Here is a 144,179-nt window from a genome sequence, read left to right on the forward strand (position 1 = left end):
TGTGCTAATAAAAATACGAAATGGCAATATATTTTCTACTGGTTCAGTGTTAAAGTGAGCTTACAAATGAACTAGCCTTCAAAATTATATCTGAACAAACTGTACTTTCAGCTAAAAGCAATGGGAAAGAACTAGCTGCCCTATACATACTTCCTATATATCCTTTGCCTATGAAGAATTCCAGCTCCAAGAAAATGTTTGAAATTAAGCTCCTAAATTAGATATAAAAGTAACATGCTATAAAAAGTGAAAACTTGGCAACAAATTGAAAGAATCCTAGGGTAGGATTCATCTGACCATATTTTAGATGTGTATTTTAGTATGAAATTAATTGCATCACAGACTAGCTCATTTCTCTCCATTGATTCCATAGAGATCCTAATGGGATTAAAACAACTTGCAGATTCAGATATCTAAATGTACATGTCTACATGTACATTAGGTGACTAAACTCCCATTACAGCTCATGGAGATCTAATTAACACAGTCAGTGGAGCCTAGAGCAATTCAGTTGACTACAACTAGGTGTCCATTCAAGGGTTAGCTGAATCACTCTCCAGAGTCCATCACCTGCATTAACTACAGCTGGATAACTGTAGCGGGAGCCTAGACACATAGCTCATATTTAGACATCAAAATATTCATATTCTTAATGGCATAATATCATAGAGTTATAAACTTAAAAAAAAAGAAAAAGAAAAAGAAGATAAGAAAAAGAAAAAAAGAAAAAGAAAAAAAGAAAAAGAAAAAGAAAAAGAAAAAGAAAAAGAAAAAGAAAAAGAAAAAGAAAAAGAAAAAGAAAAAGAAAAAGAAAAAGAAAAAGAAAAAGAAAAAAGAAAAAAGTAAAAAAGAAAAAGAAAAAGAAAAAAAGAATAAGAAAAAGATAGTCTGTAGACCAAACTCACTGCAGAAGTAGTATATACAGCAACTAGGATTTTGGAAGGCTGACAGGAAAGCAAGGAAGCGCACCATATCAAATCTCTGTTGTAGACTCAATTTAAAAGGGAGTGCAAGGCCTCATATCCACCTCAGCCTATTTATTCAATGCGACAGAGTCAAGCAACCTGCTGGTCCCTAAAAGCCCTGCATTCAGCCTGAAGGCTCCCTGTAGCGCGAGTACAATGGTAAATACAATCAAGCCACCCCACCTTTTCCTCTTCACAGGGTGTGATATCTAAGTTCAGGTTTAAAGAACGTAAAATGGCATGAAAACACAAATCATCATACAGTGTCCAAACACACCACAGTCCATGGGAAGCTCAGGAATGGCTGCAGGAACGTAGGCAAGCCAGAGCTCCTTAAATTGTGCCAGGTATAGCATCATCAACTAATGCAGCACTCCCCACCTGGGAAATCCTGAAGGCATTATCGAGCTTCAGTGTGTATATACCCTCCTTTTGGCTCTTGGGTGTAGCATGGAAATGCAATTTGTCTAATTTACTCCCGAATCTCAGTATAGAAATAACTGTACGTAAAACATACACCAAGCTGAGTTCTCAGCTGTCCATTTCTAGGGAATATCCCTCCCTTGAAACAACCTACCCACTCCTTTTTCAAAAAAGGGACTCAATATGTACTTTGGCTCAGAGCAAACAAAACTGTCCTCAGTTGGTCTGACCACAGTAAAACACTCCTGCCTCTTCCTGACAGTTTGACACATTAGGAAATCATGCAGACTGACACAAAGGTAGGCGCAAAACCAGTAGGAGAAGTAGTCAAAGAGAGGACTAAAAAATTAGAATTAAGAGGATTGGGGTTTATGCATCTATTTTTTTACATACAGAAGAAAAATTAAAACCCACAGAGATACTCAAAAGGAGGCAAAGAAAGATGTAGAAGTTGGTTATAAGATGTGCAAAGAATAAGTAACTTGGAACCAATGCAGGAGGAATATAGAAACTAGTGAAGGGATTCAAGAAAGAGGAGAAATAAAGCAGCAGGAGAGCAATGTAATGTTGACAGCTGTGCTTCTCTGGATCGGTCCAATTTCCAATCATTGATTTTTCAGCAAACAGCCAGGCAAGTCAGGGCATCTCTGGAAACTAGGTTTGCTACAAAACCAGTCACTGAGTTCCATATTAATGTTTGCATTCTTTATTTTTCTCAATTACGTGGTCTTTATGTCAGGTGAGAGAACAAGACCTTTCTTTGATTCTTGACTTCAATATTTCACCTAAGACTTCTGACTGGCTTTTTAGTTGAGTGTAAGGTACCACGTCTTTAAAAAAAAAATAAAATTTAAAAATCAAATGCAATCTTCTTTTCTACTGACCAGTCTGTAGTTGTAACTGGGAAACATGAAGCAGCTGTTGAATCTTTGGGATAATTGTGGCATCTGAGAAGCTGGATAATCACTGGAACAACATTCTCACTATTTAACATAATCTATGTGTATTCAACAGTCTGGGCCTTTATGTGGTAAATACAGCAGCCATGCAGATGGGGAAGGAGAGAAGGAAAGACTGTGTAGCCATATAGTGATTAAGTGAAGGCATCGTTAAACAAGGAATAGGATGAATAAGTTGTGCTCAAAATTATCAGATTCAGACTAAGTTATTTGGTTGTGTTTTATTGCCTTTCTGAAATATCAGATGTTATTCATTTTAATATGTTGTTGAAATGGTCAAATGAATGGATCAGAAACTAATGCTCTCAAAAATGGAAATCATAAACATGTATTTTCAATTGGTACATGATGGATTTTCTACTCAGTAGGAGTATTTCTAGTTCAAATCCTTGTCCCAGTGAAGTCAACAGACAATTTGTCACTGACTTTAAGGTACCAAACATTACGGTGGCATTTTGTTTTCACTGGTTTTGGCCCCATTCCTCCATCCATTGTACTTGGGCAGAGAGAAAGTATATCTCATATTCAGGGCAGGAAAACTCTTTAAATGTAATGATAACCATACTATTATAAACAGCAATCACTGACTAAATGATGTATGGGTTTTTTTTCACCAATGCAAGCTTCTTTAAAGTTCTGAGTATGTAAGCAATGCGCTTTTGAGATTAGATAAAATGGTTTTAATAATTCTGAAAGGCAAAGTTCATGCATGACTCAGGTGAGTATTTCATTTCCCTTGTTTCCCCTGTCCCTTTCTCCCTGCACAATGTAGTTATGAGTACACTGAGGTTGTCCTTTAACAGAGAGAACAAATGTCAGGTTAAGTACAATCAAAATAAACAGTTTCCTTTAAAGTACCTTTATCAAGATAATCTCTGTTCTTTTACATTTATTTGTTTAAAGGTGAATTTATTTGTTGCTCTTTCCATATTCCTGACCCTTAATGCCTTGGACCTCCCAGCTGAGGCAAGAAACAAAACTGATTAAACCCATGAATATCTCGATGAGAGACTGTTTAAATTCCTCAAAAGTTAATCCTTTTTTCTTTTACTGATCTGCTATCAAGCATCTGTAAGATACCCCGTGACATCCATACCTGCCGTAGGTGGGACAGGATGAGGCAGGTGAGCAGTGGGGATGAACATGCCTAGGCCAGACTCTATGAAGCTGCTCTCAGGCTGGGCTGTGTGAACTCTTCCAGATGCTCTCACTGTTTGATGATACTGCCGCTCAGAAAATTGCTCTGAAAATCTATTATTTTTTTCTGTGACTAAATTAAACTGAACTCGTACAGTGAGAGACAGCAGAAGACATCTCCAATTAAGAACCCTTGCATATACTTGTCTCATACGTGGGACTGGGAAATTTAAGTCCTGACTGCAAGTTAGAACTGGAGTTGGGACTTTGACTTAGACATCACTTGTCATTGCCTTAGCCTTTTTAGCTATGCTGGGATCTCTTTCTCACCTTCAGACCCTCCTTGAGAAATATGAACAATATTTCAGTAGAGATGAATTGGTATTTTCTCACAAAATTATGTTGGAAAATGTTTTGATTTGCTGTATTCATTGTTGTAGTGCAGTTCGGAAAGAAGCCTAGAGGAGGTAAAAATGCCCAGTCATGAACAGAAGCCAAAACAAATGCAGCTGGGGCTTCAAAGTCTGTTATAGTTCAAGGCTTGAAAAAATTAAAAAATAAAAAGAATCCCACCAAACCAACCAAGTTTATCCACTGGTTTATCAATTGCCTTCTGAGATGTTTTTTTCTCTCACTATCAGTGACAAAATTTATATAAAGAGAAAGTCTTCAGTTGCTGCCTCAAGCCTTTATATGAAATACTAATGTAGATTCCCTTTGGTTATTCTTAGGTGTGTGGACTACATTCACACGTTAAAAGTGGCCTGAATAATTTTTCACCCATGCTGCCCAGATAACATGGTGCTGATTATTAGGAGAAGCTAGCATTTAACGTGAGACAGTAACACTTCCTGACTAACACAGTTTCTGTTTCACATCTCACCCTGGAACAATTGGCAGGATCAATAACGGGCACAGCTGTTTCCATGAGGAGTCTAAATTCCTGCTTGCCCAATATGGCCATTGTATTGGAAGTTTCTTATTTCATGAAGTACTGCCATAAAACAGAAAAAAGAATTCCCTCAGGAAGCATCAAACAATTACGCTAGGAAAAGATTTGTTGTTATAACTCGAATTAACCAGATTCTGTTTTCTTTTGTATTGTTGGAGCAAGTAATATTTATCCAACTTCTCTCGAGTGGGGTGTTTCTCAGGAATTTCATGCCAGTACCTTGAAGAGGTACAGAACAAAGAATAAAAAGTATAGGTTAACAAAAAAACTGATTAACAAAAAACCAAAACCCATCCCCCGAAGAAAACTCAAAAAAACCAAACCAAAACAAAAAACAAAACACCAAAACACCTGTAAAATTGTTCTCCGTTTCTCATGCAAAATACGTATGTTATTACTGTGTGTTCATTTTGTATCTGTATCTTAATTGTATATCTCAAAAGTTGAGTTGAGTCCTCAAAAGTGATGGGAATGGAAAATATGTTTATGTTAATACTATATAAATACACTGGCATTTACTATATCTGTCAGTTTTAAGGCACTTTTATATACAGACAAAGTGGAAATAAGAAACGAATACACAGTAATACTCACTGGCAGTCAAGTTAAATGAACCCATACTAACAGTAGGTCATGAGAACAGAGTCCTTACATTACTGTTCCTTTCTAGGACTTGACAGATGTAAGGAAGACAAGAGGTGTGTATAGCTGAAAATGATTTCTTCAGGCTTCTCTGGATATGATGCTATAAGGTCATTATTAGTTACAATAGAGGGCAGTCAGATGACAACATTCGGCATGGTGCAAGGTAACACTACTGGACATCACAGATGACACTCCAACACTTACCCTGTTATTTAAAACCAAGATTAATTTGGAAAGTAAAAATGGAAGTACAATCCCAGATGCCTTTTCTGCACTTAAAATTTTGTTTTATTTGTAGAGTACATTTTTTCTACAAGGTATATTTGTAGAGAAATCACACTGCTCTATTTTAATCCTCAGAGAAAGACTGCATCTGAGAGCACTTCAATCATTCCTGAACATGTTTTTTAGATGGTGCAGCATGCTGCCTCTGGTGTGCCCTCCTGTACCACCGTATCCACCTCCTCCATGATCATTTTGGGATGATTCAGTCTTCATCCTTGCACTAATGAGTCACTGTGCCCACAATCTGCATGTGCATGTCAGAATTAAAGTTTAGAAATTGGGGGAACAAGCTGACAATGTTCAGAAGACATGATGTTACATAAATGTACTCTTGTACTATTTTCATCTGCTTCATCTTTGAAAGGCAACAATGAACGAAACATGCTACTGAGTTTGGTATAAGAGAAGCATACCTACCTACCTATGAAATGTCCCATACATATTTTTCTAAGGCTAGTTGAATTTTTGTAGTTTAAAATATAGGGATTTTTCTCATGAATATGATTTATATGTGATTCTGTGTGTATGTGAACTGATTGTAATTATTTCCAATCACTAGTCAAATTCTGTTGTACCAAGTAATGAGAATTCTAGCACAAGGTACGTGAAATGGACGAGACAGACTGCCACTGTTAATATAAATGACAACTGTGATCCATCAGATTGCCAGGAACCAACTCAAACCAAATTAAGTCAAATGGGTGTTGCGCTAATGGAATAAGAACTCTAAATTGTTTTCAAAGCTTCCACACTCAGCATCTAGTGAACACGTTCAGCAGAGTAAAGACCAAAGTTAAATGGTGAGCTCTCTGCAAGTGGCTTTGCCACACAGTAAGTTATCATACCATAGGTTATTATTCTGTAGTGACTCTCTGGGCCCGTTTTGGTCTGTAGATGTCTGTAATACAAGACAACGAAATCAGTGCATCTTAGCTGGCAATAAAAGAAGGTTAAGTTATCCTGCATTTGATACAGGGTATCACAACTAGTCGGTACTCACAGACTGTTACTGCATGACATTGTGGGGTGCTAACGTGAGTATGTATTCTGAATCCTCATCCTCTAACTGGTCTGTAGAAATCCATCTCCAGGCAACAACAGCAAGAAAACCTTTGTCTTCATTACTGAGAAGAGTTTAACTACTGAGCAGTGAGGAAGAGCTCTCTAGCTGACAAAAGTTTCAAAGTTGTTAGATTTAGGCTGTGAAAGTCACTTCCATATGAGAGCAGAATAAAATGCAAAACTCATTCCTTCACCAATGACTTCATACAGGCATAGCAAATAGCTTATACTTATCAAATTACATATACTGCAGTGCTGGAAGGAAACAAAATTATCTGAATTTTTAGTGTTTTGCTTGAATCAGAAACTTTGGCTATTGAAGCAACCTTCATAGTTACCTACATATATTTAGGATGAGGGGCAGCCTCTCAGCTGGTTTCAAAAAATTAAAAATTAAACCTGGTACTAGATGACATCTTTAGCTATGTAACAAGAAATGCATAAAGAGATGATGCAGAGCAGTAAGAATGTACTTAATACAAGCAAAAACAAATTGCCCCACCAAAAATTCATAGATACATTTTTCATTACATTAAGCACATTGTTACATGATATAGAGCTCAGGGACATGACACAAAAATTGGGAAATATCTATATTATGGTAGAAAGATTTAAAATCTTAGGTCAGTTGAACACATTAACAGGTCATTCAAGCTACCATTCCTATGCAGAAACTCAGAAACTCTAAAGACTCCAATAGGAAATAAATTCTGAAAACCACAGTTGAAGGCATGAAACAATTATCACAGTAACTGCATTTGACACATTCTACCAAATGATGGGAAGCTTTTGTTTACTGCAGGATCACAGGATAGGTTAGTCTGGGAGGGACCTCAAGAGGTTTCTGGTCCAGCCTCCTGCTCACAGCACAGTCAGCTCTGAGGTCACACCAGGCTGCTCAGGGCTTCATCTAGTGGCCAGCAGGTCGAAGGAGGTGATTCTGCCCCTCTACTGTGCTCTTGTGAGACCCCACCTGGAGTACTGAGTCCAGCTCTGGAGTCCTCACTACAAGAAGGACATGGACCTATTGGAACGGGTCCAGCGGAGGGCCACGAAGATGATCAGAGGGCTGGAGCACCTCTGCTATGAGGACAGGCTGAGACAGTTGGGGTTGTTCAGCCTGGAGAAGTGAAGGCTCCAGGGAGACCTTATATCAACCTTCCAGTACCTAAAGGGGGCCTACAGGAAGGATGGGGAGGGACTCTTTTTCAGGGAGTGTAATGATAGGACATGGGGTAATGGCCTCAATCTGAAAGAGGGTAGATTTAGATTGGATATCAGGTTCTTTACTGTAAGGGTGGTGAGTCACTGGCAGAGGTTGCCCAGGGAAGTTGTGGAGGCCCCATCCCTGGTGGTGTTCAAGGCCAGGTTGGATGGGCCTTTGAGCAGCCTGGTCTAGTGGGAGATGTCCCTGCCCATGGCAGGAGGGTTGGAACTAGATGATCTTTAAGGTCCCTTCCAACCCTAACCATTCTGTGATTCTGTGTTTCTGTGATAGTCAGGGCTTGAAAAACTCTAAGGACAGAGACTTCACAACCTCCTTGGGCAACCTGTGTTACTGCGTGACTGTCCTCATGGATAAACAGCTTCTCCTTATATCCATTGTGACCCTCTGTAGTTTCAAGTTATGTCAGTTGTCTCATCCTCCTGCCGTGCACCACTGTGATGAGCCCAGCTCTGTTCCCTGTGTGATTCCTTGTAGGCACGGGGGCTTGCTGTTAGGTGCCCCCAAAGTCGTCTCTGCTCCAGGCTGAACAAGCCCAGCTCCCCCAGCCTCTTCTTACAGAGAAAGTGCTCCAGCCCCCATCACCTTGCTTGCTTCTGCTAGAACAGCCTCCAATTTATTGATGTCTTTATTGTATTGGAGGCCTCAAAGCTGGGCGCAGTATCCAGGTGTGGGACAGTGAGTGTTGAGTAAGGAGAATAATCACTCTAGGTCTCTTCCTGTTCATACAGCCCAGGATACCTTTGGCTGTTTCTGCTTCCAGGTCACACTGCTAGTCCATGTCCAGCTGACTTCCCCCCAGAATTCCAGGGCCTTTCCCACAGAGCTGCTCCTCAAGCATCTGGTCCCCAGCCTGCATCATTCATTTGCCCTACATGGAAGATTTTGCACAGGAGCTGTACCCCCCCTCCAGTTTGGAGACATCAGCAAATATGATGGAGAAGCACTCTGTAAGCTCCTCCAGGTCCTTGACTGAGATGTTAAACAAGACAGGTCCCAGGACAGACCCCCTGCGGTGCTCGTCTTATTACTGGCCTCCAGGTAAAGTATAACCCATTAATCACTGCCCTCTGACCATTCAACCATATTTTTATTCATCTGCTTGTTCATACATTCAGACCATAGCATCCCATCACAGATACATGTGGAAAACAGCTTTCGAAGCATCACTGAAGTCAAGCTAAATGACATCCAGTGCTCTCCCCTTGTCGACAAACCCACTCATTTTATTATGGAAGGCAAAGAAGTTGTCCATTTTATTACAGATGGCAAACACATCGGTCAGGCATGATTTATGCTAGATAAATCAGTGCTGTCCACTTCTGATCATGTTCTTCTCCTTCATGTGGCCAGACATGGCTGGGGCCCAACCTGTCTTCACAGAGGCCACCCCTGCAGCCTGCTACTGTCAACACCTTGGCATCTGCACCAAGCATGGCTCCATACCTTACTCATTGACAAAGTGATGAAGCATGAACTAGATCAGTGAACAGCAACATGTACTGAAAACTGGCTGAACTGACAAGCTGAAAGCGTTATCAGTGGCACAGTCCATCTGGTGGTCAGTCACTGGTGGGGTGTCCTAGGGGGTTGGTGCTTGGGCCAATGCAATTTGACATCTTCAGCAATGACCTGGGTAAGACATATGGGACAGAGCAAGTTTGCAGATGGTACAAAACTGGGAGGAGTGACTGATAACACCAGATTGGTGTGCTGCCATTCAGATGGGCCTCAACAGCCTGGAAAAAAGGACTGACAAGGACCTTACGAATGAAGTTCAGCAGAGGAAAATGCCAGGTTTTGCACCTTGGGAGGAATAACCCCAGGCACAGGCACAGACTAGGGGCAGCCAGCTGGGAAACAGGTCTGCAGAGAAGGTCTTGGGGCTACTGGTGGACAAGTTAGTTATGAATTATCAATGTGTTCTTGCGGCAAAGAAGGCTGGCCAACAGCCTCCTGGGCTGCATCAGGCAGACTGCTGCCAGGAGGTTGAGGAAGGTAATCCCTTCCTTCTGTTCAGCACTGGTGATACACATCTGGAGTGCTGGATCCAGTGCTGGGCTCCCCAGCACAAGAGAGACATGGACATACTGAAGTGAGTCCAACAAAAAGCCATGAAGGTGATTAAGGGCTTGGTGCAATCTATCTGCCATACAAGGAGAGAATGCAAGAGCTGCGACTGTTCAGCCTGCATAAGAGAAGGCTCAGGGGGATCTTATGAATGTGTATAAATACCTGATGGGAGGAAGTAAAGAAGATGGAGCTGGGCTCTTCTCAGTCACATTCAGTGACAGGGCGACAGGCAATGGGAGCAAACTGAAATACAGGAAATTCCATTTAAACATATAAAAAAACCCCACACTTTTTTGGGGGTGAGGTTGGTCAAACACTGGAACATGTTGCCCAGACAGGTTATGGAATCTCTGTCCTTGGAGATATTAAAAACCTGACTTGATACAGTTCTGGGCAACCTGCTGTAGGTGACCCTGCTTTGAGCAGGACTAGACTGTCTCCAGAGGAACCTTCCAGCCACAACCGTTCTGTGATTCTGCAACTTCCCTCAAGTAACCCCTTACTCAACCCTCAACCACAGCTAGTTTTTCTCCTCTTTCTTAAGCCCCTTCAAGAAGTGGAGACCTTGTTGATGAAGGCTGAGGCAAAGAAGGTACTGAATACCTCAGTCTAATCTGTGTTCACTGTCATTAAAGTCACCCTGTTCAGCCATTGACGCCACCTGTTTGGCTTTTTCCTGCTAAGACATCAGAAGTAGCTCTTCTGGTTGCTTTTGCTGTTCCCTGTGAGAATCACCTTAAGGTGAGCTTTGTCTTTCCTGACAGCACCCCTGCATGTCCAGGCAATGTTTCTAAATTACTGCTTTGTAGCCTGTCCCTGCTTCCCCCTTTTGTATGCTGCTCCACTGCGAACTCCCTGCCTAGCCGTACCAGTTTCCTGGTGTGTCTACTTGTTTTTCTGAGAGTTGGGACAGATCATTCTTGCCCTCAGAGTATGCTGCCCTTAAAGACCTACCTTTCCTGAGCAACTTCACTCCTCTGATCTGCTTCCCATGGGATCCCGCCTATGAGTTCCCTGATCCAGCTAAAGTCTGCTTGCCAGATGTCCAGGGACGGTGCTCTGCTCCAGCCTTACTCCTCTCAAGATCTTCAACTCCACAATTTTACGGTTGCTACATGCCAGTGTCTTAGTGACTTCAGCGAGCTCCATATCTCATAAGTCACAGCCTGCTCGTTTTCACTGCTCTTCAGATCCCATCCAGTAACTGGGTAAGGGATGGGACATTGCCATCTGAATGTGATGAAAACAAGATGTTAAGAAGCATAAACCAATAAACTGTTCTGACTGCAAGATCATAAACTGCTTCAGAGGCAATACTAGAATTGTACATTATAGCATCTAATCTCAATAATATACTTAGATGCTAACCAGGAATAGTAAATTTTGAATGAATGTTTATAAATCACCTGATATTATGAAGGTTTCAAAAATTATTGGTATGCATGAGACTAGCTATAATTTAAAGAAATGCTGACTTTCTACCTTACATACCAACTACTTCACTGTTTACAGTGTTTATTATCTTGGATTTTCTGAGCTGCTGTTGTACTTTCCACCTTGCAAACTGAAACCTCTAAACTAAATTTAAAGGATCTTGTAAGGATCCTGCAAATTTGAATTTGGAACACTTCAATAGAGCTCAGTTGAAGAAGTCAACACACAGTCTGAAGTGTGGTGTGGCCACTGACTTCATTCAATACTGTATCAGAGATCACATTTATACAGAGGTAGTTTTGCCAAGTGAACGATCATCCTAGGGAAAATGAAGCTATAAACATTCCATTTCCCACAAAAGCTTTATTTAGGCAGAATATGGCACAATGGTAGTTCCAATATGGAAACTATTTTTTCCTGTATTTGTTTGTTTTCTTAAAATTGCCATTATGTTGTTGAAAAGACAGCTATAAGACTGTTTTTTTCAAAAACGAAAATTATCCTTTTATATTTTTGACTAGTAAAGCACTAATGGAGGTTATACTTCTTTTTTGTTCTGGGGAACATAGAGCATCATAATCATGTCCTCAGAGGAGTCTTAGTTAAACATAATTTACCCTCTGTATATTTAAACCCAGCTTTCTTGAAAACACATTGTGCCAAGATTTCTATTTAATAAATATTTCTATGCTGCTATTTTCAGAGGCAGATCTAGCAAGTTCAGGATTTTATTGAAGATTTTCAGCTCAGGGCAGGCAAACATTTTGGACTCTTGTGCGAATGCGTGAAAAACTTACTAACCTTCAAAACCAGCATAAATATTTCCATCTGCTCTGTTTTTGTGTCGCAGTCTATTATGATTACATACTACACTGTGAATTGAATGCTGATTTCAAACATTGTGAAAGAGCAACACAGTGAATGTTTTCTGACTAATGGAACATTTTTTGGAGGGTAATATTTCAGATTAAGATGTATGTCAGTGTTGTCTTTGAAGATGTAATAAAATAAGTGTCTAAGCAGTCGGAAACATTGGTAACTTCCACTAATGCTTACGAGAATGAAGGTGATGAATTTGGCTTTGGAGGTACAGATGTAATATTTTCTTGCTGTATGGGAATTTTTATGTTTAACTCAACTGTATGTACACTGAGATGAGAATACACTTGATAGGTATGCAAAACCAGATAGATCTTCATGGAGGTGAATCGTATCACATGAGAACTTCCAAGTAAATATTTAATTAGCTGCTCTTATGGAGATTTAATCATTCAGCATCTTTGCTCGGTGCAACTGAAATACACAAGACAGTAAACAGCACTAAGGTCTGATAAGGTGACACAGGCCTTGTCTGCTGAGTCACCCCAAGCTTGACTTTCTGATGCTCCACAATATGGTTCAGAGGAACCGGTGTCAGATGGTCTATACAGCTTCACCCCTGACAGACAGAAGGTAAGGCAGGGGAAGACTCATGGGGAAAGGATCAGAGGAGCCAAGGAGGACTTGGAAAGAAACACTGAAAACAAAGCTGTACTGTGCAGGTGTTTTAGGCAAAAGAGCATGTTGAGCAATTATTTCCAAATTCCCTGTGAAGTGAAATATCAGGGACAGGCTCAGCTTGTTCAGAAATTCAGCTATGAGCATGAAGTTTTGACACTGTGGAGCTTTAAAGGTGGTTGTCCAAGTACAATTTATGCTATGAAGAAAAGGGAAAATCTGCCTAAAAGGAAGCTGTGAAGGTAATGGGCATTATCAGTACCATGAAGCAAACCTTTTTATTCAGAATTTCAGTTCAAACAGAGACTCTAATTCATGTTTGACTGAAATTCAGTTCAACTTCCATATCTTTATTTTCTTGTGTGTACAAAGTTCATCTTACCCTCATATATGCAACATGTCTGTTGCCCTTACCAAAATAACATTCACAGCTCCAAAGGTCTTGCTTTATAAGAAACTCTTGTGAAAATGTGGCATACTGGAATTCATGCAAAACAACAGCAACCCAGAGCAAAGAGTCACCATTCAAGAAAAAAATGTAGCCAGGAAGCACAGGATGTTAAGAATCATTCCCTCCTCAGTGAGAATTTGACCAGAGATTTCATCACATTCTGTTTTTAGGAACTGGTGTTGTCTGGACCTTTTCTGTCATGGTACTTTTTATGTACTATATAAAGTTCAGAAGTAGACCGATTATCATTATCAACAAGGACTTTTCTTTACAAGAGTTATCATGTCCTGGGCAAACTCTAGATTTAGCTTGTCTGAATTTATATTTTGAACTTATTTGGCAATTAATATTGAATGCTGTCTTTAATTTTTTATTTGGCAAAGCCATGTAGAATCAGTCAAGATAAAAGAAATTGCTACAATTACTTTACATGCAGATATCCTTCATCCTGTAGGCTATTCGTATATTGCGTTTTCCAGAGGTGTTGAAACACATTTTAATTATAAACTAGCTAAAGCATGGTGGGCTTAGTATAATTTATGTAGAAGTCTTTACTTTTGTGACTGTTTTAAGTACATAGCCACAACAATATGGAGTGTCTATCAGTTTACAGCTTTCCTTTCTCAGTTGTGATGCCCACTTTGAACTGTGTTCTCCTTGTAAATATTTTTTGATGGACTTCTACAAGAATCTGCAGGAACACTTTTAAAAATTCCAAAACTGATTTCAGTAGGGAAAACAGGCACATTAAATTAAAAAGCAACAAAGCCATGTGTATTTCTGCTATAATAAATATAAATTTGGGGCTACGTCACAGCCTTCTGACTGACATTCCTTCCTAGCCAAAGATGCAACCATCCACTTCAGATGAATAAAGAGAAATCCAGATTCTAACCATCTATATTTCTAATTTATGGAAGTGAAGGATAGGGTTGGGGAGATTAAATAAGTTTTACAAAATTAAAAACACCACCTCCCAGGGTTTTCCTATTATGTTAGGGAAATTAAAGTTTTATTTCAGTTCTTCCTTATTTTCAGTTAAATATTCTGAATTTTCTGCTTGCACTATTTCGTTTTACAGAACTCTAGAGACAATTATAATATTCCTATATGGCTTTGCCAGGGTAGAGTGGCTTCAGTATTTCATTGGCAATAACATCAATGCCAGCAGCCTGGGCTCTGCAGCTGTTCCTTTAATGGTGGCCCTCTGAGCAACACACATCTAAAGCCCTCTGTGACATTGCCACACACGGCGTTCTCAGCCAGTCATTCGTCATGTGGGTGCCTAGAGATATATCTGCACCAGGCACTTGGCAGATTTCTGCTGGACTGGTTGGAAAGTCAGTGGGTGCTCACACCAATGCTTGCTCTTTAGGTTTTGCCTGTGGGTTTAGTTGGATTCCAGTTGCTTATTCATGCACTTACCTGAGATATGTGTAACTGTAACTGATTTTTTTTCAGCATGAATTTGAAGAATCTCTAAGATGTATTGGTCTTTCCTAGCACAAGTGATTTTATCCTGTGTGTTTTCATAATGGAACTTCCCGGTGAAGTAGTAATGTTCTTTTAGAGCATGTGTGAATGTGATAAAATATTCAGTAGATTCATCCTCTTCTTGGAATTTGCATAGAACTTGTATCTCTCAGAAATGAAACTTCAAGAAAGGGTGAAAGGTTTATGAAATCTACCGACCTAACATGATTTTATTCTTTCATTCAGGGCAATGTTATTTCATCAGCTTGTGGCTCTGGTGCTTAAACCTGATCTCCCCTTGATCCAGCTTTAAAAGTAATGTTTTAAGGAATGAAATCTGGTAGGAAGGAGACTCAAGCATGTTCTGATGAATGGTGTCAAGAATGCCTTTTCAGTCCTGGAACAATCTCCAAGTAATCTTTTACTATTGAAAAACAAACACCTGTTGGCAAGACTGTTGAAAGTGGGCAGCCCCTTCATCCTCACATTAAGTCAGAAGCCTCTGTTTGAGCATCCTCTGTCTAGATCTTCATAAACTTGGTTGCCATACATTGGCTGTACATTAATGCCAAACAGGTACTTGGGATGTCGCACGTGATTTTCATAGGCAGGTAATGCCTTAGCAAAGTACTTTCTACTTCATTCTCTTGGAGCAACAAGTACAGTTTGGCTTATGATGCCAACCTAATCTATTGGATGAAAAAATATACTAGGAACTAAGTGACTTAGATTTCCTTCTTGGATCAGCATTGATCTGCTGGGTAATGGAAAATCAGTTTTCTCTAGTGTTTTAGTTTTCTTCCTGTTTTCTCATTCCCCTCTTCTGTTCTGTATTGCTTCTGGTCTAAAAGAGCCTTAAGGAGGATCTAGGCTGTGTCCTTTTGATACCTTTGTTTCTTCTACTACTTTTGTCCCTAGAAGAAAGAAGCAAATTTAGAGCAGAGTCAAGATTTGTCCTCATTGATTCTGTGAAATTCTAAAGATAGATTTCATTGTAAACTGCTATTTTCCAACATTAATAGTTGTTTTTAGTTGGGATAATATTAATTTCAAAGCTTCAGATTTTTAAAAGAAAAGGAAATAAATAGCAAAGCAACAACAAGAAAAAGTAGCCCTCACCACCTTTGCAGTTTTCTCTAATTAGAAAATTTCTGAGTGATTTCTAAAATATTGACAGCTCCTTTTACTTCATATGTTGGAATTTTTAAAATATATTCAGAAAATTTCCCTCAGAATCCGAAGTTCCCGTAGATAACGAATCATTCACTGAAATATTCTATCACATTAATCAACCTATCCCATGCTGTGGGGAAAGATTTGATTTGCTAGAGCAGCAGCAGAAGCCTTTCTTGATTTCAAAGAAGCTGCAGAAGAGAAAATTGTGTTCCTGGAATGTCTAGTTAATGACTTACAAGAAATAACTATCAGTACCATCATCTTCAGTATGAATTCTACTGAAAAAAAGTCAAGAGGGATTTTGCTGCATTTTTAATTTCTTCCTAACTAGAGACATAGGACAAGCTGCCTAGTCCTCTATAAATCGATGGTAATACATGAATTATAAATGACAGATGGGTGCTGTAGTTTGCAAGGTCATAGCAATGTTGTCAGGCAAAATACAAGAAGGTAATAACCACCATGTAGCTATCCTGTGTCAGGGTGTACTTGCAAATCTGCCTTAGTATTGGTTATAAAAGAATATAGGAAGCAAAGAAACAGTAATTTGAATGTAATTCCTAGTTGTTTCATCAGAATTCCCTACACAATTTCTCTGTTACTACACAGCCAAGGAAGAGATTTCATACAGGGTAGGGACTAAAGTACCTTGTTTTGAAATGTAAATACTTGATGACGGGGAAGATCATAGAGAAAAATTCTCTGTTCTATGAGTATTAGAACTCATATGATGTCTTAGGAGGCATAGATGGCCTTTCAAGTCACCTTTTAGTTCAATTTCTTATGATTCTTCAAATTTCATGCACCATTTTTAGGTACCTAGCCCTGGTGGAACTTGAGCGTAATTAGGCCCCCAAAGCTGCAATACAAGTTAAAAACTGGTCCCCTTAATCCAGTGACAACTTGAGACAGGTCTTTTAGGGGCAAAGACACTTTAGGCATAAACAGAAGTTCCAGGTCACAAACATCTCTCAAAAAATTTGCACACACCAGCTTATTTCACGCAGCTCCTCAGACACATGCTTCTTCCCCTGCTTTGCCAATAAGAGGGCCAGAAACTCAAAATCAGACACACTCTGCTGTGGGACATCAGTGGAATCATTTACCCAGCTTCTAGAAACAAGAGAATGGTAACAAATAGCCTTTAAATCCTAAAACCTAAATGCAGCTGCACAGATGCAGCTGTTAAACTTTAGCACCCATGGATATCTTCCTGGACACATTTGTAATTCCCTGTTCAAACAGGTCTGAAGCGTTTTTATTTTAAGTGAAATTTGTGGATGTACAACCTTTTTTTCAACCTTCATTCATTGTAGACTTAATATATCTGTACAACATCTATGAAAAACATGACATTCCTTGAAGAAAATTTTGCAGGAAGAAATTTTCTTTCTACAGCACAGCTTAGTTTAGCAGGCAGAGGAATCTGAAAATAACATCTGCACGGATGTTGACCTTGGTGCAGTGAAATATTTGCCATGCCAGCAATGAATAGAAAACCACAGGCTTTGTGAACAGAAGTGGTACTGGAAATTCACAAAGGAAATGGATGCACAGACAAATTCCATTCACCAGCTTTTCTATCAGTGTGGGGTTGATGTCAGCCTGCAAACGCAAGAAAATAAAAACTGGCAACATATGCCAAATCCTGCAGCCCTGACTGCCAGAAGCACTGATGTCAACAGCTCTTCCTCAGAGGTCTCTGAGCCTGTGGCAACGGACTTATTCTTCTGGAACAAGAACATCGTAACAAAGTTCCTCCCTGCCCCTTCTGAGATGTTGAAACTGGAACGAAATGACTGGCTGCATAATAATTTACCCAAAGCCCACGGACAGGGCTCAATTGTGTACTGCAGCCTTTGCTTATTTTCTGAAAAAATTATTTCAAACACATCACCGATTTTTTGTCAGGCTAATGGAGCAAGGGAAAGAGCAGTGACAGCACTAAACCAGTCCTAAACAAACCTGGGACAACCCCAAAGTACAACTGGAATATCAGTAAATCCTTCAGCATGTGGAATTTCTCCAGCGGAACTCTCAGTATGAAGAAGCTTCATACTTTGTTATTTTTGGATGGGAAATAGCTTCAGCCTCAGGAAAACAAACAAGCAAATACAATCCACCCCCCAATACCAAGAAGGCTGGCTGAATTTTAAATGTTTAGGAGGTGAATAAATTAAGCATCCAAGGAATTCTGTTTTATCCCAAACTACCCGCGAATTAAAATTTACTTTGGAAGTTGTTTCAGTGAAATAATAGTAATAAAAATATTCTGTTATCTGCTGCCTGCCTTTTGTCACTTCCCTGTCTTTTCTTTTCCCCAGGTCTCCCATTATTTCCTACTTTTGGTGCTCCTTTTACTTACTACCACCTTCTGTTCATTTATTTGTCATACACCTGCAGCCAACCCTCTTGCACAGTAGCAATGCCTGTTGAGATAAGTTATGTATTTTCCATTTGTCATCCTATTAGAGGGTGCTGAGGGTTACGATCTTGCTAAAGCTCATAAGCCATAGATAAATTATGTCATAAATTCAATTTTTCCAAGATGCTTTGAATTTCGAATCACAGAAAATATGACAATCACTCACTGAATTATTGAGTAATTGTGGCGGTATCCCTGAAATCCTACAGGGCAGCAGCTGGGCAGCTTCTCTGTGAGACAGTGCTGCCAGGGGTAATCCCTGCTCCGCCTGATTCAGATCAAGACTTTGACCTAAAATCTGCTGCCTCAGTAAGTTCATCTGATTCGGAGAAGGTGTTGAACTACCTAGCACAGTGGCCTGTGCAGCAGTTTATTTGATTCTCTAGGGAAATTAATCTCTCTCATTCTACTTTACACAAACACTAATTCTAACTTTGTCCTGAGCACGTTTACAGGAGATCAGCGGAGGGTACCACAGGATGACAGTCCTCTAGGAAGAAACAGGATTTTTTGAAACTTAACCACAACTTTTTGGTTCTATAATGAACTTTTGTTTTTTTTTTTTCCAATAGGACTAGCTTCAGCTTGTGGAAGCATGCATTTTCATCCCTTGTCTGTCAGGAGGGAGCACGTTACCTCTGCATCAAGGTGTACAATCTCTTGTGATCACCAAGACATCCTGACCAGGGTCTGGCACTAGGGTGAGATCAAGGATTAATCACACTGACTAAACAAGTCAAGACCTGCACAGCAAGAGGAGAACTGGACTCAGGTGCTGTTCGTACGTTCTCGTATCCCTTTTTTCTCAATCTACGTCAAAACTGAGATTGTCCCATAAGCATTAGCAGTTAGAGTCTGTCGTCCCCAAAAAACCTCCCAAACATGTTCCTTCAAATGCAGCTATCCCAGGACAAATCCTCCTAACTGTGTAACAGCTGCCTGCTCCCTTCTTAAAGTCTAATTAAGAGGTAAGCATATAATTAGTGTTTTATTTAACATACTTTGTAGTCCCTATGGTATGCTATCCCAGAGGCTAAACTTTCCTCTTCACATAATTATAGAAAGGAAGCAAAACTATAATCAGATGAAAAAAATGCCTACAACTTCCCCTTTCCCCCACAGGGAACCAGAAGAAAGCAGAAGAATTGAATGTAATAGTTACAGCTAATGCTAATTCCTTGAAACAAAACAAAAAACAAGAGGGCTTTTCCTATTTTTTCAACGAAAAAAGTGATACTGAAATTGTTTTGGTGGAAACCAGAGCAAAAGTGAAGAGTCACCCTCAGTCTTCCCACAGTAAATCTGGTTTTGTAACAAGCAAAGTCAAGCCCAAGATCTTTGACTACTTGTGCTCAGCCACAAAGGACACTGGAAAGTTCTATGAGAATCTCACTCCTAGCTTTAATTCTAAGGACTGGCTTAATTATTTTTGCTGAAACTTTCAGTCAGAGGAAAAAAAAGAAAAAAAGAATAAAGAAAATCAGCCTCTGGAAAAAGAGGCAGACTGGAAAATTAAACACAGAGAATTAAAATTCAACAAAGACTGGACAATGTTAGCTAAAGATGTTGCCAGTCACCACAGAGATGATGGAATAGTTTAGGTATGTATGTATATATCTATATTTGACTAACATTCCTGCATTTATTGACTAATTCTCATTAATATATTTAATTATATTTTATTATACTTTAAAACAGCTCAGATGATAAAAATAACTTCTTTTAAATGATTTGAGAAAATTAGAACTTTTAAAAAGAAGGGAAATATTTTTAATTATAAATCTTTTTAATTCCAATTAAAAAGTCTTTCTAAAATCTTATTTCATAGCTAGTTGGAATCACTTTTAAGATAGTGAGAACTGCTAAAACGAACCGCCAGTTTTCTTACAGATTGAAAAGGCAGAGAAGTTACAAAGGATAGAAGAATAGACAAAAGTGGAAGAGTCTCTTTGTAGATGTTGCTTTATAAAACCCTTTGTTCTCTCCTCAAAAATAGACTATAGGGGATTCAACTTTAAACAGTGCTTTCAAAGAAAATTTTGAAACAAGAGTAACTGTAAATCTTTATGAAACATGGGCGTTAAGCACTAAAGAATGCATTGTGTTGTGATGACAAAGCGGATGAAGCTGAATAACATCAGACTAGTAACAACCTAGTATCAGGCTTTTGTGTTGGTGTGGCTCATGTGTGTGAAGGACTGAGGTAGACAGGCTGTTACAGCAACAGGCATATGGTGGGTTTATGAGAGAAAAGAGGGTCCTCCCTTGAGACTCCCTCTTGTGCCTGAATTATCAGAAAAATTGAAATTAGATGTACCATTACCCTCACAGTAATGGTGTCATTTACCCAGTGTCCATCTCCACAGAGCTCCTCATCTCAGAGCATGGAGGAGGTGAGCCCTAGGACTAACCCCACCACGATCAGCAATAAACTTGCGAGGTCCTTCAGTGGCAGCTGGAGGGTGGGTCTCACTGCAGTCCCATCCACAGATGAGACAATTTAGGCTGCTAAGTGGCTCATCCTGAAGCCCCTCGTTTACATCTGCTTGCTAATGCCCTAAACTCTCTGAGGACAGAATGACTTCCAAAAATCTCCTTCCTATCTTATGTTTCCTCTAGTACAAAAGACAGAAAAGAAATCACTGCTTCCTACCACTTCTGCCTGACATGTTCCATGCTGAGGATCTTTGTAGTGTTATACTGTCTGGAAAAAAAAAATAATCCTGCAAAGGCCCATCTTCACCTTGCCCACAAACAAAAGGAAATGAACAGCACTTAACATAGTACAAGAACTGTGCCTAAAGTGAGAGTGGTTTCATACTGGGGAATATTTTTGAGTCAGTCTAGTTCCCTTTAACGAAAAAAAGACTAGTCTTGAAAATATAAAGCAAGCAGATACAGAGATCAATTAAATAGCCTCGGCAATCCACAAATACTAATTTTGGAGATTTCCTGAAGGGCAGGTACACAACTGAAAGTGGAATCCAGCCAAATGACCTCCTGCCTATGCCCTCTGCACTTCCATTTATGTTTATTTTTATACAGTCTTCTCTCTATCTATTGTTCAGTTCCAGAAAGATTATAGTGCTGGCATAAAATGTAAATATATGAGGCTACCTTTCTCCTTGCTTATTAGGACAAGTTATTCTTAGAATTACACCAGACAATCCTGAACTAAATATGCTGAAGAAAACAAGACCATTATGAAAAAAATCATCCACCCTACCCTGTTCGATCCTATCCATTCTAGTCCTCTTCTTGAGTTTCTTTCCCCCATCTTTAAATTATATTTGAGTTAAAACTTGTATTTGACAAGCTGAATCTATTCATAAAGCATCTTAAAAAAAAAAAAAAGAAAAGAAAAAAAGGTTAATTAGGCCAAGTCTGGAGTCTGGAAATGCTGAGTTCCATAAAAATCCAATATAAAATCTGGCAGCTTTGTAAACACACCAAGATGTTTTGGCTTAGTAGGAAATAGTGCAAAATGAGGCAATAATTAGAGATGATTCAGGGCTTTCTAATTGCCAAAGCACTCTGTGTTGATCACTTTTCTTAAGGCAAAAAGGCTAATCAAGGGAACTAATATAGAGGAAAGACATGAAGTGCATTAAGTAAAATGGGGTACTCCATGCTTTCTTTCATCCATGCACATTTTTTCTCCTTTAGAGGTTACTGTCTGGATTAATATGATTAGTGTACAGTCAGGACTGACTCCTATTCTCTAGTCACTTATAATTTCTCTCTGGGTAAACTTCTTAAGTCCCTTCATTAAAATTATGAATCATTAGGACCCCTCAAAAATATTTCCAAGAAAAACAAAAATTACACTTACTTTTACAAAACAGCTTCATAAATCTCAGAAAAAAACCACCAACACAATGTATAGTAATTTTTTTCTATTATCATAGAAAATCACACGATAGAATAATTAAACATAAATCAAGATATTCCCTCACTGATTCAATCTGGAAAGCTCCTCAGAAGAACACACACTGGAGAAACAGATCCTAATAACCCATTAAACCCAACAAAGCCACCTGATCTCTGATGACTTTAAATTTCTTTGATGATCATTGCATGACTGCACTGAATTGAAATGTCCCAGTTTCTTGTAATTGCCATTATTTTTAAAGTAATCTCTAACTGCAACCAGGGAATATAAATAAAGTTCAAAAGTTAGTTTTATTTAAGGACTTTGCTCATTCAGTTACATCTCCCACCTCAAATGTCACAGAAAATCATAGAATCATAGAATCATAGGGTTGGAAGGGACCTCTGGAGATCATCTAGTCCAACGCCCCTGCCACAGCAGGGTCACCCAGAGCAGGTGGCACAGCAACCTGTCCAGGTGGGTTTTGAATGTCTCCAGAGACGGAGACTCCACCACCTCTCTGGGCAGCCTGTGCCAGTGCTCTGCCACCCTCAAAGGAAAGAAGTTCCTCCTCATGTTTAGGTGGAACTTCCTATGCTCAAGCTTGTGTCCATACCTCTTGTCCTGTCCCCGGGCACCACTGAAAAGAGCCTGGCCCCATCCTCCTGACACCCACCCTTTAAGTATTTGTAAGTGTTAATAAGATCCCCCCTCAGCCGTCTTTTTTCCAGACTGAACAGACACAAATCCCTCAGTCTTTCTTCATAAGAGAGGTGTTCCAGTCCCCTAATCATCTTGGTGGCTCTCTGCTGCACCCTCTCCAGCAGTTCCCTGTCCTTTTTGAATTGGGGAGCCCAGAACTGGACCCAGTACTCCAGGTGTGGCCTCACCAAGGCAGAGTAGAGGGGGAGGATGACCTCCCTCCACCTGCTGGCCACACTCTTCTTGATGCACCCCAGGATGCCATTGGCCTTTTTGGCCACGAGGGCACATTGCTGACTCATGGTCATCCTGTTGTCCACCAGGACTCCCAGGTCTCTTTCAGCTGAGCTGCTCTCCAGCAGGTCAGCCCCCAACCTGTACTGGTGCATGGGGTTATCCCTCCCCAGGTGCAGCACCCTACACTTGCCCTTATTGAATTTCATAAGGTTCCTCTTTGCCCAGATCTCCAGCCTGTCCAGGTCTCTCTGTATGGCGGCACAGCCTTCCGGTGTGTCAGCCACCCCCCCCAGCTTTGTGTCATCAGCAAACGTGCTGAGGGTGCACTCTATCCCCTCATCCAGGTCATTGATGAATATATTGAAGAGGACTGGACCCAGTACTGACCCCTGGGGAACACCACTCATCACTGACATCCAACTAGACTCTGTGCCCCTAATCACGACCCTCTGAGCTCTGTCTTTCAACCAGTTATCTATCCACCTTACTGTCCATTCATCAAGCCCACTCTTCCTAAGCTTCCCTATGAGGATGCTGTGGGAGACCATGTCAAACGCCTTGCTTAAGTCAAGGTAGACCACATCTACTGCCCTCCCCTCATCTCTCCATCCAGTCATGCCATGATAGAAGGCTATCAGATTAGTCAGTCAAAATATCTCTTTATTAGTCTGTCAAAATATTATGTATTTATGTATTATGATTTGTAATTGCTTGGGTGGTATACAACGCAGATCATGCCCTTCTTCTACATCCTTAAACAGCAACTCAGAAATCACAAAAGATAACTTCAGAAGCTCAATAGACCTTCTGGCAAATTGTCAGACAGTTAGTATGTAGACGAGATCATTCCACCAAAAGTAGATATCTATAATGTATATGTGGGAGACTTCTCAGTGACTCTTTTTGCAGTCACTGGAGAGAAAAAGGTATTTTACACCAAAGCAAAGTATGGTTTCTCATCCTACTGGAGGTGCTTAAAGAGATGTCATGAATAATACCCTAAAAGTTATTACCCTGTATATTGTCTGCAAAGATAGGGGAGGTTCCTTGGTTGAAATATAAAGTATTTATATATCTTCTTCATTGATTAATTTGAGGTTAATCCTTCCCTGAAAGTTTCAAAACTGGTAGTGTTTACTGTTCCACCTTCTTTATGTATTTTGTCTCTGATGTTGTTTCTTCCCTAAAATTGCCTTGTCAAGATAGTCAATCCTTAAAGCTAAGAATCAGGTGGGAGGTACCAGCATAAGATGAGTAGAGAAGATACTTGAGACATACAAAAAAATTAGTAAAGTGAAGGGTTAACTATGACTAAATCCTAGTAGTTCTACTTCTATATAGGTCTATTTAGAAAAGAACATGTAAACACATCTCAGTAGTCATTTTAACAAGCTGACTTTACTGCATTATCCTCTGCAATCACACTAAATAGATCTTTACTGGCCTGAGGGCTGTAGGTAAGAAATAAAGTTTGGTCAAGACTGCTTCCATAGACACCCCATCTGCTATTCCACCAGCGTGTCATCTTGCTGCTGGGTCTTCTCCAACACATAATTAGTGCCTGTATCTGTGAACTGAAGAAGATTAGGGTCCAAGCTCTGCTCCAGAGGGTGAATTTGTCTGTATTACCCATGGGGAGCAATCTTGGGCCTCTGCTGGCTCCTAAACTGATTCTGGGCGTTTGACTGAGACATGGTCATTTATCACAGGCTAAAACTACATCAGGACTTGCATTAACATTTGAACAGTATGGACAACTGTACGCCAGTGCTTGGACCTGTGCCTTGAACCTGCTTAATTTATTAGTATAGTCATAACTTTAATGCCTCAGACTCTTGATCAGGTTCAAACCTGGTTTACTTGACACAGAATGCCCTAAAGGAAACACAGAACAATAAGAAAAAACAAACATTCTCAAGTCCAAGAAACTATAAAAAGAAACCTTGGAAATGCCACACATAATATTAAAAAAAAAAAAAATCAACCTGAAAACCAGGAATTAGATTATTACGTGAAAGTTACCAGGAATGTTATAAAGATATCACAGAAATGATGGGCAGTAAAGATATACTGCCTCACTGCATGAGAATAAAGTAAACTAGTGATTTAGAAACATATGGTTTTGTGGAAACGTTATTGGCTTTTGAGTCTATAAAAAATGGATGCATTAGTAGTATATGCACATATGTCTACAAATATTCCAAAAGTTCCAAAAGACAACATGCTAACAGTGATCACTGCTAGATTTTGGACGTAATTTGGGCATGCTTCTTTTTAAAACCTGCCTAAGGCCATCTGCTAACAAAAAAGGAATCGCAAATACAAACAAAATTAATTGCTGTGAGGTTACACGGAGACAAACAAAAGGGGACAGGAATTAAAGTACATTCAACTAAAAACTCATCTGTATTTGTGATAACTGTCAGAAAATGAACAGGACAATTATTTTGTTATTAGTGCAAAATACAAAGCAACACCACAGATTTACCTCATGAAACAGTAGTGAGATTTCTTCATGTCTCCTCTGATGTCTCCTCTGAGACTTCAGCTCAGAGGAAGTAAATAAGAATACGAAAGGGAATCTTAAAATGATAGACAAAATCTGATGACATGGTAGCCTGGAATACAATTTAGCAAGTGAAATAGAAAAAGATGACTATAATAAGTTAAAGATCCTCCACATCCTACAGAATGAAACAGCTCTAAGAGAGAGTTAGCTCCTTTAGAAAGTTTTCACTGTTCTCAGTAGAGAAGAGCATTGCTATGGAGGACAGTGAACCACCACATCACATCAAATTGCTTGGAGCATCCATATTGGAATTGGAAGTATTTCAAGAAAGAAAATGTAAATAAACAAAGCAGGTTTCCCAGTTTCACCTCAACCATGAAGAGCAGTGATAGCATTCCTGTAGATAAAAAAGACCTTCATGGCATGCTAGTAACAAGGGAAAAAAATCAGAATTAGAAGTGGTGAGTGCATGTCTTCACCTTCTGAGCCCTGAAAAAACAGCATATTCCTCAGAGATATTGCCAAGCCTGTCTGCTGGCTAAAAATACCTCATTCTCTGAAAATGCATCTAACAGTAATTACCAATTCAGATAGAAAACAAGATTAGCCACATGCACTGTCAAGTGCACAAAGAGCTTCCCTATCTCTCCAAGAAAATGAAAACCAGATGATGAAATTGAGTTGGTTGATTCCTCATTGGCAGGATGGATTTTATGGTATAGAGACTGCCACTGCTGCAATAAAGTAATGGAAAGTGTCTTTTGTACCACAGCTGCAATGAAGGTTTACCACAGACAGAAGAACATGAAGAAAATGTGATACCTCTATATCTACTCTTCTACATTTCTGAATCAAAGCTTAATTATAATACAGAGAAATCAAATTTTAGAAACTCATTTCTGCCAGTGGCTAAGTCTGATCCAATAAACATCCAGTGTCAGATATTCTGGACAGGTATATTACTAAAGAAGGGGTAATTTCACTATATTACCAATAAAAGTTACCCTGTGGGACAAGAAAGACTTAAATACAAGTTACTTTTATTTGATTCCCACCTGTGCTGTGTCTGTCTCATTTTACGATAGGTCACGGTAAGTGTTTGGTTTAAACACTGTTTCTCTAGAGTTTATTATAAAGGTACCTTTTGCTTGAGTTCTTGCAGCCTCTTCTAGTTCTGTGTGTTTCAGTTACAATCATAGCTTTCTAATAGGAAGAGTTTAATAAAAGAAACCCCCAGTTTTATCTAATAAAATAAGTATTTATGGAAATAGAAGTAGGAATATATTGAAGAATATTCAGGACAGATTACAATAACTTCAACTATCAGTCTGTAACAGTTGCAATGCAGGTAGTGGAAAAACAATATAATTGGTTTTAACTCCTGAGGTTTTGCATAAACAATAAAATCATGTGGAAATGTTAAACTGCTTTTTGATTGCTATAACTTCAAAGGGGCAGACACTGCACCCCTATTATGTGCTACTACCTGACTGATAAATATCCACTGTCTTCCCTTTACAGTTACTTACCCTCTCCCTTTCTCTCATCCCCTCATGATCTGAATGACTTCATCTATTGTCAGTTTTCAAACTGAGACACAGCCACAATGACTCCAGGCAGCCTTAAGCTGTAACGGACAATACAGAAATTACACTCATCCTCATTTTTGTTACTCTTACTAGACCTCCTGAAATATTAAACGAGCATTAATTCAAGCTCCCTCAGCTGCAGAAAGTTCCTATGAATGCTGCCGTGACTGCTTTCCTCCAAGGACTCTCCACCATCTTATTTCATCCTTCCCTAGCTGCCCTCTAAACTGCTTATCCTCCCAATCCCTCATTGCACCCTCTTCTCCACGGGTTAAGCTCCAGCATAAGGAAGCAGAGCGATAAAATGTATCTGTTCCTCTTTGCTGACCTGTCTACACATAGCAGAACCACCACAGGAAAACTTTTGTAGAGGACATCCTTTCTCACATGAGTGGCTGCTGTAAGATGTGGGGTATCTTGGCAAAGCACTGCTTGTGGTTGCTTCAGTCTTAATGAATACAGCGGGAACGGACAGAGATTCCAATTAAATCCAAACATATCTTATGTCATTAATCAGGAGAGAATGAACTGGAAGCCACCCCCAGCCCTCACCCCAAAAATAAATCCAAACCCAAAAGCTCAGGAATTGCTTGTCCAGAAGTCATTAATAAGAAATTAATTGGAATAAAATTAAGGGAAGTGCTGACCTTGAAATCACTGTCTCTGGCTCCTCTGACAAGTGGATGCTGTTTTGTATTTTTTTTCCCATACTACAGTATTTTTTCTCCTTGTTTCTGTCTGATGCATAAGCAGTGACCTCTGAGGGCCAAAGGTCCAAGCGGCATGTGCAGATGCAAGACATGCATCATAAGCGTTGTACTTGTAAGAAGGTAAAGGCTGATGAATCTCACATAAACCACCCTCCTCAGTGAACTTGAAAGTTCAACATACCTCATTTGTTTAGTGATCATCTTGTCACGTAAACAACAGATGCACTATTAGATTTGTCTAGAATATGATATCTCAATCTCCCCATTCTCAAAATGGGTTTGGAAGCCAGTTCAGAAGAAATCACATGGACATTCAGAGATTTTCAGCTTTTCTCCCAAGTCTATAAAATTGTACATACAGAAGTTCCCATGAAAAGCAAGAGATTTTTTTTCTCATGAAAACATTGTGTTATAATTTTTTTCTCTTTATTTTTTAATTTCCTTGACTGCTCTTTCCTCTCCATTTTGTACTTGGTGCATATGCAGTGCTTAGCTGTCGCCATCTAATGCAAACAATGTTTTGTTGATGACCCTATTCCCATCACTGCACTTTAACTGCTGACCTTTAACTGTTTGAGTGCCACAAGAGGCAGCTTCAGCAAGACCCTTTTTCTGGACTTGGGAGGGTGATATTTGCAGGCTCTCTCCTTTATGAGGTCTGGCACTGGAAGGTTTGTAGAGAGAGAAAGGGCATCAGACAGCAACTTCACTCACTGTTCACACGAGAGGAGGGTGGAATAGGATAAGTTGCTGGGCATTTTTGGCTCCCTCCTTTTATGTTTAAAAATGATGTTTGCTTTCTCTCTTCTCTCTTTCTTTTTTTTTCCCCCAACAGTCTCTTTGACTGTTCAGAGAAAAGGAAATGCCTCTCTCTGCTTTCTGTTATCATAATGTGCAAAACCATCCAAGGCAAGGTGTTTTCCTGGAGGCAGAGCTGAAACTTGCCAAAAAGCTGATAATTCTTTCATTATTGGGAAACTCTTGGCCCTTTTCCCAGCCAAAAAATTCATTAGGTGAACAAACAATGAGCAGTGGCAATTCTGTGATCCATAGTTTCCAGAATCCGAAGTGAGCCATGATTGTTGTGAGAAGAAATTACATGTTCCATTGTAACAAGAATACGTTCCCAACCTGAAATGGAGGGAAGTGCTGTTTAACTTCTATAGGGGAAAGCACTGGAGTGGAGGCCTATGTTTTTACCAAGAGGCTGCAGCAAGAGGCTGCAGTGAGGGGGGGCAACACTTATTTCAGGGCTCGTGCATACATGATCCTCACATGATCACCAGAGCACGATATGCTCTACTGAAGTTCAAGTAACCACAGTAGTCCCAGTCCCAGTCCCAGTGCGGCCCCACAAGCTGAAATCTTTGTTCAACCTCAAAAGTTTCTCCTCTGCAGACCTTGGTGACCTTCATCCCTGAGGATAAAAAGGCTAGTAATCTGATAACTGGATAAAGAAACACAAGCTCTCCACCATTTTGCAACTCACAATGTTGTTTATACACGAGCTGATCATTGTGCAATCATGTAGAGCAAGTAAGGATGGCATGTTTTCCTTCCCTCTGTACAGACATAAATAGAAAGAAATTACTGAGCAACGATACACCCATCTTGATACGCCTATAATGCACTTTTCTTTTAAACTCTTGTACTTGTCAGGTACCCAAAATGAACACAAAAACTGTGTGTGGAAGGTTGAAGAGGTGGAAGTGGAAGTGTGACTTTTGAGACAGTGTGACTTTTTCCTCTGGGAAAGTTGGGTGCCAACCCAGACCTAATCAGTTGGACAGGAACCCTGATTGTTCAGATGACCCTTTCTCCCTGAGGTGCCTGTAGGAAGCTCTGTGAAAAGAAATATCTGTATGGCTGTCGTGGGAAAAGGGGAAGGTCGTGTCCCAAAATATGAAACCTCCCAAGATCCTGAGAACAGCACAGAGACCCTTTTACAGTCTGTTTACTCCATATATGTTTTATGAGACACTTTCTAGTATCGCGGGGGTCACCTAAATGGATATCTTGCAGAAATCTTCAGTACAGGAAGTCTATATTCACTTTTCTGAGGTTTCTTTTCAGCATAATATCAGAGGAAAGCTCCGTTTTTGTCTCCATTCTTCTTCTTTTACTTCTCTCTCTCTCTTTTTTTTTTTTTTTTTTTTACCATGTATTCTAAAGACCACTAAATACTCTTCCCAGAAAAAAAGAAGGTGATAGTCTGCATGTGCTGCATGCTTTCACCACGAGTCCAGCAGTCAGAAAATTCATGGAGAGTCCACTTCACAGTAAGACTTGGTCTGACATTATTCATTAGCCAGATCTTGTCACTATGGAGTAAGATGCTTCTGATTTCAATCTACTGAGGGTTTTTTCTGTATTATTTTACCCTTATGTCTATGCTACTGAATTTGGATGAAACATAACGTCGTGAAACAAGTGTTTATGTTATCTTGTTCATTATGGTGATGTTTGGCTTAAAAGTAAGTCTTTTCTCATTGAGACTTAGTCAAATAACTTATACTGTGTAAAAAGAGGTAACAGACAAAGAAAACTCTTTTTCACAGGAGGTTGTATGATGTCAATATCTATTCTGTGATACACTATTAAACAAAATTCTAAGATGTTGAAATTATACTGTGAGAGGAAATTGATTTAATTGAAATATCCACACAACTGAAATATTTTGCTAAAATTTGAATTTTGTTGTTTTGCAAAAATGCTTCTTTTTCCAAAGGAAAAAGCCACTCCTTTCCAAAGTCCTCAGGATATTTCATGCTTTAATCAAGATTGTTAGCACGGAAACATTTTAAAGCATTTTCATTTTGAGAATGGCATATGTTTTTACTGAGAATACACTCATTTTAAAGGAAAAAATTCCCTATCAGATTCATGGTATAGGGGATGCATTATTCCCATCTTTATATTTTATCAGTCAGGCTAACTTGCTCAGAGTGCTTTGGTGTTAAACAAATGATATGTCCCTACTAGTTGGAACATACCTTTTGAAACCATGCCCATTGATGCGATACTGGGGATGTGATATCCAGATGCTACTGAGACTTGTTCTATTTTAAGCATGTTTAGGAAAAAAATTTGCTTTCCTTCCTTGCTGTATGGATTATGACCTGACTATATTTCTACTATACAAATTTTAAATGACACAGTAAAGATTAACATGACTCTGAATTACAGGATACAACACAGAAGCACTTGGCAGAGAGTCTTTGAAATATGTATAATTTCCTGTATAATTTCCTGCTTTTTTATGCTTGAAAACTGCAGTAGACATAGTCTCCATATGCTGCTTTGTTCCATATGAAGGGCATGACGTATAATTCCAGCTTCTATTTAGTGGTGTTCTACTAATAAAGGATAATGAGATACCATAGTATAGCAGTATAATTTATGAATAGGCATCAAATAAAGGTTTGCAAAAGGAGTAAAACAAACAAGTGAGCCAACAACAGCAAGAACAAAAAAAAATCCTCCATCTACAACTTTGCTCTCCATAGTCTGCCCTTGAAATTAAATCAAAATCATGGAAAGCACTAATATCAGAACATTGTGAACCAGCTGTTTCTTACAGCTGACTAATTAGTCTGTATACCCAGCAAATCAAAAATATTTGTTACCACTTAGGCAAAGTAATCCTACAGGAATTTGCATGTCAGCACAATAAACTTTATCTGAAATAAGGGGAGTAGCTCCTGCTTGGATCAGCGGCTCTCTGCAAGGACTAAAGGACGCTGGAGAGGACAGAGGACCCAGCCCACACCTGAGTTGCACCATTTCCCCACTGTCATCACCCTACCAGCTTTCTGCTGATCCTTTGGATTGGTAGGGGCAAATCTCCCCTTGCTCCAGTCTCTTTCTGCTCTCTTAGTTATGTGAGCTGAGGCTGGAAAACGGAAAGGGGGAAGGGAATGCGTGCTAACTGGAAGCTGTTACACAAAAGTATCTTTCTGTGACCCTGGCAACACAATATTTCCCGTATCAAACAAATCTTTATTATCTGACACAGAGCTCAAGTTAATCCCTGCCTGGAAACGTAAAAGTGACAGAAGAGGATTTGATGTTGCAGCTTTATCCTTTGCAGTGAGTGCCCATGGCTAGCTATACCTTATACAATGCATATCCTTCTTCTTGAACTTATATTTTCTTCTTAGTACACCAGAAACTTAGTCAGTTACCCAACTGTAACACATTCCCCACGATTTGGGGTTGATCGGGGTTTATTTGTGTACAGAAAATGAAGCTGTACTTGAAGTACTGATGCAGCTCTGTTTTAGGTATCTCCAGTGAAACTGTTGTGATGAAGGGTTTGTGCATGGTTGTGTCCAGACCAAGAAGGAGGTCCACCCCTAGGACGCTCCTCCACCCCAGAGCCCTGACAGGTGAAAAACCTGAATAGGCCAGAGCATGCTGAAGATCTCTTCTAGCCTTTGGACCCATATTTTCCTTCTGGGTGAACAGAGGTGAGTGACGGGAGTGGAATGGTGCTTTCCTGTGTCTCGATCCCATTTGGATTGGGATCTCACTCCCAGACTTGGGGAGTGGAAAACAAACCAGGTCCCACAGGACCCAATAATTCTCTAAGTGCTGGGCTGGTTGGTAACCTCTGGGGCTAATAATGTTTTTTGTTCTTCATTTGCACAGACCCCGTCCAAATGTGGTTCCAGTACGTGGTTGAGACTTCAAGGTACAAGTGAAATGCAAGTGACTGAGATTTGTTGCACTTATTGTTTGGAACAATTTGGGAAGGAAGATCTTAACTCTGCAGTTGCACACACTCGGGTAGATCTCCTGCAGTCCTGACTGTGCCGATGTAAAACAACTAAGGGATGAGGTAACCGGTCCCTTACCAATTGCTCCTCCCAAGCAAGGCAGAGAACAGTAGGGAATCACCTCTTCAGAGCCAGCTGAGAACTAGCCAAATAGAAGTAAGGAAAGATGGGGTTGCCAAGAAAACTATGGGAATGGGAATGGACTCCAAACATCTGTGTGACAGATCTTATAATTAATGTCTGTGACTACACTGAAGATGAAGATGTGAGATAATTTGGGACTACCACTGTTAAAGGAAACCTTTATTTCTACATAGATGTAGGTGACCAGTGACCTTGGCCAGTAAGGACAGGGCACCTGAGTTGCCTTCACGGTACAGCTGAGTCCTGGTGTTCCCTGTTTTGGCCTTCCCATGGTGGGATCCAAGATACAGTGAGAACAGTCCACTAGTAACTCTCCCTCTGTCGTAGGATTTTCTTTGCCATTAAATCACAGAGTAATATTGATAGAAAGTGTTAACTACAAAACCAGTCACGTTTAAAAATGGTTGCTTCTTCATGCAGAAAAAATATTTCAGAGAAGATTATAAAATATAACATATTAAGACAGAAGAACAGTGACCAGAAAACAAATTTCTTTCCCAGATTAGCTTAAGTTTCTCTGCTATGTAGTTCCAGTTCTGTTAAATTACATGCTATCTTGCTGAGTATTTTCTACTCTGCTTTTGTTCATAAAAGCAGTGTAAAAGAGAAAAAAGTCACTCTTTGAATATTATTTTTAGCCCTACTGGAATTTCTCAAACTGCAGAGGAATCACAGTTCTTCTTCTCCACTGGAAGTTATCTATGGTAATTTGGCAAATAATTTTTGTAAATTTGAAAATTCCATTAACAGAATGAAACAGCTGAAACATGGTGAGATGAGTTTCATGCCTTTAAGCAGTAAACAATGGTCAGAAGTAAAAAGAAAATAAATCCAAATGTAAGACAACACTAAAAGACTGTAATAGAACAAATACCCTTGTGTGACGGACCTAAGTGCCATAATTTGTAGTCGAGATATCATAGCCATCATGTATATAAAGTTCAGCCAGACATTAAAGCAGCAGAAAACACTCCAAGAGTTGTTACGGTGCAAAACAGGATACAATCTGGTACCTAAAGAATAGAATTTTAGAAGTTGTACAAAAATCTACATCGTAGTTTCAGAACCAATGCTGGTGCAAACGTCTCTACAGCCAGCTCCATTAAACACTTCAGAATCAGAGAGCATTTTACTCCTACTGTTGCAACTTGATGTGAATGTTTTATCAAAATGCCATTGCATCGGGAAATTCTGTTTTGTTAAAATTCTTCTAATAATATTAAAAAAAAATTGTTTGAAATGTCTTAAAGCAGTGAATATTTACTGAATCTAAATGTGAGTCCTGGAAAATATTTAATAGGTTTGGTCAGACTTGCTGATCGTAAAATGGAGTCTTCAGCCATAGGTGAGCTGATCTGATCGAGGGTCCTCTTAGCTGAGGACCTCAGAAAAGCAAGTTTCTTTAGATCTGCATGTTTTGCTAAATAAAAAGTACTTAAGAACCCGTTAGAATAGACCTGCAGAATTTATTTTCTAGATCTATGATATTCCATGTTATATCTATATTCCCTGTTTCCCCTTTTTCATAAATGGTAATGGATTATGAGCTATTACATAGAAAAGCAGATTTGAACACAATTTTATGATGGAAAAAACAGGACTTCTTATTATTGAGTGTCAGAGCAAGTGCTCACAAAGCTTTGTTTGCCTGATGACACAGCTGTGTCTGCCACAGTGGTGGTGGGTTCCCCAGGAGAGCTGTGAAATGTAGCTTAGTTACCGGGGTGGGATGGATCCTTTAATATCCAATCTCATAAACTGTGGGCTTTAAAAATAAGATTGAAACCTTGAATTAGGCCTAGGAGGGCCATGTTCAGAAGAAAGCTAAGTGAAGCAGCATTAATACACCTGAACAGTGTGTACAACTGCAGAGTGCTTGTTCCTTTCTCCGTTCAGCCTAATCACTGAATTATAGAAGTGGACAGAGACAAGAGACCTCATGAGATCTTTCGCTTCAGGTGTCACTTCCTTCCATCCTGAGTGCACAACACACCGAGTACATTTTCACAGTATGCACTGGGGCCTGGGGCAAGCTCCAAAAGTCAGTGAGAGAAAAACTTGTGAGAGGTGATGTTTTCTGCTTCCTGGCTCCTATTTGAAATACCAAGTCAGAATAAAGTATGGAACTGGTGCCTTATCCAGAAACAAAATGCCTTTAAAAAAGTGGCCAGCATCTTTTCTCCTCTGTGTGATATGGTCTCCTGGCTTCCTCTGAATTTCTGTCAGCTCAATTAGCCTGTTAATTTAAGAAACAAAAATACAGGCTGGGAAAGACCCCTTGAAAGCCTGTCGACTTCTGACTAAATCTGTCCCTTGATTGGACTTTAAATAGGCCATCTGGAAATACTTTCCTCTCAACTTTTCTTTAAAACGACCTACTTAGGGGGTTCTATTGTATCTTGGCACCATCTATTATAGTGTCTCATGATCCCTGTAGTGAGAACATCTTCCCTAATATTTAACCCAGATCTCCTTTGTCACACGTAAGGCTGTTTTCTAGTTGTACTGTCCCTCACAGACACAGTGAACAACTGATCACTCTCTTGTTTTTACAACCTTTATATAAATCAGAAGACTTATTTAATGTTCTTTATGTCCTCTCTAAGATAAGCAAACTCAATTCTTTTCATGTTTTCCCACTGCTTTCTTAAACTGCTATCATTCTTCCTAATTTCTATTAAACTCTCTACAATTTGTCTACATACCTCACGAAGTATGGTTTCCAAAAAATAGGTAGTGTAAAAATATGACCAACAGGGACTTGCTATTGGATAGAGGAGTCCTGTTTTGGTGTAAGTTTGACATAATATTTTGTTAGGCAGCAGGGAAAGAATGGTTGTTAATATGAGGGATTGAGAATTGCCATTTTTCTTACATATAAAATGTTAAAAAGTGAGATGGGGAAATTTTGAGAAAAATCAATATTATCTTTCTTTGCAAGACTAGAAGCATTTACATTTTAGCAATGAATTTACAATAAACTCAGTTCTGAAGCTTGTCCTTGCTAAATGAAATTCAATGTCACAAATGTTTACATAAGCAAGGATAATTAGTACCTCTGTAATCACTTTTACTGGCAGTCTATGAAAGAGCTGAATGCTTCAACTTTAGCACTTTAATCTAAAGTAAAGAATAAGTCAATGTTATGTAATCAAAACTAAAAATATTGAACACAAAATTACCAATTAAGGTTAGGTATTAATAGGTCTCTAAGAATAATAATAATAAATAATTACAGCATTCTAATTTTAAGCAAAGTTATTAACTAAGAGTTGGGTTTGCAGACTCTTCATTAGAACATCACCTCATTTTTTCAGGATGTGTTTGCCCAGTAAATATTAAACAAATATTGACTGACTCTGAGTGAAATAGCAGTGAAATTTTTACAGAGGTAAAAATAGTCCCTGCGAATACCATACAGAGCTTGAAAAAAAAAGGCATGCACTGTCAAAGGAACAATTTCTCCTGAAATTTTTCTATATTTCAAGAGTCATGTACTTTGTGTACTGGAAAATTCTGTTTTGTAATTGCTTCTTAAATATTGGTGGGAAGACTGCTCTTCAAGGTACCTTGGCAGTCACTTCTTTCACAGTCATTTTTTATGAGAAACAGCATCCAACTTGATTTCCAGGGTTAGCCACAATTTGACTCTCTTTCATGTGACTCACAGTCTCTTGTGCCTTAATTATGCTATTTTAAAGGGCCCTTTAGGATTTTTCCATATTCAGGAGGCCTGCTCATCTGCAGGTGCTTTTCTTTCAGAAGGAGTTAAATATATAGTTATTTTGAGCATGGATGGGGTTTTATATATGTTTAAGCAAAACCATTGATACTGGAACAATTTACTTTCTTGTAATATCTGTTTGATACTGAAACTAAAATGAATAATGTCTTACTTAGCCGTGTGTCTTTAGGACAGGTGATCTCTGATCTATATCAATGACTATGTTAATGTTCCTAAACCCTGCAACATTATTTCTAAAGGTTTCCTATGGTGAAATGGTCAAACTTCAATCCTTTTTTGTTCTGCTATTGACATCTATTTAGAAAAATCTCCTAGTTCTTGGTATTGCATATTGTAAACCCCCTTCATTTTAAGATTATAAACAAATAGCTCTCTGAAACAAACAATACAGGCCAAGTTGTTCCTTTAGGGGATTATTTTGGACAGCTGCACAGCAAATAAATAGTGTGAGGCTTATTTACACATGGTCATTGAAGCATTCATTTCACTGATTTATAGGACAGCAAAAGGTCTTTGAGACACAGACCCAGCAATTTTGAGCTGAAGCTGAAAGAGAAGATTTTCTATCCCGCCCCGCTCCAGAGATATTAAAAAATCAATTGAAGGATTTGTTGCCAGAACAGATAGATACAGTGCAGTTCTACATCCTGGATAATATTGATCTCAGATGCTGAGTCTCCATTTTTCACACTGTAATCATAATATGTATTTGCAAAAGTCTTAATAATATATGATATTGCTTCTGTAAAAGGTAAAAGTAAAGCACACAGGCTTCTTTTTAACAAAAATGTGAAGTTAATACTGTGACTAATGCCACCAGAGCGTTTTGAAAGTGAAATGGACTAAGTGTTAATGTGCTGATTTTGGGAGACCAAAGTAGGACACAATTTTCATAACCATTGAACACATTCTGATCCTGTTGGCATGTTTTATTGATTTTCGTCAGTTCTGAATTTCATCTACGCTAATTAAAAAAATTACACCTCCACATATGAGCTAGTTACGCAAGGTCTTGCATGTAGGTATCTCCAGGAAGTGCTAGGTCTTATCGTAAGATGAAACCTCCAGGCTCTGGAGTTGTCTATTTTGTCTTTATTGACTGCAGGAGAAGAGAGTGAGTAACTTAGGCTCAAAAATACCTCATAAAATTCATTAGCATGCACCCCCCAAGATATATGGGTGTGAGCAACTAAAAATTGAGGTATTTAAAATTAGTGTCCACTTTTTAAATGTGGACAGCTTTAATGCAAAGGGTAAGAGGAATTAAAGAAGCTCTGAATTTTCAACTTGCACGCCAACCTGTCCTAAATCAAACAGCAATCTGAAAAGTTATCAAATTCAATGGTATCTTCATGGAATTTACTTTGTTTAATGTCCACACGGGTTTAAAATGCAGCTGTAACAATAAGAGAATAGCAAGATGTCTTTGATGGTGATATTAGTGTTACTAGTGTCAGTGATATTAATGGAATATCATGATGTCCAAGGTTCAAAAAATATTATTTTTTTTGGATTAGAAAATGTTCAGAAAGAAACCAAATAACTCACACTTATTTGAATTCTAGAAAGGTTCCTCGCATGGACACACTCATGAATATCCGTCCATTTAGCCTATGCAAAGAGAAGATTAAGAGATAGAGTGTTCTCACAATTTATAATTTCTTCTACCAAGTCAGGCTGACCAGCAGATAAAGGTCAAGCTTCTTAAGAGCACACAACTTCAGAGAGTAGAGAAGAGGTTGCCAATGACATCTGGTTACTGCTGTAGGGGCAGATTTGATTTCTCCTGCTTGGGTTTAGGGTCCTCCTGGTGCTGCTGCTGTGCATGAGATGTTTAAAACAGGAAACTGGGCCCTGGAGAGGTAGGGGTTTTTAGAAGCAGCATATCCTGCCTTTCAGAAATAAAGAGAATAATTTGTGTATTGCAGGGTACAAGCAAATGCCTCTTGCTTTTCTAAAGACTTGCGGGCATGTATGTAATGCCACATCCAGCCTGCAAGAACTGGAGCTTTGAGAAACCCTGAATTATAAGTGAGTATTTGGGCAAAGGATGGGTCGGCTGTCTGTGAGAATACCTGTTTTTCTTAATTAAATCTAAACCCTCTCTTTCCCCCTCCAACTCTCTCTGTCTACATCCCCCCACCCTCACCCCCATATGTATCTACAGTATGAGGTCCTAAACTTATACAAAATAAATCTTTACCATGGAGATTTGAAAATCAGTGGTCTGAATAACAGTCATCTCTTAGAATTTGAAATCAATAGTGTGAATGTCTTTTGTTATTACTGTTGTTGAAAAAAAATCCCAACGTTTAAAACTCATTCATATCGTTCTTGAAGAATGTGTATGAAATTTCATTTGTTCAGTTCACAAAGTTTGAGAATGGTTCACACAGAGATGATGAAATTGTCTTAATAGCCTTGCTCCCCTATTCAGCAAATGTCCCTGCTCGCAGGCCTGTTGGAAGTCACAAGCAGTTTGTGTTGGTATATTAGCAATGTTATTATCAGTGTAACTAAAAAGAAAAATACAGAAATCTGAGTAAAAATGACTTTGGAATGTCTTTGGAAGGAATAATCTCTCAATTTCAAAATCATTCAGTTCAGAAGCATTACCGGAATCACGTACCATTATGGTAAATGGTACATTTTCACTTGATTTATTACTCTAGGGCAGAAAAAAAATCCTTAAACTCTCTTCTAAAGGTTAAAAACATATACTTATCATAGACTATGTTTCTTAGAAGTCAAAAAAACCCCTAACCAATTATATTTTATGAACACAGATTCCTTCAATTTCCTTCATACCTCATACATTCCAACATCCCATGTCACCTCTCCAGAACTATCAAATAGAAAATATTTTAGGAAATTTAAAAACTACTTGGATAAGATGTGATAAAGGAGTGTGGTATCCATGAATAGGCTGATTTTCAGGACCCTGAAACCTATCAGATGAACACTGATATTTATACATCATTCTAGATTAAGTTCAAATGCAAATAAGACTTATGGATACAGTCAGCTGCTTTAATTTCAACTTTCCATGATAATTTCTTAGAGATTGCAACTCCAAACACCAGTAATTGTCAGACTTTAATTCAAACAATTAAAATATTCTATACAATTAAAACCCAGTTTTCACAACTTCCAAACAGGATGGCTTGTGTTATTTAACTGTCCTTTTCTCCACTCTAAGGAAACGTTTTAATTTTCCTTTGGAAAAAAAAAAAAAGAATTTTACTTCTATATCATTCTGAGAGGAAGTAAATTACTTGAATACTGTTACTTTTTCTTCCTACCTCACTGTCCTATCCTGGCATCATTTTTCATTATCTTCTGAGCTACATCAGATTTCTATGGCTAGTGAAACCTACTGCAAAACGTAGTGGAAGACATGGAAATGTGAGTTACAATACTTTGGTCTCTGGAACACAAATACGTGCCAGCCTTGATGTGGACAATGGTGTGTGGTCAGCTACTGTAATTATTTTTTCAAAGAATCCTAGTTCACTGGTTGCTCACGGAGGATCTGAAGAATCAGTTCTAATCAAAGTCTACAGCAGAGAGCAAACCCTACCTTTGCTTTTTCCTCCCTTTCGGTCTTTCCCCCTCAAAGCCATGTTTAAGCAAAAGCCTTGCATAATTGCCAGATATTATTCCCATGTAACGCATTTAAAAGGGCAAAACCTTTTTTGTAAAATAAAATTTAGAAAATACTTGAAGGGATGTCAAATGGACATTTGTTAGAATGAAGAAAATTTTTTGCAAGCATCATGCAATGATGGCCCATAAAAAATGCTCACGGTCTAAAGATCATACTCAGCCAAAAAAAGTCAGTGAAGTCAACTGACATTTGTTTCAGTATAATTTGGTTTAGAATCCTAGTGATACACAGGAATACACAGGAAACAAAAGGTATGCATGAAGGACTGCAGTATGATGACACTAGATGATGATTTTATGCATGTCTAATTACATCAATGAAAACAATATGATTCTGTGATTATGAAATATCTTAGATTTGATCATTGACTAAGAAAGGTAAGAAACAGCAGTTTCTGAATTTAGACATTTACCAGCAAGCCCAAATTGTTTCAAAGCTCACTATAGAAATCCATGGATAATTTATGCTAGTTTTCTACAGCTGTTACAGCAAGGAGGAAGCTCAGGAGGAGAAAAGAGGTAATGTTGTGCCAATATTTAAATGGAATGACCCTTAGACATCAGCCTGATATTGATTCTGGGAAAAATAGTGGAACAACAGATATGAAACACAAGTAATAAAGAATTAAGGAGTGTAATTAATGCCAGTCAACAGTTTGTACAAAATAGATGTTATTTAACTAACATAATACGCTTTTAATGAGATTACAAGTTTGACTGATAAAGGTAGCAGTGCTGGTAGAATACAAATGCACATATATATAAATGTCTGCAAGGAATTTGACTTGAGTTGCACGACATGTTCATTGATAAAACAAAGTGTTATAAAATTCAGATTAGATAAATGAAATAAACTGATGACTTCCCTCTACTTTTAAGTGTAAAGAGGGCATCATCCTAAGGGCACGGGTTTCCAGCAGGACACACAGGGGTCCTTGGTCCAAGCCAAAGCAATGACTTTTTTCAAATAAACATTAAAGAATTAAACAGAGAGTAATTATTTATCAGATGTACAGATTAACAAATTTAAGGGAGAGGTAAAAAATAAAGAAGGGTGACCGTTGGAGAAACATCTGGATTATTTGTTTGCCTGGACCTAATTTAATGTAGTTAAACATGCAGCCATCATTGGCTGTTCTGAAAAGTATTTTGACCTCCAAAAGACTTTCAAAGGGATTTACCTGATATTGTAGCTGACCAGCTAACTGTAAACCTCTGATCTCGTTCTTTTCCACTTCTGTGTCCTTGGCCAACTAAACAGAAAAACATCAAGAAAAGCAGACATTTAATTTTACCATTATATTTAGCATAGTGACTCCATTCCTGATTTATTGCAACCAGGACAAGTGGTAGAACAGGAAAAGTGGTAGAAAGCTAGAATGCACACTTCAGTGGGCATTTTCATACCTCAAAATTGATAATCTCAAACTACAGAAGTCCAAATATTTTCAAATATTGATACTGACGTTTAAATGAATATAAACTTTGTAAATTTTCAGCAAACTGTATTTTTGATATATTTTTGATATTATTGATATATTTTGATAATCAGACTTCATTCCAGGATTTTTCTCTTCATGGATTGTTTTATATGATTGTATATAATGTAAGGTGCTGATCTCTTCTCCTTGGTATCCAGTGACAGGATGCGTGGAAATGGTTCAAAGCTGCATCAGGGTAGGTTTAGACTTGACATTAGGAAGCATTTCTCTTCCAAGGAGGTGATCAAACAGTGGAACAGGCTTCCTATAGAGGTGGCCAGTGCCCCAAGCCTGTCAGTGGCATTTGGACAATGCCCTTAATAATATGCTTTGACTTTTGGTCAGTCCTGAATTGGTCAGGCAGTTGGACTAGATGATCGTTGTAGATTCCTTCCAACTGAACTATTCTAGTCTAGTCTAGCCTAGCCTACCTTATCCTAATTCAAATTGTTCTCTATTTCTCTTGGAAACAATCTCTGTCATCCCGTTACTTAATTACATGGATTATATCAATAACAATTTACAGAAATTACACTTGAGCAAACAGGATATATCCCCTCGGTAACTTATTACATCCATTAAAAATGGATTTTATTGGCTTTATAATCAGAACTCAAAGTAAGAAAATAGAGTGTTACTTATTCATAAACGGAAATATCAATTATGTCAAAACCAATTAAACCTTTAATGCAAACATAATTGTAAATCCCATCTAATTATAGTGTTTATACTATTTTTATGGTATTAAAAGATAAAAAAGCTGAAATCATTTTTATGTCAGTATCTTGAAGCATCTTATGACATCATAGAATCATTAAGTTATTCAGAATGGAAAGGACCTCAGAAGTTCCCTGGTCCAACCATCTGCACACAGCAGGGTCAGCTATTGGGTCGTAGAATCATAGTATTGCCTAGGTTGGAAGGGAACTTTCAGATCATCAAGTCCAACTGCAAAACCAACACTGTCAAGTCTACCACTAAACCACGTCCCTAAGCATCACAGCTACTTGTCTTTTAAATACCTCCAGGGATGGTGCCTCAGCCACTTCCCTGAGCAGCCTGTTCCAATGCTTGATAACCCTTTCAGTGAAAATTTTTTTCCTAATATCCAGTCTAAACCCCCCCGGCACAACTTGAGGCTGTTTCCTCTTGTCCTATCACTTGTTACTTGGGAGAAGAGACCGACCCCCGTCTCGCTATAACCTTCTTTCACGTAGTTGCAGAGAGCATTAAGGTCTCCTCTCAGCCTCCTTTTCTCCAGGCTGAACAACCCCAGCTCCCTCAGCTTCTGCTAATCAGACTTTGTTCTCCAGACCCCTCACCAGCTTTGTTGCCCTTCTCTGGACCCGCTGTAGTGCCTCACTGTCTTTCTTGTAGTGAGGGGTGCAAAACTGGACACAGTACTTGAGGTGGGGCCTCATGAGTGCCCAATACAGGGGAACAATCACTTCACTTGTCCTGCTGTTGGCCTTCTTGGCCACCTGGGCACACTGATGCCTCATATTCAGCTGGCTATTGACCAACACCTCCAGGCCCTTTTCTGCCAGGCAGGTCTCCAGCCGCTCTTTCCAAAGCTTGTAGCGCTGCATGGGGTGGTTGTGACTCAAGTGCAGGACCCAGCACTTGGCCTTGTTGAACCTCATACCATTGGCCTCAGCCCATCAATCCAGCCTGTCCAGATCTCTCTGCAAAGCCTTTCTACCCTCAAGCAGGTCAACACTCCCACCCAACTTGGTGTCATCTGCAAATTTACTGAGAGTGCACTCAATCCCCTCGTCCAGATCATTGATAAAGATATTAGAGAGAACTGGCCCCAGTACTGAGCCCTGGGGAACACCACTTGTGACTGGCCACCAGCTGCATTTAATTCCATTCACCATCACTCTCTGGGCCTGGCCCTTGAGCCAGTTTTTTACACAGCAAAGAGTACTCCTGTCCAATCCAGGAGTCAGACCATGGGTCAGACCAGGTTGCTGAGGTTGATCCAGTTGGGGCTTGAAAACTCCTAAGTACAGAGACTGTGCAACCTCTCTGTGCAGCCTGTGCTACTGTCTGACTATCCTTATGGGAAAAAACTTCTTACATCCAGCCTGAACTTCTCTTGTATGGACTTATGCTGCTCGTCCCTTGTCCTGGCACCATGTGCTGCTGTGTAGAGCCTGGCTCCATCTCCTCCTTAACTTCCTTGAAGTTCTTGTTCAAGCTGTTGTGTGTTTGTATTGTAATGGAACATTTTTGTATTTTGCAGCCATTTTGCTTAACTACGAGAGCTAGAATCCTTCCATTAGCAGCCATTTTTTCATCATTTCCACTGACTTTCATTGAGGATTTTGGTGACACCTACCTGTAATATCTCTAAATAATCATGTCAAGCTAATACAAACCAGCCTCATAGCTGAAAACTGGCAGAGCTATCTGCATAGTTTAACAAAGAAAAAGTTAAGGTATGACCTGATAACAGGGAGGACAAAGTATGGATGTCTTCTTCGATCTAGCAGAGCACAACAAAAGCCCAGGGCTGAATGTTGAAACCATGCCAATTCATGCTGGAAATTCTAGCACTGGGGATAAATAGTGCTTTGGATAACCTGCCTGAGGTCATGGCATACTCTTCTGGAAATATTAAACAGGACTGAATGTTTTTTTCCCCTAAAAGATATGCTCTACTTCAACCAGGAATTAAATCAGGAGCATCCCTGTGGCTTGTGTTATGCGGGGGGTCAGTATCGGTGATCATAATAGTCCCTTCTGGCCTAAATGGAACATAGCACCAGGAGAACTCAAAGCCCCTCACAGATTTAATAAAAGCCAAGAGCACATGACTGACCCAGAGGCAATTTGAGAGTTGCTAGCATGACCGACTGCTGATAAAGTAGGGCTCTGCCAAGTGGCCAGACACCAGCACTGAGAGAACACATTTCACAACCTGACATCTGGGATTTCAGGTAGTTTGCGTGTATCACGTGCAGTGATGCTAATGACTAGAGAAGATGAGGAAAGCTTTAAGCTACTAGGAAACTGATTCTCTTAAAGAAATAAATAGAAGAAAATACAATTTGCTTAATTTTATCTCCTCACAAATTAAATAATAGGATTAATAAATTGAGTACTGAAGTATTTACTTTTTACATATAAATAAATATCTAGTAGTTATGAACACTAGGTAAAAAAATTATTCATATTCTAACATTGGTATTTATTTTGAATTCTTAGCTGAAAACCTTATTATTAACTCTCCAGTAAAAACCAGTGAAACTATAAAGGAAGAAGGCATAGCCACAGCTGACAGAATGGCTAAACCTAAATTTTTCATTTCCATATCTCTGCACATAATGAATGATCCGATTTTATTCTTTCATAGTCACTTTTTCTTGACCACCTCAGCTCTATTCATTACTTGCACACTGGAATCACTTCACTAATTTCAGTGTATTTACCTCTCATTTAAAATGAGATATTTCACAGAAATAGAGGATGAGACTGATCTCATCTAAATTTAAAAGTACATAGCACAAACGTCTGGTTTTCGGTTTAGTCATCTTGGGCTCCTTCAGCAATCAGTAAAGAGGAACTGGACTTTTGAAGTGTGTTTTCTCTGATCTACTTTAGGTGTATGTTTGAGGATGAGGTTAATTTCTCAGGTTAGTACTCTTCAGTCTGGAAAAGAGACAACAGGGAGAAAGGATATGAAATGTTAAAGGGCTACAAAATCATGAGTGGCCTGCAAAAAGGTGAAAAGAGATCAGCTGTTCAGCGTTTCTAACCAAAAAAAAAAAAAGACGTTAAACAAAGATGACTGTAGCTTCAGGAAATCAACCCCACTGAAAATGAACAAAAGGAAATGGTCCTTCAGAAGATCTGTGGAACTCCATGCTGAAGGACTATGTGGTTGCTTAAAGTGTATATTGGTGTTAAAAGAAGTTTGGATAAATAGATGTAAAAGACATAATTTGTAAATTGCTAGAATCTCAAAATGACATTCACTGCAGAAAAATTCTTTGAGTTGAAATAACCAGAGACCAGGAGAGTAATCAGGAAAAGTGCCATATATGTTCTTACGCTTCCCTGAGGTATGTGGACCCCTAGTCAGCCTAAGTCACTGTTAGGTTCATACATGGAATAGTGGTTTGAGATGAAAGTTAACATCTACACTGCAGATGTCTGCATTTGATCAGATGAAATCCTCAGAGTGTCTTTGACAACAAAATCAGATCAGGTTTAAAATAGGTTGTATGTGGGAGAAAGAGGGAAACCAGCCAATAAGGTGCTGGATTTAGCATTTCTGTAGGCAATCCAACTTCTCACCACTGTTCTGCTTGTACCTGGTTCCTGCAGTGCATTAATATAATCACAGGGCCATTGGTTGTTCAAATACTACTTTGCTAGTTCTTGAAATCTGAAATCCAACACGGTTTCTCCAAGAAGGTTAAAAAGGACTGTTGTGGGTTAATCCCAGTAGGCAGCTAAGCCCCACACTCACTCTCCCCTCTCCCCCAGCAGGATGAGGGAGACAATCAGAAAGGCAAAAGTGAGAAAGCTGGGTTACATAGCTTGCCATGGAGACCTGGTTCTCTATTATTTACAAAAGGAGGTTCACCTGATTAGACACCTTAGTTTTAATTTAAACTAGATTAATTCCACCCTTCATTTCTGTTTTTTTCAGAAAAGGTTAAAATTATTCTGTTCTAATACAATGGGAGCCTGAGGCCTGTACGTCTGTATATATCCATGCAGTCAGAGAACCAAGAAACTAAGGTATGTTTGGACTATCTTCCTGTCAATATATGGCTCTTCTCCACATCACTATTGAATTTAAACAAACTGTATTATGTTAATATATGAATGTAGAACAGCATTTCAGCAGATTATTTTAATTACTTGTCCTGGTTTGAGTGACACAGGACTAACTTCTCTCCTAATGCTCACGAAAACTGCACTTTTAGAAGGCTGTAGTCTCTGAATTAATGAAAATATTTACTTTGTAGCCAGCTAGACTATATGGGATTCAAGGTCTTGGTGTTTTCCAGCCTTGCCAGGTGCGGGGATGAGGAGGAGCAAGGCCTGGGCACTTGACCCAGGCTGGCCAACAGGATTATTTCGTACCATGCACATCACGTTTAATATAAATTAGAAAGTTTGCTGTGTAGTTCTCTTTCTGCCCTGATGGCAGTGGTCCAGAGAAACTCCTTGCCCCAGTGCTGGAGCCCTGAGCCCTTTTCTTCCTCCTGAAGCCACAGTGCTCGCAGAGTCTGACATTTGCTGTCCGCTGCGGGGAGTGCACAATTTCTTGTTGTACATACAAGTATAACCCTTGTATATTTTATATTGGTATCGGGATAAAAATTGGTTCTTTAGTATTATTGTTAATTATTTAGTCTTATCCTATTAAATCTGTTTATATTTCAACCCTCCTGTTTCCTTTTTTTCCCCAGTCCCCCTTCCCAGGTGGGGAGGGGTCATCAGGTGACAGAATAGTTGTCTAAATGACAATAAATTTTTATGGGTTTTTCTCAAACCATAACGTTACTATAACCCTTGACTATTTGTTTCAAATTCCTAATATAGCACACATGAAAACTCCACATTGTCTCCCCTTTCCTACAACTCCTGCCAGATCTTGTAACACAGCTTGGCATAGGCATATCATCACGTTCTCTTTAAGAAACTGCAAGGTGTTTATTTGCTTTCCTTTAGTCTTAACGGCCTACTCTGATGAAAGTCCTGGCAAGAAGCAATACTGCCTTTAAGAGCAGAATAAGAAAAGAGTGCTCAGACAGGTCTGTAGAGTGCAGGGCTCTTCCCTGCACATGCTCTTTTCATTATCCCCATGGTCCATTTTCACAGTGTTTCCTTGATTCCCTGATGGACCATAGAGAGAAACCTGAGCAATGTAAGCAGCCATGGGCTGCTGCACATTTTACTTCTCTCTTACCTTCCTCTCCCCTCTCAGACTTGTGTCCCATATATAATGAAGCTCAATATATTCAGCAGGATCCAGAATAACGTATCCTTTATTTATACTATGGTCATAAAACCATATCAGCTGAGATAACATAACAGGTATTTTATAAATATAATTAATGCATTTTCTGAAAAGATTAACTTCAGTTTCCTTAAATCAAAAAATAAAATGAAGCCAGAATGTGTAGCAACATTGGTCAGATCAGTATCTTCTCTGTTGATCACTTTGAATTTTTCACACCAGAGATTTGATACATTTAGCCACAGAAAAGCTTAAAGTAAGTGACAAAAACAACCCTCCAGTCTTCCCATATACTTTTAAATAGAATGTAGAATGAAGGGGGAAAAAAATGTTAAAAAGTCTTTATAGTATATTTTGAGGGATAGGTGACTTTACCTACAGTAACAAGTCTCAGTGTGTTTCAAAAATGTGCAGCATCACGGAACATAAAGAAATAAATAGATCTTCAGCTCACAGCAGATCAAGGAGTTTTTTAAGACATCAAGTTCATGTATGCAGAGCAAATTCTTCTTCAACATTGTAGATTGAAAGGGATATAGATCAACAGACGCTTTGTTGATAAAATGACCACATTGTTCAAACAGTTTTATGAAACACACAAGATGATCTTTGGAAAATTATGGTGTGGTGTAGAGTACAAGGAAAGAGAGATTCTGCTGTAAGAAACAGAGCAACACTGTGGCTAACAGAGATGGTGGAAAATATCCTTTGGTGGTTTGTGGTGGCAACCAATGCACTTTAAGGGTTTTCTGTGTCTCACTATTGCTCATGTAGTTTGAGTATTAGATCATAAAGAAGCTGTCTTATTGATTTATGAACAAATTACAATGCTGATTTTGCTGATGACATTACCTGACTCAGCTCTGTGTATTGATGGTAAACAAAAGACCCACCAAACAGCAAGCAAATCAAAACAAAACAGGTTGATGGTTTCATCAATGAAAGGAAGACAAAAATATGGTTATTAATGTCCCCAAAGGAGCGTAACTTCAGAAAGAGAAATATTAAAGCAAATAAGTCAGTTTTCCTAACAACAGTGGAGTCTTGCAATGAAAATGATACTGTGGTAGACATCCAGAAATGATGACCAAATGCTGCTAACAGCCTTTATAACCTTGAAAAGATTTGGAAAAATAGCATGATTAGCATTGTCACAAAAATGATTTTTCAACACTGTCATCTTTATGAAATGGTCATGAAGATTTTCAGTAGTGGTTAGGAAGAACTATTAACTAATTCAAAACCTTTGATTGCAGGAGTTTATCAAAACTTACTGGAAAGCTCATTATACTGTAATTTCTAAGTAAGGAAACCAATGTCCTGAATCAACAATGAGAAAAAAATGGGGATCAACATATTCAGGATAAATTTAAGAGTAATATCAATATGACCTTAATGTCAAGTGGTAAATTGAACACCGTTCAGGAGCAGAAGATGAATGAAAGCTATGGAAATATTACAGAGAACAATAGGGAAAGAAACCCAGTCCATCAACATAACACTTAAAATCTGAAGACCATCATAAAAATAATGAAATAAATTGCAGAAACCAGGGTCCAGTCTATGAACAGGATGGTGCAGAGAACAGGCAAGAGAAAAATTACTTTTCTTCACTGAAGATACTAGAAAAGGTTTTAACTCCTGAAGGAGAGCTGAATAATCCCTTTAGGATTTATGATCAGTTTCTCACTATTCCAGTAAACTGTGCCTGTAGTCCATCCCCAGTATACTGATTATGCTTAATAAATACTAATCAGCAAATTAGTTAAAAAAAAACCCATTAAGATACGACACTGTCAGGGGACACCAGGGATTCCTTCATGACCCCCTACCAGTCCCCATTTATTAACATAAATCTCAGTCATATTTAAGAAGCAGTGTAAAGAGTAATGAAGAGAGGTTCTGAGTCAGCTTCTCCTCATTTATCCTAGGGATTTTGATCCAGTGTTATTAGTGTCACTAGCATTCTAGTCACTAGATGTCCACTAACATCTAGGAGCACGGCAAATGGGTCTTACCTGTTGTGGTGGGTTGGCTCTGGCTGGACGCCAAGTGCCCACCAAGCCACTCTGTCACTGCCCTCCCCACCTGAACGGGGGGAGAAAATATAATGAAAGCCTTGTGAGTCGAGATAAGGACAGAGAGAGATCATTCACTAGTTACCATCACCAGCAAAACAGACTCAGCTTGGGGAAATCAGTTTAGTTTATTACCAATCAAATCAGAGGAGGACAATGAGAAATAAAACCAAATCTTAAAACCACCTTCCCCCCATTCCTCCTTTCTTTCCAGGCTCAACTTCACTCCCAGTTTTCTCTACCTCCTTTCCCCTAGTGGCACAGTGGGACAGGGAATGGGGGTTGTGGTCAGTTCATCACACGTCTCTGACGCTCCTTCCTCCTCAAGGGGAGGACTCCTCACACTCTTCCCCTGCTCCAGCGTGGGGTCTCTCCCATGAGAGACAGTTCTCCATGAACTTCTCCAGCATGAGTCCTTCCCATGGGCTGCAGTTCTTCATGAACTGCTCCAGCGTGGTTCCCTTCCATGGGGTGCAGTCCTTCAGGACACACTGCTCCAGTGTGAGTTCCCCACGGGGTCACAAGTCCTGCCAGCAAACCTGCTCCAGTGTGGGCTCCTCTCTCCACAAGGCCACAGGTCCTGCCATGACCCTGCTCCAGTGTGGGCTTCCCACAGGGTCACAGCCTCCTTCAAGCATCTGCCTGCTCCAACATGGAGTTCTCCATGGCCTGCAAGTGGGAATCTACCTCACCTCATGGTCTTCACCACAGGCTGCAGGGGTATCTCTGCTCCGGTGCCTGGAGCACCTCCTCTCCCTTCTTCTTCACTGACCTTGGTGTCTGCAGAGTTGTCTCTCTCACATATTCTCACTCCTCTCTCTGGCTGCAGTTGCTCCTGCGCAGCACCTTTTTCCCCTTCTTAACTATGTTATCACAGAAGTGCTACCACTGTCACTGATAGGCTTGGCCTTGGCCAGCAGTGGGTCCATCTTGGAGATGGCTGGCTTTGGCTCTGTCAGACATGGGGGAAACTTCTAGCAGCTTCCCACAGAAACCACCCCTGCAGCCCCCCGCTATAAAAGCCTTGCCACACAAACCCAACACACCTGCAAAACCACACTGGAACCAGAACCCATGCTCTATATTGAAGGGTTCTTTTTTTTGTTACAAAATGTAGCTATTTTTTTTATCCCACTCTTTTCTAATAAATATATTTAAAACATTGTCCATAGCTGATGTGTTACTATTATGTATTTGTTTTTAATTTCAAGTAGTGTATTCAGAATTCTGTGTTTACTAAACATCAATATTTGCATAGTCGTTCAGAGATACATGCCAAAGTCATGGCCAATCAAGCCTGGCTAAAGTTATACATCTATTTAAACCTGACCTTCAACTGTTCTGTCTGATCAAAATCATTTTTTCACTGTTCCTTCAGCTAATGGATTTTTAGCACCATATGCGAAGTGTGGAGTGTGGATCAGCATCTTTTGCATTAACTCTCTCCATAAGACAGAAGGGAAAAAATCTGACTAAAAATGCCTAAATGGATTCAGCTGTACAAGCACAACCTATTCATTTGCACAGGAGAGTCTGAATGACACAGCTAAGTTTAAATGTGGCAAACTGCCACCTTAACTGAAACTGATAAATATGCATATGAAGGACAACAGATATCCGGTTTATTATTTGTGGGTTTTGTTCCTGTAAATTCTGCTCAGTGAAAGCTGGCTAAATCTTTATGTTTTACTAGAATGAGTCCCTTTTTCAGACTTTATTTTATTGAGCTTCTTTACATTTGACGCAAGAGGTTTGGGTGTTCCTTCAAGGGTCTTGCACCTGCTTTATTCTAAGTCCCGCAGCCAGATGTGGCAAAACACACTGAGTATCTTTGAATCTAAGACTTTGAATTTCTGCAAAGAAATTCACACAAAGTCATGCCTACTTTTCACCTACTTTAATAGAAACATATCAATATGATATGATACAATGTCATCCTAAGTAGAGGTATGCTTTTATTGCATGAGCTTTCACTTAAGTAAATAGAAAATTTTAAGAGAAGTAACTTCATGTATTCATGTGGGAACCACTACTTTTTACATTGACTTTAACTCATTTCTCTTTGCTATCTATGTCTCCGTACCCTTCCTTCCTGCTGCCCATCTATTACAACTACAGTTTAGTTTTAAACCTTAATCTAGCAAATATTTCAAGTGTAACTTCAAGCATTCAAATATTCTTCAACACTTCGGTAGCAAAACTTGTGTGCACAGATACTACATGTACACATGAATGATTGGTGGTTTGCATTGTTAGGCCACTGAATAAGGGAATTTGAGCGCAATTCCTGGCCAACAAGTAAACACAGAGGCAAATGGACATGCACAGTTAATGGTTAACTGTTACTGGTGTTGAAAGAAGCCTGTTTTAAATGTGATTTCATGGGTTTGGAGTCCTCTCTGAAATTCAGAGTCTTTCATTCCGACTACTGCTAAACCCTCTTTTTTTCTTATATGTCTTTTGGCATGCAGCACCTTGCATTCATTTTCTCTGTTTACAGGTCAAAGCACAAGCCAAACCTTTCATTCAAAATATATGCCCAAAGGAATTTGCAGTCTTGCAAAACTCTCATGAACATTTACAGTAGGAACCAAAGACTTCAGAATCAAGGCACATAGACATCATGTCTATTAACACACTGATCCCGGATAATGAAAAATTTGATAAATCACAGAGTTTAAGGACAAAGGGGGCTATTATGATAATCTTTTCTGATCTCCTACATTACACAGACTATAACTTTTCACATAGTAATTCCTGATCTCTGGATGAGCTACAGATCTTCTTCTAAAAAGACAAACAGCTTTCATTTAAACTTTAGTGGCAGATACTCTGTCTGGACCCTTTGTAGTAGCTCTAGCAGTTAATCACGTTGATTGTTCCATTGATATGGTTGATTTCTGGACTGAACTTACCTAACGTTCTCTGGCAGCCTTTGGATGTCAGTATGACTTTGTTACATCAGATAGCTCTCTGCTATCAGAATTCTTTCCTCAGTACTACTGTCACTATTTCATGATCACTGAATCTCTTCTTTGATAAATTAAATGGAGAGAGATGTCTAGTCCTTCAAAGATTTCCAAAACCTTAATTTTTTTTTTTCCATCTCTGTTCTGAACTCCTTCAACAGGGCTGTTTAAACATTGACTCAACCGGTTTACTTGGCCCAGTAATTGGCCTAGTAACTCTGTACCTAACCTCCTCCTTCTACAGCAGCTACTACCTCAGCCACAACTGGGCAAAGTGCTTACCAGAGAACACAGGACCATACTGCCTGTGTGACCTGCATTCCTGGTTCCTCGGCATATGGACTTACATTTGGCTTTTAATGAGAAAAGCACATCAAGGGGCTCTCAGGAACCAATTTTTACACATGATTATTCCTTTTCTCTCAACCAGTTTCTCTCATCTGCAAATTTTATTACAGTTTTATGTGTGTTTCCAGTAAAGTACTCAATTAGTACCGGGACAAAGAGAGATTCTTCCAGACCTCCTGATTGCCATCCAGCTGAAGATGCCCATATTCTCCACCAGCTCTAACATGCAAATTAAAGCCTAGGTCACTTATATTCTCCATGAATTTCTGCACTCAGATTTAACAGTCAGTCTTCAAGGATAAGGGTAACAGACCAAACACTTTACGCAATTTATGTAGGCTACAGTAATGAACCTTAGACATGAAGGCAAGAATTTACCGTTAGGTTAATTCATATGCAAACAATCTTATCTAATAATTATTTTTCCAGTTGTAATGACGGTAAAACTTACTTCCTGAATTATCTGTTGATCACATCTCTTTCTCAATAATAACTTAGCCAAAACTGATACAGGCAGACTTCCTTCTGTCTATCAATCTTCTGATACTATGCTCAGCCTTTCACTTCCTTGTTAGATTACAAGCTTGATAAAAGGTTTTCCTCAAGAACTGAAGTGGGGGCGAGTCCTCTGTGACCCAAGTTCTTGCCTCACTCTTTGAAGCAGTGTGATATTGATGTTTTCTTCATCTTAGCTCATGAGTTTTCTTTGGGTAACAGTTTTGCAAAAATCACATTAACTTGTTCTTTTTCCATTGATTATCCCTAAATGTAGTTTTACCTAGTTGTCACATTGATGAAATGTGAATTATTTTTTAGATTAAAATTTTGGATTAAAAATAAATTTAATGAACAGTGAGCGATCAATGATTTGTGATTTGTGTTTAGAGCTCTGTGGCCTTTGGTATCATTCTGTGCTTGTACTTTCAAGGCCTTATGATCTTGTGTTTTGAGGGCCTGTTGCAGTCCTCAGCTTTTTTTCAGCAACCTGCGAGCTGCTCTCAGTTAATTCTACTAATGTTTTATTAGCTAAGTGTAGAAATACATACGTCCTTGTCATAGGAGCATTAATAGCACATTTTACAAAAGCAGCAATACTTTTTTTCTTTTTCTTTTTTCTTTTTCTTTTCTTTTTCTTTTTCTTTTTCTTTTTCTTTTTCTTTTTCTTTTTCTTTTTCTTTTTCTTTTTCTTTTTCTTTTTCTTTTTCTTTTTCTTTTTCTTTTTCTTTTTCTTTTTCTTTCTTTTTCTTTTTCTCTTTTTCTTTTTCTTTTTCTTCTTTCTCTTCTTCTCTTTTCTTTCTCTTTCTCTTTCTCTTCTCTTCTCTTCTCTTCTCTTCTCTTCTCTTCTCTTCTCTTCTCTTCTCTTCTCTTCTCTTCTCGTTTTTCCTTTTTTTTATATTTTTCTTTAATCAAGTTCAATTATTACTACACTTACTTACCTACTAAAATAAGAAAATAAAGAAATAAACAAACCAAAACAATCCTTCTCTAAGCAAATTAACTCTGTAGTCAGAAAGTAAGAAAATCTCTCTTGGTTTATATACTCTGCCTTTCACAGACAGATAAAACCTTGCTGTGGCAACACTTGGAATCAGTTGAATCAGATTCTGCTTTGATAGGAAAATCATATCTTTGCTTGGTGTAGCATTATATGCATTACCTAATAAGTTTTCAGTAGGTTTTATCAGTTTGAACACTAACCCTAATAAGGTTACCTACTAAGGTAACTGCACAGTTTTTGGATCAGAGGAGGCTTATATCTACGTGGCTTGGAGTATGGGGAGGGAATAAAAAATGCATGGCTGTGTTTGTTACAAAAAACCCTGAAAAGTATTTAGACACAAAAGTATTTAGAGCAAGGATTTTCATAGGGGAACATAGGATCTGAGAGCCACGTGGATGATTTTTGATAGGTCCATAAAGCACCAAGAAAAAACAAATATTTTGTCAATAACCTTGAAAACCTTGAGAACGGGGATTGGACCAGATGATCTCCAGAAGTCCCTTCCAACCTCAAGCATTATGTGATTCTGAAAATGTTCTTATGTGTTCAACACTTTCTTTTAAGGCAAGAGTCACTGATACGGTTTTGTTGGATTCTTCAGGATTCGAGGAGGAGGAAAGATCTGGAAGTTTAAAAAACAAAACAAAGCATTATTTGAAAAGCATTGATCTACAATAAATCATAAAATTTGAAGTAGCTACTGAGCTGTAGTCTGTTGATTTGCTCTAGATTTACATCTACACAACTCCAAGAAACATTTTGCTGCACAGAACTTGTTCAAAGGAATTCATTGTTAGAGAATTTTTTAAGGAGGTAATTATAAAATAATCAGACACATCAACTAGCAAACCACTTTGGAGACACAAGTTAGATCAAAATGTTACTTGTATTTTGTGCATTTCTGAATTCCACGTGACAGTGGTGGGCTTATTAGATTCGGAACACAAGCATCGCAACACATACTTATTTATCATAAAACCGTAGTTTAGGCCAGATGTTTTTGGTATCAGTTCAGTTCCTCAGATGCAGAAGAGTTAACTTCCCAGTTAGTCAATTGCAGACATCATATTTAGATGACATAACAGTCACCTTAAGTCATTCACCTGAAAACCTTCATTCTTAGTAATAAGATTACTTCAGACTACCTGACAAAACTTTCTTTGCATAAAGGTTCACTGCAGGTAATGAAGTAAATTCACTCCTACAGACTTGCACTAGAATTGTTCTAGCACTATTTCTGCCTGAAAATGACTGAAGAAAACTTGTGGGCTTTTTAAGTTCCTGCTAACTAATAAAGCTATCAGATTATTTAGTGGGCTCTATGTCAGGCTGCTCAGAAAGCAAAAAAAATTATACAAGGTAAGTTGATACTCTTGTCGTTATGCAGACTCAAAATGCATATATGACAGTAACACTAACAGTCTGAGATTGACTTATCTATTATAGACTGGCTTTATGACAGCATAATGCTTTCATGGCTGAGACAGAAAGATTGCTGGTGAATGTTACATGCCAGAGAGACCCCCAAACCCACTTTTTGTATAGGTATACACAGGTCAATGGGTCTAATTCTTTGCCAAAATGTTATAATCCCCACCAAGTTCGATGCAAAATGAAAATGACAAGGAAATTTAACTTTTATGCGTATGATTGAATTTGGCATGTTACCTCAGGTAAAAAACTGTCTTGCAGCTATATGTCTAAGTAGTGATTTCTGAAAAAATGATATTGCAGCACATATATGTGGTATACATGCATTAATTTTAATTGTCCAACAGCACTGAGCAGAAAGCATAATGAACATTAAAATATTATGAATTAAACATTTTTATGCAGTGAAGTGTTATCTTTTTTTGCTTTCCTTAGGAAAGAAGATCTTTGCTTTGGTAGCTACCTATTGATGAAGACCAAAATTAAATGGTAGTCTCCATAAGTTCCTAATAAATGAGTACAAAATGTAAAGAATCTTTAAATGAGTTTGTGAAAGATGAAATTCACATGAATTCACACACTCCATCCAAATTTGCCTTTTAGATAATTGAAAACCATTTGCAAAGAAAAAGAGGGGTTTGGTAGGGAGCTGATAGGGATTTCCAGTGACCTTGATTCAATCTCCAAGTCTGTAACAGCTTTGCTATGTGACTTGCTGGATGCACTTGCTGAATGCATCCAGATGCAATTAATTGGACTAAACCTAGCTATGCAGAAGCATAGTTCTTAACAGAAATAAGACATTAAGCTGCCTTTACAGTGAGTGGAGAGAAAAAAACATTTTTAGTGTGTGATTTATATGCTCTTTAGGTATTTAGTTGATGTTGAGGAGAATTAAAGCTTGGAAGTGCCTGTTTTTCAATCCTGATTTAAAAGAGACCCCAAAGTCATTAGCTTACATGTAGATATGTACACTATGGACAGCTATAACTGTTCAGATGAGTCCTACTGCTTGTGTATTTGTGCCTTAGCTTTTGCATATAAATTGGGGATAATTATCTCTTCTTTTTACCATTGTTTGCTTTTTAAGTCTGTAGAGACCGTATGTTCCCAAGATAAGATCTTCTTTCATTTTATATACAAATGATGCTTCAACTTGGAACAGTTCAACTACTACACTGGTATGAACATATTCACATTTTTAAGACATAAAATACTAAATGAATTTTAATAATTTTTTTTCCTGACCCCAACTGAGGTTTCTTTTTTTGCTGGTAGTAAAGTAGTTACTCTAATGGCACGTATATCTGCAAGTTGTCAGAGCATCTCAATGTCAATATATGCTTGAATATATGAAACTTCATTCAGAAAATTCATAGCCTTATCACTGATGCTATTTTGCCAATTTCATCAACTAAAAACACATCTTAAAACAAAAAATAATAATTTTTAATCATTTCACCCTCCTCTAGAAAGCAGCTACTGCACTTTTCTATAAGGTGCTCTTGCTACTGTAAAGCAAGCATGAGCAAACTGACACTAAGAAAGACAAAGTGCCTGAGTGATTTTGGACTTTGCATAATTTGTTGAGAATGTGTCTCCTCTTGATTAATACTTTCAGACAGCAGAAGGGTGAGGACATCAAAGAATCATAGAATGGTTTAGCTCTCCAGTAGCCAAGTGAATTTGGACATGAAGATCTCCGTGGATTTCAGCAATGCAGAGGATTTCATTTCTTCTTAGTTTTGATTTTGTAAATTCTGATATTGCTTAGTCATTGGCATTTGAAAAATAATATTAATTGATAGAAAAGAATTAAAGAAAGTTAGATGTAAATCCTTACCTTAGCAGGTAAAAGCTAAGATTTCACCCTGTACCACACAACTGAAAATGAGCTACCAAACTACCATGTGGTGCTGGAAAATCATCTAGCTTGCTGTGAACGAGGGCTTGACACTGCAAAGTTAAAATCTCTAAGCGACTCTTAGATGAGGGGGCCTAACTGTAGCTGACTAATTTATGTGTTGAACAGGATGGCTTGGCGCTAAAGAAAAATTGCAGAAGGGTGTCCTCCCACCAGAAAATATGAGTAACTGCTCTGATGCTTTAGGATGACTACATGAGGGAAGTCATATGCCACACTGACAGTTTTTATTTTGCTCTTTGAGGGATGTTTTCACGTATGAACAATTTTTCTAACAGTACCTTCTTTATAATAAATAACTGTAATATCACCCAGTGAAAGACCTGAAATGTCAGATGGAAACTGGGAATGAAGTAGGAGTGAAAAAACCCCAGCTAGTTCCAATTAGGCAAAATATTTTTTCTAACATTTCAGGAATGATACTTTTCTTTTTTTTTTAACAACATTATATTAAATTATTTTGATCATATTTTAATAAGTCAAAATATTTCAATTTTAGTCATAATTAATTCCATATGGCCTGTATCCAGGGTTCCCACACATATTCAGTAGGTCTGGATATCTGAAAATTCCTGCCATGTAACAATACGGACACCAGCAAGAGATGTTTCACAACTATAAAACTAAGGAAATAAATTATTATTTTTTTTAATTCTGTGGTTCATCCACTCATCCCATGAAAACTCTACATCTCCATTGATTGAGGCACACTGAAATATAATAGTTGAGATATTTTAACTAAAATAATACCTTTTTTCCCACCCAAAAAAAACCCCAAAACCTTGAGCTGAAAAAAATATTATTTTTAATACAAAATTAAGTATTTATTTCTCAATTCTGTTATACATTTTAAATTATAACTGTAACGTCTTGGTTTAAATTTCTACAAAAGAAAAACATTATAGGAATTTCACAAAGCCATTAATTTTAAATTGTAGGTATGAAAAACTTCAAGTTTTCCAAACTTCTTTCCTTTATCTGAAAGCACTTGGCAAATTTGAGCTACCTTTACACATAGTTTCATCTCTTCTCTGCAACAAGCTTTCTTTCTCTGTAGCTGCAACATGTTTTACAGATATTAATTAAAAAACTTTGAGAGACCTACAAATTGTCACCATGTAAATACCAGAAATAAATTAAATCATAGTCCCTTCTTGACATATTCATCAATATTTATTCCTTAATTTATATCCCAACTGAATTTCTGTCCTAATTGTAAGCAAGCAAATAATGAGCTGCTTTTATAAGGCCAGTACGTCATGATAACTGAACTGTTTTGAAGATTTGCACTTTTCATAAGCTTTCTAGTACTTGTCTCATACTTCACCTGGACTGCACTGAGCTGATACATGTAGCTATTTTATTACCTGCTAAGTATTTTGATTACAGATTCTAATCTTTAAAATAAAGCAATCTCTCCTGATACCTTCTAGCCACAGTCTCCTAGCAACAAAGCTTCCCTTTACTTCCCTTAATTCTGAAAGCAGAATAATTTATGGATACTTAAGCTTTTTTGGTTTATTTCAAGCAGTCTGACTTTTTCTCAGGAAAGGCTTTATTTTCTTAAAATGCTATAAATCAGTGCAAGATCACAAATAGGCAATTTTAAACATCTTTTGTTAAGAAAAACAACACTTTAAGAGACTTGCAATCTGATTTGAATTCGTTTGGGCCACACACATATTGAACTTTTATTCTCCGTATATAAGGCTGGCAGAGTTAGATAGCAAATGGAGAAAGTCCCTTCTTAAAAGTGTAAGAGTTTGTAGCTGGTAAAATAGTAACTTTCTCAAACCAAAATTCCCTTCTCCTTTGAAATACTGAAAATGACTTCCTTTTACTCATTAAAGATTTTGTCATGTAAGACACCCTAAAATAGCAAATCTTTATTGATAAATTCTTAATCACTATTCATCATCAAAGATTTGGTTGAAGATTTAACTTCTTTACTCTTCAAGGCAAAGTCCTACATGCAAAACTTGCAAAGTTCACAATTTGTTTTCTTCCTGTCCTATGGCCTTCACAGAGCTGTGTGAAGCCACACAAGGCTGAGCACTGTCCAGCTCATTACATTACTGTTCTGTCTGCTACTGGCACTTAAATATTAACTCTGAGAGACTGATTCAGTACTTCTCACCCATTTATCAGCCTAAGTTTATAATGGATTTGAATTGTATTTATCTGATTATCTTGAGGACATCAAATATTGTTATATTCACAGAGTAAAATCTTTCTGTTGTCCTACAGAAAGAGTATTTAACACACTGCAATCTCCCCAGCCATCTCAGTCCAAAGACAGAAAGCTTCCCAATGACTTTGTTGCTTAATGCTCATGCTTATAGGGAGATGCAGAAAGAATGGGACTGCCACTTTACCACAACTTTTCTTTATGTTCCTTCAAGTATGACACTTTATTGTATTTTTTTCTTCAGATGATCCAATCAAATCAAATCAAACTAGTGAAATAGAAATGAATAATGTTCTACCTAGTCATGGATATATTCTCCTGCTATTTTCTATGTTTCCATTTAAGATTTATTACATGTATTTAAGATTTCTTACAGATGAGCTAAAGAAGGTTCTGTAATGTCTTTGATATGCATATCCGTCACGGGCAGAGTGAATAACTTCACTTGTAAGAGAGTAGTGAAATGTTTATTAACATAAAACAGTGTTTTAACAAATTTAGTAGTGAATACGACAGTGTTTTATGAGATTCGATGCCAGGGTACAATTGATTATTTACTGCAGAGAGGCCAGGGTCAGACAAGCTGTCTGGGAGACCCTCCTGTTGAGTTGAGCTTCAGAAAGGACCCCCTTGCTTTCTAAACTTCTCAGAGAGGAGTCTAGGTGCGGCTGGATCCAATCCTAGTCCCAGACTTGGTCAACGGTTTAGATCTAAAGGATTATATATATGCAATCAATCCTTATATCACTTAGCTAAGATTTCAAAGTTTAGCATGCTATTAGTCACTTACCGAGAATCTGTTGCAAGAAGGAATCTCTCAACCTCAAGGAGAAAAACCTTAAGCGAGTGTCCCCACTCAAGGGGAGATCCTGGCGTGCAGCCGGCTGCTGTGCCAGGGAGTTCAAAGGGCTCTTGGGCTGTCCACTATTCATGGAGTAAGAGAATTGACCTATAGTCATATTCTCATGGGAACAAGATACCTAGGTTCCCACTCCAGACAGTGTTTCGGTTATGTTGCCAGCCATCTCCCACAGTTCAAGTGCAACTCATAACAACTCCCGCTGATGGCCATGGCTTGAGCAGGAGCTGGGGAGGTGGGGGGAAGGGGAAAAGGGGAGAGCACACCGCCACAATATCCAAGTCAGAGTAATTAGTTTACTCTGCCATATGAGCACTAAAGTCATCACACTTCTGATAAGATTTTATATTGGCCATGTAACATTCTCATCAGTTTTAGTCAGCTGCATGAACACGCAAGGATTTCCACATTACTCTGACGCCTTAGCAAAATACAGAGGGACTTCAACTAGATCCATCCTCCAGTCTTATCTTATATAGACAGGACAGGCAATTTAAATGTGTGCTGCTTTATTCTTTTTTCAAACATAATCCAAACTTGTTCTTCAGTTAGAAAGTCTTCTATGTTGGTCAAAATTTGAAGATGGTACAGGTTTCAAAGATCTTAAAACACAATAGGCTGTTAAGTAGAAGAAAGATCTTTCAGCTACTAAGCCTTTTCAATGTCTAAGATCACAGGAAAGAGAGACACTAGAATCCAGGTTTCATTAGTCCCAGTGGTCAGAGGAATACTAGTTATTATTAAAAATCATCAGAGTCTATACTCTAGTCTTGGGTCATTTTACAGACTTGCCAAAGGATTTTGACAGGTTTATGGTATTCTAAGAGGGGTTTTACTATTTCTCAGTTTTTGCACCACATCCAAATTTTTTTTGTAGTTACTGGAAGATAACTTCCATGATGCATTAAGTTCCTTGCATAGATCTTTTCCTATCTCCTCTCTGGCTCAGATCGTATTCTGCAAAACTTGGCAATCTATATCCCAGTATTAGGCAAGCTAACACTTTTTTTTTCTACTGAAGTGAACTTTCAGAAAATACTTGATAATCTGGTAGCCTTCCTACAGGAGTTTGCTGAAGAAGAATCTGGTATGTTAAAGCATGGTTGTCTGAGCCAATTTTCTATCAACACTTTAATTATTGCAATGACTTCTTATCTTGTGCTGCAATATTTTTCTTCTACACTTCTGTCTATGGCTATGGCCTTAGAGTCCTGTGTTACTCACATAATCCTCATGCTGCCAGGTTTATTCTGTGGAACATATTTCTCCAGGAGTTTGCAGCATCTTCAGAGAAGTAAGAACCAGTGTACCCTTTCTGATTTGTGCCATCTGAACAGAAGCTGACTGACATTTTTTGTTTATCTATTTTTTTCATGGATTTCCAGTTTGTCTATGTTAAAATGAACTCCGAGGATATTAACAGGCAATTTATTACTTGGAAGTTTTATTTCAGTGCTGTCTGTTGGTAAATTATGACCAGTTCTGCGTCAACCTCTTTGAAGAAAAGACTTTCTATCACACCTTGATAGTTCCCTGTTGAAATGATGATGACTGTAAATCCTCTGACCCAACACTCATGAAAAGTCTATTACCTGATTGTTTTATGCTCGAACAAAGTATTTTTTACTCTGAAGTCACAAGAGTCACCATCCCCCACTTTCTGTCCTGTCACACTAAAGCATCTGGGACCAATTAAAGCATTCTGACCAACTAATAAGACCAAAGTATGAGCTTCAGGCATTTTTTTTAAAAGCAAACTGTCTTTTAGAGCGTAACTACTCATTCTTCCTTTACGTCGTTGAGTTTTTCAACTTGCTTGTCTTTATGGCTGCTAATACACAGGTAATATTTGGAAAATATCTCTCTTATAGACACTGAACATCAATCCAAGTGTCTTCAAACTATTTCTGAAGTGTTTTCAAGCCTCTGTAGAGAGGTTTTTCATGTGGACACACTGCACTTCCCTGAGGAAGGCCCTGCTGTCTGACCAGTTTTGAGCACTTGGAGCGCAGTCATCTTCTTAGCCATGTGCCACTCTGGTACAAAAACATTGCTTTCTCTGGGTGCAGTTGTCAGCCTAGTGCCTTTATGCTCCGGTTTTGCCATTTTTTTTGGTGATACCGGGACTACTGTAAATTAGACAGTGGTCAGGATCGTGTTAGGGAAGAATATGGCAACAGGCAATCTACAGAAGTTCTTATCAGGGTGCCTGAGGGAACAGGCCCATCCCATTGCCCAGACAGGGAGGAGGGCAGCCGGGGCGCTCAGGGAAGCCCCAGCCCCCAGCGCCAACACCTCCCTGGGGAGAGGGATAGGTCAAGGATAGGGCTTGGCTCAGCGGGCCCATGGCTGGGCAGAGCAGGGCAGTGGGAGCTGGAGACAAGCCCTGTTGTGGGGCAGGGTCTGACAGCCCTCGGGGGCAGCAATGGGGTCCTGGGCTGTGGGCAGGGTCTGGGGAGGCCTTGGGGACAGGGCTGGTAAGGCCACTGGTGCCCTCCGGACGCTGACATCTCTCTGCTTCATAGGATTTCTGGCAGTCAGTGAGCTGGGGAAACCTGAGCTGGAGACTGCATCTGGTTCACTGACTTAAATAGGCACAAATGGCCCTATTCTCCACACATTCATTTAATCTGTTTTTCAACCAGAGCTTGAGAGTGTTTTTAGCTCTTTAATGCCTTCTGGCCGTAGTTTCTACCTCATTTTCAGCATATGTGACTGCTACTGTTCAAGGATGATCACCTGCCTCATGTGTGATCCAGCCTGGGTTGGAATTCAGTGGTCCCCCTGGTGCATGGGTTGCCCACGGGCACTCAGGAGCTCTGCCCATCCTGGGTGCCATGGTGCAGGAACGTGCTCCACGCACCACGCTGGCTCAGCAGAGAGCAAGGGGGGGTTGTTTGTCAGAGGTGACTGGTTTTAGCAACAGATTTGTTTACTTAAGCCTTGAGTGTTGATCCCCAATTACATCCTGCTCCTAACAGCCCTTTCTGGAGGCATCAGAAAGAAGAGGAATTAATTAAAAGTTGCTTAAAGCATTTTTGAAAGTTAATCTCTTCAAAAAACTAATGACCTGCATTTTGTAATCTCCTGAACTTTACACTTATTAATCTCATAGCCACTCGAAAGTGGCTCTTACAAAATGAAAAATAATGCATCGCAGTACCTTTCTGCTGCTAAATTTGGTAGTGTGTTGCCTAACTATATTCTAACTATATTCTACAGTTGTAGGTGTAATTATGCTTTGCTGTTTTTGTTTCCTATTCTTTACCACCAGAGATTCTTTACTTCAGCAGCAACCTTTGAATAATGAACGACAATAATATCTGTGAAAGAATCGTAGCCTACATAGTACAGCACAGGTTAGATTTGTTTCCATTTATATACACTTATAATTATTTATATTATTTCAGATTTAAGTGGGTGTAAAAAAGTACCCATGGGAAAAATATGTGAAAAAAGTTTTTTCTTTACTTTCTGAATTGTTGAATGAAATTTCAAGCTTTGTTTATGAAGCCTCCTAAATGCATAATTTGTTCTCCTTTCTTGAAAGCTGGAAGATATTTAAGGTTTAATGACATAATAAAATGTTTGATAGAATACTTCTGTCTGTTAAATGTATTATCTTTTGTTATAATAAAATTTAATAGAACAGAGGAAAATCTTTCTTTCAGACATTTTACATTTATGGAAAATGATTGTTATGTTCTTAATATTGGTGATTAGTGATGTAGCCTGTGATTTAATGAGAGCAGAGCTATCAGTGAGGTTTAATGATGTTGTGAGATGACTGAACCACAGCTATTTGTTAAAGACTTGTTCACACAACTACGATTTCTATCATACTGTGTATGAGTGGAAAATGAAAAGTCAGTGAAATAAATCAATAAAAAGAGACGAAAGTAAAATATACTATATACATCCCTCTAACATTTATGTAGATTTAAATCCTGGATGAATAAAAATTTTGCTATGAAATTCAAGGGCTCATAGTCTTCCTTGTTAAAATTAAATCAAGGATCACAAAAATCCCATTTTGGCCCATCACTTAATAGGAGACTCCTACCACTGTGATTTCCCGTCACACCAAGGTATCATCACACGTCTGAGAGAATGGAAAATTACATAAACACTTGGGGCCATGTAGGATTAAGGGGTTTAAAAAGAATGGGCAGAACAGGTTTTGGCCAGAAATCCTGAGCCAGAAGTGAACAGCAGATCATGATGTTGGAGCTGTGATGGATCATCCCTAGGATTTCAACTGGAGGAAAATCAATCGCTGTACTTTTGTAAAGGGAAGGTTTATAAGTAATAGTGAATTCCACCTGCATTTTCCTTCAGGGTACTATTTTTCCTCTTCCTTGTGGAGTAGAAGCCGGTGAAATCTTTTACTCTGCTGGAAAGCAAGAGGAAGAGCTGCAGCGTAGGAGAAGGTGAAAGCAGGAGACACATTGAGACTCCCTCCTTCAAGTGACTCGTGTCTGTTGCGTTGTGCCTGCATTCCTTGGATTGGTGTTTCATTGATACTTGCCTCTGCCAGAAAACAATTTTGAAATTTCTGATACACAGACAACTTAAAAGCTTTCAGTTGAAAGCTACATCTCCCTACAGTTACAGCAAGGTAAGAGTGTTAGAAGAGTGTTCAAACCCATATGTCTTACCACACAAGAAAGACCTAATCATTAACTTATTTTATGTTCTTGCAGAACAGAAGTGTGGGGAAGGTTCTTATTGCCTTTCAATTAAAGTATTGTTTAACTTGGAGCAATTTAGTGTTGGAAATGAGTGGAAAGAGAGAAAATGATCCACAAGTCTAAAATGTATTAATTAGAAAACATCCAGAAAAAGGGAAGAAAGCCTAGATATCAGTCTATTGTCCATTGAATACTTAATATGAAATTAAAATAATAGAGCAAAGGCAAAATTCCAGTCTTTCTTCCTCCTCAGATGTGTCCAAACACTAAATTACAGTTATCTTTGTGATTATTTTCTCTTGGTAGAGAGACCTGGATAAAAAAGCCTTTAAAACAAAGGAGCCACCTAAATTTAAGATGTCCTCAAACTCAGTAGTGCCCTAGATACGGAGTGATTGGCAGATGGGCATGTTTGCAGGCACATTTTGGACAGAGCCGGAGCTCTTAGTCTTGCTCTGAGAGCACCAAGCAGATGAGACCCTGCAGGCAAAGATATGATGATTCTGGAGAGAAACAGGCCTTTACCTTCTTCTAGGGTCAGATGGCATTTTAACAAAGCGAGAGAGATTAGGAGGATTACGATTATTCAGCTGAGAAAAAGGCTGCTTGCATGCTGCTCAGTTTGGGGTTTTGAAGCACCTGTTTAGGTAAGAGTGCATCAATTTTCTAAGAATCCTAAACTGTTATTGTAGGTACTTAAAATTATTCAATTCAGTGGCTTCATTCTGCAGTATTTTATAGTCCGTGACAGTGGTTACATGAGTGTTAGCTCTAGGTGATTGCATAGTCATGACATTCAGTTCACCTTCTTTGGGAGGAAAAAAGATTAAAAAATAAATTCTAGGAAATGAGGCAATGGACATCAGACTTTCCCCTTCCTGGCTGAACCACTAATTCCTATGCCACTGAATCAGGCTCCATTTTCTGCCGGACCACCATATCCTCCAATCTGGATGCTAATGTGCTGCTTTTGGCTATAATCTATTGCTTTATTACTTTGGGAATTAACTCCCTGGACACGATCCAAAAAATTCCAGATAATGGCCATCATACATGCAATGCGGAGGTGGTCTGCTGCCTGTTTGCTTTATGTCCAGTGCAGAACACATCACATACATGAAGTCTGGAGCTGCCAGAGTTGGTGGTTCCAGTTCTGTCCCAATCGTTCTCGTATTCTATATTGCACAGCGGACTGGCTTCAACAGGAAGGGTAGAATACACATTCTTCCCCAGAACACAGTATAGACTGGTTGTTCATGCACTCTTCTGGGAAGTAAATGTAAGCTGCAATCCACCCAGGAATGAAGACATCAATGATGGAATCATGGAATGGTTAGAGTTGGAAGGGACCTTAAAGATCATCTAGTTCCAACCCCCTGGCCTGGGCAGGGACACCTCCCACTAGACCAGGCTGCTCAAAGCCCCATCCAGCCTGGCCTTGAACACTTCCGGGGATGGGGCATTGACAGCTTCCCTGGGAGACCTGTTCCAGTGCCTCACCACCCTCACAGTAAATAATTTCTTCCTGATAAAGAGTCTTTCCCCACCTTTCCTGTAGGTCCCCTTTAAGTATTGGTTAGTTCTGTGAGAGTACATTCCACATATGGGTGGTAGCAGCATGATTTCTGAGATAGCCCCTAAAAAGCAGTAGACCAGGCTTCCACTAGATTGTAGTAAGAATAAGGCAGAAACTAAGAATGCAGCTCCTCAGGAAAGCAAATCTTGTCTTCCTAGAAACAGAATCATAGGCACTCATGGAGCTGTCAGATCAGGGGGAAGCCCCCACATGAGTTGAACAGGCAGAATTAAATGATAGGTAGAATTGAGGGGAAAGTTTTTATTTCACTCTGTCAGTCATAAATCACTTGTCAACTGAAGCTCATATGCATGAAGAGACAGCTCACTACCTGCGGTGTTAACTGGGAGCAAGGGAGACGTGAATTCCAGTTCACCCACTAGCTCCTGTTACTGAACTGGTTAATCAGTACCACATTCACTCACTGCTTTCCCTATCCTGCACCACGCTAGAACCGCTATACTAAAGATAATGTGAAAAGTGATTTCCCTTCATCCTAATTGCTTCCCTTCCTTTATCCCCAAATATCTTATAGCTTCCTATAGACTATCTGTTGTGAGACTCAGAAGATCACAAGGGAGAAGGGACAATTGAACCTTGTAGCCTAGATCCAAGATAAAAATAGATATTAATTGGCACGCCAACAAGGTCTTAGCTATACCTGCATGGGTGCCAGTTCAGTACTTATGGACTGAAAATGCCAGAGGGATCAAGTTCCTCTAGCTATATAAGAGAAATGCCTTTTTTTGTTGTTGTTATTGTTACTTTTGCAGAGGGTTTAACTGAGCTATGACAGTCTTATCTGTTTTTAGGATAAGACGCTTCCAGCACGCTGTGAAAGATATTAATGTAAAATAGTGCAATGTTCATAAAAGTCTGATGGTCCCAGGATTAATTAGCAACTCAATGACTGCCTGGAGAATCTTGATTTTTGGATACAGGCATAAAAATTTTGAAATCCAACTTAGGACATCTAAGCTCCATTTTGCTTGTGAGCGTGTGTAGCTGAGATGAAAATGCTCCATTAAGATAGAAATTTGGGGATGCAGTGAGGGGTGTTGGTTATGCAGTCACTGTTGGAATTATTATTTCACCCCCCTAATATGACTGTGATCAAATCATCGCACTCCATATATGTGTCTCACAAGAAGCAAAAAAGAACAGGATTACTGCAACAGTCAACCACCCCCACAAAATAAATCCAGGAGACCACAACATTTCATATCAGTTTACTAGAACGGGCTAGTGAGGTGGCAGGACCTGAATGAGTTTTAGGGCAGAGATAATGAATCAGCCTCTGAGCGAAAGAAGCTGGAGAACTGAACAACAAATCCAGAATGCAGGGTCTATTACAATAGGTTTGGTAGCCGGGAACATTTATTTTGGAAGATTGCATGCTCAGGTAAAGCAGATAAACTCCAAGGAATAGAATTGAAATTGAGCAAACTAATAGAGCTCTGATTGTTTCTCCATCTGAATAAAGCAGAAAAGCCAAGATTGAATATTTTGAGAATTCCCAGTTCTACTGGCAGAATAAAATTTGCAGAGATATCAGAAAGACAAACCAGTGAGTTTTCTGAGCAAATGGGCTTTTTTTAATCACTGTGCAGTTCCAAAAGGAAAGCAAACAATTTTCAGAGACTAACAAACAGATGTGAAGAATGAAGCTGCAATGCTGAAGAGAGATCTGTAATTTCTCTTTCAGTGTTACCTCTCCAAAGCTGGAGAGAACTTTATATTGTATGGACTATTCTCAGAAAAACAGCAATTAGAAGTTGCATATCTGAATAGGGAGATGGAGGTATTTCATTTGAAAAGATCAGTGAATGATTGCCTTATCTCCTTCATTATCAGAATGTGTTAGAATTTAGCTGCATATTTCAGACGTCTCTACTGTTTCACTGCATAGTAAGTACATGGGAATATATACTTAAAACGCTAAGATTTAACTGCTATACTGTGGGGAATGGTAGTAGTTTAAATTCCAGTGGTAACCAGAGGACATTCTAACAGATGCTTAGTGTCTGTAATTAGTGTAGGAAGCAGACTCTAAGCAAGAGTCTTTAAAGTTTAAGTCTCACAATGGAAATATAAAGACTTAATATGAGGGAGAAAAAAATGTATTAAAGGGAAGATCTTACCTGACAATTTTTCTGTTGTTAATTGTAATTCCATCCTGGCTTTCAGTGCTCACAGTGGGATTTTTGGTACCATAGTTTTACCTGAGGCAGATCTACATTTTTCAATCAAGACTTGATTTCCTGTGGTATGATTGCATATAGAGTGCTCTTGACAAAGAAGACTCTTGTGGTGCCTGCAAATGTATATTACAATTCTTTTCATGTGCTTCAGACTTCTTGTATAGCATATGTCAGAAGAGACAGTAGCCATTGTTCTATATAAATGTAGTCTTAAGAACACCAAAACCACTTTCACAGGTGCCTCTGATAGCAGCCTTAGCCTCATCATTAAATAGCTGTGGTTGATTATGATGTATTTAGTACTGCTGTCCAACTCTGGAATCTGAAAACCCTCCACATATAGGAGACACCATAAGGGTCTCAAATCGTTTTCCTCTAATATTTTCTGTTATTCTTCAAGGAAAAAAACTGATGGGGGAGGGATTTTGGCTTCAGTCACATTCCCATCTTTAGTTGGCTGGTGAGACTTATTGTCAGGGAGCAGCTCAGTGTTGTGTTCCTGATGTGTTCCACCTACCAAATTCCATGGCTCTGCTAGGCTCCATGTCTTTGCCATCTTCCTGCTGCATCATTTGAAATACTGGATTTTATTTTTTTTTTTACCAGAGTGTTCAAGGTTAGTTTATAAAGCATAGTGCGCAGATCTGCAGTAGAAGGTAGTTGCTTGGTCATAAATCCTGTTGTTCAGTCATCTATGGTTCAAGAGGACTTAATTAAATACATTAGCTTAGCACTTTATAATGATGGAGACATATTAATTTAGTCTGCTCTGAAAAAAACTAGTTTCTATTTACCATTTTTTAACATTCAGTTTCAAACAGCTTTTGCAAATTTTGACCACATTGCAGAGCTTTCATTCATGAGGTCCATTGCAGCAAGCCTCTATTTTTTCTTCTGCTGTTTTAGCAGTATCGTTTGAAAGACCTTACACATTACTTGAGCCCAGTGTGGAAGACATCACATTTTCATAACAAAAAAGTTTTGATCCATCTAAGTATTTCAGCTTAAATAGATCTTAGAGTGAAGACAGTAAAAATATCTAAGATAAATAAAAGGTTTATACAAGAAGGGGATAAAAAGGAGAATGAAAGTGTGCTGAGTCAAGATCTAGTATTTCACTTTCTGTCATTCTGCCTCCACAGATCTTCATCATTGCTATGTGGCTTTGCTGCCCTTTCTGACGTCTATCCACAGAACCCTCCACCATCTGCCACTAACCTTCCTTCCCCGAGGGCCAGATTCTCAGCTGATGCAAACAAGTGCAACCCCAATGATTCCTTTACATGCGACCTGATTTTGATTCAGACTTTGCCTCGGGGTTACTTTGTCTACTGTCATCACTCCTGTTGTCAGACCTGACACAGCCTGAGTCTCTCCCAGAGGCTTGGCAAGGAGTGACCTTGGCATCCTTGCAGAGTTCCATTAACTTCAAACCAGGTCACCCTGTAGGACCTGGTTGCAATTCTGGGACTTAACCTGAAAGCTCTTCAAGAAAAATATTTAATCTCTTTATGTTCTGAAATTCCATCTACAGGAACTTCAGGGTGAAATGAAGGTTGCAGTCACAAATCAGTGCTCACTGCTTGATTGTTTTACATTTCTGTAATGTTACCCTTTTTCATGGGTACCACTTCCAGGAAATAAGTATTATCCTAATCTTTGAGGAATGTTCAAGACAGCAGCTGCAGAATTTTAACTCAATCTTCAATGTATTCTTATCTTTCAAGCAATGTGTTTTCTTAGCAGAAATTCACCATTTGATAACATTAGTTTATTGTAAACTAAGGGACCCATGGTTACATCTATTTTTAACAAAATTATAGGTTTTCCTGTGAAATTTGCATTAGTGGATACATCTACTAATATCTGACTCTGCCGTTGTTTTGCAAAGACTACTCTCTATAAATAGCATTTACAAAAGTCTGTAAAGAGGAACTAAAATCTTTAAAATTTCTAAAATTCTCTGTTTCCTTGCTCTTTCATCCCTTTCCTCTACCCTTTCCCTTCCCCACCCCATCCTGTTTTAAATTCTCCAAGCTGTAGTGGGAAAAAAAATCCCCTTCCATAGGTCTCGCATTTGCAGGTGTCTGACTCAGATTATGGAGGTCTTCCCTTCCCCCTAGAGGGGGGAAAAATGATACAACAGATGGTTCTCTCTCTTTTTTGACTACTTATTTGGTGACATCTGCATTTTCTTTTTGGAACTCCTTTCTGATGAGTTAGAAAAAAAATCCTGAACTCTGCAGTATGTTTTACTTTCTGAAGTGGGTTTTCTCTGACAACCCCAGCTGTAGCACTCGTAACACTTTTCTCCTTACTCAGTTTTTAAAAGAGATATCTTTTTTGTGAAGTCAGCTTGGCAGCAGTGCTTAATTGCTTTTTCTTCATTTGCTGGCCATTTCTCATTACCTGTCTCTTACTACAGTTTGGTGAAGGCACGCACAGAACCCTTTTTTAGTCGACAGACAGCAGAATTAACAAAAATACATCAGTAGGCTGGAAAAATTCTAATACTAGCTTTCATTAACAACCAAACAAGAGGCAAAGTAGTCACCGGAGTCATGAATACTGACAAAGCAAGCTGCACTACAAAAAACATGGCAGTATAGAGTCATTACCTATAGCCCCCCAACCTTGTAAACTAACAGGCATTTACTTAGTTCTGTTTGCATTAAGCCTTAGTATTTATCAAAAATAGTCATTTTTATACCTTATTTCCATGCTTCAGTAAACATTAATATTGTATCTGTGTGTTAACAGATAAATAAAAATACAAATTTGATCCAGACTGGAGACAAAGAAGGGCAGGAAAGGGGGCTTGCTGACATTTCTTCAAATGAGCACTGAAGCATACAATACAGTGTTTAAAACCCTTTCTATTCAAGCATGTAGGAAAACAGATAACACATTGAAACTTATTCCAGGAGAAAGCCTGAAACTTCAAAGTTAGCACAGCAACATCTTTTGAGCAAAACTGACCATACAGAATGAGTTTATATTGGCTTCTTACTTTGCATTATGGGATTTTCTTTTGATCTCATACCACAAGACCTAAAGACAGATTTATTCTGTGACCAAACTGGAGCCTAAATCCATTGACTAGTGAAGAGTTTACAGGCATGCTCCTCATTCTAAGTAAGCCCTAATCTCTTGAGAATAATTTAAAGATTTAATTTTCTGTACTTTTGTCAGGGAAGAAATCTTGCAAATTATCCTAGAAAGATTGCCTTCTGGGTGTTCCGAAAGATCATTCCTCATGCAGACTATTTAGTATATTTTTGCCTTCAGTGTGATTTGCCTTGCTTCCTTTCTGTTCAGCTCCAACAGGTACCCGGAGATCAACTGAATATGCAATAAACACCTTCATCTGATTACATTTTTTCCACTTTTTTGCTCAATAAAAAGGCTATTGACAAGTCACCTTTTTTGCAGAGAGATTTTTGTAAAGTTTTGAAAGCAATCTGCTTTTTGGCAAAAGAATAATAAGCTGTGAAAGACCTGCAGCAACATTTTTGTTAAGGCATAATTTTTTCCTTTGCACTGTCAAAAAGAAAGGTTTCAAAGACAAAATTTTATTAGACACATGGATTCTGGTGATGATAGCCATAGAAAAGTTTCTGCCTTCCGAGGCAAACTCTGATCATTTCTGGAGAGACAGGGAGAGGTCAGAATGAAAATCTGAAACAAAAATAAACATTTTGACACCATTCATTTTTCCAGAAAAACAGGATGTTTTTTCCTCACTCTGAGGTTGAACAAATGCATTTTAAAATCTCAGAAATTGTAACAAAATGGAGCTGTCATCTTCCAGTAATTTCTAAGAGTACCTCAATTTCCTAGGTAATAATGCAGTTTAAGCTCAATACCACAAACTAAGAGCATTAGGTTAGCTTCTCCAAAAGATCATGCAGTTGCAAATTGTCATGGGAACATTCAATAGTGTCTTCAGAGAAAGTCTAAGGGGCACATTACTAGTGTAAGTTCTGCAAATGACATAACAAGTGGAGGCTGTTAGGAAAAAAAAAACAACCACAGTCAAAGATAATTTATTTGTAACCAGACTTCAGGCTTCAAGGAAATTACTAAAAATTCTGTTCTATGTAGGAGGTTTTAACATCTTTAATTTTGTTAAAAAAAAACCCTATTGCTATCATAATCCAATATCTTAATGTGGAAAAGAAAAAAAAAATCTGAAGCAGTTATAGCAAGAAGGGGAAAACCCCAAATCTTTTATTTTCTGCTAATTCATAAAGTTCATAGCGCAAATTGGGAAAGTAGCTTAGAGAAGCAATAAGCTGATCCAGAGATGTGTTCCTGAGCACTTATTGCTGTAAAAGTTTCCCTGCCCTTCAATTTGTTCTGTAATATGTTTCAAGCACAAAAGATCATCTTTCTCGCAGAGGTGATCTTCAGGGACTGCTTTTCAGCATGTTTTTGTTTTTCATCTAAGAATAGTCAGACACTATGTATATTAATGGTAAAGGATCATCAACAGGACACTACATATTTTTTGACATTACTCTGTGTGTGAGGTGCAGAAATCGCATGTCTTACAAACTACCACAGAGTTTTTGGTAAAATGGAGGTAACTTCATTCCTCCAGTATTAATCCTAGAAAATCTATTAATAGTATTCATGTGGTTTTCCATCAGAAAAATAGGTAGTTTTAATTTTGTTTTATTTTAATAACTGTTTAAATTGGTGAAACGTTGCTGTATATCCCACCCACCTCAGCTGTCTTCTTTTATTGCCCTCCTTTGTTCAGCTTTTCTACTTTTACTGCCTTTCACTTTGAAATCTTGCCCTTCAAATTGTAGAGTAATTTTTCTTACTTATCTGTTACCATACTCGTTTTAGATTGAGTGCCTATCTTTTTATTGAGGGGAAGTTCCTACCTGGAACAACTACACATAAAAAGGAAAGGGGGAATTTATCATTTAAACTTGGAATGCTTCCATCACATTCAAAACAGGGATTTCAGGCTCATTTGTTAAAAGCTAATCACCTCACCACAGACAGTATGCCTAATTTTTGTCCAGCTTGCTATCTATGCCTCTTTTTCTTTTTTAATCAAAGGTCCCTGGATATGTTATTTATATTATCTTGCAAATTCTTTTTGCTTTATTTACTTTGGATTTTAAATATTCTTTTCAGGCATTAAGATGGGCCACAGAACAGATAAGTGCCTTGTTAAAGCCATGCAAAAGTTTATTGATTGGGCAGCAGAGCTGTATTTTTATATATTTATAAAATAAAATCCACTTAATATCTGATGTAACTTAGAGACAGATGAGTAGCTCCACCAAAGTATCCCTCACAACTCAAAGCCTCCCTACAGACTTTTATGGGGAAATGGTTCATGTCTCTCCGCTGTGATCATGTTTTTGTGTGTTCTCACAATACAGAGGTGAGCAACCTGTAAGGTCAGGGATTTCTGATTTTACCAAGCACCTGCAGAGACCTGAGCATAAAAATAAACAAAACAGTGTCTGAGATAGTGTTTTACAGGTACAAATATGTGGCAGTCATACAATAACTCAGACATTGTCTTTCTTCAGCTTCAGACTGTGTGGTGCATGGAAACAAATCCAGTACTTCTCAGCAAGAACCGGACACAAAAACCTGTAGTCCCTTACTAAAATTACCATGCTACAAGCCTTCCCCAAGCGCTTGCATTTGCAATTCTGCAATGTCCTCTCTGGAGAAAGTCAGCTTCGGTTCCTACTCTCAAGGGAGTTATTCTTGTCACATGAATGCTCAGGCTTTGCTAACTTTTGTACTGACTGTTGAAAGGCAATTGCAGGCAGTGCAAAACAAAGCTCTGATTACCACAGTTGTTATGATATGAGCCAAGATTGCTTTCTGGGTACTTTCCTCTCTCGTTTTTGTTCACTTTTGGACTGTATTCTTAGAAGAAACAATCACCATTTCCAGTGTGTGCAGATGATACCTATATTTAACGCTTCTGTCAAACTGCTATACTGACATCCCCACTTGCACTAATTGCTTACATAAGAGAAATTATTGGACGTTAGCTGCAAGATAATAGGTCCTTTAAATGGATTAAAGCAATGCCATCTAATTTTACTAAATAAAAACTCTGTAAAGCAGTGTTCATTAACACTGCTAATGTAAATCTCTGCTGACTGATTTTTCCATGTACAATCACATCTGTAATATGCTTTACAAAAAATCTGAGGTTCAAAAGAAACTGATGAAAATTTTAAAAAGCCAATTCTTTTGTAAGTTTTCCTAAGAAAATTCCATTTGCCCTCCTTTAAAGAAATAGAAAGCCCAAACATTACCCCAGTCAGCAAGAAGATTGTCAGTCCAGTTCACCTCATATTTTCTCAATTTTCTCTGCAGAATAAAGAGAATTTAGCAGAGTATTGAAGAACATTTATTTATTTCATGATAACAGACCTGAAATATTACATAGAGATCTCAGTAGCAATATATTTATTGTGTCATTTAGAAACAGGTTAGACTAACAGGTTACATCTAATTAGACTGGACCTGCACTGTGCTTCCAAAAAGAATTTCCTGCTCTTCTCTGGGTTCTTACTCACATCACAGAGTGGTCTTGGAGATCATGAACTGTATCCTTTTAGACGAAACTACAAGAAGGGTCGGAAGGAGGATCCAGAGAACTACAGGCCTGTCAGCCTGACCTTGGTACCAGGAAAGATCATGGAGAAGATCATCTTGAGTGAGCTCCCACGGCAAATGCAGGGCAGCCAAGGGATCAGGGCCAGCCAGCATGGGTTTAGGAAGGGGAGGTCCTGCTTAACCAACTTCATCTCTTTCTATGACCATGTGACCTGCCTTCTGGATGCGGGGAAGGCTGTGGACGTTGTCTATCTGGACTTTGGGAAGGCCTTTGACGCTGTTCCCCACAGCATTCTCCTGGAGAAGCTGGCGAATCATGGCATAGACAAGTGTACTCTTGGCTGGGTTAAAAACTGGCTGGATGGCTGTGCCCAGAGAGTTGTGAATAACGGGGTGAAATCCTCTTGGTGGCCAGTCACCAGTAGTGTCCCTCAGGGCTCAGTTTTGGGGCCAGTTTTGTTGAATATCTTTATCAATGATCTGGATGAGGGGATTGAGTGCACCCTCAGTAAGTTTGCAGATGACACCAAGCTAGGTGGGAGTGTTGATCTGCTTGAGGGTAGGAAGGCTCTACAGAGGGACCTGGACACGCTGGATCAATGGGCCAAGGCCAACTGGATGAGGTTTAATAAGGCCAAGTGCTGGGTCCTGCCTTTCGGCCACAACAACCCCAAGCAACGCTACAGGGCAGAAAAGGACCTGGAGGTGCTCGTGGATGGCCAGCTTAACATGAGCCAGCAGCGTGCCCAGGTGGCCAAGGAGGCCAACAGCATTCTGGCTTCTATCAGGAATAGCGTGGCCAGCAGGAGTAGGGAAGTGATCGTTCCTCTGTACTTGGCACTGGTGAGGCCTCACCTCGAGTACTGTGTCCAGTTCTGGGCCCCTCTGGACAAGAGGGACATTGAAGTGCTGGAGCGTGTCCAGAGGAGAGCTACCAGGCTGGTGAGGGGTCTGGAGACCAGGTCATATGAGGAGAGGCTGAGGGAGCTGGGCATGTTTAGCTTGGAGAAGAGGAGGCTGAGGGGAGACCTCATTGCCCTCTACAGCTACCTGAAAGGAGGTTGGAGAGAGGTGGGTGTTGGCCTCTTCTCCCAGGCGAATAATGACAGGACCAGAGGAAATGGTCTGAAGTTGCGGCAGGGGAGGTTTAGATTAGATATTGGGAGGAATTACTTTACTGAAAGAGTGGTCAGGCACTGGAACAGCCTGCCCAGGGAGGTGGTTGAGTCACCATCTCTGGAGGTATTTAAGAAATGTCTAGATTTGGCACTTCAGGGCATGCTCTAGTGGCAGAGATTGTAGGTTGTTTGGTTGGACTTGATGATCTTAAGGGTCCTTTCCAACCATGAAGATTCTGTGATTCTGTGATTCTGTAAACTGGAAAAAGAGCTCCAGGAGGATAGCTAATGATATCCAATAGCTAATCAGGTGATGGTCACTCAGTCCATGGGACCAAAGTGGAGTTATCCTAAAGTAAAGAAAAAAACATAAAAAGTACTCCAGAACCTTAGTACCAATTGTTTTCTCTACAGATAATCCAAAGTGGATTTTGTGCTATAAAATGGGTAGTGTTGTGCAGGGACATTTTTGTAGTAGTCTCATTTTGATTGTTCCTTTTAGGGAAATTACTGTAATATTTTTAGGCTTGAACTGGTAAAAATTAGTAATTATAGTAAGAAATAAATGCAAAAAATAGAAAGGAAATGTGTATACAACTGTACATACACTTGGCCACTGATGGCCTGCAGAGGAAAGATGTTGTTCCCCTCAGAAATAATGAAGAAAATCACCCTCAATATTTTATGCCATAGGCAGATTTTATTTTCAACTTTTGAACTGCTTTTTAATTTCTACTTCTAAGGGAAAACTTGTCTGGTAGCAATGTAAGGTAAAACAGGAATGGCAGCTTGAAACAAGAGGGGATTGCTACTTTTCAACAGCAGCCTGCTAAGTTCCCAGCTAGAAAATGTTAACAGCTAGAAAATGATCCTTGGATAAGTGTTTTGGTTTCCTTCATCATGAACACACAGATAAGATTTGTATTAGGATGCATTTAGTGAGTTTGATTTTTTAATGTGTTTTATTTGTTTGAATTTAAGTGATAGCTATGGACTCGGTGTATATCTTAAGAAACCTTATCTGTCTCTTCTGTCTTCTGAGTCATTTTTTTTAGTGAGCTGCTCATGCCCCAGTCATTTTTACAAAGGAGGTAAATTTCTAGATGAAACCTCAAGTGAACTGTTCTCGTTATGGTTCAGTAAATGCCTTCCCAGATTTTTTCCACGCAGAAGAAACCTCATTCCCTCCTTTGGAGCTTATTGCATAGCCTGTTTGCAAATGCTTTTTCCTTTACCTACTGTTCAAGAGCTTATTCTGCAGGTGTAGGTTTTAAGCCAAGTAACTCTTCATTAAGCTTAATGAGAGATATATGGATGATTTTCCTGGACAACTACTTGAGAAAGAATTTTCATGTTTTCAAGGAGATGTAGAATAAACAATGTGGCCTTACACTTCCAAGAGGAAAATGGCTGTTGTAGCCATGCATGATATAGTGAGAGAAAAAAACCCCAACCAAACCAAATCAATCACAATACCAAAAAGAAAAAACAAAACAAAACAAAAAATAAAAACAACCAAATAAAAAAGGTCAGATGGTAAGCAAACTTTTGTCAGGAGGCAGATGTAATTAGGTTCATTGGAGGGCCACATGCCTAAGTAATTGTCTTAGTAAGGGGAACATTCTCTCTTATACATTATTTTCCAATTTCAAAATTACCTGCCTAACATAAGGTTTGGAGCCTATTAAATCAGATGCAAACTTTTATGTTTTGAGGTTATACAGAGAAATACCATTTCTTGGTTATTTGTACATCTTGCAAAGCTAATACCTTCCTGTGATTCAAACATTTATGCTCTTCATGTGACTCAAAAGAATCTCTTGTCCTCATTGATAAAAAATATATTTTTCCACCAGATAGATACATTCTGATAATATGCAACGTGAACTTCCCCCATATCATTGTCCTTAATCTCAGCAATGCTAAACCCCAAAATACAGAGTTTGCGATTGCATCACAGATGAGAAACCTAGTAAATACTACAGAGTGCACACAGTATACTGTTTGAAGAAGCAGAATTTAAAAAAAAAAAAAAAGCTTGATTTTTCCTCTTAGTTTCATTTGAATAATCAGGCTCTAAATTGGAACACTTAAATGGAAGTCAAGGAACTTGGAGTGTGATGGAGGAAGCAGTAATCAGTTTGAAAAGATGTTGAATCTCTGATGAGTGTTGAATATGTCAGATTAAGTTATGTCCTAGAAAGGGAGGTTCCCTGAACAACTGCTAGTCACTTTAAATTATTCTGCATTTCAAACAGGAAATCATCCAATTAGACTAACAGCTGCAGAGATTGGAATAAGCCTTGCATATTAGAAAATTAAAGAAAATGCAGCTGAGTACTATGTAAAGCAGCTAAGGTAAGTCATTTCCCCTCTCCTTTTCTCCAATAAAACTTGATTTCAAGGACTTTTAGGATAAGGCAATGACTGCAAATTTGTTACATGTGATTAAAACAGGAAAAATAATTTACCATGAATTGTGCTGGATAATTTTAGATGACACTTCATATGGATGTTCTAATTGTCCAGAGCTACCCATTGTTTCATTCAAGGTGGGCGGAGGCTTCTGGATTTCTTTTCCTGGTTAAGTTCCTATACCATTTCTATTATTCCAAAAAGTTTTAATTAAGATGAGCAACACTATTATATTGGAAAGACTGTCTAGCTAAGTCATCTACATTTGAAATTTTCCTCTAGAAGACAGTCTGAAAATGTGAAAAACGTCAGAGAAAAGATAGCTGAGGTCCAGAGAAACAGTAACTCAGAAAAAGGTGGAAATGAAATTTTATGTAACAAACAACCACAACAACAAACAAAATTCTGATGACATAGGAAGACAAAAGAAAATGATACTGAAAATTCAGCATGCTATTTATACACCTGTGTCTTATTAAAACACCTTGAGCATTCAACTGTATCTGAGAAAGGAACTAAAACCAACTTACTTTTATCTAGATACCCTCCATGTAGTTTCAGGATCAGAAGACGTAAACCAGCCAATATGTCAAAATTATGTTTACTGTTTAATAACTGGACTAATATCAAATACTAGTATCTAAAAAGACAAAGCAGATGGAGTGATTAAGTGTCAAGCACAAATAAAATTATAAAGTTATTTCTATTTTATTTTTGTGAGGAAATGTGTTTTAATCCAAGAAAATTATTCACATGATAAAGCTCTTAGACACCTACAGGTGCCCTCCTAGTGTTTTGGGCAGTGTACATCCCAGAACTGGTTTTACAGACATGTGCTTCATTTCTGAAGAGCTCCTTCCTTAAAGAACCTCAGATTAGATAAGGACTTTGATTTTTTTAACTCACCATGCATTAAATGTCAGGGCACATTCTCATGCTACACACACACAAGTCCTCCTATACAGGCTTTGCTCCTGAGTTTTGCCTGGGGTCTCTGTCCTTTTAATACACACACGATGTCTTGTAACTTAACACAAGAGCTCACTGAAATCACAACTGAATCTCCAGCAGGCAACAATACAGCCTTTAAGTACCATAATTCCTCTCAGCATACTTTAAAAAGCTTTATTGCCCGGATGTCTTTTAAATGAGCCTCAAACCATAATTAGGAAAAGGTCTAATAATTTTCCTTAATATGTAATTTCAAATTGCTTTCTTTAGAAGATCTTTCACTACTGATCAAGCTTTGAAAGTCTTGATAGGATCAAAGACAAATTCATCAGGAAGAATTTATAGAGGAAAGTGACTAATTTATAATACCAGTATATATTCAACTCACATCAAGATTTAGCCAGCTCTGGAAAGATTAGATCTGAATTGCCACTGAAAGGATTTTTTTTTTAGTTAAAATGTATAATTTCAGTAAGAAAGAGGAATTAAAGAAAATCCAGGAGACACTTTCTTGCTTGCTGATAGACAAAGGATTCAAAGACTAAGCTGCTCATAAAGAGTGAATTTTCCTAAAGATGTAATCACTCAAAAATAAAAAAGTCTTTAAGTCAGAAATGTGTGGGAAAAGTATCACTTAACTTGAAATATAAATTAAAGAGTATGTTTAAATGGCTGATGGAATCAAAAGTTGAAATATGTTCAAATTAAAGGTTTGAATAGAAAGCCTATTGCTTTTAGGTTACACAGACGACGCTTGTCCTTGGGAAAAATTCGCATAGAAACGTTGGGTTTACGTTTACTCTACTACTCCACGTGTAGTAGAGTAACTATCTAATGTAGTGGGAGCAAAGAGTACCACAGCACTGCATTAACTCAGATTGACAAATGCATAGAAATCGCTCTGCCCCTTGCTGAAAAGTAAAAGTATGTGATAAAAAAGGAATATTTTTAATAGTACAAAACAGTGTGTACTTATTGTGGTCGTATGGTCCCACCGAAATGGGGTGTTGGCATGGACCTGTCAATGTGCAACTGATCAGCACGCCTGGCACGGAACAGGCATTTGAAATTTTTTCAGCTCACGCGGTAAGTCCAGTGCTTGGCCTTGGCACTGACATATGAATCAGGCAGAGTGCAGAGCTGCGTGGCTGCCTACGACAGAACTGTTCTCAACCAGAAATGAAAAAAAAAAGGCTTCCAATCACACCCAAGGAGTTAAACTTAGCCAGGAGACATGTAAACACCAGACTCCACTTATCTACTACCTTGTTTTATACCTGTGGTCCATGTATTCTGCCAAGGGAAAATCCAGAGGAGGAGTTACGGAACAGCAAAAACTGTTTCTCGTACTGTTTAATAAGAGTCACTTAATTTATAGCACGTTTAATGTGTGAGAGCTGGCATAATCATGATAAAAGGCCCATTAAAAATCACCTGTAAATTCTCCTTTTTTTTTTTTAAAAAAAAAAAAAGCTCCTAATGCTTGGATTTGAAAGGAATAGTTATCTGGAGGAGTCTTTTTCTTATCTTCACTAATTACTGCTTCGATCCAGCAGTGATGGTGTTTCCTGGTGTGGTGGCTTTTTGTTGTATACTCAGAGATTTTAAACTGTTTCATAGACTGTTTCATCTAAGCAACTGTTTTTAAACTGTTTCTTTTAAGCAAATAATGAGTAACTGCAACCATCTAATCTAATCTCACACATACCAGGAGCCAAGACTTCCGCAGATGAGATCCCAATTCCTCTCTAGTCATAGCATTTGAAAGCAGTATGCATTTTAAAAACATGTCCAACCCATCTCCAAAATTGTTCACTTTAATGATCGTTGTGTTGCTTCAAAAACTGAACAGCTGGCTAGTATGAACTTTACTCTTGAAAAAATAAGATGTTAATGTAATGTAATGAATGTTACTCCCCACATGGTTTTGAGAAATAAGTCCTGCCAAACTAACTTCACTTTACTTTTATGAGAATATGAGTTTATCTGACAGATGAAATGCTAATGCAATAGGTTTCTGTAATGCATGACTTCATACTACACACCTTAGGGTTAAGAAACTTGAGGGACACAAAATCAGTGTGGTGCATACCAGATGGATTAAACACTGGTTAAACAGTAGATTTCAAAAAAGTGTTATAAATAGTAAATCTTGACCAATGAGGTGAACTTCTCTGTAGATCCTAATTCCAAAAATTATTTGGAATATAATTTAAAGCTTGTGTCAGGTCTAGTTGAAAAAGCAAATTCATTGTCAATTAAAAAAAAAAAAGTTATTTTTACCATTCACAGATAGCATGAAAGAGGTGTGTTTGGCTATTAGAAAATCAGGCAGACGTGGAAAAAGCTAGATTTTTAAAAACAACAATTGACTTGATATGTATATAAACATAGAAATATAAATTTACAAGTTTCAATATGACCAAATGTTGGAATATCTCTCATAGCTGTCAACAAAACTTCCACAGGAAAGCAGTGACTCTGGAAAAAAAAAAAATACTAGTGGATGATCTTCTGCATATGAACATCCACTCTGGTGCCACAGCCTAAAGGGTTAATGTGATGCCTGCATGTATTAATTCTGTTATTACTGGCGGCCAACGAAATTACATCTCTCATATTGAAGAGCTTGGTGGAAAACTGGAGGATTCAGAGGAGTGCAAAAAGGCTTGTTAAAGGGTTGAACAAAGCCTTAGCATGAAAAAAATGAGCATCTCAATGGGTTAGTTCAATGAGAACACAAATGGGTAATTAGATCACAATCTATAAGGAAAAAACATTTAATATTAGCGGACTCTTCAGTCTAGCAGAAAGCATTGGAAGAAACACTAAGTGTGAAAGCTGAACACGGACAAAATAAAGTTCAAGGATATTGTTAGAGTGAACAATTCAATAATTTGATTGGAATATATATGCAGATGTTCATTCTCTGAAATCATCATAAATAATCCACAAGGCTTTAGGCAACTGTGTATTTTAAGGAACTAGTCAGTATTCTTAAGTAGTTCCCAAAAATAATTCACATTTTTCTCTATAGTTTCTATTTACCAGTTGAGTAAGCCCATAATTATCTGCATGCTTGTGAAACCAGCTCCTGGTATGCACCAGAGAATGTTTTATTGGTTCCCACACAAGAGTAATCAAATCATGATCACTTGCAGTAATCCCCATTATTTTTTAGGCTTGAATTAGTTCTTCAGTACTTCTAAAAAAAAGAAGACTAACCTAGAATTTACTCACTTGCAATGCAGTATTTCAAAGGTTAGAAAACTCTCACTAATAATTTAAATAAATTATTTTTCTGTTATTATTGAAAAAAAAAAGAACTCCAGTATCTTTCTATCTAAAGTCCCTATGTTTTTACTGTGTGGTTTTTGGTGTTTGTTTTTTTTTTTTCTTATATTTATTTATTTTAAAACATATTTTCTAGACTTGCTTGACCATTTATCTCATTCTCTCTGTTCTGCCTTTGCTTTCTTCAGCTGACATCAGAGAGTACCTCATCTTCTTTTTTATTAGTCAGAAGACTACGCTCAAAGCCAGAAAGATCTTTTACTTCCAACTTGTCCTGGGTACAGAAAAAAGGTAAAAACACATTGACTTCCTTTTCCCCTCTTGTGCGTTTGACCCTTATTAAATAGATTTAAACTCAGCCATTTTAACATTCTAACTAAGAAAATCTTCCCATCAGGTTTCAGAACTATCAGCTAAATTTTTGTGCGTACATCAGCAATTCTAGCTTCTTATAAATGATTCTGAAATTGGTGTATAAGCAAATAAGATCTTTTTCTCCAAGGCCTTATTGCCAAAGATACTATTTTACTGACATCTTAATTTTCTGCTGAATTAATAATCTTTATCTGCTCCCTTTTTCTGTATGTAAACATATTTTTTAATAAAAACTATATGAGAAAATTACTTCAGTAAGATAGAACCAATGTAATTTATTCTTTATGTTGATATTTGTTTGTATGTATTTGTCTGTTTTAGTAATTTTTTTCCTATTTTAAATTATCAGCATTTTGGAAAAATTAAAGCTTTTGAGCATCTTATACACTTAACAGTATTACAGTATTTCTTGGTGAGATAATATTTACATATTTACATCGTTTCCTTTTACTTCAGATACATTCAGAGAAAATTATGGTCATTGTTAAAGTTTTTTGTTTGTTTCTTAAATAATTTGGAAAGAAAAAATAATTTAATTTAATGTGAAGTCATTATTTATGATTTGTTCTCACATTTTTAATCAAAACTGACAAATTCTGAAATTAAATGCTAAAATGAAAAGCTGAAAAGTGCCGTTTGAAGAGATCAAAATCAAACTGTGAGCTTTTCAAAACAATCTCTATTAAAAAGTCATTTCAAGTAATAGTGAAAATTCAGTGACCTCAACACTGCACTTTTTAGTGAATTAACTATTCATTTGGTTATTCATCTTTGTTTCTTGAGACTATCTGGATAGATTGTTCATTCCTCTTCCATAGAAAAGAAATGACTTACCCATTTTTCTTGGCTGATGTTGCAATACATCTTTCCTTAAAAAGACTGTAGGACAAAAAAGGGAAAGATTAACTGTCTTGAAGATGTACATTAATGCTTGGGATGCATGAGAAGAAAAATTAATGTTTCCCTCTTCCCTGTGGGTCTTAAAGTGGTTAGTGTTAGACAAGGTTGCTCATAACGGTAATAACTTTTTTTCCTCCCCTGTTATAAATTATTTTTGTTTTGAAGGGGAACACACAAGGCACAGACCCTTCCTGTTAGACAAGAGATGATCTTGCATGGAGGTTATTTTCACTGGGTCAACTCAGGGAAACTGGTGAAACTAAGGAAACCATCCTGCAGAATCGTCTTTCCTTTTTTTAACTCAGTTTAGTTCCTTTCCGCACTGAAAAATAATGTGAATTTAGTGTTTTTGTCTCTCAGAAAATATTGTGTTCATGGTACTTTCTATCCAGAAATAGTCTCAAGACCATCATCAATTCCCTGTGACACTTGGTTACTTGGATAATTGCAATCCTTAAAGAAATCATTATTTTTTGCATATCAAGAATGTAACTGAGTATATTGTCATAAGGAATTTTGCATGTTTATTCAATAATATGAAAGAGAATGATCTTGTAGGATTAGAGGGACAGTCATTGCCTTTATTGGGGAGCAGCAAGGACTGGCTGCTCTGTAAGGAGAGGCGAACCTGGAGCCAAAGGTGGCAAGTGCATTGGCAGAGCAGGGCCGTCTCCGATAAGGGCACAATGCCACACTGCTTGAGCAGCAAAGAGCAGAGCAGGTTGGCAACAGTGACCAGAGTCAGCCATGGTCCAGCCTGCCAGGTGCATCCATAGAGACAAGGCAGGGCTGAGGTCAAGGCAGAAACTCAAGTCAGCAGGACAGGATCAGGGCTGAAATGAGGCTGAAGGACTCATGGCTCACAGCTTTAGACAAAGCATCTCAGCTCCACCTCCAGATTAACCATCCTGGCAAACACTGCCCATACACGACAGGAATGTCGAATGTGTAAAAAATAATTTACTCACTGGAAATTAGGTCCTCGCTGGCACTATGAGATACTTTTAGACTGATAGACCTGCAAGACATGAGATACTACAACTACAGACCTGAGAAACTTGGATGGTCCTAATTTTGGAGAAGTCCAACAGACTAGTATGAAGGAATAGTTCTCTAACGGTCTAGCATACATAATGGAACAGTTGATTAGTAGAAGAAAGTAGGGAAACTGGTCATAGAAAAATGAAGCATTGCAGAGTTAAAGCATAATAAAAGACAAAAATAACTGCAGAGAAAAAACCCAGTAAGAATTATTTTTAGAGTCTCATAATCCTAATATTGTAATTAACATTAAAATTAACCTTAAAACATTAATTAACATTAAAATGAATATTGATGGGGAAAATCTAGTACTATATATATTTTATGATCATATTCTCTATCAGAAATCCCCATACACAATTTCTGCTGCAATACAGAATAATGTGCAAGAGATTTCAACTTATTTTTTCTAACCAAGGATGTCACCTATTTTTTTCTGCAAAACATTGTGATGCAACACATAATACATTCAAAAAGTTGTTTGTTGGGATTATCCGTATGAAATGTTTCAAACTGTTTACTTCTTAGCTGTTCTCATGTAGAGTAAATGGGAGACATTGCCTAGTTTCTCTTGCTCGGAGAACTTGGTTTTGCACTGCCTATCTTATCAACCAGCCTCTTCCAGGATGTTAATGCCAAAGGAATGACAGTTCCGAGGAAATAGAGGTTGTTACCTGTGATTTCAGGTAAGCTCCCAAATCTAAGGGTACTTTCCACAAGACCAGCATCACAATTACTGGGCCATAGAACTTTCCTCCTAATTCCTCTTTTTCAGACTCTGACTATTGTGCTCGTGTCCTCACAGTAGCACAGCTACCACAGAGTGAATGATGCTATCCCATATGGTGCTCTATGGCCTGGGGTTATGATACTCTTTTGTTGTTTAGGAGCCACCGTTGGGCATTTAACTTAAAATCAAAGTATTCCTGCATTGCTTTTTCTGTCATATTTAAAAAGTTTATGTATTGACACATCCTTAGAAGATCTTTACAAACTTGTGATCATGTCTAGACAGAGGTATCTGAGCTTCACCTTGAGGCAGGATTCTTGAAAAACAAAATAGCCTCTCCACTCATTTTGTGTCTTGGGAAGCATATTTAAGTTGGAAGAATATAGGCTTGCATAACTCTACTCAGTGTTGCAATCACATTACACCAGGAAGCCACTTGATTTTACTAGATATTTTCCAAAATCTGTCGGATGCTGTGTAAAATTACACTTAAAATATTAGGTTCAGTCATAAAATGGGAAAAAATGGGATTATACTTTCCCCGAAGACTATAAATCTATTTTTATAGCACACATTGTGAGATTAGACATGAATAAGGAATTCAGAGAAAAATCTTTTCAAGTAAGACCAGGTTCAGTATCTTTTTCTCCTCCCATAATAACTTTCTAGTGTTTATTTACATTGTTATTTTGAAATTTATTTGCATTTTTTATATTTCTTTATCTTTGAACAGTAATTTTCTATAGTTTGGTACATACACAGCGTAATAATATTTCTTTAACATTATTTATGTAATAGCTTACATAATAATTATATAAATAAAAAGATGATAAAATCAAAATGTGCGTCATTCTATTGGTCTTGGAAAGCCAGGATTTAGCTGGTTTTAGAAAAGATTGTAGTTTAGATTATCAGATAATGTTTATATAAATATAAAAAAAATCTCTAAAGTTTTTGGATGGCTTAATAAGCTTCACTTTTCTTAACTTTTACATCCACAAGAGTTTTAACCTGTGAGATAGATTATGGAGGTTTTGCATTACATGTTATAGGGTGGTCATTTATAGTAACCGACAGTAGATGAACATATTAAAATGAGCATTATTCAATATTGTGGCTTCAAGCTGCAGTTCTGATTGCCCTAATCTTTTCTTAAATTTTCAGTAAAAACCAAAATGACCAGATATTTCAGAAATGCTTGCCTTTTTGGAACAAATATTTTGGGGTTCAGATGTCATCATTACTGCATGGAAACAAAAGGTCAAAAATACTGTCTTGCCAGCAAAGTGGTAGGCAATTGTTTTCACTTTGATGCTTTTGCTCAGGGACAACAACACTTGTCAACACCACCAACCACTACCACAACTCAATCTGAATCCAAAGGGCCCAGGTTGGTGGGCTATCAATTGCTCTAGGATGAGTCATTTTCCATCTTTCTTGCTAATATTGCTCCATCTTTTACATTTTCTTTGATCCAAAAAAATCAGGAAAGAATGGGTGGAACCACATGGTTATGGCATTCTTCTGAAAGGTCGTTCTTCTGCATCTAAAACATAGCTAATTGAAAGCTCATTTGCTGACAACAGTGTTAACAGCAATTCTGTTTGAAGCATAAATGTTGTTGTTCCCAGCACATGGCTAAAAAATTGGGATATTATTCAGTGGATCCCTTGCATTATTTTAAGAGAAAAAGCATTTAAAGAGCATTAAAACATCGTCCTGATGAAACCTCTCTCCATCATTTATCAACTATCTTGGTCAACGGGGGAGGTGCCAGTTGACTGGAGGATGGCTAATGTGACGCCCATCTACAAGAAGGGTCAGAAGGAGGATCCAGAGAACTACAGGCCTGTCAGCCTGACCTCAGTACCAGGAAAGATCATGGAGAGAATCATCTTGAGTGAGCTCTCACGGCAAATGCAGGGCAGCCAAGGGATCAGGGCCAGCCAGCATGGGTTTAGGAAGGGGAGGTCCTGCTTAACCAACTTCATCTCTTTCTATGACCATGTGACCTGCCTTCTGGATGCGGGCAAGGCTGTGGACGTTGTCTATCTGGACTTTGGGAAGGCCTTTGTCACCGTTCCCCACAGCATTCTCCTGGAGAAGCTGGCGAATCATGGCATAGACAAGCGTACTCTTGGCTGGGTTAAAAACTGGCTGGATGGCCATGCCCAGAGAGTTGTGATTAATGGGGTGAAATCCTCTTGGTGGCCAGTCACCAGTGGTGTCCCTCAGGGCTCAGTTTTGGGGCCAGTTTTGTTGAATATCTTTATCAATGATCTGGATGAGGGGACTGAGTGCACCCTCAGTAAGTTTGCAGATGACACCAAACTAGGTGGGAGTGTTGATCTGCTTGAGGGTAGGAAGACTCCACTGAGGGACCTGGACAGGCTGGATGGATGGGCCAAGGCCAACTGTATGAGGTTTAATAAGGCCAAGTGCCGGGTCCTGCATTTTGGTCACAACAGCCCCAAGCAACGTGACAGGCTTGGGGAAGAGTGGCTGGAAAGCTGCCTGGCAGAAAAGGACCTGGGGGTGCTGGTGGACGGCCAGCTTAACATGAGCCAGCAGTGTGCCCAGGTGGCCAAGGAGGCCAACAGCATTCTGGCTTGTATCAGGAATAGCGTGGCCAGCAGGAGTAGGGAAGTCATTGTGCCTCCGTACTCGGTACTGGTGAGGCCTCACCTCGAGTACTGTGTCCAGTTCTGGGCCCCTCTGGACAAGAGGGACATTGAAGTGCTGGAGCGTGTCCAGAGGAGAGCTACCAGGCTGGTGAGGGGTCTGGAGACCAGGTCATATGAGGAGAGGCTGAGGGAGCTGGGCATGTTTAGCTTGGAGAAGAGGAGGCTGAGGGGAGACCTCATTGCCCTCTACAACTACCTGAAAGGAGGTTGGAGAGAGGTGGGTTTTGGCCTCTTCTCCCAGGTGAATAATGACAGGACCAGAGGAAATGGTCTGAAGTTGCCGCAGGGGAGGTTTAGATTAGATATTATCTTTACTGAAAGAGTGGTCAGGCACTGGAACAGCCTGCCCAGGGAGGTGGTTGAGTCACCATCCCTAGAGGCGTTTAAGAAAAGTCTGATTTGGCACTTCAGGGCATGCTCTAGTGGCAGAGATTGTAGGGAGTTTTTTTTGTGTGTGTATGGTTGGACTCGATGATCTTAAGGGTCCTTTCCAACCATGAAGATTCTATGATTCTATGATCCTATTGTACGAATGGTCTGATTTTCATAACATCTATTGGGAAGTTTGCACTAGTATATTAATAATACATCAGTCAGAGATGGTTAAAAGGATAACCTAGTTGATCTAAAATGCATACAATTTCAGATAAAATCCTAAACAACATAATGGGTCCCAGAACCTGATGAAAGCATGTAAAGCTGAAAAGCTTTCTCCTTTCCAAACTCACCATCAGTAAAAAGTATGTGTGCTGGGATAAAGTTTACCTTTTAAATAAAACTAAGTAATTAAACTATGATAAAAAAGATGATTTTCAATATTTTATGCCATATTTCTGCTAACAATTACAAAACACTTTGAACGAAGACAAAAGAAACAACTCAATCCTAGCATAGTTTTCAGTCTAATCTCATTAAAGTTTATAGCCCACCCTACTAGAGTTGCTTCTCAATTGCATATTTCTTTTGCCGATGTTCACAGTAAATTTCCAAATGCCATTTGATGGTTCTTTTCAATTGTTAGGGTATTTGCATGTGTAACTCCGGCTTCATATTCCCTGTATGTAAAGCACAATCATAGAATCATAGAATCATTTAGGTTGGAAAAGACCCTTGGGATCAAATGTAAGAGCAGATACAAATTTCAGTGCCAAATCACCATATATAAAATCCTTCAGATATTCCAGACTGCTAGAATACATAAGGAAACTTTTTAATATAAAAATATGCTTAGCGTCATAAATCTGTGCTGTGTGTATCCCATTGTTTGTTTCAGGTAATGCGGAGTAACATTAACTGCACTCCCTTAGCACCATGATCTTACTAAAAAACAAATGTATGTATAGTAATGGTTATATCTATTGGCCGTAAGAGAGGTGAATTAAACATGACTGATGGAAGGAAGTGTCCTGGTTTGAGGCTGTTTTCCTGGAAAATAGCAACCAGATTGACTGAAACAAGACAGACAAGTAAATAACCGTACCTGGAGATTAGCAACCAAAAGTAAAGATGTGACTGTGTGTGCATATGTGCATGTGTGTGTTGTGTTATTATTTTTGTTGTTCTTTAAGTAGTGATAGTTTATTATTATTTTTTACTAGTTTCAGTGATTATTATTTTGTTAAATTTAGTTAGTAAAATGTGTATTATAAAATAAGTATACTTGAACTAAGCAAGAGCTTGTCTGTTTCCCTGGCATAACCACGTTCAAGCTAATCAATCAACTTTCACAGAACACTGTAATGAAATTTGATAGGAGGTGTGCGAGCAGAAGGCATTGGATTTATCAAGAACTGTGAATCAATCCCTATGTTTGAGCACCAAGCTCCTTTGGGACAAATTGCTGGAGAAGAGATAACACATGAAATCCTAAAACCGCTTTAAATACTCTTTTGTAATGGTTATTTTAATCAATATCTTTGATTATGTCTCTTAACCAATCTTTCATCTTCTTTATTGCAGTCAATCTCATAGTTAAATAATTTCTCTTAGTTTTACGTTTACTTTAGATTTTTTTTTAATACCATTGCACATCAGAACTTATTATGCAAAAGAGAACCACAGCTGAGTGATGCTGGTCTGCTAAATAAATTCACCATTGCTCTTCTGTAAGAAATCAAATTTCTTAAATTTCTTGCTTTACAGATGGGATGAAGAAAAATTATACAAACGATCTGGCACTTGTACATTGTTTAAATTCATATGTAACTCAAGACATGGGTCTTGAAAATGTTGGCTATTTCCATTACTGAAAACTCTAAAAAACTTCAGTGGTAAGCAAGAGGTGGAAAGCTTATGCAGTCCATATAAGTGTCTTTCAGTAGGGCAACAATTTGACCTGACCTGACCTGACTGAATGTTGACACAAAGCAAGAATAAAGAACTGTTTTCTGATTCGTTCAGATTTGTTAACCTTAACACTTGGAGAACTGTTGGCAAAAAAGTATGAGATTTTAACAAGAGTCGACATTGCCGTCGCAAGGCATGAGAAGAGGACAGGTTAACGTCCTTCTAAAGTACATTACCATATGCTTGAGTGGAGTTTTGTAGAGCTTTGTCTTCTTAGAGTCTTATGTTCAAATAATTCAGTTGGATGAAGTTATGCCTGCTTACTTTATGTATCTGACTGACTCATAACTGGTGCTTACATTAGCTGATTGCAGAATGAGGAACTCATGGCCTAATTTCAAGTTAAAGTCAGAGAACATTCTGTGAGAAAATGAATGCTAGTCTCTTTTAAAAATGCATTATACCTTCTGCCTCATTTGGAATTGAATGGTAATTTTATTACCAGGTGGCTTTAGCAATGTATCATTGATATCACGTAAATATGGAATTGAAGTCTTGTGTCAACAGAGTTTCTTAGAGGAAATTTCTGATTTTGCTCTTTAACAACGAGTTTATAATTCTACCTATTAAATCTAGATATTTCCCCTTGTAAAGACTGGTACTGGTTGAAGGCACTAGAATGCATTAATTCAAATGCCGCACTGCTATTTCCATCACCAAGACCCTTCTTTTTGTTACCAATTTTTCGCAGACATTTTTGTGATTGCGATACTATACATAGCAGACATCAGGCTCTGCTTTTCACTGAATTCAATGCTGAAAAGCCAGCTGATCTCAACAACATGAGATCAGGCATAATTTTTCCCAGACAAATGGAGGTATTTTGCGTAGCTGAAAAGTCAGTCTCCTAATCTTATGTTTAAGAATTTTTTAATTAATATAGCAGTGCAAACAAACAAAGTTTGTATGTTAAGGTCTATGTGATTCTATACACTTATCTCTTTAAACTGATGTGGCACTGTTTCATTTCTGCTTCTGGCTTCAAGATTTATTGCTTTGATTTAGTTGAAAGTTGTTCTTATTGCACTATGGTGAAACCTGAAAAGCATGTCTTTTCACATTGTGCTGTCTCATTTCAGGTTTATCTCACATTGTTAGTTGAACTGATGCACCTCTGTGTACAAGAAAGCATCAGTTCATCAACTCCGTCTTCTTACTTAAAGCAATATTTTTTTTCTGATTGGCTAAATTGTAAGTGCTGTAGGTGTCCACAAGAAAAGATCTAATTTCCTTATAGTCTTATTTATTTGTATTTAAAGGACTAACATTTTACTATCTAGGATTCTAGAAACTCAGAACACCATCAATGTCAATTAGAGGCATTAAATATGACAGCAAAACATAATCAAAAACCTTTGTTCAGGCTTCCAAGTAACTGAAAATTAAAATACTTACAATTTATTGAAGATTCTGGTCAAAAATTGCTTTTGTGAATCCAGGATTTAATGATTGAGTCACTAAAATTTTTGCAGTTCATCTTGTTGGAGCCAGAATGTCTCCACCGTTGTTCATGTGCATTGTAAGTTACTATGTCCTGTCCTTCACGTGTCAAAATCTCAGAATTGTGAAACATGTACCATCTTTTTTAACTTTCTGCTAGTTTTGTAAGCACGTGTTCCCATTTTATCTGTATTAGCATATATCCAATGATTTCTTTCTTTTCCTGTCTTTACTGGAAAACTTAAAATACTGGTTTTTTGTATTAATACCTGGAGACATAATATATATTTTTTTTTATATATATAAAAATACATATTTTTTATATATATATATTAAAAATACTCTTAATTTATATATATAAATAATCTTAAATATGACAGTGCTTCAAGACCCTATCAAATCTTTTGAAAAATTACTTTATTGCAGTTCAAAGTGTATTAGCTATTAAGTATAAATGCAGTGAACTGAAAAAAATAATAAACTGAACAAATATTTTCAATTAACTTACAATATCATTATGTAGAAGGGCTTAGGAAAATCCCATCCTTCTGAAAAAAGTGTGTTGAAATTAAATTCTTTCCGTGGTTTTTTTTTTTTTTTTCTCGCCAGCATTATAATTCCTGTCTTGAAATGTCATTATCATTGATGCCAAGTTATTATAGTTCAGGAGTTATGTTTCTACAGACCTCTGTCTATTCAGTTGTAAAGTTATGAGAATTCTTAGTACTGTCATAACTTATATCAACATCAGGAAGGTTCAGTGAGCTCTGTAGAAATCTGTTATTAAAGTGTATTTGACAGGTGAATAATCTGAAGTTTGGATCCTGATTGGCTGAGTTGCATTTTGGTTATTCATAAATTATGCAGATCTGAACTCAGCTTTGATCAACATTCATTGTCTTACACATTTCTTATTTTGAATAACTAAATGAAAATATAAGCAAGCAGACATGCGCCCTTCTTGCACTATTTTCTCTGTAAAATATTTTATAGATGAAGATTCATTCCCAGCTAATCCCACACCAACAAAACCAAAACTTGTTTGTTGATTTTCATGTACTCCTTTACAAAAAAAGTAAGAAATAAACATCAGAATGATCAGAATTATTATTATGATTATGATGAATAACTAACAATGCTGTTGGTTCCTGTAAACATATTTTCAGAGTTATTTGAATATTTCATACCTGCTATTTGAACACATCACTCTGCTGCACAAAGATTGGTCTAAGGATACTTCAAATTCTTACTTCCCTGCAAAATAGTAGGAAACACTTGAGGAATTCTATTGGAAACCATCTGGCAGCAAATAAGTAGGAAAAATGAAAAAGCCTATTTTCAGTGCTGAGTCTCCTTTTAGTGTCTGCTGTCTGTTCTTGTTGTTGCTCACCCAGCTGCCAAGTGGAACAAAATGTGCTGCTGCTATTCTGGGGTTACAAATAGCATATTTAAGAGGACAGATAACATAATTCAAGATTCTGCAGCTGAACTTTTTTAAAAAGTTTTAAGGCACATAACACTTTAACCTTGTAATAATCTCACACACTTTGATCAAAAAGGTATAAAAAAATGTTAGGATATACTAAGTATTCCTGTTTCTGCACAGAATTATGAACAGTTAAAAGGAAAAGCAATTTGAAGGCTGAAAAGCCAAGGTTTAATGAGGCAGTCCAAAAGGCAAGACCTAGATAACCTACTATAGCTTTGCTAAGGATTGAAAGTCATAATAATTGCAACAGAATTGTCATCAGTTTGTTTTACAAGACATCAAACTTACTCTAAGAGAAAATTTAGGTAAACAAGTGTCTCAGAAGCACCGAACATACATTGGTTTGGAATACTGCAAGTCTACAAATATGTAGTCATCTTTTAGGTAATACTTCCATTTGAGCTACACATCTATGTAGGAGCCAAACTTATCTTTTTCACCCCCCAGTTCTTTACTAATCATCCCAAGAAATATCAGACTTCAGGAAAACTCCATCTTTCTGTTTACCTGGCAAAATTCTGCATGAGGAAAAGCAGATGAGTGTGGATCTTGCCTGACATTCCTGAGTTCTAAGCAAATGATTTAGTCAGAGATGCCCCCAGCAGCCTTCATATCAGTACTATGTCTATGTTAGTAAATAAAGTGAGCTGGGACCACTTTGAAGGCAAGTGGCACATCATAGCACCAGTACACATGATTAAGTTCTCTTCTGTCCTCTGAGTAAGATGGTCTTGTAGTTACTGCCCATCAGCAGCAGACCTTTGCTAGTGCTATCCAGAGTGGTGCCTTGTCTTTGCCTGTGCAGTGCTAGGTAGCCTGGGCCAAAACCATACCAACATTAATACAACAGTGTAGCTAACCACAGTGCAAACCTTTGTCTGATTTAGTTTTCAAACATAAGTATAGGTTGTGAGTCTACCTTAATCCAAGACAATGCACCAGGATCCTAAAGAAATGGGAGAGCCCACTAAAGAGAAACACATTTAGGTGCTGGAACATGTCCACAGAAAAGCAACATAGCTGGTGAAAGGTCTAGAGCACAAGTCTTAAGAGGAGTGGCTGAGGGAGCTGGGGTTGTTCAGCCTGGAGAAAAGGAGGCTCAGGGGAGGCCTTATTGCTCTCTACAACTACCTGAAAAGAGGTTGTAGAAAGGTGGGAGTCAGTCTCTTTTCCCAACTAACAAGCAATAAGACAAGAGGAAATGGCCTTAAGTTACACTAGGGGAGGTTTAGATTGGATATTAGGAAAAATTTCTTCACCGGAAGGGTTATCAGGCATTGGAACAGGTTGCCCAGGGAAGTGGTGGAATCACCATCCCTGGAGGTATTTAAAAGATGTGTAGATGTGGTGCTTAGCAACATGGTCTAGTGGTGGACTTGACAGTGTTTGTTTTGCAGTTGGACTGGATGATCTTAAAGTTCTTTTCCAACATAAAAAATTCTATGATTCTATGATACAGCACCTGGCATGAAGTCTCCTCAGATCCATAAGTCTTGTCTGAACTAGCTTCCAAGCTCCAGTGTTACTCCTGTACAAGTCGAGTAAGTAGGGATAGGGACCCTCCCAGGTATTAGAAATTGATCATCCAGCCTGCCAAATTACTAGCATGGTCCCTTGCACGCTTCTTTTTGATTTAGAACATACTCTTCTGCAGAATCGCAGAGTGATTCTCAGACACAGTGCAGAGGCTAGCATGGGTAAGGGATCATTCTCAACAGCCGGGAGGTTAAGAGAAGTTTAATGCTGTGGATACAGGCTGTTCTGTTCCAATTGACCTCAACACTCAGCAGCAAACCTGCATACAACTAGTTTAAATAGCACCAGGTTGTCCTTAGAAATAATGAGTCATAGAATCTTAGAATAATTTAAACGGTAAAGGACTTCTGTGGACCACCTAATCCAGTTTTGCTCAGAGCAGATCCAGGTTCCCTGGGGACTTGTTTAGTAAAGCTTTTAATATCTCCAGAGACAGAACTATACCTATACTGTTAAATAAAAGAGGGCTGGTGACTGAATTGGAATATTAGACCCTTATCACCCAGATGATTGAACTACTAGCTTACTCTCCAGGTTTAGATGATCAAACTTTTTTGATTCAGGACGAATGCCCTACTTGTTATATGCACAAGCTAAGCGACCACTTGGCCATCACAGTTATTAGTCCCCAGCTATCTTTCTCTAGCAGTGTGGACAGTCAAAACAATTGACCAGCATATTGCTCAACCTAGTCAGGTCTTCCAGATTTGAGCTGCATAGAGCCCACTGCGGTGTCCCTGCATCTGTGGCATTACAAAACTGTAACCTCAATAAATCACAGTAATGGACCTGATTGTGGTTGTTTATTAATTTCATTTTAATATAATAAAGACTCTAATACAAGGCTCTAGGTGGTCTTATATTCAATTATATATTAAATATGACTAAATTACATCTCATCACCATTTAAATCAGTTCCCAAAGCAGGCTAAAACCTACTCCCTCTGTGTACCTCCTAAACACATTCAGCTTTCTCCAGAGTATAAATGTAGCTGTTGCAGAGTAAACTCTGAAGAAAATTTGAGCAACTAGGAAATGCTGCAGGCAACATTCAGCTGGGTGCCTACTTTTCCTTTATAAGGAGTGGGAAACAGCTTGAGCATTGCTGGCGCACACATAAGGGGCAGGGAGAATGCCGTTGTCTCCCAAGCAGATGGGTCCCAAGCCATGTAAAGTTTTATAGTCCATATTTAGTAACTTAAATTTCAGTAGATCGTTTATTGCATCAGATTTACACAGATACCCCACTGTGTAAGAATTTTCAATTTCTGAATAGCTTCAATGTCTCTCATGCACAGGATATTGTGCAACCCTGTACGGCTAACAAAGGAATGATGGGCCTCTGAAATGAAAAGTCAGGAGATAAAAACTACACAAAAGGATTTTATGGAAATTAAACTTGTAAGGGACAGATGATATTTTAATGAGATCTCAGGTTTGGCTATGGTTGAGTTCTCTGTCATTTGACTTTGTTGTCTACACAATTCCAGTTTCAAAACAGAAACATCAGACTATGCAATAGTATATTTGCCTAAATATTAAATCACTCAGAGTCTTACATAGTGTGTAAATTTGCTATTTTAATTGTCTGGTATTGTTTATAGCTGCTGCTGTCTTCAACTATCTTATGAGAACTGGACTTTTCTCATATGTGTATCATAAGACAACAAGAGGCAATAGACAAAAGTTGCAGAGAGGAAAGTTTCAGGAAGATATTAGGATAAATTTTCTCACAACGAAAGTAGTCAAATAGCAGAACAACTTGCACAGAGAAGTTGTGAATTTTCTTAGAGGTATGTTAAACTCAATTGAACATGCCCTTGAGGCACCTGATCTCATATGGCCCTGCTTTGGGAAGAGGAAAAGGTCATGTAGCCTCTAGAGATCCATTCCAACCTAATTTAGTCTATGATTCTGTATTTATTTTTTTTAATGTGATACGGTTTATTATTTATATGACATATGAAGAAATTAATTATAAGTGGAAAATCATGATAAATCACTAGGAGAATATTATGAACCAGCAAAAAATACATAATTGTTACTTGTAAAACTTTCCCATAACTTCAGATATGGTGGCGTCACAGCTAGCCACAGGCGCAGGTCTATGTTAGATTGACTGGATCATTTGGCGAGATGGGATATGAAAGGACATAAATCTAGAAGTAAAGAATGTAAGTCTCACAGGTAAAAGGACCTACAATAGCTACATATGTGGTAAATAATAATAAGATAATAATGAAATACCGGGAAAATGATTCTCAAATATATAAGCTGTGAACTACCAAATATGAGCAGAACAGCAATGTCATTATTAATGAGATATCAATGGAATAAGGATTACACATTTCAAGTAGGACTTCACAAATTGTGGAGAACTCCAAAATCAATCTGGGCAATACATTTTTGTGGGAAATTTGAAAAAGAAAGGTTTTTAATAATTTTCCTCCAAAACCTTCTTTTAATCTGTTTTGCATCTGAAAATGATTCTGCCTTAAAGAACAACATGGTGGGATGTCTATCATACTGCAATTATCTGACTTTGCATGGTATAAAGCTATAGAAATTCCAGTCCTTATACACTTTTCTGCAAAGGAATAAGGGCTGATTGTACACATGAAAATCTACCAAATTGCGGCAAAGACTTTTATTTCCTTTATATGACTCCAGTGATGACTTCTTGATCTTGTCTTACGTCATTGCTCTATGCTTAGGCAAAGTTCCTTACATTCTGAAATATGCAATCAATTTGAGCAAAACAAAGTAAGCATTTCTGTAAGGGAAGACAATAATTTTGGTGTGACAATATTTTTTCTTAGTTTGTAGTAACTGTTACAGTGGTGGCTTCTTATGCAGGCACTCTGCTGCAGAATCTTTGAGTGAAGCATCTTTTAATGGGGGCAGCACCCATGAGAACAGCAATCAGGAGCAGCATGTTTCTGTAAACAACTTCAACACTTAGCTTGCATTTGATTTTAGTTTCACTATAGGATGGCAGAGCTCCAATGGTTTCATTAGTCAGGACTTTGAGACCTGAGCCCATATTTATTTTATTATCTCTGTTTTCTCCACCTTCAGTCAGCTTGTCATAAGCACTTCATGAGCACTCCTGGCTTGTGGCAATCCATAAGACGCACATGACTGTCTCTATTAACATCTATAAATCCAATATCTGCCTGAACTTGAATTCATTATACTCACATTTGCAGCTAACCCTTGAGCCTTGTACCAATCTTATTGATGTTTAAATAACATCGTGTGTCTTTACTTTTTCCCCTGGTGCTTACAAAAAGTTTTCTTTTCAGTCATTATGGCAGGCAAGGTGAAAGCAGTGATTCTAGAGAATCTAAAGGTGTCAGAGAATAGTTCATTCCTGAATCTATTCCAACAGAATATTTTTCTTAATTTTCAATAAATCACTGGAAATTCTCAACGTTGCATAAATATGCGTTAATCTCAGTTATTATTATAAAACAAAAGTGTATTTACTCAAATCATGTTGAGATATTCTGAAATACCCTTTTAAGGAAAAACAGCCTAGGGTAAGAGCATTTTGCTTGTTTTATTGCCAACCAGCACAAACCTCCCATAAATGATTTGAGTATTAAGTAGAAGAAGAGCACAAACAGGCAAGCGCTTGCACGCATATCTATCCTTCCTCCTCCCCATCTCAGCTTTCCTGTTTTCCACCATGGGTTGCACTCTCAGGAGGTGATGGTCAGTACAGGAGTTTGAATGCATGTGATGGCTTCTGCTGCCTATACGTAGCAGCTCTGCTTGTAATGGGATTTGCTGCTTTATTCCTTTGTGTCCTTGACACAGTGCTGGTGACCCACGGCCACAGTCCCTTCGTGGTTGTTCCTACTCGTTTTGGGATGGAGTGCCCCCCTAAGAGTGTGTCTCTGGTCACATGTGCTCCTCTGACTTAATAAAGTTCTGGCCCCCAGTGGTTCAGTTTCCTCCACTGTTGTTTCATTTGCCTCACAATGAGGCCTATATCCACCAAGAAGCAGACAACCCACTTGCACAAAAAATCACAAAATTTGAAAAAGTGTTGGCAAACCAACATTTTGTGATTGCTAGTAGGAAATAGTGACCGTAGCCCTCCACCATCTTCCTCAGTGCTAGAGAGGCAGCAGGAGTTACTGTAGAGGGAAAAATGTCACAGGCCACAGCTATTCAGGTGGCTTCAGTTCTTTAGTCCTGTTTCCCATGAAACGACTTATTTAATTTACTTCACACTGAAGTTGCAAATTGCTGCTAATTAACAATCTTCCAAATATTACATCGAGTAATTAAAATAATGGAAAGCCCTTAGAAAAATCTGAATATACTGTGTTAAATGTTGAGCTATTTATTTTTCAAGCTGTGGACCCTTTAATTCTGCCATGGGTATCTCTGAAACCAGTCAATTCTGCTAATAATTTCATGCCTACATTGGCATACATACATACAGCCATGGTAGCTGTTAGCCAGATGCTGAGAAGTATCATCTAATCTAGGTGGAATATTAGCTTCTGCCAAAGTCATATAAGTGATATATTTGCTAATTAAATGAAATCAGACAATTCCCTTGTCATGCATTTTCCATAAACAAAAATGTTCAGAATAGCCTCTTTGACATGGAAACACAGAAGAACAAAAATCTATCCCAGTGTCCAGGGACATTTCATTTTTTAGGTTTCAGGCTGTGGACAATGTTAATTTCCCAAATCTTGAGGAAGTTATGTTCTTAAGAAGAATAAAATTGACAGAAAGCTGCTTCTTTATGTTGAGAGGGAAGAATATAGCATATGGAATAAATGGTCCAAAAGACATATAAGGAAGGCAGGAATCTCATGTTCTCTAATACATCTGCCAGAAGTTGCATAAGTGTCTCAACAAATCAAACCCAGTTCTGTACATGAAGAGAAAGTCACTGATCAGCATTTTGAACAAGCTGTGGGGACATATATATTTCTCTCTAGAGAGGATAACTAAAAGCAGATTATGGGGACAAAGTCTTGGCTCTTGAAACCTGCTCTTTGAAAAGAAAATATGGCTGAAATTTATTAGAGCTAAATCCAGTTATTAAATTGCACATGTACTCTTGCTATCTATCTTCAACTTTTAGATCTGATGATTGTTGCTGATGCTCCTCTTTGCTTAGGCTCTAATATATCAGTGTTATGCCTAGGGGCTGTTCTGACAATGAGGGAAGGAGAAGCCTTCTAATCATTGAAGGAGTTGCTTATCCTGCTCAGAAGAAGGTAAAACACACAAAACCTAGCCTCCTCTGCATCCTCTCCAATTTTAACCTTCCAAAACCCAATAGCAGTTACAGCTTATTCCTCTTTTTAAAAATGTTTTCTGAACATGTCCAAACAGTAATCTCAAATCCATAGTATATACAAGCCCATCTTGTATAAAAGACCACAAGACGTGGCCCATTAAGATTGCATCCCATAAAGAATATGTGAGGTCTGTGTTGCATGGTCCTATGATTACACACAACAACAGGAAGAGGGACTCTCCAGATTCCTTTTGGGATGTACCTTCAAATATCCTTACCTAATCATATAATATTTCCACTAAAGATATTCAAACATAGAATTTTCTTTCCACAAATATTCTCTAAAATACTTCCAGACCTCTGTGTCTGCAATCAACATTTCTGTGATAAGCACTGTGAAAAGAATTGAAATAAGGTTGCTATTATATATTATTAACCTGCTTATACATGGAATATGAACTATGTGCTAGGAACAGATCATATGGAATTGACCTCCTGTGGAAGTAAGGTGTTCAGTCTAAACAAGTTCATCACAATTCCTACTTCACCTGACTTTGAATGTCTATAATGTAGTTATTTCAGCTGTGTAGAATGCCATAACCTTCTAGTACAGTTATATGGAAAGAAAAATTCATTCATCTTACTTGCATCTCTAGTGTGTGATGAATCACACTGAAGAAATGTCCATTTATACCCATTGACTATATAGAAAGCCTAGCTGAGATGTAGATATGTGTATGAAACAGCAGGATTTGCATGAAGAAAGATGAATACAATTTCTAAACTCTCTCCAAATTCAATGAAGAGAATTAGATGCATCCAGAAGGTGATTAATGTGTATATATACCTTCCCATAATAAAGTGTATTCTCTTAACTGTGTCTTTCTCCGTTGCCTATAACAAGCATGTAGAAGCATAGATGAAATCTTATGGTTAACGTTTGATGAGATGAAAGTCACTTATGCAGTCACTTTCCAGTTCTGCTGGAACACATTTTCTTCATATTCATAAGCGTGATGAATCATAGAATCATAGAATCATAGGGTTGGAAGAGACCTCTGGAGATCATCTAGTCCAACCCCCCTGCCAGAGCAGGGTCACCTAGAGCAAGATGCACAGGAACGCGTCCAGGCGAGTTTTGAATGTCCCCAGAGTTGGAGACTCCACCACCTCTCTGGGCAGCCTGTTTCAGTGCTCTTCCACCCTCAAGGTAAAGAAGTTCCTCCTCATGTTTAGGTGGAACTTCCTATGCACAAGTTTGTGCCCATTACCTCTTGTCCTGTCCCTGGGCACCACTGAAAAGAGCCTGGCCCCATCCTCCTGACACCCACCCTTTCAGTATTTGTAAGTATTGATAAGATCCCCCCTCAGCCGTCTTTTTTCCAGACTGAAGAGACCCAAATCCCTCAGCCTTTCCTCATAAGAGAGGTGTTCCAGTCCCCTAATCATCTTGGTAGCCCTTTGCTGCACCTTCTCCAGCAGTTCCCTGTCCTTCTTGAACCAGGGAGACCAGAACTGGACCCAGTACTCCAGGTGCGGCCTCACCAAGGCAGAGTAGAGGGGGAGGATGACCTCCCTCCACCTGCTGGCCACACTCTTCTTGATGCATCCCAGGATGCCATTGGCCTTTTTGGCCACGAGGGCACATTGCTGGCTCATGGTCATCCTGTTGTCCACCAGGACTCCCAGGTCTCTTTCAGCTGAGCTGCTCTCCAGCAGGTCAGCCCCCAACCTGGGCTGGTGCATGGGGTTATTCCTCCCCAGGTGCAGCACCCTACACTTGCCCTTATTGAATTTCATAAGGTTCCTCTTTGCCCAGATCTCCAGCCTGTCCAGGTCCCTCTGTATGGCGGTACAGCCTTCTGGTGTGTCAGCCACCCCCCCCAGCTTTGTGTCATCAGCAAACGTGCTGAGGGTGCACTCTATCCCCTCATCCATGTCATTGATGAATATATTGAAGAGGACTGGACCCAGTACTGACCCCTGGGGAACACCACTCATCACTGACATCCAACTAGACTCTGTGCCCCTAATCACAACCCTCTGAGCTCTGTCTTTCAACCAGTTATCTATCCACCTTACTGTCCATTCATCAGACCCACTCTTCCTAAGCTTCCCTATGAGGATGCTGTTGGAGACCATGTCAAACGCCTTGCTTAAGTCAAGGTAGACCACACCTACTGCCCTCCCCTCATCTCTCCATCCAGTCATGCCATCGTAGAAGGCTATCAGATTAGTCAGACATGATTTCCCCTTGGTGAATCCATGTTGAGTACTTCTGACAGATTTCTTTTCCTCCACATGCCTTGAGATGACACCCAGAACGAGCTGTTCCATCATCTTTCCAGGGATGGAGGTGAGGCTGACCGGCCTGTAGTTCCCCAGCTCCTCCTTCTTGCCTTTTTTGAAGACTGGAGTGATGTTGGCTTTCCTCCAGTCCTCAGGCACCTTGCCTAATATATTGTCTATATGCTTCCCTATCAGTTTGAAATCCTTGTCTTAAAGCACCAGCAGAAAGATAGTGAGGGAAGTATAATCTATTTCCTAGACAGTGACTAAATGGGTGTATCTACATTGGAAGCTGATACCCTCTAAAGTAGGAGGGGCTAGAGTTTGACTTGACTGTATATATATGGCATGACTCCAAATACAGAGTCAAGATAAATTTGCACAGAAGAAGAATCCTCCCAGTGCACTGAATTATGACTTAGAGATACCTCTGAGTCATGGTAGATTTTCATGTTTGGAGACTGTATGCGTGCCATCTTTTTTCCTTTTTCATAAGGTTTAAGAGTGGCTACCACAGTAAAACCCACAAATCCTCAGAATAAGAGCGACTTCTTTCTCTCCCTTCCATCACCATAGAAAGATCATACAAGAAAATTTCAGTTCTTGTTGACAGCCGTGAAATCTTAGTGAATGCTCGGAGGTGTAACTATGGAAATCATTTGGCTTGTAGGATCTTATTTTTTATTTTAAAACTTTTTTACGCCTTCCCCTGAAATTGCCATCTCCTGGCTCCTCTTAGGCAGATGATATGCAACTTTTCTAGCCTATCATTTCATATCAGTGGTAATGATGATTGATAAGAAAACAGCATAGCTTGTCTATTAGAACCAAATTGAATTTGCAAGGATGCTGGTGAGATTATATAGTTATGCATCCACATGTGTGCACAGACTTACATGTATGTCTAAAATTAACATATCCAACACAAATCAATGAACTTAAGGTTTCTGTGCAATTGGAATTAAAGCTCAGGATGGGATACATTTTATATAGAAGAAAGCTTTGTTAATCTTTTCTGCACCAGGCACGATAGATATACTGGATACATCTATACAAGGAAATGAGAAAGGTCAGTAGTACAAGCTAGACAATTGACTTGTGATCCTTCATACCCCTTCGTTAGCTTGCTCTCTCACAGCCATTTGGTTCGTGGAAATTAGCACTCTACCAGATAATGCCCAATGGATAATACATGACAGACCCCATTCCCAAAGTGCAATTGGATTCAGTTACTCTTTTTTGGAAGGTCAGAGGCAGCAGCTTTGTGAACGCAAGTTCTGCCATTCAACTGTCTCACAGCTACAGACCTGACTCTGCCCTCTGTTATTTAGTAGTATGGATGTACCCAGATGGATCCAGGCTGTGACACTTGGCAGCAGCCACAAGAGGCAAGAGCAGTGAATTTTGAAGTAAGAGTAGTCTCTTCTACAAAGGTCTCTCCCAACACAAGACAGCAACCTCATTGTTACATTAGAATAGACTCTCTAGCCCCATTTGTCTCTGTTTCTCTGCAGCTAGGAGTGACAAAAGGGCAGAAGGCACTATAAATCAGTGGCTGTTTTCACCTGGGACCACTTACAGTTGAGTGTTTTAGTCATACTTTTTCTTTTCCCAGAGGTAAACCATTTTCTCCATACTAGTATCTCAAAGACTTCAGCCATGATAGAACACAGAGAATCAAAAGACAAGTCACCAAGCTCAAGATTTTTTTACAATATCTGCTTACAAAGTGCTTTAGGTTTGTGTTTACATTCCTTGGATGAATCTGCTGTCCTTGATCCACAGTAAGACTGGACGTATGTAGGAGTGCAGCAGAAAAGATTTAGGAACAAACAGGAGACGAAGGGGTACTAGGAGACGCTGGTCCTAATGATCTTTTACTCTTAAAGATATGCATAGGGCTTAAATAGGTACTTTTACTGGGGAAAAAAAGAGAGTTTTAAGAGGGCGAAGATTAAAAAGCAACATTTCTAAACTGCTGAAATAACTACAGGATGTTGTCACCCCGACCTCATTTTCTGCAATGCCATAAGCTCTGTTGCTAAGTAATTAACAGAGCCAAAGAAAAAAAGAGAGTGAAAAAGAGAATCCTATTTCTAAATTCTCTTTAAGTAGCACTTATATGGATATTAGATGGCAGCAGATCCAGTTATAACTGTTATTCTAATATAATGCGACTCACTCACACTGAAGGGAACACCATGAAACCGTTATATAATGAATTTGGGTCCAAAAGGCTCTATCTCCATTTGCCCTGGACTTTGGCTAATATTCACATTTTTCTGATGAAGAGAATTACTTCCTTGCTCCAGAGTGAAATGGTATTTAAACCTGACCCGTAGTTTAGCCTGAGAACTTCTGAGTACCAGCCTTCCTGCTCAGGTCAGTAGAGCATCTCCTTTCAGCATCGAAGTGGGATCCACCCCACTGCATTGCCTAAAGTCATAGGACAACTCAGTGATGAAGGCTGGAATTAAATTCAGCCACTTCTTTCTCATTAGGATACTTTCTTAGGAGTTTCTCCTAACAAGCTGCTTGAATTCATAAGCAGAAACAAAATAGAAGCAAACAGCTAGTCTTAGTAGCTGTCTGCATTCAAGATCTAACAAAAAATTATTCTGAAAGCAAAACTGACATTTAATATTTCAAAGGAATCAGATATACTATTCAGCGTACAAAAGATATTTCGATTTCAGCCTTGTTCAAGCCCTGCATTGAAAGACATCCATCCATCCTATTGTAAAATTGAATAAGTTATATATTATTACTGTAGTGAAACTGTGGGATCTTTAATTTCATCAGGATTACTAGATTGCAGATATCTGACTACTTAATGACCTTGTATTTACTCAGAAAAAAAGACTGCTGCTGAAATGACAGAGACGTAATGGCATGAATTCATTGTGTATAACAGAGCTATGGAAGAGCTTACCATATAATGTGTGAGTCAGATTTGACTGCTTTTTGACATTCAACCATACCATTGCTAAAATATCACGGAAATAAATATCAGCAGTTAATCACAAGTGAAGTAATGTTATTAAGGGGGAAAATTTACCCTTCTCTGTATGTTTTGCTTCAACATTGTGCAGGAAATAAAGAACAAAAAAGATGCCATTTAAATTGCACTGCTCTATCTCATTTCTCAAAAGAAATGGAGAGACATCAGACGATGCTACAGCAATATGGCAAAAAAGAAGAGGAAGAGTGGAAGTTAATTTGTATTCTGAGTACCTTCCTCCTCCACCCTCCCACATACCTGCTTAAGTAGTTTAAGTTAGTGGCATTATAAGAATCAGTTATATTACTTTATGTTATATACCAAACATTTTTAAAATTTTTCTTTTTTTAGGACTTAGTGCTCTACAAAATGTTGGTTGTGCCAAGCCACACATATTCTGAAAATATCTTAATATCCAACAAAGCCTGTACAAAACAAATGCGGAGAATCAGAGCAGCAAGCTTTACTGATCAGTCCTGTCTTTTCTTATGAGAAGAATAAGCTCAATGATCATTTATGCTTGTATCAGTCTTCTTGAAGGACAAAGCACATTAAAAATTTAGTGCCATAATGTTCCTTGTGGTTTACGTAAACATCCTTAAACACCATGAATGATGGGAAATGGATATTTCAAAAGATGGTCAGGGGCACAATGGAAGTCTGTGGGTAATCCAGGGAGAGAATTCACATCTTCCCACATTGTATTTTGCTTGAAAGACCATCCATTTATGTCCATTTCCACTGCTCTACTCACCTGTTTTGCTCTTCCCTTCAGGAGAAGTTGAAAAATGAGTAAAACATAAGGTGTGAACATTACAGCCCTGTTGTCTAATCAGTAAATCATACTTCAGCAACTGAGCATGAATAGCAATAGTTAAATAAGACAATTAGTCACAATTACCATTAGTCCAAATAGAAATCTTACATAAAGAAATATGTATGCTCTGGAACTTTGGAAAGTTTGAAAATTCTGATTACACACTCCAGAAACTTTTAGAAACAGAAATGTACTGACCCATTAAGCATGGTTCAAGAAAAGATATCTAGCTACTAAGTGTAGCACCAGTCCAGGAAAAAAAAGCCTATCTAGTATTTACAGTTGTAAAGACAGTTGAAGAGACAATACTTTTAAATCCAGGTATGCATTAAAAGAAGGAGATACTTTTATGAGAAAGACTGAAGGAGTAAACATAAGCTCTGAGAACCAAACAAGGCAATAAAGGAAACATGGTAGGTGTAAGCAATATTAATATGCAATGTTTAGGTTTTATGCTTAATGCTGAGAAAATAAACTGAACCTCAGTAAAGAAAGAGACAGATGTTCAGGGAACATACAGTAGGGCATTTTCAGTATGAAATACACAAATTTGACCCTATAGGCAACTGTCAAAGGTACCAATCTGGAAGCTGCAAGATGCAGAAACATTTTTCCTTTACAAACCATAAAGAATATTTATTGAAGTGAGTCACTACAACCTGCTTCATGTGTGGGCAAATGTTGACTTTTTTTAAGAGAACCACTTCAGATGGAAAGAGAAGGGTCTTATAGACTGTGTAATATATGAGGAATATTCTGCAAAAGTAGTCTTAAGTACTAAATACGTTTTCTTGATGACATGCAGGGTGTTTTGATTTAAATTTTTTTTTTGTCCACTTTAGCAACTTATATCCAGTGTAACTACAATAGGTTCTCTTCTACCACTGGTGCAGAGACATTCAATCAGGTCCACTACTATTTGTGTCTGTACACTTTGAGCTTACTATCTTTCAACTTTGTAGATGTAACTTATTAAAAACCTGCTTAAAATCTATGGTTTATTGTCTCAGAGAAAGATTGACAGTACTCATTTGAAACCATCTTTGAAAACATTATCAAGCATCAATTTTTTGGATACTGTGGGAAATATTTGTAGGTGTCAATTCTGGCCCTGCCTGCTGCCTGTTGATAAGCCCGATACCATATATACCTTGTCACAATGCCAGTATTTGCCACAAGCAAACCGAAGCTCATCTTCTGGCTCTTACAGATTGTAATGTGAAGTGCAGCCCAGAGATAATAGTGGAAGGTATTGTACGAAGTGTTAAGGTCATGGAGTCTGAATAAATATTAGCTCAGGCCAACCGGAATTTCATTTAATGTTTTTCTAATCGCTTTCCTTTCTTTTGGGATTTCAGATGTTCATACACATGTGAATTATAAAATGTCAACTGAAAATAGAGCTTACATTCATTCTTACACATTACAGAAACAGAATGACAAATGAACTAGAAATATAAGTGAAGGATTAAAAGATATAAATTTTCAGGTTTTATCAATTTATTGTGGGTCATCATACTTACTACTATAGCTCTGCTGATACTGAGGAATATCTTGAACAACTTTGCCTTCCTTTCCAAAGTCCCCTGGAGAACAACCTTTTCAGCAGAAGGTCAGGAAGGAAAGTGCAGCCTTTAACTTCCTGCTGGTTTTAAATAAGGTGAAAGTGGCATCTGCCCTAAATCTGGTGCATGCTCCAAAAGATGTTCTTAACGAAGTCAGGGATGAGTCTAACTTCTTTTTCCTTTAAGCTAAGAGAGGGACCTAGTGATTAAATGAAGTGTTGCAGGCTGAAGCTGACAGACAGAAATAAGAAATGAAACCTCAGAAGCAAATGAGGGTACGAGCATGACTTTGAAGTTGTGTTTTGTTCACTGAGGTTTCATTTAAGGAGCTTTTTCCTGCACTTTACCCTACATTCCTCATCACAGGAAAGTCAGGAACAAGGAGGAAAAAGACAAGTGATAACATTGTGCTTGGGGCTTTTAAGACCTCATCTGTGGCTGGACACATTCTCTCTCCCCACCAATCTATTCCCAGTCTAGGTGGTCATCCTACTTTCAACTGTCTGACCCATGAGAGGAAAAGCCTGGAAGATATTGATACACACAGTGACAGAGAATTGATGCCCGCATCAGTAGTGACACCATTTCCCCAAAGATCCCGTCTGTCTTTCATTTACAGCCCCGCTGATGAGGAGAAGCAAAGGTGACTCCAGAACATTGTGCTTTTGCCATGGACTCTCAAGAGCACAGACAGGTAAACATGTAACATCACAAAACAAATTAATATTTATGGGGAGTGAACGCTAACCTAGAGAAATATCAGTGGATAAATCAAAGCACTATAATGACATGCTAGTTTCAGGGATGTGAGTTACTATAAGACACTGAGATTTATAGCAAAAAGAATCAAGTAACAGCTATAATTCTTTAAAAATATAATAGTGAACCCTTAACAATATTACCTGTACTGCAAAAAAAAAAATTAAAAAAAAATGAAAAAAATCAGCTTTTAAAAGAAAGGGAAAACTGGTTTTCCTCATCCAGCTAAAGGAAATACTCAAAAAAATATAAAATTACTCAAATGGGAAGAAAGGCAATGACCACATAGCCTCATTTACTCCTGCATGACTGCTCTTTTGGATAGTCCATTGAGTCATAGGAGCAAGTAGAGGCAAGAGTAGTTTCAGTCTGCCATTGTTTGTTTCTCTTAAAAAGTTGTGCCCAGGGATGGAAAGTGCTGCCATCTTGGCCCTCAGACAAAATAAAATCCTTCCTCTTTCCAGGAAAAACAAGAACGCAAAGTAACACCCCAAGCATTGTAATCCACCCTCCACAGGACAAGTTTCCACACGGTGTACTGCAGCATGGGGCTGGCAGTGAGTAGTTCCAGGAGACACACTACCAGCTCGCCAGCTTTTTTTCAGGAGGCAACAGGGAGATCCTGTCCATCAGATGGGAGCCATTGTGAACACACATGCAACTGAAGGAAGGGTGGGAGGGGGGAGTTCTCAGGAGTTCTCCTCATGAGAGCAAAACACTGAATTTGCTGTTTCTGCTGTGTGCTTCAATTGCCAGTCCTGACGTAGGTGATCGCTCCTTCCCTGGCTGCTTGAAGATGATCTTTTCCTCTGTAGTCTCCAGGTTATTCACACCTTTCCACCACATATATCCAGCTGCCCACAGCAGAGGTAGAGCTGAGTCTTTATCATATCTTGCAAAGGATGGGCTTAAGAGCATCCTCTTCTGGGCTGCTTCATATCTCAGACTTTCCGTTTCTCCAAATCTATCCTCTTGGCAACTGTGTAAAGCTCTCTCTCTACATATACCTCATATCTCTTGTGTACACATAAAGTGGATACTGTGCTAGTCTTCACTTGCTCTCAAAGGAGACAGCTCTTAAATTTCCCCCGTCTGACCTTTTTTCCTTTAGACCCTGGAGGCTGAGAGCAGATACCTGGCGCACACACTAGTGCTGGGACCTGAAACACTCTGGCTCATTCTTATTTGAAGGAACATATATATATATCACCTAAAGCAGAACCTAGTCCATAATGTTATTGACACGTCCAGTGTGAGAAGTTCCACTGGAATTAATAAAAGGCAGGTTGGGAGCAAATGACAAAATCTGAACATTTTCAAAGGAACTAATAAACATACCATTGAGAAGAAAAGACTACACTTTTAAAATCCCCAGGTATAGATCTCATTTAGTAGGAGTTTTGTGAAAACATGTTTCTGGAGGCTAACAAAACAAAGTTCTGTCTTTCTGTCTCTCTTATTTAGAGGACTGGAACCCAAACAAACATCTGCTGTGACAGGTAGAGACCACAACTTCCTCTGCAGTTATAGTCTCCCAAGTATGCACAAATTGAGGCAAGAGGCCTGCACCAGCGTCCAAAAGGGTAAAATATTTAAAGGAGAGATTTTGCATGCAATTTCACTTATAACTTTATTTCTAGCAGGCAGTATTGTTAAAAAGTAGATATCACTGGCCAGAACCTGGCAGTCACTGTGTGCCAAAAGCCTTCTGTTTTGCAAATACATGAAATTTCAATTTTACACTGAAGATAATGGGTTATTTGGGGAAAAAGATTGAACTGGTAATAAGAAACTATTCACTTCATTTGCAAATCCATAAATATGTGATCTCTTCTCCTTTCTGACCGTATTTCAAATGGCAAGATGGAATAACAGTATACCCTTTGGAACCTTTCCTCACTCAAGTACATGTAATCATTACTGTCAGCCCATCAAGCTCCAGGTGAAAATAGATTCTATAAAACTCTTTCAAGTCACATTTGATTAGACCCTTTTTTGTATGAGTTTGACATGGTTTATTATTTCTTATCACTGCTTCTGTGGCGGACTTCCCCAGAATAACTTCTGTACCATAGCTGACAAACGAAAGCTGACTGTACTACAGTGAATGTAACGCTGAAACTATCCTGCCAAATATGGTAAATGGACAGTATAGACATTTAAATGAGCAGAAGCTTTATTTTGAGCTACATCAAGCAAAAGCATGTAATGTTGCTTAGGCAGGAAAAGATAGGAAGAAACCTGTGTCCTGGGTGGAGGTGGCAGAGAATCTGTGTGAAAATAAAGCAATGTGACAGCAGAAAGGAACGTAATCGCTAATAAATAAGGAGAAATGCTTATAAATTTCACCAGCTGTATGGTGCAAACTGTAATTAAAAGAAAGAATTAATTATGAAAAATAAAACTAATAATAAGCTGAAACTTGTAAGTGTTTAAGTATGTCAATAATAACAAAGATTATAAGACACAGCTGAAAGCTTTGCCTTGCAGGAGTGGGTTTTGGAAAATGAATACTATGGCAGATTTTTGCCTATTTCAGTGGCTTTCTTGCTATCTTTCCCTCTCCTCCCAGAATATATAAGTACAGAGAGGTAAAGGCCCTCCTATAATGTGTGTCTGAGGCACTCTTTTAGCAAGGAACATCTTTGCATCTTCTCTTTTACACGGTAAAATGACAGAACAAGTATGTTTTTATTCCACTCGTCTCCTTCAGTAACCAGTTCTGAATTAAAATAATCTGATTTTTTCTATTAATAGAAAAGTCAAAGGCAGATTCTGCTGGCATGTGAGATTTTAAAAGTTCTTCCTGTTTGTATTAATTTGCCAAAATTTCAGTAAAATGCTATTTAGAGTCTATAAAACCAGTTGGTGTGAGGAATAATACAAGGAAAATGAAGATTCAATGCTCTTCTCTGAGCCTCATGAAGGAGTCAGGAGATGAAGTCCAAGGTCTGAGTTGCTCCAAAAGCTCCCACAAGTTATGCACATTTCTTGCCCTTGGAACTGCTTTGAGTTCACCAGTATTACTACGTGATGGTGTAGCAAACAGGATTATGCCTCATTACTTTGCACCCTAAAGCTTCTGCATTTGATAGGCTCCTTCAAAAATTCAGCATTGACAACGCCAGTCTTGTATATGCTGGCCTGGTCACACCACTGAGAGCTTACAAAAAGGACTATCATCAACTGGACCAACCAGGAATTCTATAGTATCCTCCTTCTCTGTAAGTATTGCATGTGCAGGAATGAATATATCTAGAAGATTTGAAAATAATATTTGCCAGGATGGCCCAACAGAGTTGCAAATGCACCTGTAAGCAATGCCCCATGCTTATTACTGTTAGGCAATCTCATCTTGGAAAACTCAAATTTCAGAAACCCCTTTGCAGAAAGTTCATGGCTTAGCCTGTGATAGTACATGATATGTCTCCTCAGGGATGTTGAATAACTCATCACCAGCCAGAGCGCAATCAGTCTTTCAACCACAAGGATCTGACTGACGAGCCTGGCAGAACAGCAATGAGGTTTTATTTCAACCTGTCAATAAGACATTCCGCTATTCATAAGACAAACCTTTCTGAGACAATTTATGGGACTGGGAAACAAAAGAAAGATTGGGTAAAAAGAACAGTGTCAGGGAGCAGTGAGGGCCAGCTGCTCTCTAAGGGACAGGGAGCTGGGAGCCAAGCACAATACCATGTCTCTCACTGGCAGTGGCACCTGGGGAAAGCCTGCAGCCCGGATCATCATCTCAGTCTGTAGTGGTCTTGCAGGTCTGAGGGCAAGCCATGAAGTCAAGCCAGCAGGTCAAACTCAGGATCATAGCTGAGTCATAGTAACTAGGGTCAGATACAGCTCAGCAGTAACCAGGCAAATCCATGGTGGCAAGGCAGGTCTGAGGTCAAGCTGAGAAGTCAATCTGTGGGTTAGGGTCAGGGTCTGCATCAGCAGGTGCATGGCCAGGAACAGGCACGGCTGTAAGGCAACCCAAACTTCCTCTCAGGCAGGGCCCAAGGGGTAGAGCCTCAGCTTAACGGCAGCTTCTGTGGGAAGGAGGACCAGCCCACACTAAGGATTCTAGCTTTCTTCAGAAAACAATTTCACATCCAAAGCCACCTGTTATGCTTTCTCTAGTTGTCCTTGAGATGAAGCAGCCAAATACCAGGAGAGCAGATGCACTCAGGGCTCTGAAAAAGAAACTGACTGTCTCTGGAGCAGAAGCAACATGTTGCAGGATGCCTTTTTATGCATGGATCTACATAGGAACGTAGCTTCTGTTGCTGTCTCCCCAAAGACACAAGTTCCTCCTCTTGCTGCTCCTACAGCTCTCCCTTGAGGACAAAATGATGTGTTCAATAGCACTTGTTTCAAGCAATAACTTTCCCACTATCTTCTGGGCTGTCTAGCTGCCTCTCTAGAAGAATTTCACTTCCTCAACCTCTTTTGCACTTCAGCATATGTAAATTCCAAAACAGATACACTCCACAGTCCTGGTGATTTTGGTTGTACACCATGTGAGCCTGACAAATTTGGTGATCTTTGACAACAGCGTTACAGCTTTGATAGATAAAGGAAGAGCGACTGACATCATCTACCTGGACTTGTGCGAAGCATTTGATACAGTCCTGCATGTCATCCTTGTCTCTAAAATGGAGATACATGGATTTGATGAGTGGATCACTTGGTAAATAAGGAATTGGCTGGATGATTGCACTCAAAGAGTTGCAGTCCAAGGCTCGGTGTCTGGGTGGAGACCAGTGATGAGTGGTGTCTCTCATGGGTCCGTACTGGGACTGGTGCTGTTTAATATCTTTGACAGTGACATGGACAGTGGTATTGAGTCCACTCTCAACAAGTTTGTGGTGTGGTTGATACTTTAGAGGGAAGGGATGTCATCCAGAGGGACCTTGGCAGGCTTGAGAGGTGGGCTTATGTGAATCTCATGAAGTTCAATGAGGCCAAGTGAACCTGCACCTGGGTCGTGGCAATCCCAAACATGGACACAGGCTGGGCAATGAGTGGATTGAGAGCAGCCCTGACGAGAAGAACTTGGGGATATTGGCACATGAAAAACTGAATATGAGCTGGCAATGTGTGCTAGCAGCCCAGAAAGCCAACCACATCCTGGGCTGCATCAAAAGAAGCGTGGCCAATAGGTTGAGGGGGATGATTCTACCCCTCCACTCTGGTCTTGTGAGACCCCACCTGGAGTACTGCGTCCAGCTCTGGGGCCCCCAGCGTAAGAAAGATATGGACCTGTTGGGGCAAGATCAGATGAGGGCCATGAAGATGATCAGAGGCCTGGAGTACCTCCCCTGTGAGGAAAGGCTGAGAGAGTTGGGGTTGTTCAGCCTGGAGAAGAGGAAGCTCTGGGGAGACCTTATGGCAGACTTCCAGTACTTAAAGGGGACCTAAAGGAAAGATGGGGAGGGACTCTTTATCAGGGAATGTAGCGATAGGACAAAGGGTAATGGTTTTAACTGAAAGAGGGGAGATTTAGATTAGAAAACAGGAAGAAATTCTTTACTCTGCAGGTGGTGAGACGCTGGAACAGGTTGCCCAGAGAACTTGTGGATGCTGCTTCCCTGGAAGTGTTGAAGGCTGGGTTGGATGGGGCTTTGGGCAATCTGGTCTAATGGAAGGTGTTGGGGTATGGCAGGGGGTTTGGAACTAGATGATCTTTAAGGTTGCTTCCAACCCAAACCATTCTATGATTGTATGATTCTACAATTCTACTCCCAACCGTCACTCTTGGCCAGCTTTTCTTCCAGTGGAAATTACGGTGCAGGGAAATCAAATGTGAGAACAAGATGGTGAGACAACATTCAGATTTTATTCCAGGAATCAGAACATACTTCTCAAACCAGTGGGCTGGAAAGAGCTTTTCATCTACCTTCTCCTCTCCTGCCCACTCTTCCAGCTTATCACCTTGAAATCTAATCAGTAAAATCAATATCAAAGCAGGCAGTTGTCTGATACAGGACAGTGTCGGTTCATGTGATTGTGGTGAAGACACATTCTACCTAGTATTATTGGTAGAAAAGTCAGTCTAGACTTACAGCAGGTTCTAATGGAATAGGCACCATTTAGTGGGTGTGCCAGAGTGTGGGCAGCCTGGACACATCTCTGCCATACAGGTAGCTTGCAGCTGTGGTACAGGTGGGATCTGACCTTGAAATATCCCTGACATTTTAAAATCCGTGGGTGGTTTGTGGTTCAAAATCAGTGGAAATTTGTCAATTGACTTCAGAAGAAAGAAGGTTTTATCCTGTCATCCCAGAGTTTGAGCCTTTCCACTTGCATGCTGAGTATCTTTCATTGAAAGTTCAGTCACCATTTCCAATGGAAAGTGTCCAGTGCTGGGGAATTAAATCCCCAGTTATAGCCCTCAGTAACTACCTTCTTGTCAGAGAAGTGCCTTTTAAATCCTGTCTCAACACAGCATCCTTTAGTCTTACACGTAAACTTTCTAACCTATTTCAGGGGGTCATAAGGCTGAAAAACTCAGAAATATCACTCAGAAGTGACATCTCACTTGTGACAAGTCAGGGCTTCTCTGGATATTTCACATCTTACCTATGCCAATGGTAAGTTGATGAGGTGATGCTAACCTATATACCTGAGAACATTGTCTACTGTGAACATTTCTTCACAGTAACAGAAGTGCATGTAGTACACAAGTCCTATGCCGTAAAATGTATTCAGATGGGTACATTTTAGCTAATACAGCATGATTATGAAAAGCTATCCTTGTACAGAACTATTTAGCTACATAAATCAGGTTTTCTATTTTATGGTTCTATACAATTATTTCCACTAAACTTGCATTCAGTCAGGAGTTAGAGATATTTTAGAGATATGACTCTATGTTTTACAGCTAGTTTATCAATTTGTTTCTGTGTTAGATCAAGCTAAGCTTTTATTCTCTACAGCTATGAGTCAGTTTTCTACAAACTTTCATAGCAGTGCACGCATTATACAAGCTGTCATGTATTCAGGACTTTGCATCTGTAGCCCTTAATAAAATTATTAGCCCTGTTGACTGAGATTTTTGCACAGGGGGGTGGCAAGGGGAAAGTTAGATAATAAAAATAAAAGCAAAAAAACAAACATGAAAGTTTCCTACCTTTTTTTTTTTCTTTTTTTTTTACTAGCAGTGATAAAAAGAATGGGAGAACATGAACATCATCTCTGTAATTTTGTTCACATTTCAATATTATGTAGACTTTTTCAAAACCAGAGGAAGTCAGCAAAATTATTCAGTAAGTTATAAGTTGAAACATTTTCTAGTTACTCTGCAACTACTGCTAATGGAATGCTATTTATAAAATTACAAGAGAAGATTCTTGCCATATATTCCATATATTAATTAACTCTGATGTTATCAACAGATTTCTAGTGCTAGGTATGAATACTGTAATAATTTAGTCAAATTCCTGACTAAAACCCCTTTTGCCAGCAAAACAGCACCACAGATTCTTGTCTTTGAGCTGAACAATGTGCAGTTCAGATGAAATGTATCTCTGACAAAAAATGTGCGAGATCAGAAGGGAGCACAGGGATTTACAATTTTGGGGCATCTATTCAGCAGACACCACAGGGTAAGTTCCTGTGTCAGGGCTGGAATAAGAACTTTGACCATTTTACAGGTTTCTAAGAAAAGGCACTTATAGAGAGTGAATACCTTTTTCTTTACATGGCTCAAGCAGACTCCTCCACTTCACCAGATTCAGTGAATATATGTGTTAATGGGGGAATTTTTCCGCCCCAGACAAGTCTGTCCCCATACACATCATAGCCTGCTTGGATTTCCAAAAGGAAAAAATCAGTCATCAAAGTCTTCTAAAGAAACTAAGCAGAGGTGGAATAAGAGGGAAGGAACAGGCATGGATAAGAACTGCCAAGAGTAGGAAGGAGAAGTGGGGGTGCACAGTCACTTCTTGCAGTGGGAGGTCACTGGGGAGTTTCACGGAAATGCTGAGATCCATGCTGTTCCTAAATGGCCTGGGAAAAGGGGTAAGCAGTGACCAGACAATGTTTGCAGCTCATAGGAATCATAGAATATGATATGCATTATACATATAATATGCAATGAAGTTGCAGCTCTTATGAAGATAGAAAGAACAAGGGCCAAATATAGGAACTGCAGAAAGGATTTACATGACTGAGTGACTGAGTAATAACTCAGCGGATGAATTTCAGTGTAAGTAAATGCAAACTGATGCATGTAAGAAAAAAGAAATGGACTATAAGTTGACCATTGTGATTCAGGATTGATATCTTTGGGTTGTGACAGACATGTCCATGAAAATTTACCTCAGTGCTTAGTCCAAAAAAAACCCCAAAAGAAGTGAGTCAAATCTTAGGAATTATTAGAAAAAGATTTGAGAACAAGAGAGAAAACAACTATGTTATTGTTATTGTATAAACCTATTGTTCACCCTCATGTCAAAGCTTGTGGACAGCTTTGCTCTCTACTCGAGCAGGGAATGAGAGAACCTGAGGAGATTTGCAGCAAGGATGACTGCAGGCTGCCTTTGTAAGAGGAATGACTGAGCAGGCTGTGTCAGGGGACCATCAGGAAGGTGCTGATCCACAAGGAGACATGAGTAGGAGCCATGGGGGACAGAATGGGACAGTGTCCTCTCCAATGAGGTGCAGTCTCAGATGAGCTAAGCAGGTTTGGTGACAGTAACCAGTGTCAGCCACAGTCCAATGATCATCAGGTGAGCCTGTAATGACAAGGCAAGTCCAAGCTCAATCCAGGAAAACAAGCTACCAAGGCAAATTCAAGACCAGTATGGTACATGATGGGGCACAGACACCTCTACTATGTAGCCTGTGCCAGTCCTAAAGGCAAGAGTCTGAATTTATGTTCAGCTTCCTAGTGAAGGCAGGGGGCTCTGATGAGTCTTCTCATGGCTCTTTCTGCCCTTGGTCTTTCTGCAGCAGCCTGATCTCAAGTTATAGCTGTACCATGTTGAGGTTGACCAACTGTGCAGGCAGGCAGAGCCTGCAGTGAGGGGAAGGAGGTTGCAGAGCTTGATGGCGCATGCAAGGTCCAGAGACACAGAGATTCCTTCTTCATCCTGGAGAACAGGGGATAAGACAGACAGCTACACAATCCTTGTGGTATGGAGAGAAAAGATCAATTGTTTGTGGCCTCCTCTATCAAACAATACCATGGGCAGCCAGGTTCAAAAGAAACAAAAGGAGATGGTTCTTCATGCAGCAGTTTATTGACCTGCTGATTCCATTTCAAGAGCATTGTGGATGCAGTTAGTTTACAGGGATTCAAAGGGCAACTGGATAAACATTTCATGGAGAAATCTGTTATGAGTCACTAGAGAGATGAATCACTACAGGCTTAGGAAGTCCCCTGGGAGAGTAGAGAGGGGGAAATACAGTACATGCTTTTTCTATTCCCATTAACTTTTGGATAGCATTCATAAGTTCTTTTTAGGAGAGAGCATAAACCCTGTGTTTGATAAAGTCAGAGGACCCAGAACACCCGGAACATAGGAGTTGAGCCCCACTCTCAGGAAATCATTTTCTTGGCGATGATGTCCCACTCGCCAAGGAAGCCAGAGAGAAAAATGCTTGGCTAGGTGCACCTTTAGCCTGAAGCTCTATGGTTATTCTTATATTCCTCTCTTCTCAACTGAGTCATTTGACCTATTTTAGATATGTTACTTAGGATGAGATAAATTCATTTCTTCTTTACTGAAGAAGGCACTTAGGGTGACTAGTTTAGAAGCACTCGTCTAATTTTCATCATCAAATGAATCTGCATTTGGTCAAATACCTTTTCAAGAATGCATCATGATCTCCAGACGTGGCTCTAAGAAACATCTTTCACTTGTTCATATCCTCTACAAACACTCCTGTCCTTCCCTCCCCTCTTCATCACAACAAAACATGATCAAATTTTGTTGGGAAGCATACCCTCGTGCATCTCCTGCTCCACTGCCAATCAAAGGGCTAGGCCGATTGTAATCCAGTTTCAGTGTCTATATATTTCCTAAATATTTACTGTACATTTTTAGCCATCTTAACCAAAACACCATATACAGCCTGCTTCACTGAAGCATATATGAAGTACGTCTTTACCCTAAAGAGACTTTCTAGTATTACCTGAGTAATGGACACTGAATCCCATGTACCTCATAAATTTTGCTAAATGATTTGCTTTGAGTTATTTTTTTTCCTAGGATTTATTATTTTCATTATGATTAAAGAAAATAATCATCATGACACAAAACAACTGGAAATAGTCATGCACTTTCAGTGATGCAGTAGTGCAGATTGTGTGAACTGGAATAATTAGCCCAAGAAGAGATGATGGCACGCGATAAGCCAGTAAAGTCATGTTACATGACATCACTGGCCTGAGGTGAAGAAATGATAGACTATTAAATTTCAGGCCAACTGACTAGTGATGATTTAGTGTCAAATAATTATTCTAAACAAGACACATGATGCATATAGAACATTGTAAAGGCTCAGCAGTAACATAATGCACTCAGATATCACCAGCCTCAAAAGGCATGAACTATTGCTTCCAGTGCACGGGAAAGGGGAATGAGGGATTGGAGCAATAACCTATATACAATGAGTAATGTATTTTTACATCATTAGCAAAAGCAAAAGGAATGTTCTGTTTGTATAAGCCTAGCAAAAGAAACCGTGATCATGTCATATCTGTCATACTTGAACTGACTTGAATCATTCTATCTGATCCGAGAGCTGTCTGCACTGGATTTTCTGTTGCTAAAGCAACAGCTAAGTTAGCTGTAAAATAAATGGGTAAAAATAATCCATAGGCACTTCAAAATATTATGTGTACATTTTTATCCTTACTGTACGCTGTACACACAAACATACATTTGAGTATGCTTTGCCAAACCAACAGCAAATTCTTATGCTATGAATGTGTATGTAGGGTAATCGTGATTTTGAAATATGTTTTTGCAAAATATTCCTTAAGTAGTTCAATTTGTAGAATTAGAAGTTATTATGAAACAGCTGTGCTAACCAAAGATAATTTATATAGATGTGATCCTGAGGAATGCTCAGGGACTGAATAATCCTATTTGGTATCTTCAGAATGTTTTTCAATCTAGACAACATATGTATCTTTAATTCCCCCATAACAGTTCCAGCTGAGATAACACACATGTTATGATAGATGTTGTACATCTTGAGCAGGACACAGTTCCTCCTCAAAGACCATGCAGTCCCACTAGACAAGACAGGTGAGATTTGGGAGGAAAAGAGGGAATTTCCATCCAGTAAAGTAACATATCAGTAACAGAAACAGGAAAGAAAATCTGTGGAGACCAGAAGTGGTTTTCCTAGGCCGAAACACTACAGACCTTTTCACACCGTGGAAGGACAGCTGTTGCTGTGAAGGAAAACTGCATTTAAGGTGCTGGGAATCAGCTCACCTTGTAGATTTAAATGGATGTCCAGACTTAAAGAAGGGTGGGGGTTGGACATGCACTTCTTGGACAGGGAGTGTGGCAGCAGAGGGAACAATCAGAGGTGGAAGTGTACAAGGTAGACCAAGTAGAGGGACTAAAGTTCTCAGGAGGGCTGAAAAGTACTGCTTCCATAGTCTAAAAAAGTAGTTTTCTGTTCTCTTTTTGGCTTTGCTGCTTGGGTGGAATTGCCTTGATCTTTTGTTGGACTGCAAATACAGTCTGAGAGACTTTGCATGACAGTGAGCCTGGTACTCAGTGTCCTAAATAGAAGGAGGCAAGAGCAATCTACTGCTGTCACCTTCATATACTACCTGGTGTCCCATGATGAGTCAATGGAATTTATTTTTATTCTAAATTTTCATTTACAGCTAGTGAAGGCAGGAAGTGTTAATAGTGCTATGTAACAATCTGTTTTATGGTTTCCAGTACTTTCAGATGACTACTTAAGTGTGTTGTTAAATACTTACAAGTGACTACCACTAATGAGCCAATGTCAGTGCAGATACATATTCAACCAATTATAATTTATAAATTGCATACTATTTATATATTTATATACCATTTCTAAACTGTGTAAAATAAAATACATACAGATATATAAAGCACAATACATACTGAAAGAAGCAGATAGAATGTAATTTAAGCTAATTAAAAATTGCCCATGCTACCTTCCTTTTGATTCCTAATGTATCAAGCTCTGTTAGAATCTCTTTCTCCTCTCAGGTCTGCTGAAGCAAAGGAAAGAAAATTAATTAGGATTATTTTATCCTTTTCAGTCTATGTATGTGGGCTTTTTTCTTTTAAAAAATAAAATTCAATAGAATAAACTAGGACACTTCCCTGCTTCTGCATGAATTGTTATCCATGTTGCAACAGTAAATCTCTACCACTTGCTGCTGTTGTTTAATTTACACGGCTATCAATGTTAGCCTGCAACAGCAGACAGAATTTTATCAGTGAACGACAAAAGTTCTACATTCTTGAAATTGTTGGGAAAAGGCCTATTCAGTGTTCAAACTATTTCAATTTTTTAACTGAAAGGTCAATCAAATAAATTCATAATGCTGCCAGTTTCTCTCCCCAGCCTGTAAGGACAGTTTAGACCAACCAGCATTGATGGATCCCTTCTTGCCTGCCTGTTTTCTTCCTGTTCTCTCATCAGGAGGTCGGACTATGGAAATGCAACTCCCCAGTGTGATACCCCAAAAGAAAGGGCTGGAGGAAGCATTATGTGCAAAATGTGGCAGGAGAAAGTTTTTCAATTCTGCTACATTTCCTGCTTCAGCAGTTCATAATGATGGCATCCAGTGTGGTTTAATGCCATTCTCTTAGACTGCAAGTCTAGTCTTTTTGGATGTTCACTTTCGTCGATATTTTGGCAGCCTACAAAATATTTCTAGAGAAATTTAGGCAGGAAAAGGTACTTTTAAAAGTCATTTACAACTCAACCGGAAAAAAAGAGGCAAAGAAAAGTATTTCTTTACCCTGGCAGCTTTCTTCCTAACGTCTCCTCTATATAATAGAGACCAACGAGTGGTATTTCTGTGACACAGACATGTATGTCCTTGCTAAATTTGTACTTAACATGCCCCTTGAGACAGGAATTTGAGGACTGTTAGACAGACAAACATGACTACCTATTTTTTTGAATTATCACAAAGGTATTATCCCTCCTCTTTCTTATTTAAATCGCATTACCCATTAAAAAGAAAAAAAAAAAAAGAAAGAAAACAACAAAAAAACCCCACCAAAAACCCCACAACAATGACAAAGCACTCCTGGTTTGAGAACAAATGTGCCACATTTCAGCCTTGAAGGTAAAATGATTGTGGTGTTAATAAAAATAAAAAATGTCCCTTTACAAAGAAGAGTGCAAACTACTTTAAGAATAAATATAGGTTGGTATTCTATATAGCTAACACATATATTTACAGTAAACGGGTTTTGTTTGGTGTCATTGTGATTTGTGCTACCTTGCCTCTACAAAAAAAAATACAAACAATCATATTTAAAGTGAACATGTATTTAAGAAAATAAATCATCACTAGCACTGATATTATGATAGAGCCCAGAGCCCAAGATCGTACTGTATTACGCACTGAGTAAGATTGTTGAGAAAAGTCTGGAAGAGTTTACAACCAGAACAGAATGCACAGACTCTGATGCACAAGTGAATAGATATGAGTGTGGGAGAATCACAATACAGAACAGCTGAGAAGGCACCTCTGGAGATCATCTAGCCCAGCCCTCTGCTCCAAGCAGGATCAGAGACAGCAGGTTCCCCAAGACCATGTCCAGTCCGACTTTAAATATCTCCAAAGATATTCTCTACATACCTCTAGTGCTTGACCACCCTCACAGTAAAAAAGGTTTTTTTCTTATATTCAAGTGGAATTTCTTGCATTTTAACTTCTGCCCAAAGAACAGCCTACAGATCTGCTCCAGCATCTTCATTCCATCTTCTAACTTAGTGGGGGAAGGAAGTGGGATTTTGTTGGCAGGCGCTCACTAAATGGAAACAAAAATACCAAAAAAGAGATGGTAATGTCATGAAGTTGTATTTAAAAGACCTTTGAAGCTAAAGAAAATCGTAATAAGAGACACTGTCCTTTATGACTTCAGTTAAAAGCTGGCAGGTTGATGCTATGCCTGTAGGCCCTCAGATAGAATCATAGAATCATTTAGGTTGGAAAAGACCTTTGGGATCATCGAGTCCAACCATCAACTCCACTCTACAAAGTTCTCCCTTACACCATATCCCTTAACACCACATCTAAACAAGTCTTAAACACATCCAGGGATGGTGACTCCACCACCTCCCTGGGCAGCCTATTCCAGTGTCTGACCACTCCTTCTGTGAAGAATTTTTTCCTAATGTCTAAACCTACCCTGCTGCAGCTTGAACCCATTCCCTCTTGTTCTATCACTAATTACCTGTGAGAAGAGACCAGCACCAACCTCTCTACAATGGCCTTTCAAGTAGTTGTAGAGAGTGATGAGGTCTCCCCTCAGCCTCCTCTTCCTCAAACTAAACAGTCCCAGCTCCTTCAATCGCTCCTCATAAGATTTGTTCTCCAGGCCCTTCACCAGCTCCGTTGCCCTCCTCTGCACTCGCTCCAGCACCTCGATATTTCTCTCTCATATTGAGGTGCCCGGAACTGGACACAATACTCAAGGTGTGGCCTCACCAGTGCTGAGTACAGGGGGACAATCACCTCCCTCCTTCTGCTGGTCACACTATTTCTAATACAAGCCAGGATGCCATTGGCCCTCTTGGCCACCTGTGCACACTGCTGGCTCATGTTCAGCCGCTTGTCAATGAGAACCCCCAGGTCCTTTTCTGCCAGGCAGCTCTCCAGCCATGCTTCCCCAAGCCTGTAGCGATGCATGGGGTTGTTGTGGCTCAAGTGCAGGACCTGGCACTTGGCCTTGCTGAAGCTCATACCGTTAGCATTGGCCCATCGATCCAATCTATCCAAGTCTCTCTGTAGAGCTTCCCTATCCTCATGTAGATCAAGTCTCCTTGATGTAGATCATGTAGGTAGGTCTCCTTCCCTCCTCTAGACATTTCCCAGAGGAAAGCGGGAGATTGCAATGACCAAGAAACCCTTAAAAAAGACAGGGAGAAATCAGCTTTGCATAGTCTTGGTACTGGACAAGGATGTGGAGATAAATGGACTCTACTATTTCCTGGGAGGCCATTTACCTTCATTTTTTGAGGACTGGACTCGCGGAGAGATACATAGAAGGGACGTGCCTTCTTTGAGTTACAAGCGTACCTGCTTCAGCAGCTAACGGCAAAGTCTATAGCGGGTTCTCCCACCTGATCATTTCTGTAGCCATCTATCTATTGTTTCATTATCTATATTTGACTCTATCTATATTTGCAAAGAAAAAGTGTCTCTGTTCTTACAAAATGCAAAAGTCTCTGAGGAAAGTAAAGTAGATGAGAGAGAAAATTATGAACATCAGGAAACATCTTTTTACTGTGAGGGTGACTGAGCACTGACACAGGTTGCCTGGAGAGGTGGTGGACACTCCATCCTTGTAGATGTTCAAAAGCCATCTGGACATGGTCCTGAGCAACCTACTTGAGGTGGCCCTGCTTGAGCAGAGGCAGCGGACCAGATGACCTCCAGAGATTGCTTCCAACCACAACCACTCTGTGATTTTATTTTTTAATGAAAATAGTTAGGAGAATACTAAAGGTGTTACATTCACCCTCTTTCAGAGATTCCTCATCTTAATTAGGAATGAATTTCAGGGAAGTCTGGAGTTTGCAGTCAACACTTAGAATCATAGAATCATAGAATTATCTAGGTTGGAAGGGACGTTTCAGATCATCTAGTCCAACCATCAACCTAACACTGACAAAAACCACCAATAAAGCATGTCACTAAGCACCACATCTACACATCTTTTAAATACCTCCAGAGATGGCAATTCCACCACTTCCCTGGGCAGCCTGTTCCAATGCTTGATAACCTTGTTGGTGAAGAAATTTTTCCTAATATCCAATCTAAACCTCCCCTGGTGCAACCTGAGGCCATTTCCTCTTGTCCTATCACTTGTTACTTGGGAGAAGAGACTGACCCCCACCTCTCTACAACCTTCTTTCAGGTAGCTTTAGAGAGCGATAAGGTCTCCCCTCAGCCTCCTTTTCTCCAGGCTGAACAACCCCAGCTCCTTCAGCCGCTCCTCATAAGACTTGTTCTCCAGACCCCTCACCAGCCTTGTTGCCCTTCTCTGGACACACTCCGGCACCTGAGTGTCTTTTTTGTAGTGAGGGTCCCAAAACTGGACACAGTACTTGAGGTGGGGCCTCACCAGTGCGGAGTTATCATGGGCGGAGTGATTAACTTCACTCATAAGAGTGCAGGGGGACAATCATTTCCCTAGTCCTACTCACCACACTGTTCCTGATACAAGCCAGGATGCTGTTGGCCTTCTTGGCCACCTGGGCACACTGATGGCTCATATTCAGCTGGCAGTCGAACAAGGCCCTCAAGTCCCTTTCTGCCAGGCAACTCTCCAGCCACTCTTCCCCAAGCTGGTAGCGCTGCATGGGGTTGTTGTGACTCAAGTGCAGGACCCAGCACTTGGCCTTGTTGAACCTCCTACCACTGGCCTCGGCCCATCGATCCAGCCTGTCCAGATCTCTCTGCAGAGCCTTTCTACCCTCAAGCAGGTCGACACTCCCACCCAACTTGGTGTAGTCTGCAAACTTCCTGAGGGTGCACTCGATCCCCTCATCCAGATCATTGATAAAGATGTTACAGAGAACTGGCCCCAATACCGAGCCCTGTGGAACGCCACTCTTGACTGGCCACCACCTGGATTTAACTCCATTCACCACCACTCTCTGTACCCGGCCCTCTAACCAGTTTTTTAATCAGTGAAGAGTACTCCCACCCAAGCCATGGGCGGCACGTTTCTCCATGAGAAAGTCAACACCTTGAGGAGAAAAGGCTCAATCCATTCCTTGAAAATTAATTAACATTTTGTTGGAAGCCTCCAGGCCTTGTTTTGCTTCGTTTCTGACAGCCCATGTTTTTAATGGGACCATGTCCAAGGGGTGCACCAGGCCCTGTGCTGTGCCAGTTTCACCAGCAGTCCCCAGAACTGATTTCTTCCTAGGCGTCTGTAAACATGTACTGGATGAGAGGAGCTGACATATCTCTGGGCTTTTTTTTTTCTCTATGCAGAGAATTGCAACCTTCTTCTCTTCAGATACTGTTATTTTAACTCACACCTTTTTACTGCTCAGTACATTTACAGATCTGAGGGTTGCTTTGGAAAGTCAAGGCCCACACACCATACGTGAGCTGTGGCGGGGGAGGAAAGGAGGCAGTTACTGATGTTTGCTGCTTTTAGACAATGTACAGTAAAGCATCTTTAATTTCAAGGACTCCAGTTCCTTGTCCCTCTACAACACTGAGTGGCTATGGTTACGGAGAAGTGCTTTGCAGAGGAAACACAGTAAATAGGATAGCAAGTCAGACTGGTCTCAGATGACTATAACAGCATTAGAAAGGAGTAGAAGATGTCAAAACAGTTCCAGGACCGGAGAAGCCTGAAGAAACACTTTTAAGAAAAGAGTTGCATGGTCACAACGACCCACTTCCAATGACAAACGGTATCCATTGCAGTTGGTGGGAATTCTGCCATTCATTTAAACTGCCATCACCAAGTAGCAGGAGCTGAGGGTTTCCCCTGCCAGGCTGATCACTAGGCTGCACATTACTAGGCTGCAGACATCCCTATGCACTTGAAGAATAAACTGATAAAGCCTGAGGAATGACAGAATCTCTAAGATATATGCACTAGTAATTTAAGATGGACCTTCTTCTCCTCAGATTCTCAATGATTTCCAATATGATAGAGGAGCTGTTTAGATTGTTTCCCTATAATTATTAGTAAACATCTTATTTGCTATTTCTCTTATTAGAAGCACAGCATAAACACCTCAGTCTAATTATGAGTGACTCATTCACAAATGCCCGCTTCATTGTTCTAAATGAAAACACACTCTTAGAGAGGTAATAAAATTAGCATCAGAATCTATTCCGAAACAAATTGAACAGTGGATGCTCATAGCAGTGAACACTGAAGTCAGCTAGAGCACGTGTGAGTATGCAAGGACTGTTATATACTGTTCCGTATATACTATTTAATTGTTACAGTTGTATTTCACACAGGAGAAAGACTTTTTTATTTGATTGGATTTGAACTTGCAAGGCTTGTCCTCAGCTGATTAAATTGCACAGATTCATAGACAGCAGAGAAGCTGTGTTGTTCACTTCTGGATCAGGATTTCAAACCTCAGCTGTATTTCAGCTAAGCAGCACCACAAGAAACATAACATTAAGACACAATCACTACGCTTAGACACAAAGTCACTATCCATCACACAGACAAACTCCATTTCTCACAGTAAAACATATACTAGCCTTCCTTCTGAGAAGAAAATTACACTGTACATTTCAAAACAGTTTTCTTAAAATGTATCAAATGAGTAATATCCCAAAAAGGCTTTTAAAGGGTAAATACAGCATCAACACCAGCAAACGCAAACACAGTTCTTTTGAGTAATTATTTCCCTTCACCCTACTCATACCCCATACTTCTAATGAATAAATATATTGCTAATCTATTAGCCATACAAAAAAATCATAATGAATTTAACCAAGATAATATTGTCCAACATTTATGACTTTGCACATGGGAAGCAACGTTGCATCGCATATGGAAGGCAGGCAGAGCTGAGTACGAAAAAGCCAACAGAGCTGCTAAGACAGACAGATGCAAGTTCTGCTCTACCTATTCAGCACTCCACAGGGAGCGGCTGTAGTGAGTGGAGGACGGATTGTGCTTACTGTTGTACAGAGATGTGTTGCTGTAGTCTATCCTAACAGCGATTTCCTTCATTCTAATGGATTCATGCCCTTACAGAGTTCATTGCTCCAGTTGCCTCTGTGTTAACTGGGAATGCAAGTCCGCACTTCAAAGGCAGAAAGCTCCATCAATTTCAACAGTGTCTTATCAGCTGGAAGACATGGCTTAAAGGACACTAAGAAAAAAAGCCATCTGAGGTAAAGCTAGTCTTGTCAAAATCTTGTGTGGAAACATCAAAACCATACTTTTTCATATAGACAAGTGTCTATATGCAATATGGATACAGCTTCTGGTCAATGGTCACCTAACTTACGTGAGATGTTTTTTTTCTTTCACAACAAAATGATAATGACACTGCAATCACAAAGAGTTGTTTGTTGCTAAGATCCTGGATCAACTGAATGATTTCATTCTTCTGACACATTATATGGGATTCACTGACCTGAGCAAAGCACAGGGATAGGACTTTTCTTCTGGTAGACAACTAGATCATAGCAGCTGCTCTGCATTATGCAAAAATACCTGCGTTAAGCCCACAGTTGATGAAAAACAATCACTCTTCAATGTGTGCAACCCCCAAATTACAGTTGAAGAACAGTCAGTGTGATATCCTGCTTTGGATGCACTTCCATTACTCTGCAGCCATACTTGACATACATAGCATAATGCTGTTTACAATTTAAAATATTAACATTATGGTAAGATATTTTTAATATGTACTACAAAATATAAACATACTTGGAACATGCAAGAAAGCTTTATTTTTAAATAAGTTCTACAGTACAATTTTCATCTCAAGTGCTAATGATTACCTCAGACTTTGTCATGCGTACTGAAGGTAATTTGAGTGTAGCTGATCTCTACTGAAAGAGTACCTCCTTTTAAAAAAAAATAGGTTAATCTCAGAAAGTTATTATTGATTTAATGTGTTAAATACTTTTATGTATCCTGATGGATCTTATTTCATTTCTACAAACAGTTTATAAGGTAGTGTGGATTCTATGTTTTAACGCACTAGCTCGTCTCCCTCTGGAACAGAGGATTTGTTACAGACTACTGCCCTGAAACTTGATTCACAGAAGGAAAGACAGCATGCTAACTCAGTCCTACATGTCCTTAAGTATATGTTTTCACTCCTAGTTGCATCTTAATTTTCTGTCTTGGATTATGAGAAAAAAAAAATTGCAGTAATATTCCTTTTAAGTGACACATCTTTGGTACTTCCAAGGCATAATTCCAGTAGCGTAATGCAGCCAGGTCATATTGTTTTCTATATGCCAGTACAATTAAGGCCCTAAGGCACATCTTGGCCTTTTCCACTGTTGACTACACAATGACTTCCAGTTTTGATTTGCCAATTGCTAATCTTAGTTGACTAAAACCACAGCCAAGTTCTCCCGAGAAACAGTTAGATTACATTACTCAGTACATTACTCATAGGTTACATAGCAGTCACTCACTACAGTGAACTGTAGTTAAACATTACACTGATTTTTTAAAGGGATTTAAATGATACTGGTTGGCAGTCATCTAGCCTCATCAGCTGTGACACAGCTGCTGCACACCTTTATGACCTCTTAGTACTTCATATTTTTTAATGTGTCCAGAGCTAGTGGATAGAAATGTAGTAATGTCATAATGCCATCTACAGGCTCTAAACAGTCCCAGTTTCTCTCGGTGACCCCGTCTTCCATTTTCCACCAAATAACTAAAAGAAAGTCAGTAGAAAAGCAAACCACAACAAATTCTTACAACTGAGAGTCATATCATAAGTAATTTGAACAAAGTTCTACACTATGGCTCTACATAATGAGTTTTCTCAACAGCTTTCTAGTAATCTCTGGCAGTAACAGTGTGAAAATAACTATTCATGTAGTATTTATCAGCTCAATCCATGATCTCAAGTTAAGAAATAAGATAATGTAAAAACAAGACTTTAGTGAGCAGTTCTGAATATTGCATTAAAGTTGCATTATGTTCTGTTCTAAAAATCACTGGTAAGCTGTTGGTCTACAGTGACTGGTAGTCCTATAGCATAGATGTGTCCAACCTTCCTGATCCCAACAGCCAGCCATCAAATTTTCAAATGCCCAAGAGCCACAGGATTGACATCACATATTCTGGAGACCTGAGGGAAGACTGGGACTCAAACTGTGGTTCACAAAAGACAACAGCACACCCAAGGGGTCCCACTGGTCCACTGACCTAGAGGTTATCAGCCTCAGCATATCCTGCTGATTTGCTTCCCCAAAGACAGAGATTCAGATTATCCAGAAGTTCCCATGCCAGCTCAGTTTTCCTGTTAGTCACATGACACAATCTGATATAAGACTTGAACTTCTGATGGTTCAAACACAGCTTAAGACTCACTTTTGCTATCATTTTAGGTTTCCCAACAAGCGTGACTTTGACCAATCACAGACCTTGTTAAAGCTGACTGCTGTGCTTGCCACCCTTCTGTCAGGTTAAATGGCAAGCGGGACCAGCAAAAAGGAAAGAAGTTCCCTTAAGAAAAAAATGGCTGAAAAGCAGAAACCACAGGACAAGAAGCAGGGTCATGTGGCATGGGCTAACCAAGAACACAAGGGGAAAATGTCTGTTCTTGCAAAGTGTTCCTATCTTCATGTTTCAGGGGTAAGGGAGCCAGAAATAGAGAGGAAACTTCTGGCAGTGCCTGTATTTCAGCTACTTGTGTTTCCTTTCTTTGGGAAGCTGCAAACAGAAAATCCAACAGCATTCCTAATGCAAAATACAAGAGGAAAAGCAAGACTTAAAAAGCAAACAAACAGCTCATTCACATATTGAGTCTAACATACTTTTCACTGCCTTGCTTCTTCCCTTGTAGGAATACTAAAGAACCTGTTACACGCTCTGGCAAGCAGACATTCATCTTAATCTATGGGTTCCTCCCACTGGCTTCTGTTTGTCTGCTCAAAATTACTTCAGTGTTCCTCAGAGAGGCCAACAGTCATCGAAAGTACTCACACAAGTGTTATAAGTACATAGGGCATACATACACGGGAGCTTTGGGAACAACATCTGAAAGGGCTTCTTTCCTAGATGAGTCCCAACACAGAATGTGAAATGTCTCTTTTATTATTTGTACAAAACAATCACATTGAAGAAAGATCTACATAGAAAGTAATATTTTTAAGAAAGTACTCTAAGATTCGGATTAGTCATTAACTAACACAATCAGCACTGTTGACTCTTCTAATTCAGTCCTACAGACAACGGGAAGAAAGAAGAGCTACGTCCGTATTAAAAGGCAGGCATAACATTTTTTCAGTTAAAAATATTTTTAATTGTAGAGCTTTCTGTTTGAATAAAATCACTTTTCTTTAAATGTCTATTTGAAATGCTTTAATATAAAATTAGAGAAATATCTCAGAAGAAGAGGCAGAGTAACAGCTTGGCAATAGACAACACAGCAGATTGCATTTTTGCATGGATTCTTACTGCAACCCTTCTCAGGCAGTGAAAAAAGATATATTATTTTGTACCTCGCATTTGTTGTATGCAGCTATTATTTTACTTGGCTTTGATGTTTCACACAACTTTTTGAAGTAAAGAATCTGCTGTGACAACATGACATTTCCCATATGGTCCCTTAGCTGTATGAATGGGAAAACCTTGGCTAACCCTAATTAGCATTGGCACTCTTGTCTGTAATCCTTGCATTGCTTTTCATACAACATTGTTTTAGTAAATTACTGGAGTTTATGAAAGGTTCTACTTGTTGTGAACACGACCAAAAGCTCCGACACCATGCTACTGGGGATACTTGACTTTAAATTGCTGAGGAGAGGTGGCAGTCAAACTCCTACACCTTGGCTAACCTTCCATCTCATAACTAGGTGGAGGTTATGGCAGGTTATAGTCTAGGTGCAGACAGACGGGGATTGCCTCCAGGTAAATTTCTCAACTCCACCTGCTTTCCTATATGGGGTGAAGGAAGTCTTCAAGAAAGCTGGTTGGTCAACAGATGGAGGAATAAAGGCTTATATGAATCAGTTCACATTTTGCCTCCAGTCATAGGAAGCTGCTTTTCTCTTTTGGCTAGAAAGTCATTGCCAGCAGCCAAAATGGAGTTTAATCTCCTACACATTAAATGCAGTTAGTACTAGCTTTTTAGAAGGTTACGTCTCCCAGCGAAACTCTAAACATATAATCTCTGCATGTAATCTAGCATGCCAAAGAGTGGACCTGACATACTGGGTGGGAATCTGCTTTAGGGCTAGCCAGAGGAGAGTGCTGCACAGAGGAAACTGCTGCTTGTCACCTCAGGTGCCTTCAGCTTCCTGAGATTCAGGGTCCGGCATGATTTCAGAAAGCAGCACTTTGTTTTGGTTACTGAGAGAAATGATACATCAGAGGGTTGTGCTGCCACCAAGAGGGACCTTGACAGGCAGGACAAATGGGCTGCAGGAACCCCTTGAAGTTCAACAAGGGGAATTGCAAAGTCCTATCCCTGAGGAGAAACATCCCCAGGCACCAGTGTATGTTGGGGGCAGGGTACCATTTCCCTTTTTTGCAGTGATGACACATTGCTGATCAGTCGACTTGTCCACCATGACCTCCAGGTCCTTCCCTGCAGACCTGCTGTCCAGCCAGTTGCCCCCAGGCTGTCCTGGTTCCTGAGGTTGTTCCTCCCCAGGGGCAGGACTTGGCATTTCTCTGTATTGAACTTCATGCAGTTCCTGCTGGCCCATTTCTTCAGCTCCTTGAGGTCCCATTGAATGTCAGCACACCCGTTTGGTGTATCAGCCAGATACATTCCCTTCTTCTGATAATACGCTTTTTTCCTTTTTTACTTTTTAACTTTTTTTTTTTGGTTTTTTCCTGTTTTGTTTTGTTAAAAAAAATCCCAACAAAACAAAACAAAAAAAACCCAAACTATTTCCTGCTTTCAGGGTTTTCAAGTCAAGTTAAAACTTCCATGTTCTGGCATATTTTTTATTTTAACCTGGGGATAAGATATGCACTGGTTCCAAAGATGTTAAGGTTTGAAATTCTCAGAGATTCTGGACAAGTACTGAGTAACTAAGCCTATTATTGCACATGTTGGGTTTAAGCCAAGTGCTTTATCATTAAAATTCAGAACTGCTGCAGTAATACAAAAACAAACCCACAAAATATATGGAGAAAAAGATAAAAGGAGCACAGCAATAGAAAGAGCTGTTGCTGGTATTTTTTTCCCTCTCTTTTTCTTATTTTTCAAATTTAGCTTTAAAAATAGCGAGTGACTGACTTGTTAAAAGAAAAAGAAGCCAACTATGAATAAAGGCCAAAAAATTAGGCAAAAGTATTTCGTGACAAAATTGACTACTGCTATGCTCTCGATTTCCAATCCTTTTTTCCTCTTACCCACTGTTTGACTACTTTTATTCACACATCTCTCCTCATTTGAACATATCTTTCTACAGCTTCTTTTAGATCATATATTACCTTTCTAAACATTGTGTTAGCAAGTTGAGAAATAGCTTTCTCTTGATCTAAAAGAATTCAGGTAGAGCAAGGTCAGTGTTATAAATTTGTTCTTTTTTTCCCTGGATGTAAAACCTGTGCAGCAAGGAAGTCTCTCTTCACTCCGTATTTGTAGTCAAGCTGATATAACAGATCCTGAACATAACATTCACTTCCATTCAGTGGTATAATATTTTAATTAGAACAGGAGATTTGTTACGTTCCCCATGAACATTGCTTCTTCTATCAATCAGTAATTAGGTCATCTGTTCCTATTCTTTTACAGATTCTTCTTGTTTCCCTGTGTACAAGAAAACACACTTTTCTGTTTGGATACAACTGCACCATAATCACAGCAACTGCAGGTAGGTTTCAACGGACTTTTAACCTAAGGGAAAAATCTGAAGTCACATCGCACTCAGCATTTTATAGGTAACTCCTGAAGTGGGGAAGCAAAGCTCTACATGAAGAACGGGCACAAGGAAATAAAATTCTGTGGTTTAATTACAGGTGTTTGAGTAGACACTCAAATTTAGGTACTCAGTCGTGACTCATCACTCATGCACAGTGTGAGGAGATGTTCTTGGCTTCTCTTCCTCTATACACGTTTTTTCAATTCCGTTGCACATTGATGTGGCTTACCTAGCAAGGATGCAGTATGCAAATATGTCTGTGGGCTAGTGGCTATAACACCATACTGCAGCAAAAAAAACAAAAGGGAGGAAAGGCTGCTTTTGAGGTTTGTATAATGTCAGGTCCATTCATTATATCTAGGGACAGACCTCAGCTATATTTAATTCAAGACATTGCCCTCCAGGATGGTCCAGAGAAGAGCAATAAGTCTGACCACAGGACTACGGAACATGACCTGAGTACAGCATGAAAGAACGGAATTTCTTCAGTCAAATAAGAAATAATTACCTTCAAATAAGTAAAAAACTGGCATAAAGAGGAACAAAATCTGTTCTCTATAATCACCAGAGACGAGACATGAACAAATGAATTTATAGTGCTGTGAAGTACTTTTCAGCTATGCAGGAAGAAAACCCTTTTAAGTCTAAGGGCAGTTAAATACTTGAATCAATTGCCTAGAAAAGATAAGGAAGTTCCGTAATTGAAACTTTTAAGACAAAACATGTCAGAAATATCATAGATACAGGGGATCCAGTCTTCGTAATGCGGTAGTCTAAGTGACGTTTCAAGTCCTCTTCTAGACTTTTTTCTTTTTATTATTCTACTATACGCTGAAGATTGTGAGGCATTCAGATACAATAATAGGAATGTTTTGAGTAAAATAGATAAGTGGAGACTGCTCCTGAGAATTTCACTGCCATCTCACAACTGTATCACAATCATTGTACTAAAAAATCTATTTATTGGAAACCTAAAGTTTTGATTTACCCAGTGGTTTGAATGAACATCAAGACACTGGACTAACCTTAGGCTATTCACATTCTGGATGCTTGAAAAATGGTAAGCTACTGCATTATTTATCTTGAATTTCACAAAAATGTAGTCTGTATGTTTAAAAGCAAAGTTTGGATGAGACAATATTGACATTTTATTTTGTAAAATGTCTACAATTTGTACTTGAACTAAGACTTCATGATACCAATATTCCAACCCAAGCAATAGCAGCTCAATTCTTTATCAATTCACACTAGAGTATGATAATCAATAATAATAATCAATGAGTTTCCATTTCATATTGGAGCTTACTCTGACAGAAATTAGTATTGGACCTAAAAATGGCTTTCATATTTCAGTCCCATGATTCTTCCAACGTTTGTTTTTGCATTACTAAAATTGGTTCCTTAGTTACTGCATCATCTTCCTACAGTATCTTTTGTCAAAAAATTACTGTACAGTTTCTGCTTTGCAGGAGATATGTCTAGGCTTGAAACTCAGCACTTCCAGAAAGCAATACAATACTTATCTCCTGTATTGATTATTCAGTGAAGACAAAGTTTGAAAATTTTAATGAGAAGTAACTAGACAAGATATTTTTCTTTCTGTGTGTCCCTCCTCAGAAAAGGTTCTTCCCCTAGGGTTAGGAGTAGTGCCATTAAAATGGAAGTATACATGGTCTCTGTGTTTTGTTCTAGGAAAATGCTAATGCTTCTGACTTTAACTTACATGAACTATAACTAGACATTAGAGCTCTATTGATTCAGAAAGCAAGTAACTATGAATAAATAAACTTAAAATATTACTGTTGTTCCAGGCAGCAACAATTTCATCAGAAGCTTTTTAAAAATATGTATATTTTGCATGCGCCTGAATGGTTTATATCTATTCATTTATTCTGTGTGTATAAGAGACAAAATGAGACAGAGAACAAAGTGAGGATTTTAATTTTACTTGAATTAAAGATGCTGAACAAGCCCATGCAAGCAGTAGAAAATTATGACTAAGTCAAGCAAAGGAACCAAATTCTACTTTATCTTACACACCTTGTCCATTTCTGGAGCTGAAGTACTTGTCCTCTACATAGGGGGAAAACTTCTTTGGCAGTTACTTAGTTCTCTTTCAGTAATATTCATCCATCTTTAAGAAAGAGCGATCCTATGCTGGTAGCATCAACAATAAAGTATGGAAGAGGAAATAAAACTTTTTTCAGTATCAGAGATAAAGAAAACCTCTGTGAAGCCTAAAACCCCTCAGTAGATGTTATATATAAAAAGTTCTTTAGCAACAGCAAGGAGTGAAGACATGGGAGTGAGATTCAAGCATATCATGCCCTGTCAGCCTCCACTGTGCGTCACACTGTCAAAGGAAGAATACGTGCTGTGAGATGATTGTGCTTCAGCAGACTTAGCAGCTACACTATTTTACTCTCTGAAATATTTATATTTTATGGGTATAGGTAGCCTTTGGGTTTGCCCTTCACTGGAATATCTTGGGATATTTTATTGTGTCTGAGCATGATTATGGAGGCTCAGTTTAGCTGATTGACATTAATGATGACTGTCCAGATTGCCTTGCTCTGTACCCTCCATTACTTGTGATCAACTTGTTGGCTGAATGTGATTAGGGTTTATTTCATGTCTAGCTGTCATGAGGCCAAAACCAGTTGTATTCAATCAGAGGTACCTGAGCACACACCATCTGCAGTCAGCTCTCCGAAATGACTTAAAGCTGTAATTGACTTGGGTGTTATAGCAGATATATTCATGGGCTTTTAAAATCACTCCACTCTAACTGTGCAAACCAGCAGCAAAGTCATTGACATAAAGCCCTTATCACAGAAATCCACAGTGGCCATTTATTCCTCCTCAGGCATATCTGTTGGGGTACAGATTTTCAGTTCTTCATCATTCCGAAGGCAGTCAATCACTTAATTTTTCTTGGCTTTATCTTTCTGAAGTATGCCCTTGGCTCAGGAGGCAGGAGAACAAGGTGAGTCATGTATCCTCACGCTTCATCTATCGAGTGATGACACATTGCCTGGTCCTGTCCCACCCCACCTTCTGGTGGTGGGTCTGCACCACCACTCAGAGACAGGCAGAGGCTCACCTTTCCATTTCAAGCTGAAAACAAGATGTGTTCATAATTAGCATGGCAATCTTTGGTGTTTTAAGTATAACAAAATAGTTTCCAATCTTCTCAGGGTGTAAGCAGGTTGGGCATGTATTTGTCAACCAAATGCTGAGAGGGGACAGCTACAGGTCTATAGACCTGTATTTGATTATGCTTATTTGAGAATCATACTTGTTTGAGAACAGTACAACCACCCAGGTAATCACAGGGAGATGTTTAGCTCCTCTTCTTTCCTGTGTGCAATACACTATTGTCTGTAATTTTATACTCTGAAGAAAGAAAAGTGAGTAAAAATACAACAGTTATTTGCTTTAATACAAGAAGGATTGAAACACAGGAGTGATTTTCCATCTCTAACTGCATTACTACAGTTCCTGTTTGGCTGCCTCTCATTTCTAGTGCAGTGCACCAGGAGGATTCTGAGTTTTTATTGGTTGTTGTTGTCATAATTAGCCACTGCAATGGAATTAAGTATGGTCCTTGGACTTGTACATAGAGAAAATATAAGGACAAAACACAACCAAACAAACTCACAGTCAAAGGATATTAGACGATTTTTGCTTGATTTGAGCCCTTTGAGGTGGGAGAGGGAGCAAAGGCAGAAACGATGTTATTGTAGTGCTGAATTGGTATCTTTGGACATTTGGGAAAAGTGCATTACTGAGGGGGGAGGTTAGATGATATCACCTAGTATAAGTGTTTATGATTTCAATCTCAACAGTGTCTCTGTATTATAAAATGTTAAATGAAACTGCAGTATAATTTACATGTCTGGATCATTCAGTAACATAAACGACAGAAATAAGGTTAAACATTCAATCTGATGAAAATGTGCACTGTAGGTCTGATGCAGCTGTTTGCATCTTTCATCACTGTAAGTAGCAGAGGATTTGCAATCATGTGAAAACCATGTGCATTTCTAGCCAAGAACCCTGCTGTTGACAGACGGCATTTTTGAACATTTAGAGTTTGTTCACTAAGAATATTCTTAACAAGGCCCTCAAAGCAAACTAGAGCCTAATTGACTGGGATTTTCCTCTTATTTTTCATAATAAGCAAGGGGGGAATTTCATAATCAGCATAGGGGGAACCCCTATGATTAAGGGGTTCCATCTCATCTCCTGTTATTGCATTATGGGGAGGTGAGGAATGTAAGAAAAGTTACTAACCACAGATATTACCTTTAAAGATACCCAAAGATTTATTTGAAGATTCATATAAAATTCATTTTCACTAAAATCATTAATAGCCTGACAGGTGTCACGACAATCGTCTGCCCTCCACTACTTTTGTTCTTTACGTTACCTAGCTGCATCTTTCTTTGCATCTTAAAAGCACTTTTCAAGCATTTATGCCTTAAAGCATGCTGAACTTCAATGACATTGATTAATGTGAGTAAATTTTGGTTAAAAAAAGTAAGATCCTTTTTATCATGGGAATTTACCTCTCTTCCTCTTCTCTTTTCTTTTCTTTCTTTCTTAAGGACCAGGTACTATAAGCTTCAATAATGCATTTTATTCAAAAGGAGTTCAATAAGGAATGAACTGTTGACATGGCTCTTGCTTACAGTAAGGACTGGCAGATTGAACTTAAAGCTGGAGTTTATTGACTTGGAGCATACTAGACACTTATATTAATTTTATTTCTGTAAAAGTAAATTAGATGTAGAAAGTGTTTGTGTTTTCTTCCTTTCCTTTGCCATAAATCTGGCAAAGTATTACACCTTTTCTTGCCATGAAATGTTATAATGTAAAGAAAAAAAATGGTTGATGTAAGGGATATGCTCATTCAAACCCTGTGAAAGTAACTCAGAATCTTGAAAGGGCAGTAATGGGTTGTCTACACAGGGGATGTCTTCTTACATTTCCAGCCTTGGCAAATATTAAAGCAAGGATAGCACACCTGTGTGGAAATACATGTGCATGAAGACATGCACATTCTTGTGTGCTGCTATGGCCTTGCATTTTTTAAGAAGTTGGCAAAAACAAGTGTCATTATTCTACAAATACCTCAGAGAAAACCATTTTTACATGACTTGCTGTGACTCACTCACGCTGCCCCACATACAGAGGGCTGGCAGTTGGGTGAATGAGAAACATAAAGGACATTGTTTTCCAGGTGTTAGTTTTTTATGCTTAAATATATTGGAAAGATCCTTTTTTTTTCTTTTTTTTTTTCCTCGCAGTTACCCAGCTACTCTGAAAGAGGACAGACAGCAATGTCATTCAGAGAAAATGAAAGAATAAGAAAGCAACTGCAGAGATGTTGAAAAAGTAGTTGTTTTAGAAATCAGTAGTGGGCCCAGAAAACAAGCACCCTCCAGTAGTATCCTATGAAAAGAGACAGTTGGTTGAAATTACGTTTTCTCCCACTCACCCACCACATCACTCCATGTTTTGGAGAACAAGCAATAGTTTTGTGCCTTAATATTAGTGCTCTGTCTGGATGCAGGCACATAACCAATTTTGCAATCATTTCTGAATGTGTGATACCTTAGTCATTCGTTTCTAAGCCTGCTCATTACTTTTAATGATGCTGGCTTCCTTCTGAAGCATTGTGACATGTACAGTTGAAAAAAAGCACAGTAGAAGAGTTAAGTATCATATTATTTTATTAAAGGCCATAATTTCTCTTTGAAAACTCATTGGCATGAATGAAACTAATGATTTAAGTCTGGCACTTCAGCTGCAAGGTAGCTGAAATGGAGTGAATGTTTTTATGCAATATCTGATGGTTTTGCATTTCAGGTATGTATTTATTTAATGTTAATGAATTAGGCAATTTTTCAGTATAATGGAGAATTTCAAGAGACATCTAAAAATTTCTAAAATACAATAATTATACACAGTTTGTTTAAATCTCATACTACATTGTTCAGCTCACATCACTGGCGTCACATATTAGTGCATGATAGTAGCTCCTGGATCTGGGTCCTTAGGAAGTCAGAAAACTTAGGAGAAACCTTTTTTTTTTTTTTTTTTTTATGTAAGTTGTGTTTTGTTCCAGTTGTACAAGCCACCCCCAAAAGTATTCTCTTCTTTACAGGAGTCATAAAGAGGACAATGTTCCAATTCTTCTGTTCCCCTTGGGTCATGACACTTCTATTTCACTAGTGTCTCTATTAAAGCCTCTTTATCCTGCCTCCTGCAGTTTCATTGGCACACCTTGATATCATTGTAAGGAATATAAACCCCCCCACCCTCTTCCGTGCACCTCATTTCCCCAGGTGAGCTGCCTTTCTCTTCATGTTTCAGCTGTGTTTGCATAAGTCACTGTCTTGCTGTCGACCTTGGGTTTTGGTTAGGCATTAAAGGCATGTGTGTGAAATACATACCAGGCTAAAGCAGCAGCTGAGGAACAGGTGCTAATGGAACAGGGATGTCTGTTGAGGCATGAAGGAAGAGGCTGTTCCAAAAAACTCGTTCTTCTTACCAGGTGTTCTGACCAAACTAAGTTCTTTCTGTTGTGCGTCTCAGACAGCAGCTGCTGCGAGGTTGATGCTCCAGCTATAGAAATTGCTTGGAAGAAACAGAAAGCAGGCTGAGGAGCAGCACCGACATGAGCCAGGAACTGTGGCCAAGTCAATCCACAGAAAGAACGAGACTTCTGAGATGAATTTGGAATAAGGGGAATATCCTCACTGTACTAATGCTCTTGTTGATGGATCTCCTCAGCAGAAAGCTGAGAAACAGCTTTTTCCCACCCTTTTTCCCACCTTGCCATGAAGAATTTCTAAGATGGACTTCTTCCCTCCAAGATGATCCTTCTCTGAAAGAAGATTGAAGAAATCTTGACTGGTTTTTTGGGATCAACTTTGGCATCATCAGTTACAAATCAGCACAACTCAGACAGATTGTCAGTCAGAAGGTACTGAAAAATGGGTAAAAAGAAAGAACTGGCAGCTTGCATGAAGTTGTTCAGAAAACATGAATCAGTCCTGTCTGTTCACTGCGAGCAGTTAAATCCATTTAACTACAGCAAAAAAAGATGGTTTTCTGGTGGGCAAAGAAAAAATCTGTTGCATAGACACATTGCCTCCACCTAGATTTATTCAGAAACTGATTTTGCTGCTCTCCAGAACAAGATGAAGCTCATCTCTTCTTCCTTGAGGTAGCACCATATTCATCTACGGCGCTTGAAGCATCCCAAAACCACGCTCCTGCAGTTCAAGTCAGACCTTCAGTCCCAGGCCACCGCTGCAAGAGCAAATTGAACGTAGTCAGCTGAGGTGTGGAGGGGACCTGTTCATGCTGCAAACATGTGTATCACAGACCATAGCGTGTGGCTGAAGTTTTCACCCCCCTCAGCCAGCCCATGTGCTTTCCTGGCAGCCACCAGGATGGGGCCATCAGCAAATCTGGTTTTAGAGAGCTCAGCCTCTCTAGAATGACAGCGCAGACACAACAAGCAGACCTGAGGAGAACCCCTTTGCAATTTTTCTACCCAGGAAGTCACCTACTTTGGTACAAAACTGGGGCTGCTAGGCTAGTCCTGAGCTGCAGTTCTTTCAGAGCCGTATGCTAAGTCAAAGCTGGTTAGGCACAAAATGACAAAATAATCTGGTCAAGTTCTTCCTTTCTCTAGGACAACCTCAATATTTCCTCTATGCTGTGGCTGTAAGGAATGGCATATAACGTCCCAACATTCATACATGGGACTTCTATTTGGTGAGATTCAACTGTTTTCAAGCTTGTTTGTTAAACAGAAGGTGGTAAAGAGACCAAAGCAGAGCTAAGAACTTAGACACCAACTTTCTTATTTTGGGGCAAAGGCCGTACCTGAATATACTTAGACAATGACTGGATGGAAGGTTGTAAGAGCATCAGTAAATTCACAAGGGTTTCCATGAGGAAATGGAAACATGAAGTTATGTGATCCTCTGTAAAGGGTTCGTAGTGTTTGCCTTTTCGCAATTCAGGATCAGAATCCAGCTCTGTGGTGTCAGAACTGTCTTGCCAAAGCTCTCCTTTCCTCAAGTCACTTTTGTGAGTTGTTATATAATGTCAACACATCAAAAAAAAAAAAAAAAGCCCAGCTTTTAATGGATTATTGCTTAATTCACATTGTTACCTGAAGACATACATCCAGGTGAAGCACTGCCAGCTGCAATGACGTGTCCATACAAAATAAGAGTCTGGGCCTTTTGTGGGCGAGGCAGATGCTCTATTTGCTTGGGTACACTTTGGGAAGAAAAAAAAAAAAAGCAAAGCAGATCATTAAATCATTATTTTGAAAAGGTCCTTAATCACATTTAGTGCCGGAGAGAGGATGATTCTGTAAAATAGATAGTGGGGCTACATAGCAACAAAAAGGAAAAAGGTGACTCTCTGTTCTGATGTTCTGAGACAGGAACTTCTGAATGCCCCACATTCATTGGGGAGTTAACATGTAATTTAATAATTCATTCATTTTGCTCATCTATATAATTTTTATGGCATGCAAGGTACCAGCGTGTTTCCAGCATCTTTCTAAACAAATCCTGGCAGTGTAAGTCTGCAGATGAGTATGCCAAATGGAGATTTTAGGTGCACAACCACAGCAGATGCTCAGTTCTTAATATTTTTTTCTTTAAATTTTAAAATTAATTCCTTTAGTAGCGACAGTATTTACAAGTAGATTATTTTATTTTTATAGAAGTTTGCTAAGCAGGTTTAAGTGCATTAGTTGTAAAAGTGCCTGAGGGTGTGATTCTTATCTCTACTACTGTGTGTTTAGCATCAGTGGGAATATTTTTCTGATACTGTGTGCTGTAAAAACAGAATAGGACTTTGGAGGTAGATGGGACGATAGGCAAGCTGGTTTACGCATTATATATACACATATAAATAAATATCATAGCTGCCTTGGACTAGACTTTTATTTTAACACTATTTGGAACAAAGATATATACTGAGAATCATGAGGAAAATACCTGTAAAAAGTTTCCAACTTCCAATGATGTAAGCTTATTCAGGTAGGTAAATTCTTATTACCAAATTAACTTAGATGCAAGATAGCAGTGTGTGTCCTTGCACATGATTTTTATTCGTGTAATTTTAAAGATTAATATACTCAAAACATTCTTGCCAATGTATCTGTAATTATAAACTGCAAAAAACCCCAAAAAATGGTTGTCCAAAAATTCTTCCTGAAACACAGGGCTATGTTCCACATGAAGCACTGTGTCTGGTAGCCTGGAATGTCAGTGTCGAAATGAGGTTTATGTAAACCAAGATGAAAGCACATTAAGTGTTTTATGTTTTCTGGATGACAGTACCACAGTTTTTGACTGCAGTTTCCAGACAAAAAGGAGTCAGAGGAG

Source organism: Chroicocephalus ridibundus, chromosome 1 (genome assembly GCF_963924245.1).
Source record: "Chroicocephalus ridibundus chromosome 1, bChrRid1.1, whole genome shotgun sequence".
Classification (NCBI taxonomy): domain Eukaryota; kingdom Metazoa; phylum Chordata; class Aves; order Charadriiformes; family Laridae; genus Chroicocephalus; species Chroicocephalus ridibundus.